This window comes from Acartia tonsa, chromosome 1 (assembly GCF_053477335.1).
Source record: "Acartia tonsa isolate MP-2025a chromosome 1, ASM5347733v1, whole genome shotgun sequence".
NCBI lineage: Eukaryota > Metazoa > Arthropoda > Copepoda > Calanoida > Acartiidae > Acartia > Acartia tonsa.
This window is the reverse complement of record NC_137260.1, coordinates 14,197,838-14,342,016: the sequence shown is the minus strand read 5'-3', so window position 1 is coordinate 14,342,016 and position 144,179 is coordinate 14,197,838. Positions and strand designations below refer to the sequence as shown.

At 31.6% G+C, this 144,179-nt stretch overlaps 3 protein-coding genes across 3 annotated transcripts in view; all 3 read left to right on the top strand.

Moving 5' to 3' along the window:
- Positions 1-41,116: 41,116 nt before the first annotated feature.
- LOC145326470 (adenylate cyclase type 2-like) lies at positions 41,117-95,093 on the top strand. The gene is made up of 51 exons (XM_080169834.1): positions 41,117-41,171; positions 41,562-41,608; positions 42,043-42,136; positions 44,795-44,858; positions 45,406-45,502; positions 46,222-46,309; positions 46,871-46,951; positions 47,098-47,151; positions 47,586-47,668; positions 49,159-49,270; positions 49,502-49,560; positions 50,342-50,411; positions 60,924-61,021; positions 61,579-61,681; positions 61,917-61,961; positions 62,249-62,322; positions 63,698-63,744; positions 64,610-64,707; positions 66,733-66,809; positions 67,212-67,266; positions 67,636-67,718; positions 68,010-68,081; positions 68,430-68,459; positions 68,745-68,845; positions 69,395-69,470; positions 69,853-69,898; positions 70,120-70,186; positions 71,507-71,564; positions 72,364-72,478; positions 73,267-73,322; positions 73,610-73,652; positions 74,004-74,120; positions 75,234-75,328; positions 75,895-75,988; positions 76,406-76,477; positions 77,373-77,498; positions 78,167-78,238; positions 79,293-79,379; positions 79,640-79,740; positions 80,343-80,409; positions 80,777-80,859; positions 81,460-81,509; positions 81,850-81,908; positions 82,237-82,290; positions 83,411-83,499; positions 84,039-84,182; positions 90,452-90,547; positions 91,031-91,114; positions 92,321-92,410; positions 94,178-94,258; positions 95,012-95,093. The coding sequence occupies exons 2-51, from the start codon at positions 41,562-41,564 to the stop codon at positions 95,091-95,093; spliced, it is 3,936 nt and encodes a 1,311-aa protein (XP_080025960.1). The 5' UTR covers positions 41,117-41,171.
- Positions 95,094-95,579: 486 nt separating this feature from the next.
- LOC145313417 (uncharacterized) lies at positions 95,580-99,447 on the top strand. Its single transcript, XM_080152811.1, has 8 exons — positions 95,580-95,659; positions 95,938-95,992; positions 96,120-96,150; positions 97,109-97,160; positions 97,468-97,559; positions 97,895-97,950; positions 98,772-98,829; positions 99,169-99,447. Exons 1-8 carry the CDS (start codon positions 95,653-95,655, stop codon positions 99,316-99,318), a joined length of 501 nt encoding a protein of 166 aa, XP_080008937.1. The 5' UTR covers positions 95,580-95,652; the 3' UTR covers positions 99,319-99,447.
- A 27,243-nt stretch (positions 99,448-126,690) lies between these two features.
- Positions 126,691-144,179, top strand: part of LOC145326461 (pseudouridylate synthase RPUSD2-like) — a 23,176-nt gene continuing 5,687 nt past the window's right edge. Inside the window, exons 1-15 of the mRNA XM_080169822.1 lie at positions 126,691-126,694; positions 127,088-127,174; positions 127,490-127,624; positions 130,054-130,226; positions 131,089-131,154; positions 131,625-131,712; positions 132,675-132,724; positions 133,235-133,306; positions 133,938-134,038; positions 134,815-134,902; positions 138,038-138,135; positions 138,407-138,475; positions 138,869-138,922; positions 139,398-139,468; positions 143,087-143,206. Of these exons, the coding sequence (XP_080025948.1) occupies positions 126,691-126,694; positions 127,088-127,174; positions 127,490-127,624; positions 130,054-130,226; positions 131,089-131,154; positions 131,625-131,712; positions 132,675-132,724; positions 133,235-133,306; positions 133,938-134,038; positions 134,815-134,902; positions 138,038-138,135; positions 138,407-138,475; positions 138,869-138,922; positions 139,398-139,468; positions 143,087-143,206 (1,276 nt within the window). The remainder of the gene's footprint in view (positions 126,695-127,087; positions 127,175-127,489; positions 127,625-130,053; positions 130,227-131,088; positions 131,155-131,624; positions 131,713-132,674; positions 132,725-133,234; positions 133,307-133,937; positions 134,039-134,814; positions 134,903-138,037; positions 138,136-138,406; positions 138,476-138,868; positions 138,923-139,397; positions 139,469-143,086; positions 143,207-144,179) is intronic.

The window sequence follows — 144,179 nt, the reverse complement described above, 5'->3', positions numbered from 1 at the left end:
TAATTTTTCTGAGGATTGATTTAATAATTCTTCAGTTTTCAAATACTTAATTTGTAAATTATTTTTTGATGTCTAAATTGCAATGGGCCCTAACCCAACCTAAACTGACCTGGAGAAACCAAAAAATGTAAAAATAAACCTCTATCCTTAATTTTAATTTATTTCAAAAATAAAGGGGGGGGCCGGGGGGGGGGGGGTTCTGTGCTTATTAAGGTACTTGGAGGGAAAACGCAAACAGACATCACTGATTATAAAGAAGCTACGCTATTTATAAAAAGGGATAAAGCACCAAACTATATCAAACCATGCAAAGTGGGTCAAACTAATTTGACGAAAAAGGATTTTAAAAATTCTTTATATGCTGAAGATAAAAATCTTCTTTTATGCTATCCGTCCATATCAATACTTTTTTAGAATTTATTGGCTGATGTGTGGAGATCTTATAACATCAAAATTATTAGGGTTGTCACAAAAACAAAACGATAAAAAGGAATATATATTTATAATGCAAAGTAGAACGATGTCTGTCTGTCTCTTTGTTTGTCTGTTTGTTTGTAGCAAAGGATCTCGCTAACCTCTGAACCGATCGGGTTCTCCTTTACAGGGTAGCTTCTCATAGGTCCCGGGAAGGTTTATAACTATTTTCTTGTGGGGTGGGATACCCCTAACCCCCCCCAAAAAAATCACCCCCGATAGAAATTTTTTTTTAAATTTTTCTTTTAAATCTAAAATACGAAAAATTGGTTTGATCAAACCTCTTAAGGGGCGAAGCCGCTAGTTTTCTTATAAAACAAGATATATTTCTGTACCTAAAGATTTTGCTAAACGATGAATCGATATGATTCTTCTTCTCTCCAATGTAGCTTCTCATAGGTCCTGGGGTGGTTTGCGACTATTTTTATTTATTAAGCGGTCTACTGACAGCAGATTATTGAAACGGGGATTTTTTTGTTTGTTTAATTTAACATTTGTTGTGAAAAAAGGGTCAGTTAAAAATCGTAATAGTTTTTGTTACAAAAAACTTTTATTAAAAAAAATTACAAATATTCATCACAATAATAACTCTTTCATGATAAAATTACAACATAATTTAAAAGCAATAAAAATTTGAGATTGCCCGCGAGAAAATACATTTTTGCCATGAAACCTTTTCAAACTTTTTTATTATATTATTATAATTCTTTTATAAAACGTATAAAATCAAAGTTTAAAAAGATAATGATGTCAAATTGTCTCACTCCCATTAAAAGCTAACAAATGCAATCATAATTATCTTACGGGATAAAATCATTGAAAAATCGAATTTTTTTTGCTGTCTGTTTTGCTATAACTAATGATTTTTTGGTTTATTGCTGCGCTACTTGCAAATGGACTAAATCCTTGTATTATTTTTTGTGCCATATCAAACAGCTTTTTGCAATAAATATCTAAAGAAGAGTGAATGTAATTTAGTGTAATATATGTATTTGTATGTCAATAAGAGAGGTTAGTTTAGAGTAGCAACACTCCTTATTTACCAATGGTCAAGGGATAGAGTCATGGGTTCATTGGTACCCTCCAAGGTTTTTTTGGGGAGAGGGCGGCTATACCCCCAATCCCCATGAAAAATCATCTGAAACTCCATAAAAAGTAACTTGGACGCCCTTCCAATGGTTACACAAAAAGAAGTATGGTTGTTCGTCTAAGTGTTTATCTCTTATAAAGGTAACATTGTATACGTCTTTGCAGGTTTACAGCTATTTTTAAAGACCCCAAATCAAGAAAAGTTTGTTTAATAATAATAACCTACATCTTTTATTTGTTATGCCCATGAGTTGACACTCTATCTTATCTCTATTATAAATTAAGGATGAAAGGAAAGGGGTGTCCGCAAAAGTAATTGTTTTCTAAATTTAAAAAATCCGCAGACCTGCTAATTGTTATTACAACAACAAATATAGAGATATGGAGAGAGGTACGATAACAAATTTATAAATACCCCCAGTAATGATAAACAAAATGACCCACTCTTCAGATAAAAATTATTGGTGGACATTTTGGTACATAACCTGCACTAAAAACCAAACATTAACTCGTCCAGTAATTTTAGAGAACCTTTACTCCAAACACACAAAATAGATTTTTCTTTATATTATAGGCTTTGCCTCTGGCCTTTAGGGGTTCTTAAAGGGGGACTCTTCCCTTTTTTTGTATTACTTTTAAGAATCTTTTTTTAAGGATTGATCTATATCTCAACTAGAGCAATAGGTATTTCTTGAAAGAAGTCCTTCTAATTGGTTCAGCGGTTAGCCAGATCCTAAGCTCAGATGGACAAACATACAGACGTTCCGACATCTTTACTTTGTATCCTGAATAAAGTGACAGGATATTTGTGGGGGTGTAATACCACCATTCTAAGAAAATTCGTCACTAAAAAAATACCCCCACCACATATATTTAAATACCTTATATTATTAAAACTGAAATTGAAAAGTTAAGAGGAGAGGTTGACTCAAAACCTCCCCCTCTCCCTCAATCAAGTGCTTATTAATGTATCTAGGGGCGTAGCCGCTGGTTATAGATATGTGAATAATCGATTTCGCAAATTTTTGTAGTCCACCATGTGTGTGTATGTGTTGCCAAAATGCAAGGAATTAGTAAGATTTGGATGGCAAGATACGATATTATCTTCTTTTATGTAGATATATGGAGTAACCTTCCCCCCATTTATATCTTTATACATTTGCTTTAAACTTTATATAAATATTATAAAGATACTAGTGGTTGCGTCCCAATTATCTTGAAGGTTGTGAGAAATAGCCTGAAACCGAAAAAAATATTTTGGCTTAATCATAAAATTAAAGATGTATTTTAACAATCAAATTCTTAGTTAAAACCATTTTGTTTATTGCATTTTTAAATCAATAAAGGTATGTTTTCAGTTTGTTTGTAGCGGCTTGGCTGAGTTTATATTTTAGACGCTATTGGCTGATATTTAAGACCCACACTCCGTGGGTAAAGTTACATATAGCTCACTCCACATCTAGTCTTTTACTCTAATTTTTAACCTGTTAAGTTAAATTGATTATTAATTACGTTAATTATCAAATTATTAATTTTTTTAATATTATGAATAAAGACAAGGTGTTACTTTTAAATAACAGGTAGCAAGTAAACAAAAATCACTCTGATAACTTAATAACAATTGGTAAAACAATGTAGCTCAACATTTCTAATAGTTTAAAAAGCTGATTGCAATATTGCACATATCCAAAGGTGCGTAGATAGATAGATAGATAGATTATTTACAATCACACTTTCTTCCAGTCACATTCACACATGTAAACACTTTATGCCAGATGCTTCAGAGTTATTTTAGAGTAATCAATCTAGAATAGTAAAGCTATTCCTCCGTTCGTTTAAGTGCCTGCAGATTAAGCAAACTAAAATATTCCTTATAGAAGAAAAATATGAAGCCTCAATATTACTCCAACTTTGATCTGAAATTAGATTTAGACATATTCACAAAAATATTCATAGAGTAGCTTCAGTACTAACTTACTAAGTGTTGTTTTTCTAGAGATCAAAAGGGGTAATACAATGGACGTTAATTTGATGTAGACAAAATTATCTCTTCTATAAATTTCAATAAGTGGTTGAAACGTTTCGACACTCAACTTAATAAATCAACAAATCAAAATTATAAAAAAGTTAAGCGAACAAATAAGAACACTTGATGAACTTTGGGGACTAATCATCCCAAAGTCTCCCGTTCTCCTGAGTTTTTTACAAAAGCTGTGAATGTGAAAAAAATATGTAGCTAATTATACACATGCCTTATATTAAAATAGGCAAAATTACAGCCACATAATGTCAAAAACACATATGATGTAAATTTGGTAGTAATAGAAATGACAGCACCACATATACAATAGAAAACTAGGACTACATACTTTATAGAGCAAACTTTAATTGTCAAAAAAAAACTTGCATGATAGTTCTAACAATCATTTGTCTGACATAACAGTCCTTGAACTTACACTTGGATCAGATTCATATGAAACCACTGCATGGAGAAAATAAAAGAACTTGCCAAAAATTTACATTCATTCAAAACAGTGATGAGAAATCTCTGAGTTGCATATATTTTCTGTGATCTAAATTGATAAGACAATGGCAGATAAATTGATGCACATCCCCATTGATTATACACAAACTTACCCCATCTGTAGATTGAAATTAGTGGTTTAAACGATTGAACACTCAACTTAAAGAATCAACCAACCATAATTCAATAAAGTCCCCAAAGTTGTTAAGCCAACGAATAAAAAAATTAGGATCTAATGCAGTTCACGGTAAAATATTGCTGGTAAGCAATATTTCCAAAAATCTATGAATTTTAAAGGCTGCTAGCTGCCAAATGGCTGAACGTACAGATCATACCCGCACACCATTTTAAGCGGCATAAGAAGGCCTACAAATAATTCTTAATAGTCAAGATCCAATTATGCACAGGGAAAGCTTCACTAAAGATAAAACGCGTAAAATAGGTCTTTTTCGCGCATTTCTCTGCACTGCGAGATAATTATGCATTATTGATTTATGGCTATTCCAGATTATTTGTAGGCCTTCTTATGCCGCTTAAAATAGTGTGCGGGCATGATCTGTACGTTCAGCCGTTTGGCGGCTAGCAGCTTTTAAAATTCATAGGTTTTTGGAAATATTGCTTACCAGCAATATTTTACCGTGAACTGCAGTAGATCCAAAAATTATACTATAAAAATTTTTGGGGACTACTGTTATAAAACAGCCCATTGTCCCCTGACTCCAAATTTTCAGCGATGTTTTATGTCTTTGAATTATTACGATTTAAAAAAAAGCATAATTAATTTGTTTATAGGTTTTTATAAAAAAATTTTTTTTAATAATTTATGCCAAAAAACAAATTAAATACATCATAATATGTTATACAATTATGATAAAATTATGTTGTATTTTAAAACTTTTCTATTCCTGTGCTATTTTTGCTGTCTTAATTTTATCTGTTTTGAATGCACACGAGGAACATTGAAGATTTCTCCACCCTTTAAAAAAGTCATACATCAATTTATTCCATAATAATTATAAAAGCCAAACTCCTAACTTTTAGGAGTTTGATCCCAATCATGCTTTATTATAGTATAAAACTAAAACAGTAATATTTTGCTTCAAAAATATACACTTACTTCTTAAAATTCTAAGATCATGGGAAAAAAAGTAGTGGGTTTCGTCGTCTTTTCAGTGTAGCTTTTGATATTTTAGGTTAGGTATAAGTTAATGATTGCCCTGCAGAGTAAGTAATTTGGACCCGCAGGTAAGGTTAGAGCCCCCCGCAGGGGCTAGAAATAGTAGAAAAGAAACTGTGAAAATACGACGAAACCAGCTACTTTGTTTTCTTTCCTTTATTCAAATTCTTCAAAATATATATTTCTTCTGCAAATAAATAATTATAAGATACAACAAAACCAAAGTTTAATATTAGATAGAAAATTTTGATATAAACTGCATAATAATGCAATTTTTGCCCAAATACGAATATTTCTAACTGTTTTATCTTTAATGTATTTATGTTCTCCGCTTGATACCAAAACTTCATTCCACCAGGATTTTCTCAAAAATCACCAATTAATTTGAAATAGCCAAATTGTTTTTCTTTACTTTTTTACAATTTTATTTATCATTATATCCATTGGATATTCAGTCCTCTATCCATCTTTAAATTTAAAATCAAATTTTCTCGGCTGCTATTTTAGATTGTTGAGTTTAAAACTAAAAATATCCTACTAACGGAACAAAATATATATATTCTTATGTATTTATGTCACATATATTCTCAAAAATGGTTGGACCGATTGTTCATTAATTTTAAGGGAAGGTTGGTCCAGAGAAGGTTTCAGGCTATTTGTCAGGGAGGTGCGACTACACACTCCCACCTTTGAGTAAATATGCTTCTCTAAATCTTTATATTAGATTATTATTTATAATTTTCTATGTTTGTGTTGAATTTAAGCTTTTTTCGCTACTCCTCCTCTAAGCAAATATCTTTAGGTTGGGAGAGCCTCTTCACTAGGTGAATTAATGTATTGTCTATTGTCTTATCCCTACGATCTCTGAATTTTACTTTCAAGCTTACAAACTTAAAGTATGAATGTTTAAGTTAGCTAGTGAAGTCTATAAGGGAAACATACACTTTAATGTAAGCTATGCTCTATGAATCAAAAGTGAATGTATAATATGTATATGATGAATATGATATAAAGTTTCTAGACGAATGGTTCCAGCTCAACAAATGATGTGGTTTTATAAACATTCATCACTACATCAATCAAAAACACCACCAGGGCAAAAATTAGATCGCTGTTTGGAAAAAAAAGTCAGTTAAAAAATGTTGAGCCCTATGGCTTTTCACATGTAATTATATTATTATAATTTCTAACAATACTAAGAATCTGATTAACTTCCACAGGATAAAAACTGGTTCTGATCCGTGCTGATAATACATGTATACTATTTTTTTTAATTATCAACGAAAAAGAATTTTAGAATTCATGTTATAATTCCTTTTGTTGTTAGGTCAACAAAAAATAGATTATCAATAAAGTAGCATACGATAAATATGTATTTCGTCACGGCTTGGAATCCACTATATTTGTGCTTTTATATACCCCCCCCCCCCCCTACCTTCATGAAAACCCTGTGCACACCACAGATTTGAAGTAAAGATCATTATTCCCTCCAAATTAGCATATGATGTGCGAAAAGGGAGGTACCATGGCTGGTTTGGGTGCCAAGATTAAAATAAGAAAGGAAGGGAGAGGTAACAATGAATGGGCTGGGTGCCAACATTATTATAACAAGGATGGCAACATCCTTAAATAGGGAAGCATTAAAATCATGGAATGGACAAACGAAAAAAGTGAGATACAGAGCGGATGTTCAAGAAAATTACATTTCCCCCATAGCGTTACGGACTGACTGTCTGACAAACGGACAGTCGAACAGACAAAATGAATTATAGATAAAATTGACAGAGGACTTAGTTGTGGTAAAATATATTGATATTTTTAAAAATATGGTTTATTAAATCGTTAAAAAACGTTGTAAGTTTTTTTTGGCTTTCTGTAGCATAAGATTTAAAAAACCAGTAAACCTATTGAGTATTTCTTTTTATGGAGGCTTCACTTATGTACTGAAATGGTTGTAGGCTATTATTCTACTGTCTCTAGTGGTCTTCTAATAGTAAGGTTCAAGCCGCCAGTATTCAAATGCGCCTAACAAAGCAGCAGTTTATAACTTGGATTTTTATCAAGTAATCCAAACTCTGACTTATTTATTATCTTTAAACTTGTGAGACTAATGTCTATAACTACAGTTTTAAGAATAATTTTTACATGCATGTTTACTATTTTAAAGGAGGTTGAAAATTGACCAAATTATGTGCATAGGAGGAAAAAGTATAAAGTAATTCAATTTATCTATATTTAATATAAATGCACGAAAAGAGGCTGTAATTAAATAACCATAAAACACGTTGCTAAAATGATGATCCTATTGTCTGGTTTTAAATATTCGGCATTTGTGAGTAGAAAAGAGCGGAATACATTACAACTATCGAAGGTGGTACAAAGAATCATTAGCTTTTTCTCTCGATATCTTAAGCTACAGACAACAAAACTTACTACTTCATATAGTTGACCAGTCTCTAGGGGAAGGTGAGAAAAGTGAGAAAACCACCCATGGATATTTACAGGGTTTATCTCGAAAGCACAAACAATGCTAACCACCATTTCTCGATATCTTAAGAACCTAAAACTTTATATTGTACTAACGTCTGCGCCCCTAGTCTCTAGGGGCTCTTTATTCCATGGGAGATGAAAATTGCCTAAAGCCATAACCAGACTTGTTTATCAAAATGAAATAGCCTACAACCCAGGACCCATAAGAAGCAACACTGTAAAGGAAAACCATATCAGTTCAGCGCTTAGAGATATCCTTCGCTACAGACAAAAAAAAGCTTACTACTTTATATAATTGACAAACATGTCTGTGCACCAGGTACCTTACTACAATAGAAGAAAGATAGATGGGGCGAATTTATCAAGAAATCACTCAGAGATATTGGGATAGTATAATGGCAAATAAATTATAGTTTTTCTAATATTTTTAATCTAAGAAAGTATGTTCGATCACAGATCTTTTTATAAAGCTTAGAAGCGGCCCCCGTAGATTATGAATACATTTGTTGTTGAGCGGTTTTTCTGAAAAGTTACAATTTTTGCCTATAAACTGTTTGGCGGCTGTAATTATTTAAAAACTTCGCGGCTGCGTCAGTTAATGTAGCTGTCGTAGAAAAGTTAATATTGTTAACATATGAATTAGAAAAATGGGTTGAATAATTTTTAATTAATCTTCCATTGTCCTATGTCTGTTTCTCTGAAATGACTAGATTATCTTATTTGAAAGAATGGTCATTACTTACATTGTCACCTTTTTATCCCCAGCTGGACAAAATAAATGGGGAGAAAAAAAGTAGGAGGATAGACTAGAAACAAGGATGAAAACATCCATAAGTATCAAAGGTTATTATTATATTAAAGTAACAGGATGTCTTTCTGACTGTACCGAAGTAACACACCGATGTGGTTTTCCTTTAAAATGTAGGTTCTCATAGGAAGGTTTATTACTATTCTTTGGGGGGAGGGGGGCCGGGGGGGCCGGGGGGGTACCAACACTTTCCAAAATAAATCGCCCTAGAAAAGAATGACCTCCTCTCCCAATTTTTTTATTTCTTTTTGTCAAAAATATTTAAAAAGGGGCGTATCCGCTAATAAATATGAAATTAAATGCCAAGCACTTAAGAGGAAAAATTAATAAAAGAATAGAAATTACCATTTCCCTAATGCCATTTATTACGAAGGACAGACATTAAGAAGTTTGAAGTAGCTTCGCTTATAAAAAGTTCTCATGTATAGGATAGAGTAATCGAATAATGTAGAAGGAAAAGGAATATAGATAAATAGAACAAAGAGAATTAAGACAATAGTTAGCGCAGAAATAATGGCTAACAATATATTTGGTGAATTTAGTTAGATTATTAAATTTTAAGCAAAAAAGAATAACAAAAATAAATGTTTATCTGGTAATGAAAATAATGTTGCAACGCCTGTAAAATTAAACTGTTACAGGAATTATATGACGATTATACAATATAACGGTAAGAGCCATTTATTACGACTGTATGGACCATATTTCTAACATAGCTTTGCTTTTAAAATCAAGCATAAGAGATGAATAGGACAAATTAATCCTGTAAAATCTATAAAGAGAGTGAGAAAGAGAAGAGAAAGGTTCTAAAAAGACAATTATAAAGCACCTTCGTTGTAGAAAAACAATTAAATCAAAAAAATGCAAAACAAATTATTATTGAAATTTTCAATGTTGCTCAACCAATCATTGATATGATTGAATAGCGTAGTAAATTCAAATTTCAGAGACATCAGAGTGTCAACTTGCGTTGGGTTTGGAGAAAATAGTTCTTACAAAATTACTAATTTTCCACCAGCTGATAGCTAAGTATTAATTCGAATTTTAAAAGACAAGAATTACAATAGGAGCTTGTACTGGAAGCTCTCTATAGTGCCTAACAAAAATGATGTCATACAATACAAATGTCCAATGATAGGCCAATTCACAGACTAAATTACCAATAGTAGGCCAGTATACATTTTAATTGACCAATGGTAGGCTAGTATGAAGTCATTTTGTATAGGCACTATAAAAAAAGCTTCCTTGTAATAGATTAACGCAAATAAATATGAAAGTTTGGGTTGGTGAAGTAAGCTAATTAATTTTCATTTGCAGTGCAGTCTTAATGAAAATATATTAGTAGTTTTAAAAAGATACCCTTAAAATTTGGGGAAACTAGGCCTTCAACAGAAAGGATGTTACAGATCTGTATGAATTTGTTACAGTTGGGGAACCTAACACAGACGATATTTGGTTTTTGACATTAATCGTAAATCAAATAATTTTTAATATGGTATTAGTTTCATTAAATTGTAACCATTTGAAAATAGTTTCAAAAGCAAAATTTGAACTTAAGCATCAAATATAGCATTAAAAATACTTAGACTATTAGACCTTTCATTAAACTAAAAAAAAACTTTTTACCAAATCTTTAAAAGCTCTACGAAATCAATTAATCCCTTTTAATGTCCCTAACTGACACAATGGGGAAAGTGATCTGTCATCTAAATGGTTTCAAATATGAGTGTCACACACACACACACTCACACATAAACATTAAACATACATACACCACACTCACATACATACACATTACACACACATAAATAAACACAGACACACACACATAAAGAGTTTTTCAAAAAATTCATTCAGTTCTCTTTTACTCAAATAAGCAAATGATTTTTAAATTTCTTATTTGTGTGTTAAAGCAAATAAAATTCTTTAAAAATTCACAACAAGTTTAACATTTAAATAATTGTACATAAAAGATGAAAGTAAACAATAAAAGTTAAACATTTGAAAAGATTAAAATATATAAAGTTTATTGTGGTTAAAGAATTTTAATATAACTTACTGTTTTTGAGAAACACCACAGAACCATAACTTTGGGTAAAAGGGAACGTACTGTCATATGCAAAGGAGGGGGAAACTGTTATGAGGGGTGTCATGTGACTAATGAGGTCAAATATTGACTAAACCTTTACATTATTTACATATATTTCTTAACACATATCATATACATTTGTAGAGTTCATATAAAATAATGATAATTTTCTTTTTGGAATAGCTAATTTTGTATATTTTAAAGTAGTTTTTTTTACATTGTATTATAGACAGCTTTCCTCTGAAATTTAAAAGTAAAATTGTAGGATTAAAACAGATTTGTAGCTATAAGGGACCAAATGCCCGCACGGGCTTATTTTTAAATCAAAGGAAAATTGTTTGTAATACGATGCCTTACATATTTTTTCATGTATAGCTGTGAACTGGTTCTGTCAAGTTCAGATGCAATAACCTCAGTAACTTTAGACAGCGACTGTACAGTTTACTCTAAACCTAAATAACGTCCTTCTGTCCGTTTGTATAAACTCATATATCTGAATATATGATTAGTGATGGCAAGGAGAAATACAATGTGACACATCTGGGCTTTATGTCCCTTATGAATGGTATCCAGTCAAAACTACAACAAAACTTAATTTTGTAGCATTTTGACACTTTTCATGCCTGATTAGTTTTTAGTGTTTTCAATTGCTTTGAAAATGAATTACGTTAATCTTCTTAAAAAAAAAAACTTTTTTAGAATTTCACATAAAATATCATCGCTGTTTAGTGGGGACATTTGATATCATGAAAATATAACAATACCTTTCTTCACACATTGTCATTTCAAGTTCTCATGCAAAACAGACAATAATTTTTTTTTTGATATTTTGAATAATACGCAGAAAAAATACTAGTAAACAAGAAACATTAGGCATAGTATTTACAACCTGTATGATTATTTCATCTAATTTTAAGCAACTAAAACATAACACTCTTTATTTTATCAAGAAAAAATGGTCGAAATTAGGTATTTCGTCAATAAATCACGAATTACGAGATAGAGCTATGTGATACTGATGTCCCATTAAAATTTTTATGCAATTTTTGGATCATGGAAAGAAAACAAAGTCATTCCTTAATTAGGACAGAAGTCACCTTCCTAGGAAGGACATAAGTAGCTTCCCTTATGTGAGAATTTGTTAGATGAAGGGCATAACTTGTCTCCCTTAACAAAGATTTTGCAAGATGAAGGACATAAGTAGCCTCCCTTCACCACACAAAACCTAGCTTTTTGGTCCTTCACATAGCAAAATCTTGCATAAAATAGTTTATCTGTCCTTCACATAGCAAATTCTTGCAAAACATAGCATTTATGTCCTTCACATAGCAAATTCTTGCAAAACATAGCAAATTCTTGCAAATCATAGCAAATTCTTGCAAAACAAAGCATTTATGTCCTTCACATAGCAAATTCTTGCAAAACATAGCAAATTCTTGCAAAACATAGCATTTATGTCCTTCACATAGCAAATTCTTGCAAAACATAGCAAATTCTTGCAAAACATAGCATTTATGTCCTTCACATAGCAAATTCTTGCAAAACATAGCAAATTCTTGCAAAACATAGCATTTATGTCCTTTACATAGCAAATTCTTGCAAAACATAGCAAATTCTTGCAAAACATGGCAAATTCTTGCAAAACATAGCATTTATGTCCTTCACATAGCAAATTCTTGCAAAATTAAGCAAATTCTTGCAAAACATAGCAAATTCTTGCAAAACATAGCATTTATGTCCTTCACATAGCAAAGTCTTGCAAAACATAGCAAATTCTTGGAAAACTTAGCATTTATGTCCTTAACATAGCATTTTGGTCCTTCACATAGCAAAATCTCACAAAACATAGGTTTTTCTGACCTTTTTCTACCAGGAGATCAGAACTAAATCAGAACACACATAATAAGAGTTTTACATAATTTAACTCTGCATAAATTATGATAATTCATTATTATTACCCCTCCCCCCCCCTATTTAAAATTTACCCCTGCATAAATTATGATAATTCTTTATTATTACCCCTCCCCCCCCCCTATTTAAAATTTACCCCTGCATAAATTATGATAATTTATGCTGAGTTAAATGTACTGTTTGAACCTCTATCTAACAGGATATGAGAACTGGGAGGTTGTGACACAAAAGAGGCCAGCTATGGTGCCATGTAGGAAAAGTGGCATAGCATTCTAGGACCTAAAAGGCGTCATAGCTGGCCCCTTTTCAGTCCATCATATGACATGGGAAGGAGGTTGAGGAGCATTTTATGCAGTCTAAATTCCCAAGAATGCAATGCCACTTTTCCTACATGGCACCACCTCCCATAAAATGCTCCTCAACCTCCTTCCCATGTCATATGATGGACTGGAAAGGGGCCAATTGAATAATTGTTAATCTGAATGTACTATGTAAACACTCTTGTTATGTGTGTTCTGATTAAGTTCTCATATCCTGTTAGATAGAAGTTCAAACAGTACATTTAACTCAGCATAAATTATCATAATTTATGCAGGGGTAAATTTTAAATAGGGGGGGGGTAATAATAAAGAATTATCATAATTTATGCAGGGGTAAATTTTAAATAGGGGGGGGGGGGAGGGGTAATAATAATGAATTATCATAATTTATGCAGAGTTAAATTATGTAAAACTCTTGTTATGTGTGTTCTGATTTAGTTCTGATCTCCTGGTAGAAAAAGGTCAGAAAAACCTATGTTTGTGAGATTTTGCTATGTGAAGGACCAAAATGCTATGTTAAGGACATAAATGCTAAGTTTTGCAAGAATTTGCTATGTTTTGCAAGAATTTGCTATGTGAAGGACATAAATGCTATGTTTTGCAAGAATTTGCTATGTTTTGCAAGAATTTGCTATGTGAAGGACATAAATGCTATGTTTTGCAAGAATTTGCTATGTTTTGCAAGAATTTGCTATGTTTTGCAAGAATTTGCTATGTTTTGCAAGAATTTGCTATGTGAAGGACATAAATGCTATGTTTTGCAAGAATTTGCTATGTCTTGCAAGAATTTGCTATGTTTTGCAAGAATTTGCTATGTGAAGGACATAAATGCTATGTTTTGCAAGAATTTGCTATGTGAAGGACATAAATGCTATGTTTTGCAAGAATTTGCTATGTTTTGCAAGAATTTGCTATGTGAAGGACATAAATGCTATGTTTTGCAAGAATTTGCTATGTGAAGGACATAAATGCTATGTTTTGTGAGGTTTTGCTATGTGAAGGACAGAAAAGCTAAGTTTTGCAACTTGAAGGACATAAGCAGCCTTCCTAATGTAAGAATTTGTCAGACAAAGGACATAAGTCACCTCCCTTAAGTTAGATTTTGTTAGATGAAGGACATAAGTAGCCTTCCTTAGACCAATTTTCAGTGACTTCTGTCCTAATTAGGAATGACTTTGTTTTCTTTCCATGATCCCAATTTTTGTATGATTGTTTTTTAACTAATCAACAAAAAAGAGATTAAGCCATTTTCTGACTGATGTTAGAAAACATGTTTAAATCCAAAAGTGTTATTCTTTAGCTGTATTGTAGGAATACTTCTGTGATATAAATGTATCTTTGTATTTATCACTGTATATCTGCATCTAAGTATCTTGTCTAGGATTGTCAATTCAATTGTATCTTGAGAACATTTTCTTTTTTGAAAGTTTTCATGACATAAATACTATTTTGATGAACTTTTTTAGATATTATTTGGAGTTTCTTGTCACATGCTTTCGGCCTCTTGGGGCCAACAAATCTGGAATTAATTCTATAATTTTTCATTTAACTATCCATGGAAAACTGTGTATAAGTGTACAATTTCAGTGGATATATTATTTATTGGATCTTACACTCAGATTTTCATGTTCTCTAATAAGTGAAACACGCAGCGGGCTAAAATAATGATAACCCCTTACCCCCTCCTTTACTTAATTGCCTTCCCCTTCTACCGGATTAACGAACTGACCAATAAGCGAGTTTCATGTTAGCAACTTAAATTGAAGACAATTTTTCCCTTGTCCATAATATCCACTTTTATTCTGCATCCATCATAATTAATAATTAACATTGAAGGAATATTTAAATTAGGCCAAACATTATATCAAAATTACTAAGCATTAAATTTCTTAAATAATAATAATACTATTTTAATGAAGAAAATAGTATAATTATATACAATATAATTGTCAAAAGAAAGCAGATGTAAAAAATATCATTTTAATATCATAGTGTTCTTATAAGCCAACAAAAAACGCATTAAACTTGATCTGGTGATTTAAGCACTTTTGCAACAATTATTACATCAATATGTAATTAATTCGCCCTAGGCTTGTGAGGACAAAAATATGTAAAATAATCCCAGTACTCTCGATTAGACAAAAATAGACTAAAACAGTCCTAAGAGCAAAGTGAACCTTCCATAAAATGAAGAACTTAATTTGTTCAGAGGTTATCGATATCTTAACAGAAAATCATAGAAACCTTACTATAGTTATATATTTTTTTTGCAGAAATGTAAAAATTCTTGTTCTATAAATGAATACAAAACCAAAGGCATTTGATTGTTCTATTAAGACAGGAAAAATATTTGAAATATAAATAGCTAAAATAAAACAAAACAAAGATAAAAGAAATGTTTTAAAAGTTATTGAGTTTTAAAATAATCTTTTTTCAAATATATTTCGTAATATTATTTAGTTTAAAGGCCATAAACCTATAACAGTCAAATTATCGAGTTATTAGATTTGTTTTATAATTATTTTTGAGTTTGTATTTGGAGATTCTATTGTTTAAAATTTTTTTTTTTATAATAATAATTCTTGTAATTTTTTTTCGTAAAAATACTATTAAGATCTGTGAATGTGACTAATTGCTTCTAAATTATAATCTAACTAGTTCAAGTGTGACTATACACAGAATCATAATTATTTATGCTATTACAGACAACCAGCCAGTACTGTGCTCTGTTCTCTGTACCTAGTTGTGTAGCTACTCTATAACTATATAATTACTAGTTCTAGTGTGACTACACACAGAATCATAATTATTTATGCTATTACAGACAACCAGTCAGTACTGTGCTCTGTTCTCTGTACCTAGTTGTGTAGCTACTCTATAACTATATAATTACTAGTTCTAGTGTGACTACTCACAGAATCATAATTATTTATGCTATTACAGACAACCAGCCAGTACTGTGCTCTGTTCTCTGTACCTAGTTGTGTAGCTACTCTATAACTAGATATATTATTACTAGTTCAAGTGTGACTACTCACAGAATCATAATTATTTATGCTATTACAGACAACCAGCCAGTACTGTGCTCTGTTCTCTGTACCTAGTTGTGTAGCTACTCTATAACTATATTATTACTAGTTCAAGTGTGACTACACACAGAATCATAATTATTTATGCTATTACAGACAACCAGCCAGTACTGTGCTCTGTTCTCTGTACCTAGTTGTGTAGCTACTCTATAACTAGATATATTATTACTAGTTCTAGTGTGACTATACACAGAATCATAATTATTTATGCTATTACAGACAACCAGCCAGTACTGTGCTCTGTTCTCTGTACCTAGTTGTGTAGCTACTCTATAACTATATAATTACTAGTTCTAGTGTGACTACACACAGAATCATAATTATTTATGCTATTACAGACAACCAGCCAGTACTGTGCCCTGTTCTCTGTACCTAGTTGTGTAGCTACTCTATAACTAGAGATATTATTACTAGTTCTAGTGTGACTACACACAGAATCATAATTATTTATGCTATTACAGATAACCAGCCAGTACTGTGCTCTGTTCTCTGTACCTAGTTGTGTAGCTACTCTATAACTAGAGATATTATTACTAGTTCTAGTGTGACTACACACAGAATCATAATTATTTATGCTATTACAGACAACCAGCCAGTACTGTGCTCTGTTCTCTGTACCTAGTTGTGTAGCTACTCTATAACTAGGGATATTATTACTAGTTCTAGTGTGACTACTCACAGAATCATAATTATTTATGCTATTACAGACAACCAGCCAGTACTGTGCTCTGTTCTCTGTACCTAGTTGAGTAGCTACTCTATAACTAGAGATATTATTACTAGTTCTAGTGTGACTATACACAGAATCATAATTATTTATGCTATTACAGACAACCAGCCAGTACTGTGCTCTGTTCTCTGTACCTAGTTGTGTAGCTACTCTATAACTAGAGATATTATTACTAGTTCAAGTGTGACTACACACAGAATCATAATTATTTATGCTATTACAGACAACCAGTCAGTACTGGGCTCTGTTCTCTGTACCTAGTTGTGTAGCTACTCTATAACTAGAGATATTATTACTAGTTCTAGTGTGACTATACACAGAATCATAATTATTTATGCTATTACAGACAACCAGCCAGCACTGTGCTCTGTTCTCTGTACCTAGTTGTGTAGCTACTCTATGACTATATAATTACTAGTTCTAGTGTGACTACACACAGAATCATAATTATTTATGCTATTACAGACAACCAGCCAGTACTGTGCTCTGTTCTCTGTACCTAGTTGTGTAGCTACTCTATAACTATATAATTACTAGTTCTAGTGTGACTACTCACAGAATCATAATTATTTATGCTATTACAGACAACCAGCCAGTACTGTGCTCTGTTCTCTGTACCTAGTTGTGTAGCTACTCTATAACTATATAATTACTAGTTCTAGTGTGACTACACACAGAATCATAATTATTTATGCTATTACAGACAACCAGCCAGTACTGTGCTCTGTTCTTTGTACCTAGTTGTGTAGCTACTCTATGACTATATAATTACTAGTTCTAGTGTGACTACACACAGAATCATAATTATTTATGCTATTACAGACAACCAGCCAGTACTGTGCTCTGTTCTCTGTACCTAGTTGTGTAGCTACTCTATAACTATATAATTACTAGTTCTAGTGTGACTACTCACAGAATCATAATTATTTATGCTATTACAGACAACCAGCCAGTACTGTGCTCTGTTCTCTGTACCTAGTTGTGTAGCTACTCTATAACTATATAATTACTAGTTCTAGTGTGACTACACACAGAATCATAATTATTTATGCTATTACAGACAACCAGCCAGTACTGTGCTCTGTTCTCTGTACCTAGTTGTGTAGCTACTCTATAACTATATTATTACTAGTTCAAGTGTGACTACACACAGAATCATAATTATTTATGCTATTACAGACAACCAGCCAGTACTGTGCTCTGTTCTCTGTACCTAGTTGTGTAGCTACTCTATAACTAGATATATTATTACTAGTTCTAGTGTGACTACACACAGAATCATAATTATTTATGCTATTACAGACAACCAGCCAGTACTGTGCTCTGTTCTCTGTACCTAGTTGTGTAGCTACTCTATAACTAGATATATTATTACTAGTTCTAGTGTGACTACACACAGAATCATAATTATTTATGCTATTACAGACAACCAGCCAGTACTGTGCTCTGTTCTCTGTACCTAGTTGTGTAGCTACTCTATAACTAGAGATATTATTACTAGTTCTAGTGTGACTACACACAGAATCATAATTATTTATGCTATTACAGACAACCAGTCAGTACTGTGCTCTGTTCTCTGTACCTAGTTGTGTAGCTACTCTATAAATAGAGATATTATTACTAGTTTAAGTGTGACTACTCACAGAATCATAATTATTTATGCTATTACAGACAACCAGCCAGTACTGTGCTCTGTTCTCTGTACCTAGTTGTGTAGCTACTCTATAACTAGAGATATTATTACTAGTTTAAGTGTGACTACTCACAGAATCATAATTATTTAGCTATTACAGACAACCAGCCAGTACTGTGCTCTGTTCTCTGTACCTAGTTGTGTAGCTACTCTATAACTAGAGATATTATTACTAGTTCTAGTGTGACTACACACAGAATCATAATTATTTATGCTATTACAGACAACCAGTCAGTACTGTGCTCTGTTCTCTGTACCTAGTTGTGTAGCTACTCTATAACTAGATATATTATTACTAGTTCTAGTGTGACTACACACAGAATCATAATTATTTATGCTATTACAGACAACCAGCCAGTACTGTGCTCTGTTCTCTGTACCTAGTTGTGTAGCTACTCTATAAATAGAGATATTATTACTAGTTTAAGTGTGACTACTCACAGAATCATAATTATTTATGCTATTACAGACAACCAGCCAGTACTGTGCTCTGTTCTCTGTACCTAGTTGTGTAGCTACTCTATAACTATATAATTACTAGTTCTAGTGTGACTACACACAGAATCATAATTATTTATGCTATTACAGACAACCAGCCAGTACTGTGCTCTGTTCTCTGTACCTAGTTGTGTAGCTACTCTATAACTAGAGATATTATTACTAGTTCTAGTGTGACTATACACAGAATCATAATTATTTATGCTATTACAGACAACCAGCCAGTACTGTGCTCTGTTCTCTGTACCTAGTTGTGTAGCTACTCTATAACTAGAGATATTATTACTAGTTCTAGTGTGACTACACACAGAATCATAATTATTTATGCTATTACAGACAACCAGTCAGTACTGTGCTCTGTTCTCTGTACCTAGTTGTGTAGCTACTCTATAAATAGAGATATTATTACTAGTTCTAGTGTGACTACACACAGAATCATAATTATTTATGCTATTACAGACAACCAGTCAGTACTGGGCTCTGTTCTCTGTACCTAGTTGTGTAGCTACTCTATAACTAGATATATTATTACTAGTTCTAGTGTGACTACACACAGAATCATAATTATTTATGCTATTACAGACAACCAGCCAGTACTGTGCTCTGTTCTCTGTACCTAGTTGTGTAGCTACTCTATAACTAGAGATATTATTACTAGTTCAAGTGTGACTACTCACAGAATCATAATTATTTATGCTATTACAGACAACCAGCCAGTACTGTGCTCTGTTCTCTGTACCTAGTTGTGTAGCTACTCTATAACTATATAATTACTAGTTCTAGTGTGACTACACACAGAATCATAATTATTTATGCTATTACAGACAACCAGCCAGTACTGTGCTCTGTTCTCTGTACCTAGTTGTGTAGCTACTCTATAACTAGATATATTATTACTAGTTCTAGTGTGACTACACACAGAATCATAATCATTTATGCTATTACAGACAACCAGCCAGTACTGTGCTCTGTTCTCTGTACCTAGTTGTGTAGCTACTCTATAACTAGAGATATTATTACTAGTTCTAGTGTGACTACACACAGAATCATAATTATTTATGCTATTACAGACAACCAGTCAGTACTGTGCTCTGTTCTCTGTACCTAGTTGTGTAGCTACTCTATAAATAGAGATATTATTACTAGTTCTAGTGTGACTACACACAGAATCATAATTATTTATGCTATTACAGACAACCAGTCAGTACTGGGCTCTGTTCTCTGTACCTAGTTGTGTAGCTACTCTATAACTAGATATATTATTACTAGTTCTAGTGTGACTACACACAGAATCATAATTATTTATGCTATTACAGACAACCAGCCAGTACTGTGCTCTGTTCTCTGTACCTAGTTGTGTAGCTACTCTATAACTAGAGATATTATTACTAGTTCAAGTGTGACTACTCACAGAATCATAATTATTTATGCTATTACAGACAACCAGCCAGTACTGTGCTCTGTTCTCTGTACCTAGTTGTGTAGCTACTCTATAACTATATAATTACTAGTTCTAGTGTGACTACACACAGAATCATAATTATTTATGCTATTACAGACAACCAGCCAGTACTGTGCTCTGTTCTCTGTACCTAGTTGTGTAGCTACTCTATAACTAGAGATATTATTACTAGTTCTAGTGTGACTACACACAGAATCATAATTATTTATGCTATTACAGACAACCAGTCAGTACTGTGCTCTGTTCTCTGTACCTAGTTGTGTAGCTACTCTATAAATAGAGATATTATTACTAGTTCTAGTGTGACTACACACAGAATCATAATTATTTATGCTATTACAGACAACCAGTCAGTACTGGGCTCTGTTCTCTGTACCTAGTTGTGTAGCTACTCTATAACTAGATATATTATTACTAGTTCTAGTGTGACTACACACAGAATCATAATTATTTATGCTATTACAGACAACCAGCCAGTACTGTGCTCTGTTCTCTGTACCTAGTTGTGTAGCTACTCTATAACTATATAATTACTAGTTCTAGTGTGACTACACACAGAATCATAATTATTTATGCTATTACAGACAACCAGCCAGTACTGTGCTCTGTTCTCTGTACCTAGTTGTGTAGCTACTCTATAACTAGATATATTATTACTAGTTCTAGTGTGACTACACACAGAATCATAATCATTTATGCTATTACAGACAACCAGCCAGTACTGTGCTCTGTTCTCTGTACCTAGTTGTGTAGCTACTCTATAACTAGAGATATTATTACTAGTTCAAGTGTGACTACTCACAGAATCATAATTATTTATGCTATTACAGACAACCAGCCAGTACTGTGCTCTGTTCTCTGTACCTAGTTGTGTAGCTACTCTATAAATAGAGATATTATTACTAGTTTAAGTGTGACTACTCACAGAATCATAATTATTTATGCTATTACAGACAACCAGCCAGTACTGTGCTCTGTTCTCTGTACCTAGTTGTGTAGCTACTCTATAACTATATAATTACTAGTTCTAGTGTGACTACACACAGAATCATAATTATTTATGCTATTACAGACAACCAGCCAGTACTGTGCTCTGTTCTCTGTACCTAGTTGTGTAGCTACTCTATAACTAGATATATTATTACTAGTTCTAGTGTGACTACACACAGAATCATAATCATTTATGCTATTACAGACAACCAGCCAGTACTGTGCTCTGTTCTCTGTACCTAGTTGTGTAGCTACTCTATAACTAGAGATATTATTACTAGTTCAAGTGTGACTACTCACAGAATCATAATTATTTATGCTATTACAGACAACCAGCCAGTACTGTGCTCTGTTCTCTGTACCTAGTTGTGTAGCTACTCTATAACTATATAATTACTAGTTCTAGTGTGACTACACACAGAATCATAATTATTTATGCTATTACAGACAACCAGCCAGTACTGTGCTCTGTTGTCTGTACCTAGTTGTGTAGCTACTCTATAACTAGATATATTATTACTAGTTCTAGTGTGACTACACACAGAATCATAATTATTTATGCTATTACAGACAACCAGCCAGTACTGTGCTCTGTTCTCTGTACCTAGTTGTGTAGCTACTCTATAACTAGATATATTATTACTAGTTCTAGTGTGACTACACACAGAATCATAATTATTTATGCTATTACAGACAACCAGCCAGTACTGTGCCCTGTTCTCTGTACCTAGTTGTGTAGCTACTCTATAACTAGAGATATTATTACTAGTTGTAGTGTGACTACACACAGAATCATAATTATTTATGCTATTACAGACAAACAGTCAGTACTGTGCTCTGTTCTCTGTACCTAGTTGTGTAGCTACTCTATAAATAGAGATATTATTACTAGTTCTAGTGTGACTACACACAGAATCATAATTATTTATGCTATTACAGACAACCAGTCAGTACTGTGCTCTGTTCTCTGTACCTAGTTGTGTAGCTACTCTATAACTATATAATTACTAGTTCTAGTGTGACTACACACAGAATCATAATTATTTATGCTATTACAGACAACCAGCCAGTACTGTGCTCTGTTCTCTGTACCTAGTTGTGTAGCTACTCTATAACTATATAATTACTAGTTCTAGTGTGACTACACACAGAATCATAATCATTTATGCTATTACAGACAACCAGCCAGTACTGTGCTCTGTTCTCTGTACCTAGTTGTGTAGCTACTCTATAACTAGAGATATTATTACTAGTTCAAGTGTGACTACACACAGAATCATAATTATTTATGCTATTACAGACAACCAGTCAGTACTGTGCTCTGTTCTCTGTACCTAGTTGTGTAGCTACTCTATAAATAGAGATATTATTACTAGTTCTAGTGTGACTACAAATCATGACTACTCACAGACTAATTCGTACATATACTGTATTATGCAAATAGGGAGTCTTACCAAGTTCTAAATCTTGAATAATATGGGTCGCGCATAGGAATATTAGTAAATATACAGCTTTTTAAATAATCACTTGTAGAATTTGATAAGCATTATAAAACGTAAAAAAGCCCAGATTTTTATGTTCTCCTTTTTATATAATAAACAAACATATTTTGATATACGGATATTACAAGTCACCATGACAAGTTTGAAATCGATATGACAAGTTGCTAAAATTAACGACAAGAGCTATTCGTTACGGACGGACCAAAGAAGATAAAGTATAGAATAGAATCCAGGTAGAAGATTCTGCCTGGCTAGCCTGAAATAAAATTGGAACTTTTGAAAGCCCTAAATGGCTTCAAGGCTTGTAGTAAAATCACATGATTTCAGATATTATCGAGAAATGATATGAAAAATAAATGCCTTTTTTAATAGTATACTAAAAGCCATACAGCCAATCATCCAGCCATATTTGTCCTATTCACAATGGATTAAAACCTTATAGTATTAGCAAAACTTTAAACAAAAATTCATTTCAACATGAATTTAGTAAAAAAATGACTTTAAAAATATTTGGTTAAGAAATAATGATCACGGCATTTGTATTAGGGTTGCGCATGAATTTGTTTACAAAAAATCCTTAGCAGCTGATTTTTAATTCTTTCAAGGTCTGAGAGTAAAAGATGTTTATATCCAATTATATATTTTTAAGTATTTTATTTTCAATTATTACTATAAATTATTTTATTAATTGTTGAGTTATACGCAAGTTACGTTTACATTTCGTAATCGAGTGATTGCGCAAGTTGCGTCATAAAGTACATTGACAGTGGTGAAATGTAAACAATATTAGATAAACATAAATTTAATTTCTATGCAGTTGAGACATAAAGTTAGAGGAAAAATCTAATACTTTTCGATATATTTTCATTAAAAAGATATTATTTCAGTTTTGTCCCAACTTGACATGTGTACCATTCAAGTTTCATATTATGTTTTTATTGCGCAAGCGCAACTTTTCTTCAATATTCCCTAAAATATTTGAGGTTTTCATTTCTATTCCTCCTTATTCTATGGGACGGACCCTAAGAATAGAAAATTTTCACTTTTAAAAAGGGGGAAAAGCATGTGTTATTTAGTAGGTGTCTACTTTTCCCCTTCTTTTTCCCTTTCTTGCATTCTATGTAATGAAACTTGTAACACTGGAAATGAGAATGGAAAATATTAAGGGACAAAATGAAAGCACCAATTTACTTAATTTGATAGTTGTTGTAAGTAGTGCAACAATTGTGATTACTTGTCTATTAAAATCAGGGAGAGAGGGGATATTGGACTGTAAAGTATACTTTTATAAACATGGTTTTTAAATCGTTAACTAAAAAATTTTGCGTACTTTTTTCAATCTTGATTTGTAACCAGTGTCCGAGCTTTTTGACCAATTATTCTAACCTATACAGAGGTAATTTTTGCTTATTACAATTGGGGATTCGCATCAATTTGTTGGCTTTTGTCTTATCCATTATGATTATAATTTCTAGTTACAAAGACTCTTGTGTGAAAGAAAGCGGTTTCACCCCTAGTATATAGGTGCTCTGAATACTATGGGGGTAGAGGATCAGTAAAATAGCCAAAACCATCGAAAGACTTAACATGTAAATGAAATAGCTCTAAAACATCCCAGGACCTATGTGATGCTTCTCTTTAAAGATTGAATTGAAATGATAAATTAGTTTAGTGGTTTGGAATATAGTAAAAAATTAAAAACTCTGTATGATTGGATAATTTACATGTGATCTTTTTTATCTTAAAAAAGCTAGTTTGCTTAAAAATCATAACTACTATTAGAAATAATAATCTATGTTGACACTATAAACATAATCTTTAGTTTGTCTTTCTACTTATCCACATATCAACTAATTAATCAATGATTAATTTGGACACTTGCATTATGTTTCAGATTTTCTGTCTTTACTGTCCTTAGTTATGCTACTTTATAGGACAAACGTTGCAATCTTAATATTCTTTATAGTGACATTTTTTTCTGTTTGGTCATTTCGAAATGTTCCCTTTAAATTGCCTTACACAGCTGTGAACTCCCTCCCCCCCTTACCCCTCCAATACTTGGAAAAAAAATTATATAAAGTAAACATAAAACGTAAAAAGGAAGAGCAAGAGCTCAACCTGTAGTTTTTGGGAATACACCAATATGTTCAAATGTGAAATAAGCTTTACATTCATACTAAGTTACAAACAAAGTGAGAGAAACAAAGATTTATAGAATACCCTTTAAAGGTGGAAACATATACATATATAGTAAGAAATATGATTAAATTAATTAACTTAACAATTTGTAATGCAAATCTATATAAATTGGATATAACTATTTATTAGTTCTTCAAGATAAAAATACCCTTTTATTGACGTCACACAATATATATTTGCATTTTCTATTTACTATGTCTTCTAAGAGAAATTATGTAAAAGGAAGATGTTTTGTAATACTAACTTGATGTTATGTCCATGAAGATCTCATTAATGGCCACATTAGTGCTGTGAACTTAACAAAAAGAAGTCAAACTATGTACATACATCATATTAAATAAAAAGGTAAATGTGTTAGGTTAGTATCATAATATTTAAATTTAGTTATGCTTAAGGTTTTCCGTATCTTGCTTACCACTGGGCCAAAGGAGTTCATTTTAGGTCCCAGGGTAGTTTTAGGCTACTTCATTTCTTGCAGTTGCCTATAAAAAGAGAGAGAGAGAGAATGTGAAAAAGAATGAGAAAGAATTAGAGAGAAAAATAGAAAATAGAGGGAAAGGAAAGAGAAAAAGAGGGGGGAGGGGAGATAAATATATAAATGGGATTAATGCCATTAATTAAGCTTACATCAAAATAAAACAAGATAATACCAAATCTATTATCCTAGCCACTGTGGGCTACAATTGAATCAAGACAAAAGTAAGTGCCGAGCCCTGGGACCTATGTAGGGTGAAAATAGACATAAATCCTTGATGATTCCAGGTGGAGACAAAATATTTCAGCGGGGTCTTTTGTTTTTTTTTCAATTTTAAGTTCTGAAAAAAATTTTTAAAAAATATGAAAATCTTTAATAAAAAACAAACAAAAAATAATTTTTAATATTTTTTTTTATTTAAAGATACAAACAACTTACATAAATACTATAAGCTTTAAAAAAATCACAATTTTCAAATTTAGACTTTCAATATAAAGATTTGTAGAAAAAACCTAACAACAAATTCTAACTTATTTCTGATCAACATAGCAATAAAACGTCTTTTGCATAATCTTTATCATCAAAAATAAATAGCACTTACTAAAGACTTTTTTTTATTTAAACTTATACTTTTCACATTAATTAACTTTAAAGATTGATTTTTTTTCAAAGAAAGGTTGCGTGATTTTTTATTCATAATTAATTGCCTAATTTTGAGATTCAGATAAAAAACCTTACTGCTTTATATCATGGGATACTCTACTAGCAGCGGCTACGCCTCTAGAGGCCTATAGGGGCCTTTGGGTTGGGGGGGAAGACGAACCCTCCTTACAATTACAATTTTTTTTTAATGAAAAAGTTTAAAACATTTATTTTGGAGAGTTAATTCTCTTGGGATAGTGATGGTACCCTTCCCCAAAATAGTAATAAACCTTACCAGGACATATAAGAAGCTACCATGTAAAGGAGAACCATATTGGTTCAGTGGTTAGTGAGATCCCTTGGTGCACAAAGACTCACATAGAACCTGTTACTTTATTATAAAGATACATATATACACAGAAACTCTACAATCAGAGTATGTCTGTTTGTTCATCCGTCTATATTTATTTGTTACTAGCGGCTACGCCCCTAGAGGCCTTTAGGGGCACTTAAGAGGGGAGGAAGGGGTTGAATTCAACAACTATATTTTTATTTTAGGCTTAAAAAGAAAATTTTTTTTTTGTGTGTTGTGGTCCTTTTTAAAGGGGCGATTTCTCTTCTCTTTCTCAAAAAAAGTTATAAACCTTCCAAGGACCAATGAGAAGCTACATAGTAAAGTAAAAAAAGAACCATATCAGTTCTTAAGCATCAGAAAGATGGACAAACAGACATCAATCTATTTTGTATCATAAATAGTGCTTTAAGGCAGGGACAGAAATATCATCTGGAAAAGAAAATTTTTCCTATCGTTTAAAAGTTATATCCCTGTATAAAAAAATAGGATGTCCTTGTGTTTTTTTCTGTGAGTGCCTAAAGTTCTTGCTAATCGCTGGACCAATTTGGTTCCTCTTTATTGACCTATCTTTTAGACTGATAATAGGATCAACATATTAAGGAGTAGTTTAGTGTCTATTAAACCTTATATAAAAGTAACAGTTTCTGTGTCTGTCTGTTTGTGTGTGTGTGTGTGTTTGTATGTGTGTGTGTGTGTGTGTGTGTGAGGGTGTCTGTCGGTACCGAAGATTCTTTGTAACCGCTTAACTGATATAGTTCTTCTTGGTTCATGGTCCTGAGAATTTTTTAGTTTAGAAAAAAATGAGTTCCTACCCAACTTTTAAAAAAAAACTTTTTCTTTTACATACTATAACTGAAAGTAGGGGAGGGGTCAACTTCCCCCCACTTATCAAGGGCCCCTAGATGCCTCTATGGGCAAAACCGCTAGTGATAAAATAATTTGTATCTTGAATTATGATTAAATTATTCTTTTTCCATTTAATAAAATATAATTGTAATTATCAACCTCAAAGAATATCCAGAATTAGTTAATTGGATTTAACAAGGGAAAAAGACAACATCCATAATTAGTGAAGCTCTCGAGTTTAAAAGAATACAAATAAAGAAAATAGCAAATGTAACATACAGATACAAAAATATATTAATCAGAGCGAGATGGGACAATGGGCTGTTTATTAGACTAGTCCCCATAGTTTAATATAGCAATTTGTTATTCGTTGGCTTAACTACTTAGGGGACCTGTTGCGATTTTTGTTTGGTTGGATTAATAAATTAAGTGCCCAACGTTTCAACCATTAACTGAAACATACAGAAGGGTTATCCATGTATCATATTTGGGAATGTAAATCAATTTAGCGGTCATTGTCTTATCCCTTTAGATCCCTGAATAGTAATTAACAATGATCAATGGTTCTTTTTTTTCTATGTAGCTTCTCATTGATTCTTGGAAGGTTTATAACTTTTTTTGGGAGGGTACCTCCACCATCCTAGGAGAAATCACCCCCTAAAAAAGGACCCCATTTCACACACAAAAAACAACTTTTTCTTTTTAAGTCTAAAATAAAAATCTAGTTGTAGAATTCAACCACTTCTTCCCCTCTCAAGTGCCCCTAAAGGCCTCTAGGGGCGTAGCCGCTAGTAACAAATAAATATAGACGGATGAACAAACAGACATACTCTGGTTGTAGAGTTTCTGTGTATATATGTATCTTTATAATAAAGTAACAGGTTCTATGTGAGTCTTTGTGCACCAAGGGATCTCACTAACCACTGAACCAATATGGTTCTCCTTTACATGGTAGCTTCTTATATGTCCTGGTAAGGTTTATTACTATTTTGGGGAAGGGTACCATCACTATCCCAAGAGAATTAACTCTCCAAAATAAATGTTTTAAACTTTTTCATTAAAAAAAACTGTAATTGTAAGGGGGGTTCGTCTTCCCCCCCCCCAACCTAAGGGCCCCTATATGCCTCTAGAGGCTTAGCCGCTGCTAGTAGAGTATCCCATGATATAAAGCAGTAAGGTTTTTTATCTGAATCTCAAAATTAGGCAATTAATTATGAATAAAAAAATCACGCAACCTTTCTTTTAAAAAAAATCAATCTTTAAAGTTAATTAATGTGAAAAGTATAAGTTTTAATGAAAAAAAGTCTTTAGTAAGTGCTATTTATTTTTGATAATAAAGATTTTGCAAAAGACGTTTTATTGCTATGTTGATCAGAAATATGTTAGAATTTGTTGTTAGGTTTTTTCTACAAATCTTTATATTGAAAGTCTAAATTTGAAAATTGTGATTTTTTTAAAGCTTATAGTATTTATATAAGTTGTTTGTATCTTTAAATAAAAAAAAATATTAAAAATTATTTTTTGTTTGTTTTTTATTAAAGATTTTCATATTTTTAAAATTTTTTTTTCAGAACTTAAAATTGAAAAAAAACCAAAAGACCCCGCTGAAATATTTTGTCTCCACCTGGAATCATCAAGGATTTATGTCTATTTTCACCCTACATAGGTCCCAGGGCTCGGCACTTACTTTTGTCTTGATTCAATTCTAGCCCACAGTGAGCAGATCTAAATATAGAGAAGCTGATTAGCTTTAGGAACATGGACATATTTCATAGTATAAATTATCAAAAGTATGTATTATAAAAATTTTGATTTGCCTCAAATTTCCTAGTCAAGCACAGAACAGAGGGCGCCACATTTGAAATGAATTGTAAATAAGAAAAGGAGTAGTTTTTTAGGATAGGTTATATCATCCATAAAATTGTTTTTAAAAAAGGTGGTTATTGAGTTATTTGAAATCATTTGCAAATTGCTTATCCCAGTCTTGATTTTGCTTAGCTCAAGGTTTAAGGTAAAGTTTAGGGTGAAGATATACCAAGTAAATATGAATAGTTTTTATTCTAGTTAAAGCTAAACCTTCTCCATAATATTGATAGGGGGTAGAATTAGATATAATAGGTAGATGTAAATAGTTTTTTTTATTTTAAAGCTAAACCTCCTCTGTAATATTGGTAGGGTGTAGAAACCGTTCCGTTGTAAGCCTTTAGACTCATATCGAGTCGATTGACTGAGAAGAGAATCAAGGTTCAGACACCAGCCTGGCGACTTAACAGGCGTCGACCAATCTTGACACTAGGCAAGTGAAGCCTATGTCACCAGGGCAAAGACAGGCAAGTCGAAACAGCGTTGATGGGAACCTGTTAGGTAGATATGAATAGTTTTATTTTAAAGCTAAACCTTCTCTATAATATTGGTAGGGTGTAGATATACTAGGTGGATATAAATAGTTTTATTTTAAAGCTGAACCTTCTTTATAATATTGATAGGGTGTAGATATACTAGGTGGATATAAATAGTTTTTATTTTAAAGCTAAACCTTCTTTAAAATATTGATAGGGTGTAGATATACTAGGTGGATATGAATAGTTTTTGTTAAGGAAGACTTGAGTCTATTTTAAACTTGCCAAGAATGTGTGTGTGTATATTTTTGCAAAACTGCTAAAATATTCAAGAATAGCTTGAGATTAAGTCCTATAGCATCAATTTTTCATTTTAAGGATTAGGTAGATTACAAAGATGACAACATTCATAAAAAGTGTAGCTAAACAAATTCAATAATAGGATCAATAAAAATTAACAAATTTAGATTAAGAGCGCTTTTATTATTGAAGAAATGCATCATTTAGAAAATAGTGCATAATTGTTTGTTGTAGATCTTTGGTTTAAACTATTTTGGATGAACACTTTGTTTGTGTGCCTTTTCTATATATATTCTCTGTTAGAAGATTTCCACAGATACTTTTTAACTTTAGTATAACTTTACATCATATAACACAGTTCAAGCTTAGATATACTGATATACCTAATTAAGAAACAGTTCTAGGAATCATCTTTTGATTGCAAGCTTCCCCCTCATATTCAATCTCTTACCTTTTCTATCTTTCTTTATTATTCTTTATCCATTTTTTTATTTTTGTTAGTCTAAACATTTATTCTCTAATTTATTTATATTTCAAATTATTATTTTCATATTGCTTGTCTTTCAAGTGTATTTTTAGAATATAAAGAACACTAATAATTCTAAATATTTCTCATCTTGGTACTGCTTTATACTCTTTTTTTCTTTTTTTAATCGCTTAGTATCAGAGCTACTCTGTAATTTACTTCATATATCCGTCCGTCTGTATTTGTAACAATTCATCTTAACACTGACCCTCTAGCTTTTTTTTAGTAAATTGTTTTATTTCTATGTAATTTTGTTGGCTTCTATGCAAAATAAAATACTTTTAAAACTTGTTTGAAGATTTTCCTGACGGAGCTGGCCAGAATAACGATATACACCCCTTTTACCCCCCTCTCCTTATACTGGATGCACGAACTGACCAATAAATGAGATCCATATTAGCAAACCAAATTGACGACAAAATTTCCCCTTATCCTCGTATATCTTACTTTGTCTGCTTGTCGCCGTCGGTTTTTATCCTCACTTCACTGCATAGGTACCTTGCCCTCCTTGTATTCTGACAGAAAGATGTCGGACCAATCAACACAAAGTTTCCAATTGAGATCTTAAATTTATTTATCAATCCCAGGGAAAGTATCAAGTTCTATATCAAAAATTTTAGAGCATAAAATATATTTTTAAAGATTTTTTTTCAATTTCTAGATGTTATTTTCGGAATTGTACACGAAAACAAATTAAAAAATTATAGATTGAATTTTATCCAGCTGTCTATAAAACAATTTAAGAAATATATAATAATATTTTTTTAAAGTTAACTCAATGAAGATTAAAGATAAAGTCTTCAAAGTTTTTAAACAACCAAATATGAGGAATTTATTTTCAATTTATATATAACTAGCATTTTAACTTAGTCAAAAAATATCCAGCGATTAGCAGATACAGACAGACATTCTTTTACTTTATAAAAAGATTGTTTTCTAATATACTTATTTCCATCCGTGCACACCACACACGTATTTGATCAAAAGGTTAATAGTTGAAGTTAGGCACCCCAGGATGGTTATTAGGAAGGGGCTAGGGGGGTTAGGCACCCCCCGGAGGGTTGTGGGAAGGGGTAAGGGGACAAGGCAGTAAATCATATGAGAGAAATAGTTTAAATTGTAACAAGAGACATAAATTAGAGTTTCTATGTCCTATTATTATTAAAATAAAATAGATATTTAATCTACTTAATTTGTTATTTGCAGTTGTGGAGTATAGGCGCACTAGCGGCTGAAATCCTAGCATCTAGAGCTCTGTATTAGAAGAAGTAAGGAAAGTAGAAAAATAGCCTAAAACCATTCAGGGACCTAAAAGAAGCTTCCATACAATGGAGAACTCAATCGTTTCGGTACGAGCATAACAACATACAAACCAGACCGTATTTCTAATAGGATATCTTCGCCGATAAAATCTGTTTTCAATTAGTCTATGGGTCGAAGATATGTCTAATGTTAAAATGAAATGAGAGAGAAATAGTTTTAGTTTGAATAAGGTCAGTGCCAGATTTTACTAAACTTCTTGATTAAAGCAAGATTATATTGTCAAAATAAATATGCGATAGATAGATAATTAAATAGATTGATAGATAGATAATTATATATTGATGCTACCGTATATCTCTCAAATAACCTTTGATAGGCAGATAAAAAAAACCTTTAATAAAGCCATATTGCAATTCCAAAATATAAATGATAGTTTGTAAATAGATTGATATATAGTTAGATAGTCAGATATATGGTCTATATTGATTTTAATTCTACATTCAAAAACCTTTGATAATTAGAAAAAAAACTTTTTAAATAAAGCCAGATTGTAATGTCAAAATATGAGCACAGAAAAAAGTCTGTTCTTTCAGTAAAGCTTATTATGTCAAACTATGGACATCCCCTACAGCCTCTAGGGGTAGGGGTAGGATAACTTACTTTATACTTATTATATGTTTGTTGGATGTTTTAAAATGAAAGTAATATTTTTAATAAAATGGTAGAGTAGGTCTGTAGGCATTATATATATAGCTTAAAACTTCCCCTGAACTTTACCAAACTTAAAAAAAACTATGGACCATTTGATTTTAAAGTTTACGAGATCTTAATGAACACAAACTTACGAACATCAGCAACTCTAAGGAACAAAACAAACTATGAAAATAGTCTTTACCTGGTACAAAATGGTTAATATTTCTTTTGTAAAATATAAAAGTTTAAACTGAAATTTAAATAAAAATAAATGTTTTAAAAACATAAATTTAGTCAAAAGACCACATTAAGTTGTACAGCATTGACATTTCAAATCAATAAACTATAGGGTATTAAAAAACATTAAAACTTTTAGGGGGGGGGGGGGGTAAATTATAGGCTCCCTCAAAGTGGGGGTAAATTTGTTGTGTAGGGGGTGAAAATTTTTTTTTTTTAATTTTATTTTGGTGATATGGCAGGTACCCTCAAATTCGTTTGAGGGGGGTAAACAACGCTTTACATTGATCCAATCAGCGAATAATATAATCCTGTGTAGTCATAAATCACTACTTTATTATTATATAAAAGATTCGGTGGCTGGAAAGTTTAGAAATAAACCATAAAGTGAAGAAAGGTTTTGTATTGTTGGTTTTTATGTAATACAACAAAAATATCAAATATCTAAAGTTGCTTGAATAAAATATTCTATTTTTGGTAATCTTTGATAATCTTCAATCTTAACTATTTGTCTCAAAAATTGTTTGTTAGACTTTTAACTTCATGATGAATTGCGTAAACACTCTCTGAGGGAAGATTTGATATCATTGTCTGACCTATTATGTGAAAAGAACGGATATAAACTAATTTTAAACAGACTTGCCAATTCTTTCAAATTATAGAAGTAATACATAGGTATACTTTTCATAATTTTTGTGAACATATTGGTTTGGTATGAGAACAAGGATATAAAAGTTCAAAGTTGGTAATTCTTAATTTCAATTCATCTTCATTGTTTACAGCAAGATTTGTAGTATACAATACATATATGAATTGTAAGCTTTCTAAGATTTTGTTATTAGTACTAAACAGTTTCTTATACATGATCTCTCAACAGGTCTTTCTACTGATAAATTGTCTGTGGTGTAAAATTTTTCAAAGTTTTGTTGAGTTTCTGCCGAAAAAGTCAGCCCTTTTTTTTATAAGAAGACCAATTCAAAGCCGATTCTGTCGTTTGCAGTCTTTCCATTATTAGCTAATACCAACATTTTGGCCGGAAACAAAGTCTAACTAGGAATAAAATATGCTGTTATTTAGTCGCACCAATTATTTGATAAATGAATGGCCTGATGAAAATGTCGACTTGACTTTTAGTGATTTCTAAAGTCATCAAATACAGCATATCAACAGTAATAATTCTTAGGGGAAGGCCACATATCGTATTGTTATCACAAATTCTTTAGAATTATAGTACTCTAGAATATTTCGGTGGTCTAAAACTCAGCGGGTTGCAATACCTTTATCATCTTAAAGGGACTGTTGATTTTAAATATTATGTATAATGGTATGACATCAAGAAAATCATCAAAAAGACGTTTACGTGAGTAATCAAAACCATAAAAAATCATTTTAATCAAATCTTATTCGGGAGTTTTTATATTTTTATCAAATCTCATAAACCTTTTCATTCTTTATTTTTTAAAATCATTGTTTTAGTTGATGGTAATACATTATAATTATATTGAAGCAGTCCCTTAGTCATATGGATATTATAATTAAAATATCTAGAATTTATCCTTAATAAACTAATATACACCACTCTATCTATCTCAGTCAATCTCAGTAGGATACCTGGATATCTTTCTATCTATCAAAACTATCTATTTGAATCTTATCTAAACGCTGCCATCCGCAGACTTTTTTAGTAAGCCGCAATTATAGGCTACAGCCATCTGCAATAGATATATGGTAATAGTCACAATAAAAACGGCTGCAAGTAAGTTAAATGGCTATGTATATAAAATTACTCCAATAATTTTTTCTAGATTCAATATCATAAAAATTCAATTTTAGAAACTTTTAACTATAGCCGTTCTGTCATTAAAATTTGCGGCTCCTCAGCCCTGCTCTGATCAGTGATCCTTGTTGGATATCTTATTTCTAGTTCTACTCTTGTCATTCAAACTAATCATGTCTTAATTCCTTACAATAGAGGTAAACTAAAGTTTTTGTTATACTCTTGTGTGTCTAATCTTAACTTAATTCATGACAATAGAGTTGAACTAGAGTTGTTGTAAAACTATTTTGTTCTAACTAATCCTATCTTAATTCCTGACAATAGAGTTGCACTAGAGTTCTTGTTATACTCTTGCCATTCTAACTAATCTTATCTTAATTCATGCCAATAGAGTTGAACTAGAGTTTTTGTAAAACTCTTTTGTTCTAACTTACCCTATCTTAATTCCTGACAATAGAGTTGTACTAGAGTTCTTGTTATACTCTTGTCATTCTAACTAATCATGTCTTCATTCCTGACAAAAGAGTTACACTAGAGTTAATTTTACACTCTTGACATTCAAACTAATCATGTCTTAATTGCTGACAATAGAGTTGCACTAGAGTTTTTTGTTCTACTCTTGTTATTTTTTCTTTAAAATATAGATTAGTATGACATTTGTTTGAATCAAAAGATATAAAAAATATGGTCTTAGGGTATTATCATAGGCTAGTTTCTCATACATGGCTCTATTAAAAACAAAAAAAAATCCTGTGCTTACTCTGAATCTTCTAATTTGAAATGCCTAGACATAAATAATAGATTTACCACCGGTAGTGATTGGTATTTCATTAACAGGATATTTAATTCAGGGACACAGTATAGGGGTTAAAAGATATATATCTAATATACACTTAATTTTCCTTATAACTTTCTTGTTTGCTAATGTATTTTCCTATCGAAAAAATTATAACACTAAACCATTCTTTTTTCCATCAAAAAGTTGAAATTAAGGGTGCTTTCACACCAACTACTCAGCGAGCACAGCATCCCCCCCAACCCAACTCCAAATTTTTAATTGAAAATAAAAAAAAGGGGGTAGTTTAATGTCTTATATTCGATTACCAAGTAAAAACTTTAAATAACAAGGATGACAACATCCATAAAAGCGAAGCACTGAAACGGTAGGACAAACGGACATTAACACTTGTATAGTATCTGAACTGAAAAATCGGAACATAAATGTATAAATGTCGAATCAAAATTGTAGGTAAATTTGTTGAAAAACTGCTTGAAAACAGGATAATGTTTATAGACATACTTACATTTTTGGACTTGATTATAGAGTTGCTTCGCTTATAATATTGTTCTTTGTTGTCCCAGGAATCAATATACCAAAAATCAGATCAAACGGATAATTAAAACACTTGAAAATTTGTTGTTAAAAAAGTAGAAAAATCAACATGTTTAAAATGGACGTACGGACATTCTGGTAATGATTATAGAGTTGCTACGCTTTCTAAATCGTACCCAACTACTACAGGAATCATCATGCAAAGTTTGAAATCGATAGGAAAATTATAACATGCCTAAATTAACGAATAAAAGCTATCTATCTCGGACGGACGGACGGACGGACGTACGGACGGACGGACGGACGGACGGACCAACCCTAATTATAGAAAAGCTTCGCTTTTAAAAAGTCTAAGTTGTCTTATCAAGCGCAAATTAATTTCGTATTCCATTCCTAATCCCAGCCAAAAAGAATGTCGTCTTTGTGAGTGTACACTTGAGAGCATGCTATATGGTCAAGACACAAGTTATAACTACATTACAAATACTCACCATCCCTGTGATTAAAACACAGCATTTGTTTCAACATTTAAATAAAATCTCAGATATTAGATTTCAATTAATCAGGGAAAGAACAATGATATTTAGATTAAACTACACTCCTGTGATCCCTCATATTTTTACAAGGCTAAAAATGTCGTATTAGTAGTTAAGGAAAATATATATACTTATTATTCATTGTCCTATCCCTTAATTCCTGCAATTAAAAGTGTTACAAAAAATAATAGAACAGTAAAAGGTTTCGTGAATTTTATTTTGAAATTCTTTTTTCAGTATGGCTTTGGAAACGATTAATATCCGCTTTATTAAAACTGGTTGTCAGTCATACTGAAAAATCATTTATAGCATCGAATTACAGACAATTCTAACGAATATTAAAATAAAATACATACCATTTTTGGCCTCTCTGGGATCACAAAACTCCAACACTTAAAAACTATTTTTAAAACTTCATTAATGAAGAAATTAAAATTGATTTTTGTAGTTAGTAATAAAGACAATACGAGTGCATGTGAAATTTGATAGCAGAAAATTTTAAACATTTTTATAAACTTCAAAAATTTATTAATGAATGAAAATGCAGTAATTAATATAAAAATATTACAATAGTTATTTTTCTTATCGTATTATAGACAGCCTTTGGTTTTGAAGCCATACTGGAAATATATTCGTATGTGATTTTTGTTATTGAGATCTATAGAACAAGCTTTTGTTATATAATTTTTTAATTTTTAATAAAATTATCATCAATTTAAAAGAAAAACTGTCAAACACTTTTTCCTACTATCATTTTGATTGTTTATTTTGCTTAGAATAGAATAGTCAATTTAAAACAAATCATAAGTACTTTTCTTTTTAAAAGCGAAGCTTTTCTATAATTAGGGTCGGTCCGTACATAGACGTCCAAGAGGGGGGGGGTATTGGGGCGATTACCCCCCCCCCCCTAACGATTTTGGGGGTACCGTAGGCACCCCCAAAATTATTTTCATTTTACCCCCCCCATTTAAAATTTACCCCTACCCTGGGGGTGCCGTAGGCACCCCCAACCATTTAGGAGGGGGTATTTACCCCCCCCAAACAATTTTGGGGGGGTAAATACCCCCCCCAAAATAAAAAATCTCTAATAAAAAAAAATTTTGCGCGCTTCGCGCGCATTTTTAATACTATATATTTAATAAAATTTAAATTACCCCCCCCCCCAAAGATTTTACCCCTGGGGTAAATTTTGGGGGGGGTAAACTAAATTTACCCCTGCCAACAGATTTCAGGGGGGGTAATTACCCCCCCCCCCCCCAAGCAAATTTGACCCCCGGGGTAAAAATTTTGGGGGGTAAAAAAAATTTGCGGCGCGCTTCGCGCGCCATTTTACCCCCCCCAAAATAAAAACCTTGGACGCCCCTGGCGTCCGTACGTCCGTCCGAGATAGATAGCTTTTATTAGTTAATTTTGGCATGTTAGAATTGTCCTATCGATTTCAAACTTTGCATGGTGATTCCTGTAGTAGTAAGGTACGATTTAGAAAGTGTAGGAACTCTATAATCATTACCAGAATGTCCGTACGTCCATTGAAACATGTTGATTTTTCTACTTTTTTAACAACAAAATTTCATGTGATCTAATTATCTGTTTGATCTGATTTTTGGTATATTGATTTCCGGGACAACAAAGAACAATATTTAAGCGAAGCAACTCTATAATTAAGTCCTAAAAATGTAAGTATGTCATTGTCCATAAAAATTATCCTGTATCAAGCAGTTTTGCAAAAAATTTACTTACACTTTTGCTTCGACTCTTATACTTTTATATTCTGATTATTCAGTTCAGACACTATACAAGTGTTAATGTCCGTTTGTCCTACCGTTTCAGTGCTTCGCTTTTATGGATGTTGTCATCCTTGTTCCTATTATATCAAGTTGTAAGCTTTTTTGCGTGTAGCGAGTTTGCATATATTTTTAAAAACTTGAAATGAAAATGTGAGGGAATAAACTTTACTCCCTTCACACCTCAAGGGCCATTAGAGGCTTCTAGCAGCGTAACAGCTAGTAGTATGTATGTATAATGGATGTATAATATACATGGATATTATGGGAGGGGAAAAGGTATTGTCTAGTTAGCTTGCTAACAAAGTGGTCGTTTATTAGTCAGTTCAGTCACCCATTAGGAGAGGATATGATTGGATAAAGGGTGCAATCCTCATTGTAGCCCGACTCAATAAATCACTTGACCACTGATCATCTGATATTCAAATTATTAAATCCGTAAGTTCAATCATAGTTGTATTTGTGCTGTGCTACTTGGATGTTGTCATCCTTGTATCATGATTGCTTTGGTGAATTGATTTATTATTACTTGAATCTTACACCCGATTATCATGTACTCTAATAAAATGAAACTCGTAGCTAGCTAAGATAACGACCCCCCCCCTCCCATCCACCACTTTTCCCAATCCCCTCCCCTCCTACTGTATGAACAAACTGACCGATAAATGACAGGGGAAATAGCAACCTACATTAACGACAATTTTTCCGCTGTCATAATATCCACGTATATTTTGAACCATTAAAGTAACGAAGAATTAATTTATTATTACAAAATCTTTGAATTTTTCTATATTAAATTATTCTATGAATTATAGAGATACGAAACTGTCCTTGCCTTTCCTTCATCATAATATTATTATAGATAATTAACATGTGAAAAACAAACATTTCAAATAAATTAGATATAGGCTATTATACAAAATAATTTTTTTAAATCCACATAATTATTTGGAAAAATCTACCAACAAAATTTGCAAAATCTTCCTATTTTTTATGAAAGTTTTTAATCCTATAGAATATAGATTATAATTATACAAGGATGACAATATCATAAAAGTGAAGCTCAAGAAACCAGAAAGTCAAAAATGTGATCTTTACAAATCCATTAGTGAACAAAAATACTATGTTCGTTTGGTGTAAAATTGCATGAATAAAGATTGTTCCTATCTTAAAGTTAAAATTACATTTATTCTCGTGTCTAATCATTATAGGAATAACAAGTTAAAATTAATGAAGAAGGATAATTGTACCCTTCTAATATGCAAGTTGATTTTTTGCAAACCCAAATTGACGACTAGAGTTTTTTTCAATATTAAGTACATTTTCTAAATGTAGAAAAGCTTTGCATATAATAATATTTTTTATAAGTAGACAAGTAAACTGTAAAGTGAACTCATCTTTATCTTTCATTATACAGTGCAGCACTTGTGTGGACTTTTGTGTACTTGGTTAGCAATTTTATCATTAAGAGCGCAGCTACCTTATATATAGGTATCGGTATGTATGTACGTTACTACTCAGAGTCAGTTAATAATTTACCTGTTTAAAAAGCTTACTATGTAATTATATGTTGCTTTATATTTGTTTGATATAATTGTCCCAGTTTTTTTTTTTTTGCTGAAGAAAGCCTTTAAATTATTTTAGTTATTTGGCTTATACTTTCCTTCTTATTTAATCTTTTTATCTTTTTAAATAAGCTCATATACTGTTTGAAAGCAAGAAGATAAGACTCTATATTTTTACGTTAATTAAAAGAATAAATATTATATTGATACAATTATTTTATTCTTATTTGATTACAGCTAAAAAGAGTAAAAATTCTTTTGTATAGATGAAAGGGTAGATTGACCCCACAAGCACAAACTAGTCAACACAAATACTTCACTGCCTTTAGAATTAAAAAAACTATTTCTGCAGTTTAATAAATATTGTGAGATTAAAAACAAGTTAAAATTATTTAAGTGATATCATTTATATATTTTATTTCCATAGCTTGTGATCATTTGTTTAAATATCATTAAACTATTTGTTTAGGAATTAGTAAGTCTTATTAACATATTAACTTTTCTACATTTAAGGTGCGTTTATCTCTCCATACTTCAGTTTATCTGTCTGTAACGTATAGGTCCTAAATATTTATTTTCAAATATTAACAGAACTTCTACTCTAGATAGATTTGTTTTATGTTCGTTTGTTTTACTGTCTGATTTGTTGATTCTAGTTTTTGAGAATGTTGTCATCCTTGTTTAAAATGACAGTATAAACAAACCAAATTTGCTGCGCTAGTTTCTAATTGGTGTCGGGGTTTTAAATCAGCCTTACCAATGGATGTAGAGTATTCGTGGATATTATGACAGGGGAAAAATTGTCGTCAATTTAGGTTGCCCACATGAACATTATTTATTGATCAAGTCTTTCATCCAGTAGAAGGGGAGGGGATGGGGTAAAGATGGAGGATAGGGGGGGAGGCCGAGGGGGTTATATTAGGGAGCTACAAGTTACATTTCATTAAGGTACATGATAATCTAGTGTAAGATTCAGTCTGGTTGCTCTGTTTTATTGACAAGAATAATAAAATCAGGATTATATCATAGGCAGTTGCATTAATCTTTCTATAGTTTATATTCTTGAATTACAAAATATTGTCTTAATATATCTTTTGTAACTTCCTTTTAATTCAATAATGTAATGAGTATGAGTTAGAAAAAGTTACTTAATAATAGTGTTTTTTTTAGTTTAATCCATTCAAGTATTCTTCAAGTGTTTTAGTCGATATATTATTTCTTTGATATTGCACCAGATTTTCTTATTCTCTGATAAAGTAATGATCGCAGCTGGCTATAATAATCTCCCATTCACCTACTTCACCCAATCCTCTCCCCTAATATTTGAGGAACTAGCTAACCAATTAATAAGGTTGTTATAAGCAAGCTAAATTGACAAAAAATATATTCCTGCCATCGCTTTCCAGAAAATAATGAAATTATAAATCAGAACTTTAAAATAAAATTATTTCAAGGGTAATATATTGTCAAAACATGTCTTTTATAACGGTATACTTACCTCTAAGACTGGACTGAAGAGATACTTCGCCTTTTCTGCCTAATTTTTCAAGGGATCATCATTTAAAAAAAAAAAAAACTAGAACATAACAATATCTTGTCAAAACTTGGTGTCAAAAGAATAAAAATAATCAAATTAAAAAATGGATCTTCGGCCGGAAGTTCTTATTATAATTATAGAGTTTCTATGCTTACTTTAGCCACTGGAATATTCACAGCAAATTTCATGAAAGTCTTTGAGATCTAGCAACCAATTAAATCATCTATTGTAAAAACTATGAAAAGGCAAAAAAAACTTAACCTAAGGAAATAGAGTTTTTACTTGTTGAAACATAAATTCTTTTACAGATGGAGGGAGCGGAATTGATAGCAAGAAATTCAATTTACAATTTCAGGTAAATATTAATTTTCTTTTATTTGATGAATATTAAGTCTGATTGTTGCTGAATTTTGCTGTGGTTTATGGTGGCTTATGAATCCACGGTGTTTGTCACAGCTGCACACTTAAGGTTTGTTTAAGATGCTTGAATAAGTACACAGCGGCTATAGCTGTTAAAAAAGTCGCTTAGCTAAGGGTGGTTCAGTGTAAGGGTGGCTATGGCTTTGGCTGATTATGGCTTGTGGTGCCCGTTTGAGAGTGACTTAAACTTGTGAGGATTAGGGTTGCTACTTTAAAATTACTGTGGCTTAGCTTGACACTTGGCAATTTTGATTTTGTCATTAAGGGTTATTGGGTGGTTTGAATCTAGGTGTCAGATTGAAGCTAAGGCTACTGCCATGTCTGCCAAACAATGCTTTTATCTTCAATGTGTATTCTATTTCATTTTAGTCAACGGAATTCAACAATATCAGCACGACAACTGTTTTTACATCGAAGAAGACTTCACTGTGATGAGAGAACCTGGGCTCATAAATATTTACAGGAGAGTGGATTTGCCATTAAGATAAATTCGTTGGATGAGAACTGGTTCTGGCCCATACTAAAAAATAATGTATCTTATTTGTGTTTGCTCCAAGGTGCAAAACTATTATCAATCTTATATCAGATACGTACATGATATTTAAGTATGACTCAGGACCAGTTTTAATCCAGCAGACATTAGGGTACGATGAGGGTACGTAACATGTTCCTAGTTAGGTCTTGCATTTTTTAACATATTGATCATCTTGAAACTTGTAAATATATTTAACATTGCTTCATCTTTAATACAAAGTAGAATGATGTCTGTCCGTCTTTCCCAAAGGATCTTGGTAACCACTGAACCGATCAGATTCTACTCTTCGGGGAATATACCTACTGGTCCTGTGGTGGTTTTAGGCTATTTTCGTAAGGGGTATTAAACCCCAAGCCCCCCCCCCAAAAAAAAATCTCCCTCATTAAAAAAAAAATCTGATTGAAATTAGTGGTTGCAGTACCTAATAATTTATTTTTATTAATTACCTCTTGGGGCACAGTCCCTAGAGGCTAGGGGCGAAGCAAAACTACTCTGTAACCATAAGGTCCATTTAAGGAAAATTCTTTTAATATAATATAAAAACCACATTCGATCAGAGTTCTTATTAGGAGTAGTTTTTGTTTTTATCTCAACATTAAATGTGAAGTGCAGCTACTCAATAAATTATTCATGAAGAGCAATATGTCTGGGCGTTCTCATCTTAGAAATATTTTTTTCAACTTTAAAAATTTTAATACCCCCCACCCCCCGACAGAACAACTATTTTAGGTTAGGTTAGGTTTTAGGCTAGGGAGCCGAGCGCTGCGGCTAGACAGGCAAGAGGGCCTTGCGCTGCGGCTAGGCAGGCAAGGGGGCCGAGCGCTGCGGCCAGAGTTCATAGTTCTGTCGATTTATATGTCTTTACTAAATCTTTTCCATTTAAAACTTTTATTTAATTGTTGGATATCAAGATAATTTTAAGAATACTTTAAGATATTTTAATGATATCATAAATTGATAAACAAATTGTAGAACTAAATATATTTAAACTTTTTAAAGGCGAAGCTTTTCTATAATTAGGTAGGTCCGTACGTCTGTAAGTAACGGATAGTTTTTTTCGTTAACTTAGGCATGTTAGAATTGTCCTATCGGTTTGAAACTTTGCATGATAATTTCTGTAGTAGTTAGGTACGATTTAGAAAGCGTAGCAACTCTATAATCGTTACCAGAATGTCCGTTCGTCCATTTTAAACAAGTTGCTTTTTAACTTTTTTAACAACAGTTTTTTATGTGATATAATTATCCGATTGATCTGATTTTTGAAGTTCTGATTCCTATTACAATAATGTACAATATTATAAGCGAAGCATCTATATAATCAAGTCCTAAAAATGTCAGTATGTCCTTAAACAGTATTTTGTATTCAAGAAGTTTTGCAACAAATTTACGTATAATTTTGTCAAAACTTGTATATATTCATATTTTGTATGTTCGGTTTTGACACTCTATAAGAGGTATTGTTCGTCTGTCATACCGTTTCAGAGCTTCGCTTTTATGGGTGTTGCCATTCTTGTTTTCCCTTGAAATAACTTGCATTCCTACTTAAGTAACCACGAAACCTCTCAAATTAGATTTATACTTAAACTATAATAAATTAATAAAATTGCACATTTCATGCGTATAATACAAAACTTAAATACCTACATTTTTTTCTGGAAAAAAGCTTAGTTTTATGATATGATGAAGAAAGAATTAATAATTTACAACCATATAATCCTGAGAAGATAAGCAAGTTTTAATCATTTTAATTTAGTCTTTACATAGTGCTACATTTTTACAGATGTGACTTTTTTTACAATAAAAGATTCAAACATTAATTATTACACAGGCTATGTTTTTTATTTAAAATTTACTTATTCTATAAAATGCTGCTTGTTAAAGTAAATAATAATTCAACAATTTTTACGGGTTATTTTAAAATGAAATTATTTTTTTTTTTTGGGGGGGGGTTAATTTTTCTGAGAGCTTATTCTCTAAAATATGTAGTAATAAACCTATGCGAGGCTACTTTTAATGGAGAACCATATCGGTTCGGCGGTTAGCAAGTTCCTTCGGTACACACACAAACAGACATAGATCAGGATACTTTTATTTATAGAAACTAAGTTAATAGTTTTTTTGTGCTATATTTTGTTTATTTATGGCTTTCCTCTATTTTTTCCTCAACTGATTTTCTTTCATGTTCCTTTCGTAGATTTTTTACTTTTACACTTTTACAAACAATTATTAGCAACCTAATCTTTACATATATATTTAATAATCAGGATTTTTTTAGAATATTGTTTTATATTTGCAAGTAAATATTTCTAATGAATCTTCTTATAGTTTTTTCTTATTAAAACTAAAGAGGAGGATCGACTTGACACCCTCCCCCCCATCCCCCCCAAGCTTGAAGTGCCTAAATGCTTTAGAATTTAATATTTACCTGTTTATATTGTGCTAATTACAGAATATTTTTTTTAAAAATAAATGATTGATGTCAGCATCTAAAATCTAAATAAAAAAAAATCCTGCAAGATGAGTTTGCTAGGGTTTGAAGACGATTACGTTGACTTAATACCTGACTATGGACTGTCCACTCTACAGAGCCAGTTCAGAACTAAGAGACTGGGAGAACAGTACAATAAATATGAACAAAGAATTCTTGTCAGTAAGTTTTAAATTAATTTTTTTGGTGGTTTAATTTAATGAAATTAATGCAAAAGCACAAAAAACCTCCCATGGGCCAGGGCTTTTGTTGAGATTCAGCTTTTGAAGCTTTTTTGTAATGAATGATTGAATGATTGTATTGATGGAAAAGTATCATGCAAGCAAAAAAAATATATTTTATTATTATCATTGTATTCAATGGCGTGCTACAGGTGTATTTAGTCAATGATATAAATGGATTAGCCAATGGACGATAAGTTCATGTACATCCCCAATGATGATACACAAATTGATGAACCAAAATATCAAAATTAAAAAAAAGATCACAAAGTTGTTAAGCCAACGAATAAGAAAACAATACTATAAAATTTAGGGACCAGTGTAACAAACAGTCCAATGTCCTCTTCATTCCTGTTATTTAGATCTTAACATTTGGGATGTATCTACCCCTCTTCTGCACGCTTCTAGTTGTAGTATTTTGTTGTACGTTTTTTTTCTATTTTAGATTTAATTATAACTTTTTAGAATCAAAGCTTTTCACTTTCTAGACAATTACACGGTGTACCTGTACCTACAACTGGCTCTGTCCGCTACAATCTTCATATTCAACCTAGAGGAATGTAAAGTTGATAAAACTATGTGTGGGTAGGTTTTCTTTTTTTTAATATGACAAAGGGAATAGGTAATAAGAACATAAATTGATTGCCAGCCAGGTTGAATTAATGGGCGCACATATCCCTATGTTTATAAAGAATGTCTATCTGAAAAGTCAACATAATAAGATTTTTCTTTGAATAATATAAGATATAAGATGCTTCACTAAAAAATACTGTGTTTTATTGAACTATGGTTTAATTTAACAAATAGGTGTCAAAAATAAAAAAAGATCAACATTTTTATGGAGTAACGAACCTTCTGGTAATGCTTAAAGAGCTGCTACGCTTTCTAAATTGTACTATCACCGTTACAGAAATTGTCATGCAAAATTTGAAATTCACAGAAATCTAAAAAAAAATAATACTGACATATAATTAACCTTCCTGGGCGTTTTCCTCTTTGGAAATTTTTTTTCAATTTTGAAAATTTGAGTACTCCCCCCCCCCCCCCCCCCCCGACAACGAACAACTATATTAGTTTAGGTTAGGTTAGGTTATAGGCTAGGGAGCCGAGCGCTGCGGCTAGGCAGGCAAGGGGGCCGAGCGCTGCGGCTAGGCAGGCTAGGGGGCCGAGCGCTGCGGCTAGGCAGGCTAGGGAGCCGAGCGCTGCGGCCAGAGTTGTTCATTGTTGGGGGGGGGGGGGGGGGTTACTCAAATTTTCAAAACTGAAAAAAAAATTCTAAGAGGATAATACCCCTTCCTGTTTAGAAATGATCCAGTGGTAGTAAGTGAGATGATTGGCCATATTATAATATTTATGGTGTCACTAGGGATACTTTGTTTCAATATTGCTCAGGTATAGTTCAATAGAGTGGCTATGTTATAATATTTATAGTATCACTATGAATACTTTGTTTCAATATTGCTCAGGTATAGTTCAATAGAGTTACTATATTATAATATTCATGGTGTCACTAGGGATACTTTGTTTCAATATTGCTCAGGTATAGTTCAATAGAGTGACTATATTATAATATTTATGGTGTCACTAGGGATACTTTGTTTCAATATTGCTCAGGTATAGTTCAATAGAGTGGCCATATTATAATATTTATGGTGTCACTAGGGATACTTTGCTTCAATATTACTCAGGTGTAGTTTAATAGAGTGGCCATATTTTAATATTTATGGTGTCACTAGAAATATTTCATTATTGCTCAGGTATAGTTAAATTCTAGGATAATTTGTCAATATATTTAACTAGAGTTTACGGCCCTAACGACCTCCATGAACACTTGAGGAAAGTGAGGGATTGACCCCCCCCGGCCCCCCCCCCCCTCCTTTTCATTTTGATTTGAAAACTTTTTCCTTTTATTTTTCTTTTAGTTTCATATAAACTTTTCATTGTAATTTTCAGGAAAAAATCCGTCAAAGAAATCACTACAGAATGAAGAAAAATGAAGAGTTAGATGCAAAAACTCCTAGCTACATGTACCAGGTATTTCTTTTATAAATTAGATAATTTAAATTAAATGAAACAATATATACTCCTTGCCATTCTAATACAGGATTGCTGATTTTATTAATTCTTAATTTGAAGATAACAAGGTCCTTAGATTTTTTATTTTTATTGTTTTATGGTAGACTGTTCCATGGTTGCCTTACTTTCTGGCTGGAGTTTCTGCTTCAATCATATTGGTAATCAAACATAATTTTGTGTTTTATTGAATAGGGTTGCAACTTTATAATATTTTGTTTTGCCCATTTGTAAGCTAACATTTTTTGGTGCTGTCCCCTTATTTCTAATAATACTAAATATAAGAATGGAACTGTTTTTCCTATGCCTAACCCCAGTGAGTACTTTACCTGCGGTGTCCTAACCCTGCTGTCCTACACAGTAATCAAAATATAAACTAACATAACCCAACCTAAAGCAAAATAACAAACATATGAAAAACCACAACAATTTTTGTTTTAATATACAACAAAACAACCTTCTTTACCTTTTATGATTTTTGATTAACTATGTCTATACCTTTGCTTATATTGTAAGCAAAAATCCTAGTAGTAGTTAGTTTTGTTATCCCTGAGGGACCGAATGCCTTAATGATAATATCCCAATTTTTTTTTAGATTTCAGATGCTATAAGCCTAATAGTTCTAACAAACCAAGATATTGCAAGATACAAAGAAGGAACTGGAGCCAATACAACCAGGTTAAAATCTTCATTAAAATGATAAGAATGCAGGGGGCTATAGCACTTACACATCCAGCAAATTTACAGTTGATGTATTTTTGGCAAAATGTTTTCTTCCTTTTTCTCATGCCATAAATACATCTGACACTGGCATTTACACATCCATACTTTTTCAATTATATGTCATAAATACATCCAACACTGGCAAATACACATCTAGATTAATTTATATGAATATTTGTTTACAATTAATTAAATTTTTTACAGTATGTATAGGTTTTGTACTTTTTACCCTATTTTAGTTACTCTCCCCCTATTTACTTCCCTTTTTCTCAAGATGCTCCCAACAAAACATCATCGATACATTTGCGCATGTGGTCAAATTATTGCTATAGAATATACTAGCGGATTCGACACTCTAGCATCATAGGGGCTTCATCCCAAGACACGTATGAAAGTCCAATCCCCTCCCCTTATTGTTGTTTTGTGTGTCATTATCAGCGTAGTATATAAAACAATGTCATCGTTTTTACTTTAAGCGAAAAAGTGGGGATTTTTTTTAATCTTGGGGGGTTGCGGTGTCCCTACTAAAAAAGTGTTTAACTACACAGTAAATATATGCTCGCTACTTAACAACTATATAATGATATAATAATATCATAATATTTCTTTTTAAAAACGGATATTCCAAATTATAGAGTAGCTTCGCTACTAAAAAAGTGTTTAACGAAACAGTACATATATGCTCGCTACTTTACAACTATATAATAATATCATAATATTGTATTATGTATATAGTATTTATGACAAATAATTAAAAAAAAGTATGGATGTGTAAATGCCAGTGTCAGATGTATTTTTGACATACGTTTGAAAATGTTGGATGTATTTTTGCCAGTGTAGGATGTATTTATGGCATGAGAATCGATTTTACTGTCATTTATACAGTAAAAATTCAGTTTGTCATAAACACATCCATTGTACTGGCATAAACACATCCACTGTAAATTTGCTGGATGTGTAAATGGCAGTCCCCCGAATGCAGTGTTAACACACAGAATATAGCACCTTCGCAGTCTACTGTCTCTCTTAACACTTACTCCACACTATACATTACATGCACAAATGAAAAAGGTTTAACTAAAACAATTTTATGAACTTGACATGTTTTTGCTAAACTTTAAATTTACTAAATATGCCATCGGAATTTTATATTATTACCATACTTTTACAAAAATTCAGATATATTAATATGGACAGTAAATAATCTCTTCCTCAATAACATATACATACATGTGGCCAGCATTTAGTAACTAATGTAGAAATAGAAAGAGGTTGGATATTTTGTAAATTAATTACATTCCTTCTCTTCTGCAATTTTTTATAGTTTAAACCCGTATATGTTTGTTATGAAGCTTTTTATGAAATTGGTAATTTGACGTAATTTTTTTAAGGGCTTCGTTGTTATTACTGTTATGCTCATGGACGTGACCATTCTTGTTTTTTAGAAGTTACCTGACTGACCTGATGTATGAGAACTATGAAGAAATGTATTCCTCTGCCAATTTTACAACAACTAAACGGCCGCTAATAGCACTGCAAATTCAAGTGGCACACAGAGTAATATTTTATATGTCGTCTTTGTTTGAATAGATTCTAAAATAAGAATGATACAAAATAAAATTTTTGTGTTTTTATGGTTTGGTAATTTTATATTTAGTGACTGATTATAGTTAGTAAAATCCATCAAACATTCAATACTCTGATTGAACACACATACTTTTAATTTGCATGGTATTTTTTAGTTGGCTGATTAGATTGTAGTCATTAATTAATACAATTCTATTGCAGGTTCCAGTTTTGTCTCTGTATAACATCATTTTTGTATACTTCTACTTTCCTATAACAAGGTACTTTTTTTACAAGGCTATTCTATTACTACAAAAGTCTGCCCGTCATTTTTAAACGCTCTTTGTGTTATGTGATAAGAATAAATTTTTTCTAGGCAAAGCTTACTCATAAGAAATTTAATTTTGCTGCTAATTTAATATATGGATGAATTGAATCGAAAAAAATTGCCTAAAATGTGTTATAATTGGTGCAAACAAGTAGGACTAATGCTTACGGACACAACATGAAAAAAAACTTAGAGTTTAAAACTAAACACATAGTGGTTTTGAATTTCTTAGTCCAATAAAGTGATATTTTATCTAAACTTGTACTTTACATTAAACGCGATTTTAAAGTCAAAGGTACATAAATTATAAATGTTATTTTGCAAACTTCTTGTTTTTGTGCATATCCGTATACTAAAGTAACAGGATGTTTGTCTGTTTGTTTGTCTGTGTGTCTGTGTGTACCGAATGATCTCGCTTAAAAAAAACATTTAAAGTGCCACTAGAGGCCTCTAGGGGCGTAGCCGCTAGTATTTAGCATATAAGATCAAAACATAAATATAATATCTCTAAAATCAAATGATATATATCCTTTTTCTTGAAATGATTAAAAAACGGTATTAATAAATAAAGAGTAAACTAGAAATGGTTTAACAAAATTTTAGTTTTTTTTGCACAAACTATATTTAACACATTCCTAAAGGTTCTTGATTTTTTATTATTTTGTTACTTTTATATTTTCTTTATCATAGTTATGCTTTTTCTGAATGAATTTTTAATCATATACTTTTTAAAGAAAAGGAATTGCTTTGGCGGCTGGGTGCTTCCTGAGTACAGTAACTATCATCATTTCAGTCGTCTGTCATGTAAGTAAAAACTACTTTTAATCAAGATTTTGAATTTACAAAAATACAATTATTTTAATTGTGAGTAGGTGGATTATTAGGAAAAGGCTTTATAGTTTCATACATGCTATCTAGATTTTCGACAATAAAGTATTCTTCATTGTTAAATTAAAAGTTTTTATGGGTATACTCCTTTTCACGACATCCCTCCATATGGAGCGATGATTTTCTATAGCTCCTTCAAGGAGCTATAGCATAGCCTCTCATCATATGGAGCGATGTGAAAGCCCCTTTTAAGGAGCGTTCATATCGCCCCTTATGATAAGAGGCTATGCTATAGCTCCTTCATGGCCTCTTAATAGCTCCTTTAAAGGGGCGTTCATATCGCCTCTTATGATAAGAGGCTATGCTATAGCCCCATGATGGCTCCTTTATAGCCTCTACATCGCCCCTCCGTAGTCCCTTACCTTAATTTATATAACAACCCACTTGATGGCCCCTACATCGCTCCTCCATCGCCCCTTCTCCAAATTTATATTACATTGTACTTTGATGGCCCCTACATCGCTCCTACATCGCCCCTTCATCGCTCCTACATCGCTCCTACATTGCTCCTTCTCCAAATTTATATTAAATTGTACTGTGATGGCCCCTACATCGCTCCTACATCGCTCCTTCATCGCTCCTACATCGCCCCTTCATCGCTCCTTCTCCAAATTTATATTACATTGTACTTTGATGGCCCCTACATCGCCCCTCCATCGCTCCTTCATCGCTCCTTCTCCAAATTTATATTACATTGTACTTTGATGGCCCCTACATCGCTCCTACATCGCTCCTTCATCGCTCCTACTTCGCCCCTTCATCGCTCCTTCTCCAAATTTATATTACATTGTACTTTGATGGCCCCTACATCGCCCCTCCATCGCTCCTACATCGCCCCTCCATTGCTCCTACATCGCTCCTTCTCCAAATTTATATTAAATTGTACTGTGATGGCCCCTACATCGCTCCTACATTGCTCCTTCATCGCTCCTACATCGCCCCTTCATCGCTCCTTCTCCAAATTTATATTACATTGCAACTTGATGGCCCCTACATCTCTGCTACATCGCTCCTTCATCACTCCTACATCGCCCCTTCATCGCTCCTTCTCCAAATTTATATTAAATTGTACTGTGATGGCCCCTACATCGCTGCTACATCGCTCCTTCATCGCTCCTACATCGCCCCTTCATCGCTCCTTCTCCAAATTTATATTACATTGCAACTTGATGGCCCCTACATCGCTCCTACATCGCTCCTCGATCGCTCCTTCATCGCTCCTACATCGCCCCTTCATCGCTCCTTCTCCAAATTTATATTACATTGCAACTTGATGGCCCCTACATCGCTCCTCCATCGCCCCTTAATAGCCCCTTACCTTAATTTATATAACAAAGCTCCTATATGGCCTCTCTATCGCCCCTTAATAGCCACTTAATTTAATTATATAACATTGCCCCTACATAGCCTCTCCATCGCCCCTTAATAGCCCCTTACCTAAATTTATATAACAAAGCTCCTATATAGCCTCTCCATCGCCCCTTAATAGCCCCTTACCTTAATTTATATAACATAGCCCCTATATAGCCTCTCAATCGCCCCTAATAGCCTCTTACCTTAATTTATATAACATAGCCCCTATATAGCCTCTCCATCACCCCTTAATAGCCCCTTACCCTAATCTATATAACATAGCCCCTACAAAGCCTCTCCATCGCCCCTTAATAGCCCCTTACCTTAATCTATATAACAAAGCTCCTACATAGCCTCTCCATCGCCCCATAATAGCCTCTTACCTTAATTATGTAACATAGCCCCTACATAGCCTCTCCATCGCCCCTTAATATCCCCTTACCTTAATTATATAACATAGCTCTTACATAGCCTCCCCATCGCCCCTTAATAGCCCCTTACCCGAATTTATATAACATAGCCCCTAAATAGCCTCTCCATCGCCCCTTAATAGCCCCTTACCTTAATTTATATAAAATAGCCCCTACATAGCCTCTCCATCGCCCCTTAATAGTCCTTTACCTTAATTTATATAAAATAGCCCCTATATAGCCTCTCCATCGCCCCTTAATAGCTCCTTACCTTAATTTATATAACATAGCCTCTCCATCGCCCCTTAATAGCCCTCCATCGCCACTTAAAAGCCCCTTACCTTAATTTATATAACATAGCCTCTACATAGCCTCTCCATCGCCCCTTAATAGCCCCTTATATCCTCCTTCAAAACAGTTATACACCTTCGCAGGATCTATTGGAAGCTACCCTATAAAGGAGAACCATATCGGTTCTGCAGTTAGCGATCTTCTTTGATACATACAGACAATGATCCTGTTACTTTTTATAAGGATTAAAAATAAAATGGCCTAAAGCCATCTCATTACCCATAGGAAGCTTCACTGTAAAGGAGAACCATGTCGGTTTAGTGGTTAGCAAGGTACAGACAGACATACATACAGACAAAGATCCTGTTACTTTATTATAAGGATTAAAATAAAATAGTTATTAACCTCCCCAGGACCTATGAGAAGCTACCCTATTAAGGAGAACGATCTCAGGACCTATAGGAATCTTCACTGTAAAGGAGAACCATATTGGTTCAGCGGTTAGCAAGATCCTTCGGTACAGACAGACATTCATACATACAGACAAAGATTCTGTTAATTTATTTTAAGAAATACAGATAAAATTGTTATAAACCTTTCCAGGCCTAAAACCATCTCAGGACCTAATTTCTGCCGTTGACAACTCGAGTTAAGTTACTATATTATTTTTACAATGTTTAACTTATCTGTTATTATTGGCTGACGAAAAGTTTGGGCAAAAAAAAAGATATATTCTTCAATGAAATATCTCTCCAGTATAATTTTGGCAAGTGCTAATTTATTAAGAATAAAGTTTGCCACAAATTTACCAAAAAATCTCATTGTCATTTCGCCAGGGAGGATTGGGATACTTCCCAAAGTGTTATAAGTTGGCTTATCCAAGAGTGCTGTCTAGTCTCCAAAGTTTTATAATACCGTTTTCTTATTCGTTAGATTAACAACCTTGGGGACTTTTTATTGTTTTGTGATTGTTTAGTTCATTAAGTTGAGTGTCTAAATGTTTCAACCACTAATTCTAAACTAAAGAAGGGGTAATTTTGTGAATCATCAATGGGAATAATTAATATATAAACATACATATATATACAGTGTTTTTTTTATGAGAACATTTTTGAAAGCAATTTTACCCTACTTATAGTTATCAGAATTTAATGATTAATGGCTTATTCTCTTCGTTTTTTATAACCATTAACAGAAAAGCAAAAAAATATTTCAGTTTTTATTTAAAAAGTACAGTAAATTTAAAATTTCAAAACATGGGTGTCAACATCTAAAATAGTTATTTCTCGCATCGTATTATAAACAGCTTTCCGCGGATATAGAAAGTACAATTATGAGATTAAAACTAGTTTTTTTAGCCCCGAGGTGCCGAAGGCACCGGCTAAAAAAACTGGGTTTAATCTTATGATTGTACATATCTATATTCGTAGAAAGCTGGATATAATACGATGCTAGACATAGTTTTTTCGTATGGATGAGAACCGGTTCCTATCCACCGGATTCAAATGAATACGAGAAATGGTTTTAGGGCATTTTTCTTATGCTCAAATCTTCTACCCTTTCCAAGAATGGAGGGAGTACATTGGGGGGCCAGTATTCCCTTCCTGGTTGAGATATGGCCTTCAAATTTCAAAATGTTCTAGTACATGTCACAAATAGTATCTATATAAACTTTTAGCTCTATATCTCAACTTTAAAGCGTTTTGCAGCCATTCTTGCAAAGGTAGATTATAAGAAAAATGCACTAAAACCATTTTTAGATGTTGACACCTAAGTTTTAATTTTTTTAATTTACTGTACTTTTTGAATAAAAACTGAAATATTTTTTGCTTTTCTATTAAAGGTTATAAAAAAAGAAGAGAATAAGCCATTAATCATTAAATTCTGATAACTATAAGTAAGGTAAAATTGCTTTCAAAAAAGTTCTCATAAAAAAACACACTGTATATATGTATATATATCATTTTATCGACAATCGTCTTATCCCTGTAGATCTCTGATTATCAGAGCATTTTTGAAATATTTGCTGCTTATTTTTTGGCTGCCTTTGGCAAAATAATTTTTTTTCATAAAAAATGTATACAAAATTATCGTATTAATTTGGTAAATATATCATTGCACTTGAATTATTTTTAAGTCACTAACGGCTAATCCCATAGATGACCCTAGGAGTACTTTAATGAATAGATGTGGTGGAGAGGGGGGGGAGGGGGAAGGTTAAGAATTTAAGGGAAGTGATACCTTCCGGGGGCTGAAAGTGTTGGTCCCCTCCCCAAAATGAAAACTTTTCCTGCGAGTAAAATAAGCTTCAATGTAAAGGAGAAGCATATCGGTTCAGTTGATACTGATAAACATCCTGTTACTTTAATGTAAATATTAGTTTAAGGATAGTCTGTATAATCTCAGGGAGAAAGGAAACATTAGGCAATTTTTACAATAGTCTCCAAAGTTTTATAATGAAGTTTTCTTATTCGTTGGCTCAAAACTTTGGGGACTTTTGTCATATTTTGGTTGTAGTGTTGCAATTTTGTGTATCGTTATTAGGGATGGATAAAAATTTATCGGCCATTGTCTTATTCCTTTAGATCCTTGGTATAATCAACTGAATAACAGTTCCAACAACAAAAATTAAGATATTGCTTCGCTTTTTATGGACAAATATTTATTTTATTTTATTAGGGATGGATAAAAATTTATCGGCCATTGTCTTATTCCTTTAGATCCTTGGTATAATCAACTGAATAACAGTTCCAACAACAAAAATTAAGATATTGCTTCGCTTTTTATGGACAAATATCCTGTTATTTATTAAAAGGAAAAAAAATAAACTATCTTAAAATCATCTCAGGACTCAGCGGTTAGCAAGATCCTACGGTATAGACAGACAGACATACATCATATCGGTTTAGCAGCAAACGAGATCCTTTGCTACAGACAAAAAAAAACTTTGTATATTGACTAGCGGCTACGCCCCCAGCATCTATTGGCTCTGTATTCAAAGGGGAATGAATAAAAGCCTAAAACCTTACCAGGACTTAAAATAGAATAGCCTAAAACCATCCCTCGACTTAAAATAAAATAGCCTAAAGCCATTACAAGACAAATATTAAGCTTACCTGAAATAGAAAGCCCAATCTGTTTAGTAGTTATTGAGATCTTAAGTTTCAGAACAGACAGCCTTACTAACGTGGACAAACGCAGGATATTTCGGACAAATGTCGGAGTGGACATTATATAAGTAAAACGCAGAAGTGTCTATAATATCTTAAAAATTAGGTTTCAACAACATTTGTTTAGTTATTTCTAACAGGTTAGGTTAGGTTAAGATATAAATATACAAATAAGCCCCCTGCAGGGGTTAGGCATATAAAAAAAAACATATTTGACAGTTGTAAACAATGTGAGAAAAAAATATGTTTTAGTTTAATGAAATGTTCTATCTGTTTCAAACCTTTGCCTTTCGATAGAACTTACCTACTTTGGAAAACTGTCAGACTGATTTTAAAATTTCAGTCTGTGAGAAAAGATATTCAAGATTTTTTTGTTTTTGTTTTGAAAGATTTTTATCTTATAAATAAAATAAAAGACACTCCTGCGTTTTACATAAGCAATGTCCACTCCGACGATTGTCCCATTCCTAGGTTTGTCCACTCCAACGTTTGTTTATGTTTTACTACTTCATATAATAGGATAATATGTATTCTTCTTTTATATTTCTCTTTTCTTATTCACTTGCAGCTGCGCTCTTTTTAATGTAAGGAGGCAGAAAAATAGCCTAAACCAATTAGGGGCTTAAATCTGAAAATGAAAAAGCAAAAAACCATCCCATGACCTATGTGAAGCTTCCCTTAAATGGAGAATTTAGTCAGTTTATGAAATTTTTAAGCTTCAGACCAAAAAAAATACTTTTTTTGTTAAAAGAGAAACTTTTCTACAATTAGGGTTAGTCCTTTCGTCATTGCTCTTCTCATTAAGTTAAGCATGTGGTTTTCTCTGCTATTGTTAAAGATAGACTGTTGAGATTTTTAGTGAATATTCCCATGACATATGTATATCCAGTCTATAAATTATTTTGTCTGTCTCTCAATTATGCTTCAAAAGACTTAGGTTTCGTGATAATCTTTGAGTAATAGCATATTCTCTTAAAGTCTGCTCTATAACTTACTTTGTCTGTTTGTCCATTATATGATCCTTATTCAATATTCTATCTAACTAAAAAATTTCATTCTCTTAGTTTATTTTTTTTTCTTTATTTCATTATGTTATTATATTATTTATATTTATTCTATTAATTCATTATATTTTCATTATAATTTTCCTTTTTAAATGCGAAACTTTTCTATAGTAAGGATTGGTTTGTCCGTACGTCCAAACGTTTAGACGACATTTTCTTTAATTTAGACATGTTATAAATATCCTATCGATTTCAAACTTTGCAGAATGATTTCTATAACAGTTGGGTACAATACTATATTCATTACTAGAAAGTATGTACGTCCATTTTTTTGTATAATATCATTGTCCCATTCATCTGGGTTTTGGAGTAATGTTTCTTAGGACAACAAGGTTTAGTATTATAATCAAATACTAAAAATAAAATTATGCCCTTTTACTATATTCTATACTAGCAGATTCGCCCCTAGCCTCTAGGGGCTTTGCCCCAAGAGGTGATAAAAATTTTTTTTGGCGAAATTCGTAATAGGACCAAGAAAATCTTCAGCAAAATAAAAAAATGGGGGGGGATTTTTTTGTTTTTTGGGGGGTTGGGGGTATCCCACCCCCCAAGAAAATAGCCTAAAACCACCACAGGACCAGTAGGTATATTCCCTGAATAGTAGAATATAATCGGTTCAGTGGTTACCGAGATCTTAAGGGACTGACAGACGGACAGACAGACGGACAGACAGACAGACGGATGGACAGACATCATTCTACTTTGTATTATAGATTTACGCTAATTTTAATAAAATTTATGTTTGACCTCCTGATTTTAGAGCTTTGCTTTTGTGAATGTTGTTATCCTTGTTATCTTGCTTTTTTTTCCTTTTTCATAACCTATTATATAAAGTAGTAATCTTTTTTTGTCTGTAGAAAAGCTAACCGCTGAACCTATATGGTTCTCCTTTACAGTGAAGCTTCTTTTAAGTTCATAGAGGGTTTATAATTATTTCGAGGGAGGGTATCTCCACCCTCCCAGAAAATTCACCCCAAGAAAAATATTACCCAATCCCCTCAAAAAATCTTTTTAACTTTTTAAAAGCAAAGCTTTTCTATATTAAGGATCAGTCCGTACGTCCGTAACGGTTAGCTATTTTCGTTAATTTAGGCATGTGATTCCTGTAGTAGAAAGGTACGATTTAGAAAGTCTATAATCATTATCAGAATATCCGTACGTCCATTTTAAGCATACTAATTATTAACTTACAACAAATTTTTATGTATCAAAATTATCCGATTAATCTGATTTCTGAGATACTGATTCCTAGGACAACAAAATAGAATGTTATAAGCGAATCATATCTATAATCAAGTCCAAAAAATGTGAGTACGTCCTTAAGCATTTTCCTGCATGTAAGCAATTTCTCAATAAATTTACTTACAATTTTGTTTCGAATTTTAAATTTATGTTCTGATTATTCAGTTCTGACACTCTACATTATTAATGTTCATTAAACTTTTTTCTACCGTTTCAGAGCTTTGCTTTTATAAATGTTGTCATCCTTGTCATCCTTTTAAAACTTAAATTTAAAACTGTAGAGGGTCACATTCCTTCCTTACCTTAATGCCCTACCTTCTATAATGAAGGGGCAATACAATTACAGAGGCTGTACAGGAGCCATAAAGGGCCTATGTTATATAAATTAAGGTAAGGGGCGATGAAGAGGCTATGAAGGGGCTATGTTATATAAATTAAGGTAAGAGGCTATTAAGGGGCGATGGAGAGGCTATGTAGGGGCTATGTTATATAAATTAGGGTAAGGGGCTATTTAGGGGCGATGGAAAGGCTATGTTATATATATTAAGGTAAGGATTATATAAATTAAGGTAAGAGGCTATTAAGGGGCGATGGAGAGGCTATGTAGGGGCTATGTTATATAAATTAGGGTAAGGGGCTATTTAGGGGCGATGGAAAGGCTATGTTATATATATTAAGGTAAGGATTATATAAATTAAGGTAAGAGGCTATTAAGGGGCGATGGAGAGGCTATGTAGGGGCTATGTTATATAAATTAAGGTAAGGGGCTATTAAGGGGCGATGGAGAGGCTATGTAGGGCTATGTTATATAAATTAAGGTAAGGGGCTATTAAGGGGCGATGGAGAGGCTATGTAGAGGCTATGTTATACAAATTAAGGTAAGGGGCTATTAAGGGGCGATGGAGATGCTTTGTAGGGGCTATGTTATATAAATTAAGGTAAGGAGCTATTAAGGGGCGATGGAGAGGCTATGTAGGGGCTATGTTATATAAATTAAGGTAAGGGGCTATTAGGGGCGATGGAGAGGCTATGTAGGGGCTTTGTTATATAAATTAAGGTAAGGGGCTATTAAGGGGCGATGGAGAGGCTATGTAGGGGCTATGTTATATAAATTAAGGTAAGGAGCTATTAAGGGGCGATGGAGAGGCTATGTAGGGGCTTTTTTTATATAAATTAAGGTAAGGGGCTATTAAGGGGCGATGGGGCGATGGAGGAGCGATGGAGGAGAGATGTAGGGGCCATCAAGTTGCAATGTAATATAAATTTGGAGAAGGAGCGATGAAGGGGCGATGTAGGGGCGATGTAGGAGCGATGAAGGAGCAATGTAGGAGCGATGTAGGGGCCATCACAGTACAATTTAATATAAATTTGGAGAAAGAGCGATGAAGGAGCGATGAAGGAGCAATGGAGGGGCGATGTAGGAGCGATGGAGGGGCGATGTAGGGGCCATCAAAGTACAATTTAATATAAATTTGGAGAAGGAGTGATGAAGGGGCGATGTAGGAGCGATGAAGGAGCGATGTAGCAGCGATGTAGGGGCCATCAAGTTGCAATGTAATATAAATTTGGAGAAGGAGCGATGAAGGGGCGATGGAGGAGCGATGTAGGAGCGATGTATGAGCGATGTAGGGGCCATCAAGTTGCAATGTAATATAAATTTGGAGAAGGAGCGATGAAGGAGCGATGTAGCAGCGATGTAGGGGCCATCAAGTTGCAATGTAATATAAATTTGTAGAAGGAGCGATGAAGGGGCGATGTAGGAGCGATGTAGGGGCGATGTAGGAGCGATGTAGGGGCCATCACAGTACAATTTAATATAAATTTGGAGAAGGAGCGATGAAGGAGCGATGTAGGAGCGATGAAGGAGCGATGTAGGAGCGATGTAGGGGCCATCAAAGTACAATGTAATATAAATTTGAAGAAGGAGCGATGAAGGGGCGATGTAGGAGCGATGGAGGGGCGATGTAGGAGCGATGGAGGGGCGATGTAGGGGCCATCAAAGTACAATGTAATATAAATTTGAAGAAGGAGCGATGAAGGGGCGATGTAGGAGCGATGGAGGGGCGATGTAGGGGCCATCAAAGTACAATGTAATATAAATTTGGAGAAGGAGCGATGGAGGAGCGATGAAGGGGCGATGTAGGAGCAATGTAGGAGCGATGTAGGGGCCATCAAGGGACTAAGATATATATAATAGTGAAGGGGCCATAAAGAGGCGATATTTAATTAAATAGCCCCTTGGGATAAGAGGACATATCATCTCCTCTTTAGAAGGGGCGATAAAGGAGCGATAAAGGATCATTTAATCGCCTTTTAGGGCAAGGGGCTATTAAATCGCTCCTTTCAAGGAGTCATAACATCGCCTCTTGTTATATGGGGCTATTAAATCGCCCCTTTCAAGGAGCCATTACATCGCCCCATGTCATAAGAGGCGATCAATTAAAATCATCGCTCCATATGGAGGGATGTCGTGAAAAGGAGTATACCCGTTTTTATTCATTATTATGTAATAGTTATTTCTCGTATCGTATTATAAACGGCTTTCCGCGGATATAGAATGTACAATTATAAGATTAAAACTAGTTTTTTTAGCCCCAAGGTGCCGGAGGCACCGGCTAAAAAAACTGGTTTTAATCTTATGATTGTACATTTCTATATTCGTAGAAAGCCGTTTATAATACGATGCTAGACATAGTTTTTTCGTATGGATGAGAACCGGTTCCTATCCACCGGATTCGAATAAATACGAGAAAATCTATTAATCTAATGCTGTTCTACTAGCTGTCCCCTTCAAAGTGACTTAGTCATGTAAGACCAGGTTATATTAATTACAAGTTGGCAGGGTTAGGACCCCTGCAGGAAAAATCATGTCCTACTTTTTTTTATGATTCTACTTAGAAAGTTGCCTTGGATTCAACTGGAAATACAGAAGAATTTGACACAAAACAATTGTTCGCGGATATGATCTACCACATAGCTCTAAACTTCATCGGATGGTAAATGTTATTTATTGCATTGTATTATAGACGGCTTTCCGCTGATATCAAAATGAAAAATTACAAGATTAAAACAATTTTTGTTAGCCCCAAAGGATGAGAGTCTCAGACTAACAAAATTAGTATCAATTTATTTTGATATTTATGGAAAATTGTCTGTAATACATTGCTATACATGATTTTTTAGTATGTCTGAGGACCGGATCTAATAGCTAAATCAAGATTTATGTATACTATATTAAGAGTTTGTGTTGGTATGACAGTCAATAGAATTGATATTTCTAACTTCTTATAGATGCATTTTTATTTGGGCTAGTTACCTGACATTTATGTCAACATTATGATCAACACAAAGAAATAAAGAAGAAATAGTACTAGCTTGTTTATGAATTATTTAGCTACTCATGCCAATCTATCAATCAACTCATATATGCATAGTGGTACAATTAATACCTCGTTTTATTTTGAATATTTGTCATAATGTCGTCTTCATATATATAATATAATAAACAGGTTTTTTCTATCATAATAATATCTAATTAGGCTTTTATTTTCAGGTACTCCAGATATGTAGGAGAAATAAACAATAGACGAGGATTTCTTGATAAAAGAGATTGTATTGAAAGCACTTTCAAACTTAAACACGAGAAAGACAAGGAGGTGAGATACCCCAGTCCAAATATTGTGTTGATATTTTATTGGCAAATATTGAATATTTCTCCGTGGGAAAAGTAATGAATAATTTTTATCAGCCTATATTAAAGATAACAAGCTTATTTTTTGGTGAAGATTTCTCCAACCAATGATGAATTGTAAAATAAATTTGTTTCTCCATAACGCTATAAATGTGGTTTGATTTCTATGGGAAATTATTAATTCTTTGCTTTTATTCCAGGCAAAGTTGATAAACAGTATCATTCCAGCTTTCATTTCTTCAGAAGTAAGCTTCAGTTCATTGACATTTTTAAGACAATTAAAATTTTATAAAGAGATAAGATGTTAGTCTTCTTTAAATGAAATATAGCGGTTAAATATAAATTTTGTAGTTATTGCTAAGTATAGGTTAGGATGACAATAGAGTGGTTGCAGCTGAGGGTGGCTCAATTGAATTTGGTGGCTGCTGAGCCCTGATTATGATGCATTCAAACCAATCTGTAAAGTCTTCTGACAGATTTATATTTTCTCTTATAATGAATTACAAATGTAATTAATTATATAATATTGTAGTTGAAGAATGACCTTAGAAACTACCTGAAGAATTTGTATTCTAATGATGACAGAAACCAACTGCCATCCTTCCAGTAAGGTTTTAGTAGATTTGGGAGAAAATTTAATATTGAAATTGGATGTTTATTTGATGTATAATATAATGGGTGATTATTAAGTAATTACTGTAAGTTCTACTTAACTTAAAGACTGAATCTTACAGTTTTTAGACTGGAAAGCGGTTTTAATCTTACCAAAAAATATTGCACATTGTTTCATTAGTTGCTCTAAAACTTTTTAAAAATCTTGATTGGGTTGTAGAAATAATCAGTGTCTAAACATTCCATCAACAATTCTAATCTATATATTGAGTAATTTTCTCGATTAAAATAGTGGGTGTACAATTTACATCAATATTTAGTCCATGTATTTTCCCTTAAGAACCCTAAAAGTTCATTGGAAAAAGAATACATACATCATTAAAAAAGAAACTGTTTGAGTTAACAAGAATTTTTGATAATATAAAATTATGTTATGAAGTTTTCTTTAAGAAAAGCTTTTATACATTTTGAGTGATTCGGTCTGTGACTGATCTAATCTAGAAAGCAGGCTTGGATAATGTACCAATAATAATGTAGCTATAATAAAAAAAATTTAGAAAGCGTAGAAACTCTTTTTCAAACTAAAAAAATCCTAAAAATGTAATTTTTTACACCAATTCTTAATTTATTTAACTTTACTTTTACTTTTTATTTAATTTTTGATATGGTCATTTCTAGGCAACTAGGCAAAATATAAGTACTACTGTAAAGAGTATCCTTGATTTTAAGCAATTTTACAACCGATTAATTAACATCGAACTATTGACTATTTTGTCTCTGCTTTTTTATTCTTACTGAAAAAAATAATTGTCCTTAAATTGATTAGATACGTCCCGGATATATTATCTACACCTGAATTACAATATTTTCAATAATGAAACTGTTGAAGTGTTTGGTAGAACGTAATCATGAAATTCAAGGCTTCTAAAAAGTTTCCTTTGATAATTGGGTACCTTAATGGAATTTATGCACTTTTAAATAATCCTTGAATTATAAGGTTCTGTTTGATGGTTAAGATCTTATTAACTCCAAAACGTTTTAATTAACCTTCTAAGGTATGCTTAAACATTTTAAAGAATTGATCATATGAAAAAGTTCATATATAATTATTAAAATACAATTAATACATTTGAAAATATCTATTTAAGTCCTTAACATTTATTAATGCAAGACAAATCAAGAGTTAATTATAGATTCTTTCTGTATAGATTTTTATGTATAAATCCCCAACTGCTGTGCTGACAACATTTGGTACCGAAATATATGAAAAATTGTGATGTAAATATACTTGTATGGGTTCTGTGTTTTAAGAATATTTAATGATTGAGATCATTCTTAGGTTTTTTTTATTTTAATATAATTTTGTTAGGATGCGTGATTTCAAGAGGTTTGAGGATGTCAGTATTCTTTATGCAGGTTAAATTATTAAAAGTGAAGCTAGATCTCTCCTATCTTCTGGATAAACTAAAAGGATATCTGTCTTTCTGTGTGTATCAAAGGATCTCGCTAACCGCTTAACCAATGGTTCTCATATGCTGTGGGAAGGTTTATAACTATTTTGGGGAAGGGTACCACCACCCTTCCAAGAGAAATTGCCAATAAAAAAAATGACCTCATCCAAATTTACTACAATTGAAAGTTGGGGGGGGGGAGGGGGGGGGGGCAACTTACACACTCCCTCAGGCTCAAGGGCGTAGTTGCTAGTATTATATCAAGTAGTAAGACATTTTTGTCTATAGCTTACGTTTTCGATTACTACTGATTTGATTAAATTCTTCATTTAAAAGGGAAACTTCACATTGTCCCCTAAATGGTTTTGTGCTATTTTATATTCCCAGTATTGTTTTAGAAAATTTTCTTTTGATATTTTAAATTTGACACCTTTTTACGGGCTTTTATATATCTTTACTGTATTTTGATTTTCTTACCTTCTATTTATGATATCTGGAACTAATTCCCTTGAAAACTATACCAGCTTGAAACCATATCAACTTGTTCACTATAGACATTTAAATATTTATATTTTGAGATATTGTAAACTTTACTTCCCTGAGAACTAGCTTACAACCATTAGAACTAGTATAGTCTAGACATTATATATTTATATTTTCAGATTTTGTAAACTTTACTCCCCTGACAACTAGCTTAGAACCATATCAACTTGTCTAGTCTAGACATTTAATATTTGTATTTTTAGATATTGTAACTTTACCCCCCTGACAACTAGCTTGGACCCAAATCATCTTTGTCTTGTCTAGAAATTCATTATTTATATTTTTAGATATTGTAAACTTTACCCCCCTGACAACTAGCTTGGAACCATACCAACTTGTCCAAACTCTGAATGATCTATTTGGAAAATTTGACGATGCAGCAGAGGTAAGTTATAATACAATTAGCGGCTACACCACTTCAGGCCTCTAGGGGCCCTCGAGTCTGGGGGGAAATTGACCCCTACCACTTTCATTTGTAGTTTTAAAAATAAAAAGGTTTTTTAAATACTTGGGGTTAGGAGATTTTTTTGGGAGGGTGTTGGGACCCTCCCCCAAAATAGTTGTAAACCTTTCCAAGACCTATGAATAGCTAACCTGTAAAAGAAATGCATATCAGTTCAATGGTTAGCGAGATCCTTCGGTACACACACACAGACAGACAGATATCCTTTTACTTTATTATAAGGACTAGCGGCTACGCCCCTAGAGGCCTCTAGGGGCACTTGAGGAGGAGAGAGTCGAATTTAGTAATTCAATTTCTTATTTTAGATTTTAAAAGAAAAAGTAAAAAAAATTTACGTTTGATGTTTGTTTTTCGTTGAACTCTCTTTCTAAAATTGAGAAATTTTAAAAAAATTTAATTTCTCTAGGGAGGGTGGTGGTACCCTCCCCTAAAATAGTTATAAACCTTCCAGGGACATATGAGAATCTACCCTGTTAAGGAGAACCCGATCGGTTCAGTGGTTAGCGAGATCCTTCGCTACAAACAAACAAACAGACAGACAGAAAAACAAACAAACAAACAAACAGACAGACATCGTTCTACTTTGTATTATAGATTAAAGTTTCACCATATCCCAAAAAGGACACATAACCTCAAAGTACACCTCAGCCCCATGTTTAATTTTGGAAAAAATATTGTGTGAGATTTGTTATGCTTCTTTTAATGCATCCTTAATCTATAAGATCATTTAAGCATTCTTGGTAAAATAAAAAGCTATATCTGAGATGGGTTCTTAAAAGATAATGCCACGTTTTTTTAACATTTTTCACGCTATGAATAACAAGCGCGGCATTCGCGAAATCTAAACAGAGTATACAACTATTTATTTAATTATTTGGCTTTTGTTGGTACAACCTTTATAAAAGAAAAACAAATTATCTTAAATCTATTTTTGCTGCATATTAATTAATATATCTTTTCAGAAGTTTATTAGACATTATACAAATGGCTAAAATAATAATTTTAAAATTTTGAATTCTTAAGTTGTATACTCTGTTTAGATTTCGAGAATGCCGCGCTTGTTATTCATAGCGTAAAAAATGTTGAAAAAACGTGGCATTATCTTTTAAGAACCCATCTCTGTTTTTTCTTTTTCTTCAGAATCAACATAAAAGACTTGATTTAAAAGATTTATTAATAATTATACTTGTTTTAGAATTGAGCAGGTTTAGCTAGTTCGGGAAATGAAAAAAAATAAGCTATTGCTAACCAAATCTGGATTTATTTGAATATTACCTTAAATCGTCATTTCAAACCCTAACCACACCCCCTCTTTTTTGATAATAAGTTTGTATTAGTAAATGCCTCGTCCCATTAACAGGCGTAACTTTTTTCCTCGCACAGTGAGGACTACCATAACGGAGAGTCAAAGGGTTGTTTGTCAGTTGAGTGTTACTTTATCGAATACCATGAGTGTCTCAACCCTCCTTTCCACCTAACCTCCCAAAAAAAACAAAATTTGTTTGTGGTTCACTAACTTAGGAAGAATTCTGCTGATAGTTTTCTTTTCAGCATTTTTAAGAAATATATAACACCTACTTTTATAACTTGTAAATTTATATTTCTTAACTTCTCATCTGATTTAAATTTTTCAAGTGAGGCTCTTTTGTGAGGCTACAATATAAAATATGTTAAAGTATAAAAATATTAAACAGGACATATATAAAGTTTCCCTGAAAATATAATAAATCACAGTGACTTATTTTTAATCTATTTATCTGGGAGAGTGGACATTTGGCATCAAATTATTCTAAATTATTATATTCTGGTACCCAAAGTTATATTAACCAATAGTTTAATCAACAGAGGTTCATCAATTTATCATTCGTTGTCTTATCCCTCAAAATCCCTTATTCCTCAGTTATATCTTGCAGATTTTTTTTATTAATTAGTTCCTATTTGTTGCAGACTTGCAAGTGTATGAGAATAAAAATCCTGGGAGATTGTTACTACAGCATTTCTGGGGCACCTGAGAAAGATGTCAGGTTGTCCTTTGTTTTGAGAAGTGATTCTACTCGATATCTCATCTTGTATGTCCGTCCGTCCGTCAATCAGTAACGTTAAAAGAAACCTAATTCCTAAGCACATCCAATTTATGATTTACTTGGTGTGTTATTCTATCGTCATGCTCTGAAAAAAGGGAAATTCTTTGGGGTAAGGGTATTTAATTTGAATTAAGATTAAGTATGCCAATTTGTAAGAAAAATACGTTTTCTGTAATAGTTGTAAATCATTGGGGTTCTTGAATACAGTAATTTTTTTTTAATAATTCAAACAAAATGAATATGAATTATGAAGTTGTGTTTATCAAAAAAACCCGGCAATAACACTAATTAATTTAAAACGTTGCTTATGTTGCATAATCTCATTCTTCTTGTTTAATTAAGGCATGCTAACCACTCTGTAGAGCTTGGTCTTGAAATGATTCAGCTTATCAAAGAGGTAGGTATAGATTATATTCAAGAATTTCGCATATATTCTATGGATAAAAATCACACAACCTTTCGCATTGTAAACGACAAAAAAAGTGTAAAACTTTCCATGTACCTACAAAAACATCATAAAAGTATATTAATGTAATATAATATTTACTAGTGGCTGCGCCCCTAGCAACTAAATCTCTGTATTCAAAGTCAAAAAAACATCCCGGGAATATTGGGTTCAGTAGTAGAAACTTAAGTTTCTCACAGAAAATCCTTACTCCTCAAAAACAAAATTCACTTGAAGCTGCTCTTAACAAATAATGTATATCTTATATCTTCTATATCTTATAAAGTAAGTTGAATAAAATGAAATACTTGTTTTATTCAGGTGAGAAGAGAGCATAATGTAAATGTGAATATGAGAATAGGAGTTCACTCTGGGTATATACTATCTGGTCTCATTGGTTTGAGGTAATCTTTTTAAGTATTGCTGAAATGCCAGAAATAGCAGTCATCAAATTCTACATAATTTAAAAAGCATTTTACAATTTTAGGCCTATCTCTAACGGAGAGGCCTAATCGTTCATTTAGACTTAAAAATTGCCCTATCAATTTCAAACTTTGCATGATAATTCTTGAAACAGTTAGATTTTTTATCAGATTTAGAATTTATATTGTGTTGCTTTAACATTAAAAATGCAGTCACTCTCTTTATCAATGTTCGTATGTTTTTAGTGATATTGATGTGATCTTGTTTTTTAGAAAATGGCAGTATGATATATGGTCCGAGGATGTAACTATTGCCAACCACATGGAGTCTACTGGAGAACCAGGGTAACGTAGATATTTTTCCGGTATAGCTTTAAAACCGATTAACATCAGCCGGATTAGAATCGGTTGTTAGCAATACTGAACAAATGTATCATATCAATGGCAATTTTCTACAAGTTATAAAATAAAACCAGTTTTGTTAGCCCAGCCCTTCGGGGCTGATATCTAAAACGATGGTCTCCAAAAATTTTGTTTGGCTAACTTTTTGTCTGTCATGTTTCCACATTGTAACAGGTTCAACTTCAATTTTTCAAACATTTTATTTTTATATTTAGTTAAAGTGATCGTGAACATAAATCTTTTAAATCTCCATCCGTGAAGACAAGTCTTTTAATCTAATTTTCACTTCAGAGCTGTTCATATTACAGAAGCAACCAAAAGGAAAACAAGTTTATCTCTAATTCAAGAATATAAAATCAAATTAATTGGATATTAAGATTTTTATAAAAGCTTTAGTATAATAAAAAAAATACCAAAAGAGTAGGTATTAAGAAATCTTTGAAAATAAAGTTGTAATTTTTTGTGTAAATATGGAATCATTAAAGTAAGTTAACCTTACCATTTAAAAAAAATAAAATTTGGGAATTAACTTTTGGATGAAAAATAAGTTTATTAAAAAGTTTTTTTTATTGACAAAATTTATCTGTATACATTTGCGGATATCAGTTTGCTTGGTGATGAGTATGAGTGTATTCCTGTAACTCGTCCATTAAATGATGATATTATCAAAGAAAGTGGCCAAAAAACATACCTCATCAAACCAAACAGTAAGTTTTCTTTTCATAGAAACGAAAATGTTGCTGGAAACGATTATAGCAAAAATAAGAAATTTAGGGCTGCTAGCTGCCAAACGACTAACATACATGTAATGCCACACATCTATATAAGAAGGCCTGCAAATAATCTTTTAGAGCTAAAATTCTAGAATGAATATAGAGCGCCTAGCAAAAGAAAACACTCTTTTTCGTGCATTCAGGTGTTCTGCGAGATAAATATTCATAATTGTGTATCAGCTATTTAAGAATATATTGTGTGCTTTCGTTTGCCGGTTGCTGATAATGCTAACAAAATATGTACGTTCAGCCGTTATACCGTTAATAGCATTGCTAGAGTTCTTATCTATTTTGGAAATTATAGACTCCAGGAAAATTTTACCATGTACTGCAAAAGCTTCTTTTCTTTAATATAATTAGTGCTTATTTTCAAAGATTCGAAGTTGTAAGACTTATTATTTTTTTGTTTTAAAATGCAAGATCTTGAAGATTATGAGATAATAAACACTAGAACTTGAAATGTACTAACTATTTTTCTTTTAGAAAGCAGTCACTTTGGAAGTATAAGCGAAGAAGATTATGACTTGAAATCAATGCAGGATAAGTCTCCTATTGACAGGAAAGATATATGTCTAGACATTTGAAACCAAAATCGTGCAAAAAAAACTGATTAATATCCGCTGAATTAGAATCTGTTCTATACTGAAAAATCATGCATAAAACCGTATTACAGACGATTTCAAAATTTGAGATGGGTGTTTTAACTTGCCTAAAACAAGATGTTAGCATTCCAAAAATGCATTTTTTCCCTCCTAAAGATTTAACAGAATCTGGTAAATCCTGTATTTTCAAAATAATACTTAGTTCAATATCCTTTTTTGGGATTTTATTGAATTTCATTTTTTATCTCAGAAAGAAGGAATTTGAAACACAAGAAAAAACATGTAAAAAGTATCTACGAAAATTTAATTACAATATTTTTTTAAAAGCATATATTTTAGTGATTATGATTCAATTCACTCTGGACAAACAACAAGAGAAATTAAGGTAAATTATAGAGAAGCATTGACTGAAATTTGGTTATTTTTCATCATTTTATAGCGTGGTTACTTTTTGATAAGGGTATGTCAGTATGGTCGTCTGTACGTCCGTCACACGTATTTTCAATGATATCTTTACCAACAATGTATAAAACAATTTTCTTTTGACTGTTTTTTGCTTCGCTTTATGGTTTTATTCATATCCTTGTTTTATAAAAAATGTTTCAGTGTGACAGAGAAAGTTTTGATAAGAGGAATAACCTGAAATCCAAAAGACGTGTTAGCATAGCCCCAAGTAAGTAAAAACAAAGCCACTGTATTACTAGACTGAATATAATAACTCATACGTCAATATCTGCAAGGACATCCAAAGGGGGGGGGGGGGAAGGAAAGGGTTGTTTACCCTCCCCCCCTCGCCACAACCTACAAATTTTTTAATCACAATAGATCCCCCCTCTCTAGCCCTTGAAAAACTCTCATTTTACCCAACCTCCCCTCCTGAAAAAAGCTTGGGCGTCCTCATTTTACCCAACCTTCCCTCCTGAAAAAAGCTTGGGCGTCCTTGAATACATGTCAGAACTGACGACATTCTGCCTAAATGCAATTTTAAAGCTTTTTAAGTTATGGTTATTTCTGACATATTACCGTCTTAGTTATATCCGAATAATATTTTAACTACATTATATTAATGTTTACAACTATTTAATTGTTTGAAATGGGTATATTTGATTGTTGGTGGATTTATAAAAAAAAATGTTTTAACAAAAGTATCACTTTCAATGAAAGAAGCTATGTGAAAAATGTCAATTTCTTTTATTTATACAATGCCTGTTTAAAATCAAAGTTATTTTTTACAATTATTGCCTAAATGACTTATATTCATATTATTTGTTTAACAATAATTCTGGTCTAATATTTCCTTTAATGACACTTTAATGTTCTTTTCTTGCAAATCTTACAATAGAATTTTTTCGATCTTTAAAAGGCAAGTAGAAGATAATCAATCGCCAATCAAATGCTCTCCTAAAGTCAAGCTGTATTAAATGAGCAACTTCCTAGGCAACAAAAAGAATAAAAACTCAGAAATTTAGCGAATAGCCAATAATCGTTAGAATTAAAGTTTCCCACATTTTCCATCTGTAGAATTGTGCAATATAATTCAAGGAATAAAGTTGAGTAGATTAATTTTATCGTCACTGCCCTCTCCCTTCCTGAAAAAAATTGAAAAATAAGACAAATCTAAGAAAATTGATTATCGAACCATTTATGTAAAGAAAAAATTGAAGAAACCTTATGTTTCTATTATCAATTGCCTTTATCAACAGGCATTGATATACTCAGCAAGTATGATTACGGTAAATAGAAGGGAAGCTTTTGACAAATGTAGACAAGTAAAGGCCTCTGTTTCCTTTTTAATCTATGTTAAAATCAGCTGGAGCTTGTTATATTTTAGAGCAAGATACTTCGGTACAGACAGATAAACAGATACACAGAGATCCTTTTACTTTATGAATCAAAGACATACTGACACGAACTTCTTGTAGATTAAGTTAACAGTTAGTTAGCTTCGAACCAAAGCAAACATACAAGTGGTCTAATCCGCTTATTTAATTAGGTGCTACCATGAATGATGGCTCTTCTAACAGACGTCAATCTCTTTTCAGAAATAGAAGGTAGGTTTTAATACTGTAAAAGGACACTATTTTTGTTACCAAACTTGAATATGTTAAGATATCGGTAATGAATTTGTCATTTACAACTTTGTGTCAATTTAAAACCATTATATCAAAAATTATAAAAAAAATACCATTGTCGAAGTGTTATCAAGAATTCGTTGAATTATTTACATTTTTAGTGTCGACAAAAGTGACTATGGCTGAAGTTGTATTGACTTGACGTCATTCTATTGACATTAAGAGTATATGTTAATATGATAACAGCAAAAAATAGGTTTTGATCTATTTTTTACTATAAAACCCTTTTAATTAGAAAATTTGCATAAATATAATATAAAATGGAGTGTTCCTATCTAAAAAAAATCCGCTTAACGATTGTAACCATTTATAAAACTAGATCAAACTAATAAAAATAAGCTATACTAGTACCCATTTTAACTAGTTAATTCTTTTCAAATTAGACAAAATAAAGAAATTTGAAGAATAATATTAATGTTTTTAAAAACTTGGCATTTTTTAAGTGCAAGTTACAATTTCTTATGCTAAATTTATTCTCATATTAAAAAAATTCAACAAAATTTGTTTTTTAAACCATTACTTGCCTGGTTCAATAACTCATTTTTTTATAAATAAATTTGCATTGCAAATTTGTTATAAATTTTGTATCTGTACCTTATACAATATACATAACTAAAATATACCTAGGGGAGAGGAGTTTAAATTATACAAGCTGTACACTTATAAATTGTTAAAACTTTCATCTCAACTCTATTAATTAACTCTGTGTGCTTTTCAGATCAGCTTCTATTTCATCCCGGTCCGGGTCTGTTTGGTCTGAGGAACATGAAAGAAAGAAAAGGAAGAGTATTCTTATGGATTCTACTATCAGAAGTTTTCATAATATCATGCAGGTACATACATATTTAGATGATGAAAAGTTACTTTAGATCCTTTGAAGGATAGGAAGCTGAATCAAAGTTAATTATTCAATTTTTTATTCAAATTCAAATTCAAATATTCATTGGGACAAAACAACATATACATTTAATATTCAACATTCATAAATGGTAATTACATTGCATTAAATAAACTATTTTATAAACAATAATTACTATAGGTTTAACACAATAAAATACAAGTATCCAAGGACTGAAAAACGCCTGAGGGCGGTGTTGACAGCCTTTATACTTACTTTAAATAATTTTATGATGCCAACGAAGTCATACCAGAAAAAATGTCTATGCGTTAGGAAAATTCTACCTAATACAATGTAAATATGTAGGCTTATATCTGAGTAGGGTCAATTATAACTTTATCTTAATTAGATAATTTCATATTTTAAGTTAATACTCTTAGTCATTAAATTTTGGTACTTTCAGACAAAGTACCTTGTTGAACACTGAACCATCCCCTTATTTTTAGAATAATTTTAAAATACAGATAAGGGGTTGTATTTCGATGGTTATATTACTTTAAGTTAGGCAAGGTTAGATTATATTGGGTTCTGCGTAGCCCCGCAATGTTACGATACCTCAAACATTGGCCCCATGCATAGGCTAGACATAGGGAAAAAATTTGCCCTCCTTCTTTATTTTGAATTTAAATTAAAAAATAACGGGGAGAAGATATCAAAGCTCTATAGGTAATTTTTGTGAAAGCACCAATTTTTAATTGATTTATGAAAAGTATTTAATTTTAGGGTATAGAGAAGTTTATGGACGATGAAATAGAAGAACTGCCAATCAAAGTTTCAGAGTAAGAATAAATTGTTCTAATAAAATATACGAGAGACCACGCCCCTAAAGTCCTTGTAGTAATTATTACCGACGCATGGTACTAAAACAAAAATAAAAATGTTTCCAGAAATTCCTATAAATTATGCTAGCTATGTTTATGTTAATTGACTATTTTTCTTTTAAACTTTACATTTACCAAAAATATTTTTTTAAATTGTTTTTCATGAAACTGTTTTTTTACAGATAGCTGCGCTTTTTATAAACACCATTGCCCTTGTTTAGCTAAATTTAATCATACTTTTTCAGTCGTTGGAATCTAACGTCAATGTGGAAAAATAAGGGATCAAAGGTGAGCTTATTTTCATATGTATATCCCTATCTAAATAATAAACTGTTTTCTTTAAAAAGTATTTTGCAATAAAAGCGAAGCACTGAAACGGTAGGACGAACGGACATTAACACTTGTATTGTGTCAGAACTGAGTAATCATAATATAAATAATACCCTGGAAAGGGAACAATACAGTTAAATTGACAAAAAATACTTCTTTCTAGCTACCAAAAGCAAAATTACACTTATGGGAATGTTGAAGAAAATATTTAACTTTAGGGGGTGTTAAAAGTCGTTCGGATGTGTCAAATTTTTCGCATGCGCTTTGCGCAGCGACCCTAGAAAAACCCTGTGCATGCTACTGTTTCAGACTCAGGAAGCAGACAAGGACGAGGATGAAGACAGGTGGAAGAGACGAGTATCTAAAGATATTAACCCAATCCTGCTCATTTTCAACAAACATGACTGGAATCTTCAATATTTAAAGGTTCGCACATTGCATCAATTACATACTTGCTTCATAAAGTGCATAGTATTTTTGCGTTTTGAGGGGGGGGGGGGTTGAATGGGTTAGTGTTTTAGCACTTAAATTAACCAAGGACATAAAGGGGCAGTTCTTTTTATGAAAATAAATTTAAGTCACCCCCTCTCCTCCCAATAACCCCCAATTTTAGGGATTCTTTTGCCATTTTAACCCCCTCCCACCTTATTGAGTTTTTTACCTCCCTCAAAATAAAAAGCTTGACTGTCCTTGAACTAAATTACAACAAAATAAAAAACCAGGGAGTGTGAGGACATTGTCTATTTATTTAGATATTCATCCATTGGCTTACAAACTTTGGAGGTCCAGGAACAAATCTACAGAACAATAGTCTTATACTTAAATATTTAGCAAGATCACTTGTTTAAACACTACATTCTTGCAAGCTCTGTCATTCTCAATTGTATGAAACCGATTCTTAAATTTTTAGGAGCAAGATCATCTGTTTAAACACTACATTCTTACCAGCTATGTTAATCTTATTTGTGTTAGTCTGATTCTTTAATATTTACGAGCAAGATCATCTAGTCATTCTTATTTGTATTAGTCTGATTCTTAAATATTTAAGAGCAAGATCATCTGTTTAAACATTACATTCTTGCCAGCTATGTTATACTTATTTGTATGAGTCTGATTCTTAAATATTTAGGAGCAAGATCATCTGTTTTAACACTACATTCTTGCCAGCTATGTTATTCTTATTTGTATGAGTCTGATTCTTAAATATTTAGGATCAAGATCATCTGTTTCAACACTACAGTCTTGCCAGCTATGTTATTTTTATTTGTATGGGTCTGATTCTTTAATATTTAGGAGCAAGATCATCTGTTTAAACATTACATTCTTGCCAGCTATGTTATACTTATTTGTATGAGTCTGATTCTTAAATATTTAGGAGCAAGATCATCTGTTTTAACACTACATTCTTGCCAGCTATGTTATTCTTATTTGTATGAGTCTGATTCTTAAATATTTAGGATCAAGATCATCTGTTTCAACACTACAGTCTTGCCAGCTATGTTATCCTTATTTGTATGGGTCTGATTCTTAAATATTTAGGAGCAAGATCATCTATTTAAACACTACATTCTTGCCAGCTATGTTATTCTTATTTGTATGAGTCTGATTCTTCTCCTCACCTCTTTTAATACAAGGTATGTGTTTACTAGTGACTGTGCCTCTAGCATTCATGGCCTCTGTAGAAAAAAGCCTAAAATCATACAAATTTTATTTTTATTAGATTTTAGCAACAAAAAACTTAGTACTTTGAATAATGGACTAACTTTTACTTGAGATAAATGTATATGTTGATCCAAGGAATTATTGGGAATAGTCCCATCGTAACAACGCCCCTTAAGGGGCAATTCGTCGTATTTTAAAAATGCTTTTGATAGGTTATTTTAGGTTAGGTTAGGTTATACTGGGTTAGGTGATTACCCCACAGGGTAAGGCAATTGGCCCCGCAGGGTTAGAGCCCCCCGCAGGGGCTAAAAATAGGATAAAAGCTACTGTGAAAAAAACACAGAAACGCCCCTTAGGAAGCGCTGCCACGAAAGGGACTACACCCGGATTTAATTGTCGGTTTGACTTAATCAAAGTGATCAACTATAACAACATTATTCGATTCCATAAGATATATGTTTAAAATCAATGCAAATTATGGGGAAAGGATGTTATTCTTAATTTCATATATTTATTTAATGTTATTTCTAATTCTAAGGCCTCATGTGACCCTTTGGATTTTGTATACCATATCATATGTGTTTCTATCCTTCCTCCTTCCTGCCACCTGGATTTCTTATATTTGGGACCAGGTTACAATTTAAAATATTTATTTTATATTCTTGATTTTAAGAAAAACTGAAAAAAAATATTTAATTATTAAATATTAACGATCTAATAAATCTGGGGGTTGTGAAAACCACCACCCCCCTCCTTATACCTCTACTCATATTATAAAGGTCTAAAAATGTCAGGTTTTTTCATAAAGATATTCCGAATATAACACAACCAAAGTCATTATCTAGCTTCAATAAACTTTTTATTTGGCAACCAATATGTTATTCTTAACAGTTGGGCCCCAATTCGAACCAGGGTGAGTGGACTATTATAGCTAGAGGAGGGCTCCTGTTTGATAAATCTTTTCTGACCTTTCAACGAACCCCCACCCCCTGGTCGTTAACAGTTAAGGTCCTTTTTACTAAAAACTTGATCTAATTCTTTGTATTCAGATTATTGATCCTGAGTTTGACTTGGACAGAATTGTACAGCCAGAAAATAAAATCATTAATTTCTTTTATCAGGTTCAAAACTTTTTTTAATTTTTAGCTCTATGAGGTTTTATTTGATTAAAATTATCTTAATTCAAGCTAAAGTTTCATATGTTTTAAGCAAAGAAAAAAACAACTCTGAACCCCACTGAACTCTGAACCATATTAAAACGTTTTGTTACACACTCAATAGGAGCAAAATTTATATTTCATTATGTCATTTCTAAACTTGGACTTTAAGTCATAACTGAATTTTTTTATGTTTTTAACTATATTTTCCAGTGTTTTCAACACTCTTTAAAAATATTTAAATATTAATCCCCCGTGTTCTTTTTTGGTTCACAAGGATTAAATCATTTAAATCTATTAACACAAAAAAATTTAGAATTGCGAATCTACATAAAATTCGTTTTTTGGTACTTTCTTTTTCTTGGCGCAACATCTAACTAACACACACACAATTTTTTTAAAAATCATTAATTTTTGTACCTAACAAAAGTTTTAGTACCAAATCTACTCTATGAGTGTTTTTGTCTGTCCCTTATCTCTTAACTTCAGTTTTAACTTCCAATCCGTTTAGCCACTTCCCTTTTATTTTCCTTGCAGCACTACTTCAACATATGAACATTTAAATAATAACAAAAAAATGTGAACTTAAACCGTTTTATCTTTTCCCTAGTGTGTTCTGCTACAGCTAACCCCAGCGGGGGTCTCTATATTGCGGTATACCTAATATAACCTAACCTAACATGACCGAGAAAGCAAAGAAGCCAAAAACCACCTACACACCGTATTTTCAATTTATTTGAAAAACAAGGGTTTCGGGGGTTTCTGTGCACTTTGAGGGAAAGCACCCATATTTCTTAAAAAAACTTTTTTTTTATTGAATTTTATCGTACTTGCTTTACATGGAATATTTTTTGTTAAGGCTAGTGGAAAATTGAACACAAAATCTCTGTACAGAAACTTGATATTTCTAATTCTTTCTCTTCTCATCATTCTGAGCACAATTTTTGATGTTCTAATTACACCCTGCAGAGAGGACAATCCTAGGGTAAGTAGAATAATTTGTTTTATACAGAAGCTACGCTACATTAAGTTTTTTTCGTCACTTTCAAATTGAGTTACAACATGCTTATTTTTTTACCATCGGTGTTCGTTTAATGAATACATCACGAGGTTTCTCTGTAGAATAAGTTGTTTATAAAGTATCTACGCTATATCTTGTGTTTTTCGGTCAAGCACCATTCCACTTTTTTTACCAAAGGAATTAAATTTACTGAATGGTTCATAAGGTGTTCTCTATTATATAAAGTTGACTGATTATTGACAGATATATAAAATTGATTGTGTCAGTCAGTCCGTGTTAGAATTGTCCTTTCAATCTTAAACTGAATCATGTATAAAATTATAAACTGTATAATCATTACTAGTCCGTATATCCAATTTAAACTTATGTTTTTTGGCTTCTTAAAACACAATATTTTAAGCCATGTAATGTCTTACTCATACGATTTTTAGAACCCGGTCCATTTAGTATTATGTTTCAAAAAAATATATCTAGAATCAAGACTAAACATATAAGTATGTCGATAGAACAGAAACTTTGGAATAGATTTTTACAGATTTTTTGTTCTAAATGTTGAAATGTTCACTATTCTGACTTTCTGATTTGTTAAGCTTCGCTTTCTTTGATATTGTCATATCCATGTTTACTTTTAGAATTACACTTACAGAACAGCATTATCAATAATGACAATCTTTGTCTTCTTGAGAATCAACAATATTCTAAAGGTGATAACTTATATCCTTTAATAAAAGCAATAGAATGTTTGTCTGTGTGTGTGTAGCCTAAGATATAGCCAGCCACTGAACCTATATAGTTCTCCTTTACAGTAAATCTATTTATAGGTACAGGTAGAGTTTATAACTATTTTGAGGGATGGTGCCAAGAGAAATCGCCCCTAGAAACAAATACTCCCTATTATTTTTTATTTTTCTGTTTAAAATTAAAACTAGAGTGCCTGCCCCTTTTTTCCGTGTTCACATCACTTGCCCCAAAATCTCTTTTCTCTTTCCCTGTCATCTGAAGAGATCCAGGGAGATATTTCTAGTAATTAATTACAGAATGGTTATGTCAGTCTGTAATACTGGTAATCTTATTTTCAAATGATTGCTTTTTTTCTTGGAACTTTTTTCTTAGTTTATGGTTTTCTAGATTTAATCAACAATCACTTTACAATTTCCACCATATTTCCGGGATTATTCTGGTTTTCATGGCCTTTCTTCAAAAACTCTCAAATTGAATTAATTGCCCATTGTCCCCTCCCTTACTCCCTGATAATTAGGGGCGGTCCGTCCATAAGTCCGTCCGTCCGAGAAAGATAGCTTTTTTCGTTATTTCAGGCATGTTAGAATTGTCCTATCGATTTCGAAATTTCCATGGAGATTCCTGTAGTAGTTAGGTACGACTTAGTAAGCGTAGCAACTCTATAATCATTACAAGGCATGTTGATTTTTCTACTTTTTTAACAACAAATTTTTATGTGATCTAATTATCCAATTGATCTGATTTTTGGTATATTGATTCCTTTGACAACAAAGTACAATATTTTAAGCGAAGCAACTCTATAATCAAGTCTATAAAAAAAATGTAAGTATGTCCATAAACAATCTCCTGTATCAAGCTTTTTTCAACAAATTTACTTACAATTTTGCTTTAACTCTTATACATTCATATTCAGATTATTCAGTTCTAACACTATATAAGTATTAATGTCCGTTTGTCATACCGTTTCAGTGCTTCGCTTTTATGGATGTTGTCATCCTTGTTAAATAAATTTTGTAGACCCTTGTTGCTATGGTGTGTATACTGTGTTACCTGCTAATTATATCTGGTACACTTGGAGACAAACATATCAAAGACTTCTTTGCGGTGAGATATACATTTACAAGCCTAAAAAAAACAGGTATGGTAAGGTATTAGACAATGGTTGATAAATTGATATACATTCCATTTCCTGTGGATATTAAAATATTTGGTTTATACACTGCACTGCTAGTTTGGAACAAACCAATCAAACTTCATAAGTACCCAAAGTTTTTGAGCCAAACAGAGCATATTGAATAAAACCTAGGATACTTGACTAGTGTTATTCAAAGCTTTTTAAAATTCTATAGAAAAATCTAATGTAGATGGAAACCTTTGGATTTGACCATTGGTTTGACACGGCTGGTCAGTGGTCTCATTTTCTCTACATATTCCTGGTCGCCTTTGGTCTTAGTCTCAGTGACAGGTACACCTTTTTCATTTTTATTATGTCATGAATATTTTTTGAGAACCGATTGAAAATGTGTTGTCTGGTTTTGGCCTGAAAGTGATATTAGTCTTCACATGTTTGACTAAATCCCTTAACAGTCAGGCCCCCTTCAGGACATTTTATTTTTAAACATTCAAGATAAGCTTTAAATTTTCTAAATCAAAAATTGCGCTCATATGAGTCATTCAAAGTTTGCTAGAGACAGGATCATACCTGAAACCCAAAATCGACTTGAATATACTCATTTGAAATGCTCAGATATTTTATTATTTTAACCCTCTAAATTCTATGAAGTCAAAATATTATCCTGCTATGACTGAAAAATCCAAGGTCGCCCACCCCCCAACCCTATTCCGTTAAGTGTTGTGGGAATTAACCAAATCCCAAGTGTAATATTAGTCTTTTGAAAAAAATCACTTTCTACGCAAATAAATAAGCTTGGAAGTCTTAAGTTTGCATCATGTTAAAATAAGATATTTAAATATGGTGTATTGTTTTACTTTTAACATTGTTTTCCAACAGCCTTTTAAAATCTCTGTTGATAACACTTATTACTTGTTAACATTTTATTATTAAAGGCAAAAAGAGTATATCCACAGACTAGACTACCTATGGAAAAGACAACTCAAGAAAGACCAAGAGGAGGTATAGCAATCAAGGTTTTGAACAAGGATGATAACATTCATAAACGTGGAAGCGAAATATCAAAAAGAAATTGTATAAATCACAGAATTGCTTGAATACAGGATCATTAGTAGTTTCATTTAGGGTTTGGAATAATAAAGTAACAGGATATCTGCCTGTCTCTTTGTATCGTAGGATCCCCCCAGACATCCCCTTTATTTTTTTTTGTTTTTGCGAAGAAATATTTGTTTACCTTATGTGACCCTATGTGGGGCAACCTCAACCTGAGACTGGAAATTGCCATACAAAAATACGACTTTTTAGAGACTTTTATTGGAGCAAAATTATATTCATATCTTATCTGGTATATATAACCGTTTATTTCTAGGCTCGACAGATCAAGACTGTAAACAAAATCCTGCTTCAAAATATTCTTCCTAATCATGTAGCCAATGTCTACACCCAAGAGGGGTAAGAATTATAATGTTTTTTTTATAGAGCAGGTACTTTTTGAAATTTAAAGTTCTTATAAAATTGGTATAAACAGAGATTGAATCACACAAAAAAATTATAGGATTTGTTTATTTATTTGTCATATAAATGGAAAAAAGTTTCAACTAACTTCGACAAAAAATATTTTCTAACAGTATTTTTTCAAACTTGCAAAAAGGTTTTCTTTTAAGGAGATCTTAATTCTACAACTGCTAAAGCCTGATTTTCTATTGATACAAATACATAAACATCTATACCTTTATACTAGTATTATAATAAGGTTTAACTAGCAGCAAAGCCCCCCCAAAACTTCTAGGGGCACTTGAGGATGGGGAATACCAAAACCCATTTTTTTTATTTAATTTTTTTGGGGGAGGGGGCAATTTGTTCTATGGCCATTTCTCTTTGGAGGGTGGTGGTACTCTTCCGTTAAAAACCTTCCATGGACCTATTAGAAGCTACCCTGTTAAGAAGAACTCAATCGGTTCAGCGGTTATTGAGATGCTTCAGTGCATACAAACAGATAGACAAATAGATATCCTGTTACTTTATTATAAGGATAATTATTTGTATGTATAGAGAAAGAGAAGAAGGAAGAATGTATTCAGAATCACATGAGAGTGTGGCAGGAATATTTACTTTACATTTATTTCACCAGATTTTCATGTACTCTAATAAAGTGAAACTTGTAGCGGGCTAAAATAACAACTCACCCCCCCCCCCCTTTACCCCATCCTCTTTTACTGGATGGAAGAACTTACCCATAAATGACAAAGGAAATAGCAACCTAAATTGTTGACAAGTTTTCCCCTGTCATAATATCCACATATATTTTACATCCACTTTGCTATATGATTTGAGATTCCCCCTATGATTTTACAATATATTTTGCCTCAACTGTTTGTAACAGCCATCTAGAAAAAGAATATTTTTTGTTAAAAGACGTAATGTAAAGGTATAATTTGTCAGTGATGTTTGCAAGTATTCCTGATTTCATCAATTTCTTTACTGAAGAAGAAATTCAAGAGGTATGCCTGTATTTTGAAAGTTGATTGTACACGAGTAATTTTTTATGTCTGCGTATCTTTGCGTGTCACTTTGTAGTAAAGAATCTTGATAACCGTCGGACCGATATGGTTTTCCTTTACAGTGAAGCTTCTTATAAGTCAAGTGAATGAATTTAACTATCCCTTGATTCAGAAATCGCCCATGGACAAAACTAACACTATTTTCTAACTTTAAATTGGAGTTCGACTCCCTCTTGAATCAAGAGCCCCTACGCTATACTAGTTGTAAACATTTTATTAATATTCAAAAAAAGCTTATGTATAATATTATTTCCCTTTAATTATTTAGGAAGGTGGAAAGCCGTTGAAGGTTTTAAATGAGATAATCAGCAACTTTGATAAGGTGAGCACCACAGCGACAGGGATTTGGCATCTGGAGACAAATCTTTTGGCTCCAACTTTCCAGCTAAAAGAAAATAGTTCCCGATAAAAGATATATCATTATTCATTTTCAATTAATTGAACATAAATCAAGGATCAAGCTATTGGTTTGTTCTTCCCGAACAGAAGCTTTAAAGTTAAAAGCTTTATGTTGAATTAGGGTTGGTTTAGCCTATTCTTGAGAAACGTAACTAGACTAGGGGTGAAGCTACAAGAATAAAACAATGCGTAATTGGGTAATAAATGAGAAAGCCACGCGGTCTTTATCAAACTTAGTATTTTGTCTTTTGGTACAAACACAGGCGGACAAAACAATGTATAGACTATTTACGCCCAGGTTTTTGAAATCATCCCTGTATTTTTCATCTGTCTATCGTAAATACCACCAGAGAAAATCACGTTTTACCCACAGCGTTACGGACTTACTGACAGACAGACAGGCAAAATGAATTATGGGATTAATTAAGGCGCATACTTTAGTTTTGCAGAATAATTATCCTAAACTTTGATGTAAATTCATGAATATTTGATAAAACCTTTAAATTTCAATCCGTTTTGCATATTATAGTTAAATTTATTCATTATTCAAGCTTTATTATGGCTTGTGTTACAAAATTGTATCAAATTTGCATTAAAGGGGTTTTTAATCGAAAAGAGATTATCTGCTAAATAGTCAATATGCTTGATCGATCTGATTTTGAAAAGAAATTAAACTTACATTAGAAGGAAATTAAGGAAAACGTATTGCCTATTCTATATATCTTTAATACTAGGATTTTAGCATTTATGCAAGTGAAGCTTGAAATGTCAATTTGTTGATTAAAAATCAGTTAGTTTTGCTTCAATCATTTTTTGTAAGGAAATAATAACAAACCAGGAATATTCCAGACGCAAATGAATTGGACAAATTATTTCAGGATTTTTGATGGGTTTTAATAAAAATTGCGCTTAGTTATACCTCATTTAAACAAGGTTATCTAGAAAGATTAGATGGAAACATCTAAATTATAGAAAAGGCTCGCTTTTTAACAAGGATGACAACATCTTTGAAGGAAAAGCCTTGATCATATAATATATTATAGTTGTTGTTTGAGCCATCCTTCAATCGCATTGAGAAGATAAAAATTATCGGTTCTACTTTGATGGTTGCATGTGGACTACAATCAAATAGGTAATCTTTTTAAATGTCATTTTTGACTGATTAACGCTGCATACAAAAGGTTTCTATCTATAGCAAATTTAACTTTTTCAACAATATGTGATTTCCACGCACGACTAACTTTTTCTTTTCGACTATATGAGAAAAAACGTAAATTTCTTTGCTTCGTTTAAAGATTTGATACTTATATTTTAAATAATGATTGTAAAAATCACATTCACCGTCCGTCTGTTCATCGACCTGTAATACATCAAGGAATTCCAAGATTAACCGATTAACATCCACTGGATTAGAACAAGTTCTATGCATGCTGAAAAATGATGTATTGTATCGTAATACAGACAATCTCTACGAATGGTAAAATAAAGATAATTATATAAATACCAGTTTCGTTAGCCCGGGCCCCTCAGGGCCAACAAAACGGAATTGATAATATTTAATTTCATTATCCACTGAAAGCTGTCTTCAATACAAAAATACATTTAATTAGGTTTCCTGTAAAAAATAATCATATGGATTGTGGTTGTAAACCTTCGATCTTCCTTTTTAAGGAGAGAGTCCCTTGGATATGTGTCCCAATCGCCAGGGAAGAATGCTTTGACCTTGGTAAAGTATGCAGCAGAAACTATGAAAGCTCTGGACAGAACAGATCTTAGCAAATTTAGGATGACCAAAAAGCCAGATTTTAAATTAAGGTAAAATTCTTCAAATAGTAATACTTTTGTCTATCTTAGTACTAACTATAAGTATATTTTCTTAGGAAAAGTTGTTGTAGGTACTTTGAATTATGATTAAACCTTATTATCTATTTATCTATCTGTCTATTCAGGCATATGCTGGGTAGAAATTTAATAAAAAATAATATGAAGGTGTTAATTACCATTAAAATATTGATATTTAGGGACGTGTGAAATTGACTGGAAATTTTAATATTTTGGGCGAATAAAAATATTAAAAAATCAGGTCAGGATTTTATTGCCCTAGACATCCCCTTTTTTTAATTTCTAACCCTTTATTACTAATCTCCAAACTTCTCATGAACTTTATGATTTTACAAGTTTATTTAAAATAATTAAATGCTAATCAGAGCAATAAAAATCCGAGTATCTATTTACCATTTAAAAACACCAAATATCTCCAAGATATATATTATTCAAGTTTTATACAAGTTTGGGTATCATTATAATTATTCAAATTTGGGTACTTTATTTCTTAATATCTGCGGAAAACTGTCTGTAATAAAATGCAATATATATGAAAATCATATCATCGCGATTGGGTACCACTATAATTATATAAGATGGGTACCATTATGATAATTTAAATTTGAATACTATATTTCTTAATATCCGCGGAAAACTGTCTGTAATAAAATGCAATATTAGAATATTACATAAAAGTGAAACTCCATCCCCCCTTTTAGCACACTATTAGTTTTTAACATCTAGGCATATCTTAATATAATTCTATTTAGTTTTAATTTAACCTTTTTCCTGTTATAATTTTTTTGTTTCAAATTTAAAATCCACGGAAAAATATCTTTAATATGATGCAATAAATAACTAGTTAATTAAAGTCAACGAAACCGCTAGTAATTATCTAAATTACTATCTATTTAAATATCCGCGGAAAACTGTCTGTAATACATAGGGAGGGAGGAGAAATTGAGCTGTTAATTACATTAGTATCCAAAGTTACTTCCATAATATGAAAGGATGACAACATCCATAAAAGCGAAATGGTAGTACAATCAAACATTAACATAAATGTATATGTATAAACAAAAAGTATTACATAGTTGCTACTCTTTCTAAATCTAAATAATACTAGCATGCATGAATTAATGGAGCACAGACGGACAAATTATAGAAAAGCTTCGTTTAAACAGTATATAGCCCCTCCCCCCTTCCCCTGATGTATGATATATAATGTCTACCTATGAGAACTTTTAAAAAGCGAAGTTTTTCTATAATTAGAGTCGGTCCGTCCGTACCTCCGTCCGTCACAAACAGATAGCTTTTTTAGTTAATTTAGGCATGTTAGAATTGTCCTATCGATTTCAAACTTCAATTCTTTGGCCAACAAAGTATAATGTTTCAAGCAAAGCAACTCTATAATCAACTTCTAAAAATGTAAGTATGTCCAAAACATTATCCTGTATCAAGCAGTTTTTCAACAAATTTACACTTTTGCTTCAACTTGTATATTGTGATTATTCAGTTCTGACACTATACAAGTGTTAATGTTCGTTTGTCCTACAGTTTCAGTGCTTCGCTTTTATGGATGTTGTCGTCCTTGTTATTAAAGTATTAGTATTGGGTTATTTATGGCCCTCCCTCAAAACTTTTATTAATAAATGGAATAATGAATAACCCCCCCCCCCCTAATCCTATAACTCTTCTATGTATGTACGTGCTCAATTTTTAACCTCATTTCCTGTACTTCGGTTAAAATGTTTTTTTGGGAGGGTGGGGGGGGGGGGGGGCGGATGATGTGAATCATCATTGGGCCGGTATATGTAGTTCTAGAAAGTTAATTTTGATTATTTAATTTAATTTTTTAAACATAGCTACTCTTTAACTACTCACGGACATTCTGGTAATGATTATAGAGTTGCTAAGCTCAGTGAATATAAAGTCAGACAAACAAATGTAGAGTAACAGCGCATTTAATATTAAAAATCATGTTGAACAAATTTTAGTATAAATCTAACCAAAAAATAATAATATACGGTAAATTCGTGAGAATTTCAATTCAACCTTAAATCGTAACCCCCCCTCTCCCATCTAATCCATCGGCATCCTTTTTCTGTATCATTTCATATCTTAAACATTCTTTCTCAGAGAAATTTTGAGTTTCTTGTCTTTAAAAGCGAGGCTTTTCTATAATAAGAGTCGGTCCGAAAAATCAGATCATCGGTTAATTAGATCACAGAAAAATGTAACTAAAAATTCAAAATTCCATATTTATTAAATTTTTTCATTATAAGTTTTTTTTTGCTGTAGCTTAAATAATATGATGAATGATATGTTATTTTTTTCTAAAATTAATTCCACTTACATACTACTATACTTCTTATTATAAATTTCTATATCTTACTTTTTCCCGGTTTTTTTTTGGGGGGGGGGGGTGGGTGAGGTAGGTTTATATCAACAAGGATGACAATATCCGTTAAAGCGAAACATTAACATAAATGTATAAGTATAATCAAATTATAAGTAAGTATTGCTATGCTTTCTAATTCTATAAATTCTATACAATACTAACATATTTATGATGGACAGACTGACGTCTATAACCAACACAAATTATAGAAAAGCTTCGTTTATTAAAGAGGGGAGGGGAACTTATTTATTATTTCCTAATTTCCATATGTCTAGTGTTGTTATTCTGGGGGGGGGGGGGGGTTCATATATCGGTCAACCTTTCTCAAATAGGGGAAGGGGGGAGTATATTGTCAAAGCTAAAGCCATATAGAATTTCATATCGGTCAACCCTTCTTAAATAGGGGAGGGGGGGAGTATATTGTCCAAGCTAAAGCCATATAGAATTTCCATCGTATTACAGACAGTAATTTTTCAAGTCTCCTTACCCAGTGGCCCCGTCCCCCCTTTTTTAGACTCCTAGACTTATGTGATTAATCAACTTTGGAACTGAGAGGAATGTTTTATCTGAAAAAAAATATTTTTTTCTTTCAAAAATATCAGGCAGCTTTGTTGATATGAGTTTCAGCATAACAGACACCTAGAAAAATTAAATTTTGTCTTAATAATGATTACTTCCATCCTACACTAATCACTACATTAGGATAATAGCCATTTACATTCAGATAGATGATACATTTTGTGTTTACAATGATAACTTTTTAGAGTGAAAAGGGATATTTCTAAAAAACATAACTTTAAATATGATACAATCCCTGTAAAAATATAATAGGACGTGTGTCTGTCTGTTTATCGGTATTTACATCCCCAATCATGATACACAAAATTACCCCTTCTGTAGATTACAATTGGTAGCACAAAAGTCCTCAAGGTTGTTAAGCAAACAAATAGGAAAACATTATTTTAAGACTTTGGGAACTAGTTTAATAATAAATAGATAAAACTATTGGTAAAATAGTGACTAGGGGCGAGTTAACTAATACTCTTTTACTAATTCATATGTGTAGCACAGGAAAGGGAGTGGTTAGATTCATAGATAGAGGGTACAATGAGCTGTTTATTACTCTATCCCCTAAAGTTTTATAATAACGTTTTCTTAATCATTGGCCTTAGAACCTTGGGGACATTAGTGAATTTTGAATGGTTGGTTTATAAAGTTGTGTGTCCAAACGTTTCAAGCACTAATTGTGTTCTACAGAAAGGGTAATTTTGTGTGTCATCATTGAGGGTGTACATAAATTTATCGCCCATTGTCTTATCCCTTTAGATACCTGAATTAGTTTTCAGTTAAAGTAAAGGAAATAATAAAATCAAAGTGGTCAGTAAATCGGGGAGGGGGGGTGGAGTTGTATAAAGTGGGCGGAGAACAGCTATAGCAATTTAGACATGAAGCAATTTTTTTCTTTATTTTGTATCCTAACCATGGGTCCTAAAGGATCACACAATGGTTAAAAAAATGATGAACACTCTCCAATCAAGATAAACAAAATTAACCTTCATCAATTAAAAAAAAAATAAAAGAACGTGATTTAAAGCACTGGGTACTGTTATAATTTACAGTCCAATGTCCCCTTCCTCCCTGATTTCTCTCTATCCTACAAGGTAAATACATGGTCCGATATGGATAACCTTTAATTACTATCATGTACTTGGTGACCATTCCCTTCCACATTTCATTTACATTTTTACGTGCATATTATGGCAGGAGGAAAATAGTAGTTAATTTAGGTTGCTTTAATGGACATCATTGACATCGTTTACCTAGTAGAAGGGGATTGGACAGGTTAAAGGGGCTAGATAGGGGCATCGTTATATTAGACAGCTACAAGTTTCACTTCATTAGAGTACAGGATAATCTTGCGTAAGATCTAAGTAATAATAAATCCAATTAGTATAAACTACAAATTTCTTAAAATTGAAAAAACAGCATGTCTTGAATCAATTTGCTATTGTGTCTTTTTGCGAATATAAAACAGCAAGTGAACGTGATTATATACAGAGGTGAATGCACACTCATTTATACTATAACATTTCAAATCAAGTCTAAAATCAAAGAACCCCAACACTAATAAAATAGGCGAAAACCAGTGTTATTATTTTATAAAGGCAGAACTCAATCAGTCTAATGGGTACTCAGAGATTTAGCTTTATAAAGACCCTAAAAATGACTAAACTAAAATTCATAAAATATTTTAATATGTATGGATGTTGTTGTCAGTAATATGTTAATATGTATGGACTCAATTGTATATAAACTTCGCTTCGCTTTTATGGATGTTGTAATTCTTGTTTTAAAACTTTTATTCAAGAGATAAGACAATGCACTATAAATTGATGTATTAATAATTATCGCATCGTATTAAAGATTTCTTTGATAAGACAATGGAAGATAAGTTGATGTATATACCCAATGATCTATTATTACATACATCTAACAGTGAGAGTTTTAGATTAAACAAGGATGACAACATCCATAAAAGCGAAGCTCTGAAACGGTAGGACAAACGGACATTAACACTTGTATAATGTCAGAACTGAATAATCAGAATGCGAATGTATAAGAGTCAAAGCAAAATTGTAAGTAAATTTGTTGAAAAACTGCTTGATACAGGATAATGTTTATGGACATACTTACATTTTTAGGACTTGATTATAGGGTTGCTTCGCTTATAGAATTCTACTTTGTTGTCCCAGGAATCAGTTTACCAAAAATCAGACCAATCGGATAATTAGGTCACATACAAATTTGTTGTTAAAAATGTAAAAAAAATCAACATGTTTAAAATGGACGTACGGACATTCTGGTAATGATTTTAGAGTTGCTACGCTTTCTAACTAGTACCTAACTATTACAGGAATCACCATGCAAAATTTGAAATCGATAGGACAATTCTAACATGCCTTAATTAACGAAAAAAGCTATTTAAAAAAGTAAAGAAATCAATATGTTAAAATTGGACGTACGGACATTTTGGTAATGATTATAGAGTTGCTACGCTTTCTAAATCTTACCTAACTACTAAAGGAATCACCATGCAAAATTTGAAATCGATAGGACAATTCTAACATGTCTAAATTAACGAAAAAAGCTATCCGTTACGGACGGACGGACGGACGGACGTACGGACGTACGGACGTACGGACGGACGGACCGACCCTAATTATAGAAAAGCTTCGCTTTTAAAAAGGTAAAAATGATAAAAGTAATTCAACTATGTATTGGCATGTATTGATGTTCAGATTTCGTGATTATTATTCAAAATATTTATTAATTTGGTGTTTTACCTAGAGGTCATAAAAAATCTGTGAGGTTGTAAAATTTCCCCCTTCCCCCCCGTAACGAAAACTGGCCAACCCAAGAAATTCATAAATTTGTTTATTATTTTATTGCCTTTACTGACCACAAAAATGAATATTTTTATTCCAATATTAATATTGAAAATATAAACCCTTCCTCTCTGAACAAAATTATAAATTTAGGTGTTAATTAATACTTCCTTTGTGAACGAAAAATTTAATATTTAAACCCATTAAATATATTGATATTTGAGTCCAAATATGGACTGACCACAAAATTTTTCAATTTTTTAAAATCTAATGCTTCCTAGCCTATGCCTGTGTCTATTTATCAAAAGTTGGTAGATGTGAGCAGGTATAGTTGGAGCCATGAAACCTTATTTTTATTTACCTATCTGTCGATTATGTTTTCTGGAAATGATGTTTTTGAAGGTCCTAAATAATAATGGGGGTAGGCGCAATGAAACCTTATTATTTATAAATTTATCTGTCTATTTCTCTAGAGTTGGTATATGTGAAGGTCCTGTTATAGCAGGCGTAGTTGGAGCGATGAAACCGCTGTATGATATCTGGGGTGACACTGTAAATGTAGCATCAAGGTAACTTAGTGTTTTTCCCGCAAGGTGCCGTGTTAAGCACCGACCCCTCCCCCTTTTATTTTAAAAGATATCATTAAAATAAAGGGAAGGATTAGACATAGCTTTTTTTAATTACTACTCTATATTTGGTACTGGGTAACCCCGCGGGGGTAGGGCCCTAGTAAGAGCCAGGCAAGGGAAAATAAAAACACCACTCTTTCCCTTTATTTCAATTTATTTTGAAAATAAGGTTCTATATAGGGAATCAGTAGTCGACAGGTACTTTTGGGAAAGCACCGTAACTAATTCCAATTCAATAACTAGTTAAGTGATTAATTTCTCCTTTTTAGGGAAGTTTTACATAGATCCTGTTATTTTATGTCCATTCCTTACTTTCCCTTTAAATACAGAGCTATTAGATGTCAGAGGCGTAGGTTCTGTTCTGAATTTATTTCTCTTATGGATTTTGTCATCCTTGTTTCAAACCATTAAATACGCATTAAGAATGGATTATACTGGAGAGAGGGGGAAAATCCATCTTCCTGAGAAAACAGCTTTAGCTCTCAAAGATCTAAACGTTGATCTTAGGTAAATACTATTTACATATTTTAAACCTGTCAAAAATAAATGAACACAAGCAATTATACATAATATTATTATCTAAAATTATCTATTTGAAAATGTAATGCTAAATGTTGGTCATAATGTCATAGTAAATATCAGTCAATTTACACTTTTCTTATTTTGGGAGCTACTCTTTAATATACTTCGTCAGTCCATCCGTCTAACACACTGTCCTTAAAGCAATAGGGGAAATGTGATTAGATTTAGACAATTGAAACACGGTATTCCCTAAAGAGACGCGCAACCAAGCCAAACAAAAGCATTCTTTTGTTTATACTCAGCCCAGCGCCATGTTTGGTTATGAAAATTCATGTATTGTCAATTGATATGTGTGTTAGCTGTGCTTAGATTCCCTCTTATGCTTCGCGGCTTGATGAGTACCCATCCAAGGTGAGCTTAAGTTTTGCGGCGAATGAATATGTGTTTTTTAAATGATTTTTTTTATATATAAGTTAAAGTCATATTTTTGTTTCTTAATTTTCATTTAAAAAAACAATTTAAATTGAATTATTTATACATACGATTATGTTTATGTATATTTTTGATGATTTTATCTGAAAATTATTAATTTCTATTATGTTTTGTTGCAAAAAAGCATTAATTTTATATCACTTCTTTGTGTAATTTTATGAAAATCACCAAACCTCGCGCTTAGCTGTTTTCAAAAATTTAAAGCTTTTTGAAAACTTATTTTATATTAATATGATATCAATATTTTGTATTAATTCAATTGTTATTTTTTTTAGAGTAACAGTTTCATGGTATTTCAATAAATACAATTAGTAACCTCTCTGTTTGTTCTCTGGGGAAGTTGAGGATGATTGGTCTGTTCAACCTTAAGATCTTGAAGACGGCAATGTCTAGCCGCCTTCCGCGACAGAAATGTTTGTTGAAGATTTAATTACAGCTGAATTACAGCTAACATGTTTGATGAAGATTCTATGTACCAATGAGCATTCATTTTATATTTTACTTGGTCCGTCAGACTGTCGCCATGCTTATCCTATTGTTTCCGTGATTTGTATAAATTGTCGCTTATTCTCTTTCTATTCTAACAATTGAACATCTGCTTAATAACTCACTTATTCCATTTGTCCATCAATGATTTTTTAAATTATTTACAGATTATGGATGTTGTCATCCTTGTTTTAATTTTAGTTTTTTATTTAGTTGTCGTGGAACTATAGATGTGAAGGGGAAAGGAAAGATGGTCACCTATTGGGTCAATCTAAATGACAAAATGGAAGTTAACATCCAAAGGTAATTAACATAGACTCAAAGTATATTTTCTTTTAAAATCAAGAAAAAATCGGTTAGTTAAATTACCTTTAATGTTTAATTGATTACATTGACTTAAACTATTCATTCTTATAATGGATTTATTATTAATTGGTTGTTACATCAGATTAGCATGAACTTTAAATAAAGTAAAACTCGTAACTGGCTAAAATAACGATACCCCCAATCCATCCCCTTTACACCACCTTTCCCTCCTACTGGATGAATGAACTGAGCAATAAATGATGTCCATGTTAGCAACCTAAATTGACGACAATTTTTCGCCTGTTATGACATCCACGTATATTTACGTCCATTTTCTTACCTACTACTAAAATATTTGTACATTATAAAGGTCGTCTTTGTGAACAGAATTCTAAAAATCTGATAACAATCTTATTATCAAAAGTATAGATTCTAATTCTTTTTAAAATATAAAAAGTTACATAAGATACCTTTATATGACTTAAAAATTTAATTATACTTTTATGGGAGGCATTAATAGAGTCATCTTTTTAAATTATTTGTGTACATCAGTATTGCATACCAAATTCAGTATGAAAAATACATTTCTAACCTTTGTTTTAAGATTATTATATATTAATGTATAAATTTCAATCCGATTTATTATATTTCAAGCTAATCAAAGTAATAAAAAGCTCTTTAGATTTTCGTAAAATAGAAATACATTATATAGCAAACAAGATCGGAATGTTCATTGAATAGAAATGTTGATATCTGATCAAATAAAAAGTAATTTGAACAGAAAATAAAAAAAAATGTACCTATAGATTATTATATCTACAAAAGATAATACAATTGTTATGTTGTTGATTTTAGGGTCTGTTTAACATCCGCCAAATAGCCTTCAATTTGCCTTTGACCAATGTAAAGCTTTTTATTATAGTGAAATGATTGGATCAGCCGTTTGAGGGATATTTATAAACACACATACATAAATTAAAAAAAACACTATAGTGGTTATTTAGTATTATCAAGTGCCTAAAGCTAAGCATTATAGAACAAATTATAAATGAGATAATTCTATTGCTAACCCCATAAATAGAAGCCATTGAAACAATATTGAAAAAAAAATGAAACTTTTCCAAATCCTTCTTTTGTGACGTGCACTTGGGCTGACGTTCAAACGTTAAATCCTTGTTTACATAGAACCAGTTATATATTAACAGCCAGAGAAATTTATTTAATTGTACCCAAGCAATGGGGTGCCGTATGCAGGTGTAAATCTAAAATTTTGACGGCCTGCCTTTCCCTTTTCTACCCCCCAATAGTTTCACACCCCCTTGGGCACGCAACTGTACCCAAGGATCTTGAGAAATGGGACAGTAGACAATGAAATAGTTTAACCTCCAATTAAGATACATTTCACCTCTTAGAAGTAGATAAAATTATTGGCGGAAAAGTTGGCTCACTTTTCATTACCCAATTTAAATTTAATATTATATCCCTACGTTTTGGGCTTATTAATGGCAGACCGAGTTTATATAAATATAAAATCCAGGCAAAAGCATGTTTTGCATCAGTTTTATAGAAATAAGCCATATTACTATCAAATTTAAACTTATCATATCTATTTTTTTTAAATAGCAAATCATTTACATAATGAAATTTTGTTGTGATCAATTATATACATTGTTACTATAATACTTTGACTTGGTTCAAGTGACTTCAGCAAAGATTCGAACCTATTACCCCTCAGAATAAAGGCTCTAAAAATTTTATTTTCAGTGCCATACCTGAGGAGTCCTTAGAAGAACAAACAGATTCTGAAGAAATACCTCATCACCAGGATAATCACCAAGAAGAAAGGTTAGATTTTAATAATTCAAAGGTGTTTTTAAGGGTTTTACATAAAACTTTGCAAACTGAAGTTTAGTTATTCTTATAGGGTATTCATTTGAATGTCAAAGTAAAGAAATATTATTTAGCAAAATCTAAAAGTGTTATCTACTTTATGGCTTTTAAACTGAACTATTACATTTGTCTTTTTTAAATAATAAAATTACAAAACCTATGATTATCATTTTGAAGGAGAAAGTAAGCTTTACAATTTTCTTTAAAGTTTTAAATTTAAACAAGAAAAATTATCATATTTTTATTCCGATAAATGTCAAATAATATTTCATTAATTTTGACCAAGGTTGATGACATAAATTTCTAATAATTAACGTCATGAATTACTTGTAGGATTCTTAGGGAAAATACTATTAATTAACTTTATTGAAAGTTTCCAGAAGAATAATGGTGAACCCCCCAGAACGTTAGGGGACATTGGGCTGTAAATTATACTTGTTCCCAAAGTATTACATTACAAACTGTTGGTTATTTAATAAAAATATTGATTGGTTTGTTGAAACCAGCATTATGCAAATTTTTCATTCAGTATTTTTCATCTGCAAAAGGGATAATTTTGTTTGTCATTATTGAGGATGTACAATAGTCTATTGTCTTAACAATTAGCATCCCTTTTTTATTGTAAAATTTACAGTTAATGGCGGGTTTGTTAACAAGGGGTTTATCTCAGCCTCCTTTACTAGGAAATTGACAACCTAAATTTTTTAGTGATAATGAAAGCCTAGAAAAGATGGAAAGAATCCAAAGTGGTGATTCAGATTCCAGAAACCAGGGAATTAATTCACACTAGTTTTCTTTTAACTCATTCATATATTAGCTTTTTAAGAACTATAATACAAAGTATTATCATATAGTATTATATTTTATGTTAGTATTGCTATTTTTCTGATTCCACATTTGAATACAGAGCCACTTAATTCTAGCAACCAAGCTGCTAGTATAACGATTACATCTAAAAGTATTTAGATACGAACACAGTAATAGTGTCTGACTGATTATGACGTAACAAAAAAAATTAGCCAATGAGAGGCCACTATAAATTTTACCATTGGTCAATAACGGCCTCTCATTGGCTAATTTTTTTGTTACGTCATAATCAGTCAGACACTATTACTGTGTTCTTTAGATACTAATAATACTAAAGTAATTGCAGAGTGGTTTGTAAATTGAGAGATTTTATAGATTAACAAACAAAAATAGAATAGGTTCAGATGTGGATAAACATATTTTAAAAGAGATTTTTTTAATTTATAGATATTTAAATACTAAAAGACAAAACTAGTATATTAATGTAGAAGAATGAAGAGTCACAAGACCAAATTGAACATTCACTGAACTACATCCATCATATGGAAGGTTAACCATTAAATTAGTCTATTTTTAAATGGGTTAAAATAAAAAGGAATCTCTAACAAAGTCACGAAACCTATAAATTTTTTTTCCCTGTACAAAATGTTTATGTTCTGTAATGAAGTGAATCTAGCAGCTGGCTAAAATAATGATAACCCCATCGAATCCCTTTACAATATCCCCTACCCTCTTCCTAGACAAACGTACTGACCAATAAATGATATCCATGTTAGCAACAACGACAATTTCCCCCACGTATTTTCTACAAACATTTTTTTATACAGGAACACACAAGGGCGCAACTGGAATTCTTAAGCACAACAGATTTACTAGAAAAAGGTATATAAAAACAATAAAAAAACAATTTTACAGCGTTTTTTTGCCATAAAAAGGAAAAGCAATGAATCTTAGAAATTATACCCATAGCAATAATCCAAAAGTCTTATCATATTGTTTATACTTTTAGAAGCAGTGAAGTGTCTACAGAAAATCTAAAGGAAGGGTTATTTCAAATTTACTTGTTTAGAATAGATTTTAAGTTTATGTAAAATGTCTTTCTTCCTAAAAAAATAGACCCATCTAAAGCCTAACCCATTCTGTTGAGCCGTTTAAGATATCTAAGAGGAAAGAAAGAAAGACCTTTTCCATTTTGCTACTTTGTCTAAAAATAATTGTAAAAATATTCTTTATTTTAACAATGAAAGAAAAAAAACTACAATTTTATTTTATCAATTGGGCCTACGATTCAAGAATAAGGTATAACCAATCAATTCTACTAAGAAAAAAACACCAAAACAGCTGAAATCACAAAATCAATTATTGCTGCCTACGATGCAGTCTTTTAGACTGTCAACTTGAACTTTCCTCAAAATAATATCATAACTCCATTCTTAAATTCAAATCTTAACAAGGATGACAACATCCATAAAAGCGAAGCTCTGAAACGATATCACAGAAGAACATTAACTTTTGTTGAGTGTCAGAACTGAATATACAAAATATGAAAATATAAGGTTTGACAAAATTATACGTAAATTTGTTGCAAAACTTCTTCAAAATTCTGTTTAAAGCCATATTGACATTTTTTATGCTCCACTCATAATATTGTACCTTATTGTAATAGGAATCAGTAATCCAAAAATCAGATCAATCAGATGATTTTATCACATAAAAAATCAACATGTCCAAAATGGACGTACGGACATTCTGGTAACAATTATAGAGTTGCTGTGCTTTCTTAATCGTGGCTAATTACTACAGGAACCATCATGCAAAGTTTGAAATCGATAGGACAATTCTAACATGCCTAAATTAACAAAAAAAAGCTATCCGTTACGGACGGACTGACCGACCCTAATTATAAAAAAGCTATAGTTCAAGGATGGTCAACTTACTAATTAAGAGCTTGTGTCAATTATTATATAATTTGATATTAAAATGAAATAAATTGGACAGAATTCGCATGGAGTTAGATGGGAGGAGGAGACAGAAACAGTTGAAATTACAGGTTAATAAGAATCCTGGTTCTTATATAAAAGTAACAGGATGTCTGACAGTGTTTACTCAAGAATCTTGCTAAACGCTAGACCGATATGGTTCTCCTTTACAGTGAAGCTTCTCATAGATCTAGATTTTTATAATTATCTTCCGGGAGGATTCCGACAATCTCCTCAAAGAGATACTCCACAATTTTGAGATAAGTTTAGTAAAGGTCCAGGGAAGGCATTAATCTATTGGTTGGAGCTATTTTCCAAAGTAACATACTCCGCCCCCCACCCCCCTCCAAAAATTATTACTTAACATATTCTGTTCAGAAAACGGAGATTCGTCAGAAGCAGAAACCTTGGATACAGCCACTCAAGAAAATAATGTGCAAGACGCTCACAAATTGCAAATCATAGCTCAGGTTAAACTTAATTATATATCATTTTCTCTTATTCAATAGCTTAAAAAATTTTGGCTCTTGTATTGGTTGGTTGGTTCGTAACAAGTAATGCTCAAATTTTTCAACTAATAATTATTTAAGGGTTGATTTTGTTTATCATCATTGGAGATGTTTATCAATTACAGTCGCATGTTTTATCTCTTAAGATTTCTGAAAAAAATATAACACAGCATAATCTTTAATTTAATTTGCTTATAGCAGAACTTTTTTTGGAGGCTTCCATAAGCAGAATTTTGCATATAATATTGAGTAAAAAATTACAATTAAACTTTTCCTGATATATTAATATTTATTAGGTGAATATGTCAGAAGATACAGAACCTGAAGAATTTACAGCAGAAGAACTTGCCAGGTTAGTTTAGATAATAGATGAGCTGAGTAAATGCGATTTTCTCGGCTTCTATTTAAGATAGATTGCGAAGCAGCTTATATTGCATAATAAAAAATGATTTCATACAATACAAATTATCAATGAGAGGACAATATATATAGCATTGACCAAAGTTAATTGTAAACTAACTGGCCATTCATTGTATTGTTTGGCGTTATTTTTTTATTAGGCACTATTCTAAATTGCTTACTATAATGTAAAGATAACTTTCAAAAGAATATCTATTATACAACTTATTTTGTCTGTCGGTCCATAGGTAATGCAACAAATGAAAGACATATAAATATTTTCATGAAGGTTTCGTGATTTTATATCATTTTATCTTATTCTTAACTTTATCATTATTACTAAACATATTTTTTCTAAAGTTTAGTTTGCAACTACCCAGGGATCTAAAGGGATAAGACAATGGCCGATAAATTCATGTTCATTCCCAAAATTATCAAATCAAAATTACCCCTTCTGTAGATTAATATTAGTGGTTTGAACACTCAAATTAATAAACCAACCAATCAAAATTTAGTAAAAGTGTCCAAAGTTGTATAGCCAACTAATAAGAAAACGTTGTTTAAAAACTTTGAGACTAGTGTTATAAGCAGCCAATTGTCCTCTCTATCTCTCTCTCTCTCTCTCTCTCTCTCTCTCTCTCTCTCTCTCTCTCTCTCTCTCTCTCTCTCTCTCTCTCTCTCTCTCTTTCTCTCTCTCTCTGGCAACTACCACTACCTACTTACTGTGAATTTAAGGACTATCCTTTTCTTTTTGTTAAATCTTTTTTCTTTCAGGTTGGAAAGTAAAAAAGATTCTGGCTATGGGAGCCAAGGAATTCTGAAAGTTAACAAGGTAAGTGCTTATGCGCTAAGGACGATGTGACATACTTGGCGAAGCTCTAAAAAAACAGAATAAATCGAACTTTTATGGATGTATCTCATTCTTAAAATTTTTCTGAACAATTAGAAAAAGAATAAAGGTATGATCCAGACAAATACCTGGCCTAAGTGGTGCATGGAGACCCTTTTCGTCTGCTGGCAAATTTAATTCTGTTCTTTTTTAGGGACTTGGTAGTGTATATATTTCCGACTCTATTAGCTGATTTTAAAGACACAATACAAAATCGGGAAAGGGTCACCGCCCAAACGCATATCCTATTACTTTCATAAAAGTATTATTTTTTGTGTTTAGACTACAAAAACACTGGAAAACGGAGACAGTGAACTTATAAAACAGAACAGATCAGTTCCAGAGAAGCTGAACTCAAGACAAGATATTCTCAAACATTATGACAGCTACCAAGATTTTAATATTGACAATTACGAGCATGAAAAATTGTAGGCTTTTAAATTGTTTATTCGTTTTTTTTCTGTTTCATATAAGTATGTGAAAAAGGCTAAATGAATTGTTTGTAAATAGATATTACTTAATTTAAATTTTTATGATTTAAGAATATATTTAATTTAAAAATTTGTCATTTTTTATTAAATGTTATGTTAACAAGGACAATTATGTTCATAAGTAGCGCAGCTACAACAAAAGCAAATAGTAGTTTTAATGAATGTATAGAAAAGAAAACTATATTAAGATAATGTATAGAAACTGCTTAAAACGTTTGAGTCTAGACTGCGTAAATATTCTAGACTTGAGACTAGAGCGATAGAGCGAAAGAGTTGAGGAAGGACGTAATTACATACTAAAATAAAAGAGTAGCTGTGCTACAAATAAAAAAGCTTTGGTTTCTAGGTCAGTCACATCTTACTCATAAAATTAAGGCAAATTGCAAGGACAGAGGAGAAAATTTTCTCTTTCAGATGATTCTAAAAATTGTGAGATTGTAAGATTTGCTGTGAATCTTAAGTAAATTCCCTTATTCTAATAGTGAACCACTATTAACTATTAAAAAAATACTAGTGTTTAGGAGGGGAGGTGGTGAATGCAAGTCGACCTATGCCCATTTTCAAATTTAATTTAAGAAATAGTAAAAACTTATGGGCTGGGCTGGGGGTACATTTTCTGTGGGCGATTTATCGTTGGAAGTTGTGGTACCCAGCCCAAAATACCGAGATCCTACGGAACAGACAGAAACACATACAGGCAGACATCTTGTTACTTTTATATGATGATAAGTCTTTAATTTTTATTGCAGATTCTCCTGTTTATATTATGTTAGCTTTCTTACATGTGGATGTTAACATTCTCATTTTTGTCTTATAAAATCAAAATTTATTGGAGAGGATTATGGGTGGTGTACTTATATTTTTATGGATGTTGCCTCATGCTGTATAAAATGCTTGTGGCCGCTTGACTTAATTTACAGGTTATCCGAGAACTCATCTCTGAGCGGTGTACTTTTAAAACAGGAGAATTTTTTCTACCTTTCCATTTAGCGAAGTTTTTTATCTTTAGGTTAAGTCCCTGTATTTTTTGGTTAACATGGTGTTTAATTTAAGCCTGATAAATTGTAGTATAGATATATTTTTTTCTGAAAAATTCAGTGTATATGTGGTAAATTTTTTTTAAAAGCAACTCTTTAGCCTAAACATTTGTTTTTGCCTTTTACAAGTTTTCACATGAAATTAAGGGCTTTATATATATATTGTTAATTGGATTTTTGAAAATGTAATTTCTTAAACTATTGCTTGCTTTTCTATAAGTTTAAGATATCTTTAACTGCTACAATGAATATTAAGTACAATTAGAAACATAAATTTAAACTTGCTATTTTTGTATGTACACCGTATATCTCTCTTCTCCTTTGCTAAAGCACGCACAGAAATATTCCCACAAAACAACTTAAAAATAACCTTCTGCTACAAGAGAAACTAAGAATAATATTATGATTTTAACTTAATTACTATACTATACATGTTTGTTTTCACCAAGGCTCAAAACCAGTGTTTTCATCCATAAGTTAATTAAAGTCATAAAGTAAAAATATAGCCTAATATAGAATTGAATTTCTTTATATTCATTGACTGAACACCAACATACTTTAAAATACAGCATTTATACATAATTAATAAGTCATAAAATTAAATTCAAATACATTACAAATCTAGAATTTATTAATTTAAATATCGTATACAATGAAATATTTGTCGATGTGATTGTGTGTGTGTGTTGCTTCAGATCTATAAAACAGCTGGAGTAATAATTTATCCTGTACTATAACAATATTTAATTGTAGAGAAGTTAGCTTTTAACCAGCTTATATATTATTTTGTAGAACTGAATTATGTCCCATTTTATCCATATAAACTGCAATGATTTTATAAATACTAAAATATCCCCGTATATCTTGTCCCAAGCTATATTATGTCCCACTTTATCCATATAAACTGTAATAATTTTATATATACTAAAATATCCCCATACATCTTGTCCCAAGCTTAATTATGTCCCATTTTATCCATATAAACTGTAATAATATTATATATACTTAAATATCCACATATATCTTGTCCCAAGCTTAATTATGTCCCATTTTATCCATATAAACTGTAATAATATTATACATACTAAAATATCCACATACATCTTGTCCCAAGCTTAATTATGTCCCATTTTATCCATATAAACTGTAATAATATTATACATACTAAAATATCCACATACATCTTGTCCCAAGCTTAATTATGTCCCATTTTATCCATATAAACTGTAATAATATTATACATACTAAAATATCCCCATAAATCTAGTCCCAAATTGGATATTGTCCCATTTTATCCATATTAACTGTAATGATTTTATATATACTAAAATATCTCCATATATCTTGTACCAAGCTATATTATGTCCCATTTTATCCATATAAACTGTAATGATTTTATATATATATACAATAATATCCCCATATATCTTGTCCCAAGCTATATTATGTACTATTTTATCCATATAAACTGTAATAATATTATACATACTATAATATCCCCATATATCTTGTCCTAAGCTGAATTATGCCCCATTTTATCCACATAAACTGTAATAATTTTATATATATACAATAATATTCCCATATATCTTGTCCCAAGCTATATTATGTCCTATTTTATCCATATAAACTGTAATAATATTATACATACTATAATATCCCCATATATCTTGTCCTAAGCTTAATTATGTCCCATTTTATCCACATAAACTGTAATAATATTATATATGTATATACAATAATATTCCCATATATCTTTTCCCTAGACAAAATATGTCCCATTTTATCCATATAAACTGCAATGATTTTATATATACTAAAATATCCCCATATATCTTGACCCAAGCTATATTATGTCCCATTTTATCCATATTAACTGTAATAATTTTATATATATACAATAATATTCTCATATATCTTGTCCCTAGCTAAGATATGTCCCATTTTATCCATATAAACAGTAATAATTTTATATATACTAAAATATCCCCATATATCTTGTCCTAAGCTTAATTATGTCCCATTTTATCCATATAAACTATAATGATTTTATATATACTAAAATATCCCCATATATCTTGTCCCAAGCTTAATTATGTCCCATTTTCGTATTCATATTAACTGTAATAATTTTATATATACTAAAATATCCCCATATTTCTTGTCCCAAGCTGAATTATGTCCCATTTTATCCATATTAACTGAAATAATATCATATGATATATACCTAAATATATTATGTTTTAAGTTGGGTAGTGTCCCATTTTATCCTACTTGACTGTAATAATTTTACACATACTAAAATGCAAATCTGAACTTCAAAGATGAAATTTTTTTATGTGAATTTTTATGACATTTCTTCTATTTTATAATTTTTAGGAGAGTACTACAAGTTTTGAGTAATAAGGGTATTTTAATTCTTTTTCCAGAAGGGCTTCGAAACCAATTAATATCCGCTGGCATAGAGCCGGTTTTTAGCCACACTGAAAAAATGTGTATAGCATTGTATTGCAGACAATTTTCCACTAACTAATAACTTAATAACTAAAAAAATCATAAAGTGCATACCAGTTTTGTTAGGTTTTTAGGTTAGGTTTTAATCTTATGATTTTGATTTTAATATCTCCCAAAGCTGTCTATAATACGATGTGATAAATAACAATATTTATTTATTTTTAACGATATCTCCTTTTTTCTTCTTTGGCCACACTTTTACTTTTATTGAGGGGGAAAGGGCAATTTCTTGGGGGAGGATAATGTCCCTAGTCACTTGCAGAAGAATTATAATAAAACAAGGAGACCAAGCTTTTTATATTAAAGGGGGTAAAATGAGAGATTTCAAAGGTTTGAGGGGGGTAATCTAATGTATTTTTTTAAAATTTTGAGTGGGTAGTATGAGGGGTGTTTTAGAGTTTGAGGGGGGTAAACACCCATTTACCCACACCCTAAGACGTCTCTATGCCCCCATTACATCACTATTTATATCAATCGCCACCATACAGAAAAGTTTTCCAAAAAAAAACATTTGTTTTTAATGATTTTAAAAGTTATTATTATTATTTGATTCTTTATTTGTCTTTATCATTTACTTACAAAGATTACATTAAAAGTATAACAATATTAATTTAAAACTCATTTAAAATATTCAAGTTGGGTAAAAATTGTTTATGTACACATATATAAAAGAATAGCATTTCAAAATTACATTGGTTAAATAAAAAAGATTTTTACAATCTGTGACATTCCCTTCATTCAGTCATATTTTAATTCCTCAGATTATAATGGATCACATTTAAGGTGTGATTGGCAGACTGAATAAAGAAAGGAGGGGCAGGGACAGTTTTATTAAGAGCAGAATGCTCTAAAACTGTTAAGTACAAGGGTCGCCAGAGGATGAATTAAGGATAATTTTCGACTGGTCCCTTACCTTATTATTGCCCCTATAACTCAAGTCACAGATCCTGGGCAGGGACAGTTTTATTAAGAGCAGAATGCTCTAACATTGTTAGGTACAAGGGTCGCCAGAGGATAATTTTCGACTGGTCCCTTACCTTGTTATTGCCCCTATAACTCAAGTCACAGATCCTGTGGTATTCCCCTAGCCCAGTCATCAATAAAGCCTCCAAAAAAAAATAGTGTATCACATATAAGATGTGTTTAGCAGACTGAATTAAGATGAGAGGGGCAGGGACAGGTATTCTGATAATAGACAGCTCTGACCCTGTTAGGTTTAAGAGTCGCCAGAGGATCATTATCGACTGGTCCCTTACCTAGGTATTTACCCTGTATAGCATACTTGAGCTGACTAACCGACAGTAATATCAAATAATAATTATTGACGCCACCCGTTTGCTTACGTCAAAATTTTTAAGGGAATTATAAATTTGTTTTTATTTAGAAAATTTTAGGGGAATTATATATATGTATGCAATATGTCACATTAGATGTAAAAATTTACATTTACAGGTAAAGGGTAGTTTTTGAAGGACGTCCAAGCTGTTGATTGCAAGTAAAGGGTTAAAAATCATAAAAGAAGGGTAATATGACTTTTGTATGATGTAAAGAACCCCCTTACAATTTTGTGGATGGCGAGGGGGGGGATTTATAAAATTGATTATGATTATAAAATTTTGGTTGGGTAACACCACCCCCCATTGGGATATCCTTGCATCCCCCAATAGCAAATCTAAGTAAGTGAATCTCCCCCCCCCCCCCCCCTCTGTTTAAGCCTTTATGTAGAATATTGAAATGTTAATTAATTCTAATAAATATTCATAAAGGGCATATGTGTGAAATGAATAAGCAGATACTAATGTGCATATCTACTTTAAAGATGAATGTATGTTTGTCAATCCTATAATATAAAGTACTAAGCTTTTTTTGTTTGTAGCGAAGGATTTTGCTCACCACTGAACCGATATGGTACTCCTTTAGAGGGGAGCTTCTTATAGGTCCTGAGATGGTTTCAGGCTATTCTAATTTTATAAATAAGCCTAGGTATGGTTTTAAGCTATTTTTCTGCCCTTCCATATCCCTTCGAATTTAGAGCCCCTAGATGCTAGGGGCGCAGACGCTAGTTTTATATAAACCATCCAAGCTTTTAATAACCAAGAAAAATTTCTTTTAAGATAAAAATTCAGTTTAGAAAATAACATAATTTGAAGAAAATAAAATCAATATTTAATTCACTTTAATATTTGTTGATAAAATGAAAGAAAGTGTTTATTTTGAAATCTGAATATATATATCTTTTACAGTGACGCTTCTTATAGGTCCGGGGAAGATTTATAAATATAAAGAGGAGGGTTCCTCCAGCCTCCCAAGATAAATCCCCCCTGGAAAAATATACATCCTCACCCAAAACTTTCTTTTACTTTAAAAAATAGAGTTGATAGTGAAGGGTAAACTTACACCTTCCCTCAAATGCCCCAAGTTAAAAGTATGTAGATAGATAGATAGAGGTTATGTAAATATCTATGAATGTATAAATGTCATTCACTTTTAGATGAAAGCCAGGGATACAGGGATTGTACAATGGATAAATATTTTTCCTCTAAATTTTTCAGTGTGTATTTCTTTCTTAATGCCTTGTAAGACCAGGGGGATTAAAGGTGTGTAGAATCATTTAATTCATCGTGTATTAGCTTTAACAAAAATAAACATCTTATCCCTTGTATCCCTGAGTATACCATATACACACCTTGTATTAGCTTTAACAAATATAAAGAAAGAGAGAAAGAGAAAGAAAGTATTAGCTTTAACAAATATAAACATCTTATCCCTTGTATCCCTGAGTATACCATATACACACCTTGTATTAGCTTTAACAAATATAAACATCTTATCCCTTGTATCCCTGAGTATACCATATACACACCTTGTATTAGCTTTAACAAATATAAACATATTATCCCTTGTATCCCTGAGTATACCATATACACACCTTGTATTAGCTTTAACAAATATAAAGAAAGAGAGAAAGAGAAAGAAAGAGAAAATTGGATAGAATTGGAAAGAATTGGAAAGAGAGAAAGACATTTTTGGTGTTTATACAAAAAGAAAGATTCAAATTTTATGAAAATCATGTAAATTTTGTTATACATGCTTAATAATAAATAGGATAAGGCATAGAAATAACCATAAGTTAATTAAATACAATAAAACTTGATGATATGATATCTCAATATTACTATCTAGTCAGGTTATTCTAAATTTGCCTGAGTAAATAAGCAAAAAATCTCACATTTTTCATAAAAAAAGGATGAATCGTGTAATAGAGAAGCCTATTAGATAATTTAGACTTTGTTAGTTGTAACAGTCAGACATACAGACATGCACAAGGAATAGAGTTGTTGTGCCAACAATAAAACTACAAACTTTTATTTGGCTAGTTATATATATTTTGTAACGTATGCACACCCCGACCCCCCACTGTTTGCGCCTAGCAGGAATATATTAACATTGAAACCAAATTTTACAAATATTCAATTAGTTTGAAGCTTCACTTCGTTTTGGGTAGCTATTGCTAGCCATAGCAAGCCACAAATTTGGAAAAATACATTTTTACTTTTTTCGTGATTTTAGTGATGAAATTTAAATGGCTTATCCTGTTCAATTATGCGGATATCAAACTAAAATACTGTTATCATATCAACATGACACTATAATATCATTGTTAGAATAGATGATGTTTGTTCATTAGTGGTATTCTATTATATAAAGTACTAGCGGCTTCGCCCCTAGCCTCTAGGTGATGAACTGGATTTGATCAGTTAAAAAAATGTTTGTTCATTAATGGTATCCTTAAATATAAAGTATTAAGGTTTTTGTCTAAAGCTTAAGTTCTCAACTATCACTGAACCGTTTGAGTTCTCTATTAAAGTTTTCTATTTGTTCTTTAGGTAAGCTTTAAATATGCCTGTGATGCTTTTATGCTATTTTATTTACAGATTTTAGTCTTGGGGCGGTTTTAAGCTATTATTCTGGCCACTCTCCGCTCCGTCAAATACAGATCTCCAAGATGATATGGGCGTAGCCGCTAGTATCTTAATATTGTATCATTTGTAAGCAAAGACTTCTTATAATAGCATTTTGATAATATGTAATAAATGACAGCCTTTTTGGAATAATCGACATAATCCATTAAATTTTTTTGTGGACAAAATACTTTAGGTTCCCTGTAATTCTTTTAGGTTGACCTACACCGCTCTCATTGGCCATTGAATTGTCTAAATTTAAAACCTGCTCTAAATTAATCGACAAATGAATGACATGTATATTGAATAAACAAATTCAGATTTATTAAAATTTAATTTAAATGGTAAAAATTTTATTTATTACTTTGACTTTAAATAAAAAAATAAATAAAATATATCTCTTGAAATTTTCTCTTTTTCCGTTAAAGAAAATCATAGTTTTTTCAAATTGTCAACTGAATATAATATGATTGACAGATGCTTATATGGTGGTAGAATAGTGATTGTCTGTCACAAAACAACGCTCAAAGTATATTCAATATTTGACCATTAAAAGCTAAAGATAAATAAAAAAATCCATTGAAAGTGTGATCTTTTACCAAAGTTTATTATACCATTTTCGTATTTGTTGACTTTGGGGACTTTAGTAAATTTTGATTGGTTAGTTAAAAGAGTTGAGTGTTCCAAAGGTTCAACCATTAAACTTAATCTACAGAAGGAATAATTTTGTGTTTGTATTTGTAGGTCTGTAAAGGTGTAAAGCGGAAATGTTTTGGAAGTAGTAAACCAAGTAATTATTAATTTATATTAGATGTTAGTGGATTAAATAATGCAACAAAAAACACATTGCGAAAAAGCATTTCACCCATATAATTTTTAAAAAAATTCTTTTGTTCCTTTGTATGTTTAATGAATGTTGTCATTCTTGTTGCCTTTTGTATAGTTATTTTAAAACGCTATTATCCAGTGATTTTAATTAAATTTGTTATGAATAACACACAATGCCATCGAAGGTGATTTGACTTTTGTGTCAGAACCTGAATTGTGACATAGTGCATTTCATTACCCTAGGTTAGGTAACTTAATTTCACTTTTCAATAAAATCTAAAATGCAGCGGTTTTTGCAGGAGGTACCATTTTCTGTGAAAAGAAGGTGTATCAACTTTTTCACTTTTTATTTAAGATAGCTAGCCGGTTCTTTTAGTAAGTAGGAGATGTAAAATTTTTCATAGAATTCAGATATGCAATCGTTTTTTTGTAGACCTCTTATTTTTTAAGTAATTTAAGTTTTTTTTTTAAAATTAAGTCGATTTTAAGGTACTAAAACGCAACAAAAAAAGGGAAAAAAATGGCCATTATGAACAAAAATAGTAAGATCTTTAATTTGAAACCTTACTTTTTGAATTTTGTCAGGTAATTATTGAAAAAATTGATTTTTTTAAACCCACGAGAATAAAAACTTTGAACTTAATTTTATCATTTCACAGGTAAAAAAAATATGGGTTCATATATACCTTTAGAATCAGAAGAATATTACGAATCCATTGTAAGCAAAATTGAAAAAAAGTAAAAAAATACAAAATGAAAAAATGGCCTATTGTATTTTGTTGTACAGGCAACACTTTCGTCATCCCCTAGTTACCCCCTCTTTACCCCCTTCCCATTTCTATTCTCAATTCAAAAAATAAGGTGGTTGCCTGTATAATATAATATAATATTTTCATACTAGCCTACAGCTCACGTTGTTCGCTGGTCTGTAATGCTCTTGAGAATATTAAATATCCGTACTGGAAAGGTAGAAGGCTAATGCAATTATTAATATATGACGAAGCGGCCCTAAGCCGCCTTAGGGTCCGAGTTATTAGGAAAAATTATTATATTATAAATTATAGAGTAGCTTCTCTACTAAAAAATATTTTAGCAGAAAATCTTACTTGAACTTGTCACAGTAAAAGTGTCTGACTATGACGTCAGAAAAAATTAACAACTAACCAATGAGAGGCCGCTATATATTTTACCATTGTGAATACTGGCTTCTCATTGGTTAATTGTTATTTTTTTCTGACGTCATAGTCAGACACTTTTACTGTGGCCGAACTTTGTATGTCTGTCTGGTACAAAATCAGAATTATGATTTACTTAAAATTAAAAATGAAAAGCAAATTTGTCTGTGAGGATTTCGCTGACTAAAAAGCATCATATATATTTAATTAACTTTGTCAGTCAGTCCGTCCATTATGCTAAAGTTTTAGTAATTAGATTTTATGATATTTTATGTTTTAAGTTTACTGTATATATTTCTATTGACATCTAATGTTTTAACCATATTGTCCGTCTATTTTATTAGATTTTTATGAACTTCACAAAGTTTATGGATGTTATCATATGTTTCTTGGTACTCTAATTGAAATGTCTGTCTGTCTGTCTGAAAGAAACCGTAAAGAAGTAAACGTGAATTTCTCTTTAGTTATAAAAGATCAATGGCTGGAATTAAAAACATCCCCATACTGATGAACTTACTTTGTCCGTCCGTCTGTTGGAATGCTTTGATATGCATCTACTATCAAAGATATTATATAAATTCTATTGTAAAGATTTCCATGTTTATTAGCTTTACTAAGGACTTATAAATGATGTCATCCTTGTTTAGCTTTAAAATTTCTAAGAAATTCTATATGTTCTATAATTAATATCTTATCAAGAGTAAGGGCACATCAAGGGTAAACCTTGGTGGGTTAGGGCCCCATGCAGGAGTTAGGCTTATGCAAAAAAAAACTATCCCTTCTAATTTACAATTTATTTCTAAAATATGGAAGTGTATTTTCAATGCTCGATATGCACTCGATATGGGAAAGCACCCTAATCCTCACTTTGGCTGACCTTGCTTTTTTATTAAATATAATATTTTTTACGCAAAGCCCCTCTTTAATTAGAAATGTCCGTCTGAGGGTAAAACATAATTCTCCATCTGCTATTAAAGATAGACGGTTTTAATTTTTGAGAATATACCCTATACCTTTAAGCATCCAATATGTGATTTACTTATTCCGTCAGCCTGTCGAAAATACCCTGCAAGGCATTTAATTTAAAATGTAAAAATTTTATTTATCAAATTCAAAATTAGATAGACGATCACGACTGATTTTTTCTATAGAAGATTTTCCTGATAGATGAATATCTACTCTCTACCTTATTTAGTCGGTTAGTCTGTAACCCTCCAGATGACATCAATTTCTGTAGGGAAATGTGCCTTTTCTTCTATTGAAAATAGAAGTCTAGCCTATAGTCCTTAAAATAAAGTAAAAGGATCTCGGTGTGTGTGTGTGTCTGTCTGTACTAAAAGATCTCTATAAACGCAGAATCGATATGGTTCTCCTTTACAAATAAGCATCCATTATATAATTTACCTGGTCTGTCAGTCTATCGGTAATGCTCTGATTGTCATTTGATTGATAGAAAGTTGAATTTTTCCCTTGTAAAATTTTACAGAGTATTGAGCATCTACTCTGCATCTCAATTGGCCCGTCAGTCTGTCTGCAAAAATATGTTTTTCCACTTTTTTTATGAAGGTTAAGATCTCAATAACTACTGAAGCAATTGGGTTCTCTATTTTAGGTAAGCTTTAAATAGGTCCCATGATGGTATTAGGCTATTTCATTTTCAGATGGTTTTGAGCTATTTTTTCTAGCCTGTTTCTGCCCCTTTTAATTGAGAGCCCCTGGATGCTAGGTACACATCCGCTAGTTTAAAATATTCTTATGCATTTAAAATAGAAAGAGATAAATATATTAACTTACACATAAAGATTACTTCAAGTTCAACTACTTACGTTAGAATTTCTGTCCGGCTGATTTTAGTTATTTATTTTATAATAAAAGCCTTTGATACGTATGAACGTATTAACAATCTGCCTTAGCGTTTTCTTGTTTTTAAAAAAAAACCTCTCTCTAACTTGCGTTTTCTTCCATTTTCTTTCGATTTCTTAATTTAATCTCCAAATACGTATTTATAATAAAGCCATTTTCATTCTTACAAAAATGCAATTTAAATTACGGAATTTATTTTCCAATATATATTTTTTATAACCGTCAGGAAAGGGTTAAAATGTTTTTAATTTTTGTTTCAAAATTTGGACACATTAGGGAGGGGCGCTAGAATCAACTCATTTTAAAACTAAGTTTTCTTAAATTTACTATATTATGAATTTAAATTTTCTTTTTTAAGAATAGTAATAAAATACTTCAATATTATGTAAATAGCAAGATAAAATAAAAAAAATTAATTTATTCTTAATAAAGTAAAATATTGGGTTTTATTGTTCTGGGCAATGAGAGTTTATTATGGATTATTGGAGCACTATGAGTTTTGAACATTTATTCCTTGGAAAACTTGAGCTCGTTTATAGACATTTATTTCCTATATAGATCTGACATGGATCTTGAAGCAATAAAGCAGGCCCTTTTGTAAATGTTAAAAATTGGAAAAATCTATTAAATAAAAGTAATTGCAAATATACTTAGTAAATAATTCCTTTTATTGTAGTTTATAAACTATATTGTAAACTTTTTATTTCAATTTTGCTTAGAATGGATTTGTAATATTTTTCTCATTCTAACAGTATATATAATGCCTATTTCTTATGCCTTGGTAATGATAAAATTTAGTTCAAAGTTTTTATTCTCGTGGGTTTAAAAAAATCGTTTTTTTTCAATAATTACTTGACAGAATTGAAAAAGTAAGGTGTCAAATTAAAGATCTTACTATTTTTGTTCATAATGGCCATTTTCTTTCTTTTTTTTGTTGCATTTTAGTACCTTAAAATCGACTTAATTTTTTTTTTAAAACTTAAATTACTTAAAAAATAAGAGGTCTACAAAAAAAACGATTGCATATCTGAATTCTATGAAAAATTTTACATCTACTACTTACTAAAAGAACCGGCTAGCTATCTTAAATAAAAAGTGAAAAAGTTGATACACCTTCTTTTAGAGGAAAATTAAACAGTTTTTAGTTAATTTCTACTTCTATTTTCAACTGAAGAAAAAATCCTTTTGTGTATATACAGAATCATTGTTGTTACCTAATTTTATCAAAAAAAAAATTTAAAAACTAACCCATAAAAGCCGATTTTTCATTTTGTTCAATATGGGTAAAATAAAAATATTACCACTTCCAAAGGGTTAAAATCAAAATTTCAAAGCTTTAAAATGTTGTTCATCGAAAACAAATAGCAGTTTATAAGGACTTTTTGCATCCATCTTCTCATTTAACAGGAAAAAAAACAAAAATAGAATCTATTTTTTCAGTGTTGACATAAAAAAAGCATTTGATGAAAAATATAAATAATTATTTTTTTAAAAGTGCAAAAAAGTAATACAGACTATTCAACTTTACCTCTGACATTTAATTAGATGTAAAAAAAATCTATTTATTATAGCAGACAATTATGATAATTTGTTTACAAAATTTTCACCAAAGCATTACTGATAAACCAAGGACTTATTAGATAACATACTAAATGCTCCTTTGTAAAAAGATTCTATGTATTCTGTATTCTATAAATGTATTCTATAAGATAATCATGTTTTCAAATGGACATTTCAAATTATAGAGTAGCTTTTAAAAAGTAGAATCTATTTAATCTTTAAAGAATTAAAGTAAAGAATAAAAAAGTTTTTGAATTTTATCTTGACATATATATGACTAGCATGGCAGTATATAATTAGAAATGTAGATTGTTTTATAAATAATTCTTGTTTATACTCTCGAACTTGAAAAGTGTCGCTTAATTTAAACTATGTTATTCAAAAGTTGGATTCGGTAGAAAATGTGATGGAAGGTTTTATTCTACTAACCTTTCACTAACTGCTTTTACCTGGTCCCGGAATGATTTTAGGAATTTCCCCATCCCTTTGAATTAAAAGCATTAAAAGCTTCTAGATGCTAGTGGCGCATCCCCTAGTTTTACATAATATGATTAAAAACAATGTTTTTCTGTCCGACTTAATCCCAAATAAACATAATTTAGAAATAGTCACGATTTTAATAATGGATGTAGAATATACATGGATATTATGACAGGGGGAAATTATCGTCAATTAAGCTTGCTAAAATGAAACCCATGTATTGGTCAGTTTGTTCATCCAGAAAGAGAGGAGGATATAAATGTGGTAGAGGGGGAAATGTTAATATAGCCTTATTAGAGAACATGAAAATCCAAATAATAATATATCCATTATTAGTAGTGAAGCTACTCTATAATTCCAATGTCCGTTTATCTTTTTTATATTTTTTAAAACTGGTTTACTTTAGCAATGTATATAGAATACATGTATATATTAACAAGGGAAAATTTGTCGCCAATTTAGCTAGCTAATATGTACCTCGTTTATTATAGTTTGTTCATCCAGGGGGTGGATTGGGGTATTATAACTTTAGCTGGCTGTGAGAATTACTTTATTAGAGTACACGAAAATCTGGTGCAACATCCAAGTACTGGTAATATTTCTATAGCATTCAGCAAATCTGCACATGGTAGAGAAAGGTACGAATCTTAGCCTAAACAAATTTCATAACTAAAGACAAAATAAAGACCTACTGCTGCTATGTCAGATGAGCGGTATTTATAGTAAAAGTAGGGGAATTGCCTTCTCTCAAGAACAAGTGCAACCCATAAACATGATCATTTTGGAAAAAGGGTATTTTACAATATAGTCTGCAATATTTTTGATCATAAGTGTGCAGAAGGTGTTGTATACAACCCCATGAAACAACATTTTATGAAGAACTGCATTTCCCTTTTATCACCCTTGAATAGAGAGAGAAAGAGACAGAGAAAAAAAGAGAGAGAGAGGAAGCATAAGAGAGCGTGAGTTTATTTTTACCTATAAAATAGACATTAAACATTCAATCTTGTCATTCTAATATACATACAGAACTAAGGTTTTTTGTCTGTATCCAAAATTGTCGGAAATCGCTGGTCCAACTTGGTTTCACTTTTATTTTGGTGTGGTTTTAGACTATTTTCAAGATCATTATCGCCCTAAAGTCAAAGGGTAGAACAACTCATTGATCTAAAGGGATAAGACAAAGGCCAATAAATTGATGTACATCCCCAATATTGAAACACAAAACTACCTTCTTTGGAGCTTAAGATAAGTGGTTGAAACGTTTGAACAGTCAACTTAATAAACTAACCAATTTAAAAAGTCCTCAAAGTTGTTAAACCAACGAATAAGAAACATGATTGTAAAAATTTAAGGACTATTGTAATAAACATTGGTATCTCTCACTCTGGGAATAGCTAGTCACTTGAAGCTACTCTTTTATTTAAAATGTCCGTTTGAAAACATGATTTTCTCATAGAATACAAATTTTTAAAGGAGCATTTAGTATGTTATCCAATAAGACCTTGGTTTATCAGTAATGCTTTGATGAGAATTTCCATAAGAAAATTTATTTTAATTTACTGCTATACTAAATTGACTTTTTTACATCTATTTCAATGTCAGAGGTAAAGACTGAATAGTCTGTATTACTTTTTAGCACTTTTAAAAAATATTATTATTTATAGTTTTTTATCAAATGCTTTTTTATGTCAACACTGAAAAAATAGATTCTATTTTTGGTTTTTTTCCCTGTTAAATGAGAAGATGGATGCAAAGAGTCCTTATAAACTGCTATTTATTTTCGATGAACAACATTCTAGAGCTATGAAATTTTGATTTTAACCCTTTGGAGATAGTAATATTTTTATTTTACCCATATTGAACAAAATGAAAAATCGGCTATTATGGGTTAGTTTTTAAAATTTTTTTTGTTGATAAGATTAAGTAATAACAATGATTCTGTATATACACAAAAGGATTTTTTCTTCATTTGAAAATAGAAGTAGAAATTAACTAAAAACTGTTTAATTTTCCTCTAAAATTTTCACATAAAATGGTACCTCCTGCAAAAACCGCTGCATTTTAGATTTTATTGAAAAGTGAAATGAAGTTACCTAACCTAGGGTAATGAAATGCACTATGTCCCAATTCAGGTTCTGACACAAAAGTCAAATCACCTTCAATGGCATTGTGAACAATTTATTACTATAAGTTTATAAATTATAATTCAACAAGGATGACAACAACCATAAAAGCGAAGCACTGAAACGGTAGGACAAACGGACATTAACACTTGTATAGTGTCAGAACTGAATAATCAGAATATAAATGTATATGAGTCTAAGCATATAAATTGTAAGTAAATTTGTTGAAAAATTACTTGATGCAGGATAATTTTAGAGACATACTTACATTTTTGAGACTTGATTATAGAGTTGCTTCGCTAATAATATTATAATGTGTTGTCCCAGGAATCAGTATACCAAAAATCAGAACAATCGGATAATAAGATTATATAAAAATTTGTTGTTAAAAGGGAAAAAATCAACATGTTTAAATTGGACATACGGACATTCTGGTAACGATTATAGAGTTGCTACGCTTTCTGGATTGTACCTAACTACTACAGGAATCACCATACAAAATTTGAAGTCGATAGGACAATTATAACATGCCTAAATTAACGAAAAAAGCTATCCGTTACGGACTCTACGGACGGACCGACCCTAATTATAGAAAAGCTTCGCTTTTAAAAATTGCTAGAAATATATAGAAATCTTCCCCGAAATAATCTATTTAGACGTTCAAAATTTTGTCTCTATAATTGTTATTTATTTAAACTATTATAATGTTAAAAGCATTTCGGTTTAGCAGTTATTGGGATTCTTCGCTACTCACATACAGGCATCCTAATACTTTTATGTATGGTATATGATTAAAAAAATCCTTTTTTGTCACAAAATAAGGCAAAACAAGTGTAAGAAGCCTTTAATGTTTATAAGTTAATGGAATATGGTCATAATACAATTCATTAGAGGACAATATACAACATTTGTTTCTATTGTATGTTACAATGGGGAACTTGAAAGGACTTTATCTTTTCATGTATGGTTTCGAAACCGATTAATATCCACTGGAGTGGGACCGGTTTTCAGTCACACTGCAAAATCTTTTATATCATCGTATTAAAGTCAGTTTTCCACGAATATTAAGATAAAATCATAAAAATTAATTACAGTAATCTTTTAATGTATTTTATTTGATGAATAAATAACTCGAAAATATATATAAAAAAGAGACGATTTTGTGTTTTAGTAGCAAAATAGGACAAGTAACTGATCTATAGTATAGATGTATATACAGATAACTACCTGCCCCATTTTTCCAAGGACCTTTTTCGACTGCTAGCAAATTGTTTTATGCTACTTGGCTGTGTTAATATCCCCGACACTATTGTTTGATTTTCAAAAATCCAATTGAGAGTCGGCACAAGATATTTGGAATGGGGACATACAGTTATTTATCCCCTTCCCCCTCTAGTGTTTTACTCTTATGGACAAATTAACTAAAAGTGGCTGAGGCTTCCGAATTACAAAAAAAGTCATTTTCCGATCTAGTTAACTGAAGTCCATTAGAATTTCCCGTTACAATAGATTGGCCCAGCAGCAACTTTATAAAACCCTAAATCTTCCCTTCTTTACATTCACAATTAATCCATCTTATCTCATACAAAAGGCGACACAAAATTCTCAAAATTATGTAAATAATTTAAGTAGAGAAGCTACTCTATGATTCCAGATGTCCATCTGTCACAAAAGTTTTGGGGAAAACATCTTATAATTTTCCATGTGTCTGAAAGTTGATTTTTTTCATGACTAATGTACATTTTCTTGAATTGTTACTGTGTAAGTCCTTAAAACTGCGGCAGAAGATGATCTATGGAAGAAATATTCTCGGCTGCTGTAAAAGATAGATTTCTGAAATGTTTTGTTAAAATTCCCATTAATGTGGAAATATTATATTAATTGATATACTTGGGAAAATTTGTCTTTAATTTAGCTTGCTAATATAGACCTCATTTATTGGTCAGTTCGTTGATTCAGTAGGAGGGGATGGGGTAAAAAGGGTAGATGGGATGTATAGTTATGTTAGTCAACTGCGATTATTATGAAAATATGGTGCAACATTCAAGTAAAATATGTAAATAATATATCAATTATTCTATTATTTTGTATGTACCTGGTAAAACTGAATTAGAAAAGCATATTAAAACAGAATTTTAAAATTCAACAATTTTACATTTGAACAAGTTGAATAAAAATTTGACAAAGAATCCTAAAACATGTAATATGTATTCATGTTCGTCTCTGTATCAAAATGTTCATTAATCTAATTGCCATGATCAAGCTTACTATTTTAAGTGTTTTTGCAAAATCATAGAAAATCGTTGCCATATAGCAAATTTGGTAATAATAAAGGTTTGGTTACCTAGCTTATAATACAGCCATATCAATTTTTGTCTACTTTTAATATTAACAGTATTATTTCAACAAGCAATAACCACTTCCTTAATTGCAATAAACTATGCCAATTGCAGTGATAATGCTATTTATTGTTTAGGACAATATTTCTAATTGATTATAAGAGATTTCCTTTAAAGACGGATAAACTGTCCGACCTTTAGTTTAGTAAAGAGTCGTATTTTTATATAAATCAACTTTTTTGGCTGTTTACTAGCCTAACCACCTAGGCTTACCCTCCGTGTTAGCTAATGTAAAACAGGAGGTTTAGAATCGCTTTTTGCAATTGTTTACAGTAAAATTAAAGTCTACTTGGACATAAACTTTACTGTGACATTAAGAATGTGGAACCCTCCCAAATGACATGAACATAAATAGAGGGATTTGCTTAGGGATTCCGGTCTCATTCATACAGGATCACTTTTTTCCTTTCATTGGATTTTGTCCTTCCATGATTGTGAGTGTGTATGGGCAGTATGGCCAACAAATAATGGTTAAAATATTTTTTTAAGCAACTATTTTCTATAGCTTTGGTCGGTCCGTCCGTCCATCCACCATCCATAACGGATAGCTCTTAGCAACTGTTTAAGGCATGTTGAAATCGAAGTATAGATTTCGATCTTTGCATGATTAATTTTGTAACATCACTAAGGTAAAATTTAGAAAAAGTGTTGTAATTCTGTAATCTTTATCATGTTACCGTATTTTTTTTTAATCTTTCATTTTTACATCAAGTTTTAAGTGATGTATTTTTTCTATAGTTTTTGTGAAGGCGATTCCTAAAAAAGACAAGACACAATGTAAAAATCATACACTTTGTCATGTAGTTTACATAAAAGAAAAGAAACCTTTCCTGGACATACTGTGTGTGTGTGTGTCTGTGTGTGAGGCAAGAGAGAATAATTATCCTCGTGGACCTTTATCTTTGTATCCTTACATACAGACCATTAGACATGTGGTAGAGTCTACATTTTACACAATCTATATTTGTTAGGCCTCCAATTTATTGTATATGCTAGCATAGCTATTTAATGTGCTAGTGGTCTAGCCCTAAGTCTAAGATGATTAACATTTTTATATTATCTGAAAAGCGTAATAAGTTTTCACTTTTTGAGTATTCGTTATAATTACAAGAGTCTAAAATAATTAAAAGAAATCATCAGTTCTTATAATAAAGTAATATGATCTGTGCATATCTGTGTTAACTGAAGTTTCTAGCTAACCACTGAACCTATATGGTTCTCCCTTACAGGGTTCTTCTCATAGGACCTTGGAAGATTTATAACTATTTTTGGGGAATGGCCCCTACAAAACCGACCCTCACAACAACAACAAAATTTCTTTCCTTTTTCTTTTCAAAATTGAAAATGGGGGTGGAGTGGGACTCTTCCCCCCCCCCCCCATTCAACCTCAAGTTGCCCCTAGAGGCCTCTAGGGGCATAACCGCTAGTTTATAATGATGAAAGTAATCTTTAGACAGCTGTGTTACTATTAACCAAGTTTGCCCCGACATCCTCTAATCATGTTCTTCATTTCCTAGACCTGGTTCTAGAGAAGCTTCGCTCATTAGAATAACAGTAATATCAAAGTTAAGGAGCGCAGCTACTATGAATCATTCCATACGAATATATCGTCAAATAATACCTATTATGTTAAAGTAGTAAGCTTTATTGTCTGTAGCGAAGGATCTCGCTAACCGCTCAACTAATATGGTTCTCCTTTACAGTGAAGCTTATTGTATATAGGTCAAAGAAAGGTTTTTAACTATTATACGGGAGGGTATCTCCACCCTCAAATTCAAAAAAATTCCCACCCCCCAATTTTTCTTTTACTATTTCTATTTAAAACTCAAATTGTAGAGGTTTGGGGATGTTATTCTTTTCCGCTCCCACCTCAGGTGCCCCTAGAGGCTTCTAGGGAGAGTTTCCGCTAATCTATAATACAAAGTAGAATGATGTCTGTCGGACAGTCTGTCTGTCTGTCCGTCCCTTAAGATATCGGTAACCACTGAACCGATCGGACTCTACTCTTCAGGGAATATACCTACTGGTCCTGTGGTGGTTTTAGGCTATTTTCTTTGGGGGTGGGACACCCCCAACCCCCCCAAAAATGAAAAAATCCCCCCTTAATTTTTCAAAATTATTTTAAATTTGTGGGGGCATCTCCAGAGGTAATTTTTTTCTTTAATTACCTCTTGGGGCAAAGCCCCTAGAGGCTAGGGGCGAAGCCGCTAGTATTTAATAAAGTAGTAAGGTTTTACTTTGAACGATTTCCCACAACAATGAACCGACAGAGTTTTCTCATTTAGGGAAGCTTTACATAGGTCCAGGGATGGTTTTCGGCTACTTTATTAATAAAATAAAGTTTTAGGCTATTTTCCAAGTATATAATATCTTATTTGTTTACTTCTTAAAAATTCAAATAACATGAATTCCAAAAGAAATATTAGTCTCCTAGTAGCAATAACACATTCAGTGATTTATTGACAATACATGCATCATATCATACAATCTCATTTGTGATGTTACACTATGAAAAAAGAAAGTCCTTGAAAACCACTTTCATCGGACGACCAAAAACTCCGTGATTTTGGTAAAGATACGTACACTACACACCCTCACTAAATGTAGTGCAAGTATAACCCCTGGGTAATCCTAACCCCTCCCAGCAGTCTCCACCCAACCCTTATGCTGCACATCTTGTAATATTCAGGGATTAAGGGACTGGACAATGGAAGATTGAATAAAATATTTAAAACATCCAACAATAAATCTATCTTTTGCAACATTACATTAATTGAGAAAAATATGGATGTAGATTAAAGTAAAAGAATAGAGGGCGCATGAACTATATGTAAATCGAACCACTGCACTGTACGAGACCCTTCCCCGATATTGTATTGAGCCTTTGAAATAGCTAACAGCGTCAGAAATATAAACTAAGCAGAGTCCGTGCAATAGAAGAGAAAGCGTTTTGCTATTAGACGGAAAGGGTTGAACCACTTGGGCCAGGTAGTTGTCACAATTATACATCATACGTTAATTGGATGTAGTTTAATATGTATGCTAATGTTCCTTTTTTTCCTGGTATAACTACATTGCTTTAATATCCTGGAGAATGGGATATGTAAGCGATAAAAAAATTATACTAATTATGTTACTTGTCAAATTCAAGCGTAGCTTTAAAAGTAAATTAGATTTAGATGGTAACAAAATAAAAGTCTCAGCTAATTTGAGAAAATTCCCAAAGTTTTGCTCTAATTTAAAATGTTATAATATTCTAAGACACTTTTTATTACAATTAGAGAAGGAATGTTATTAAAAGGAGTTGCAAACAATCATTTGCATAAGCAGATAAAGCTTCACAGACAAATCATTTCACTTTATTCATTACGTAAATGAACTTACAAGTTTATGAATATTTTTAATAAGAACTCACTAACAACGAAATCGATTAGGTTCTCGATTTCAGGGAAGATTAAAATGCATCCTTGCAAGTCTTAGCTATTTTCCCCCATACAATTTGTGATGCCACTTAAGGCTAGGGACGATAATGCAAACTTATTTCAAAACATTTTTTACTATAAACTTAGAGTTAAATATTAAAGAACTAAAATCAATTGTTTTTTTAAAGTGAGTTAAGACAAGGGGAAGCCTGAAAAATACAATACCTTTAATATTGATAATTGTTTTAAGTTTTATTTCAGATTGTATTATTATATCCCTCTATCCCTGCCAAATAATCACAAGAAATGGGCCGGGGAATTAAAGAGGAACGGGGATTGGGGGGAATCAAAAGAAATGTCCTGGGACAAATAGGAATAAAAGTTAGGTCTAAAGACGATCTTTTACAGCTATAACACTACACAAGACAAGGTGAAATAGGCAAATATACTGTGATTTCACAGTATCTTACAATTATAGGAACGCTCAAGCTAAAAATTGGACGGATTGTTCTAATATACGCGTCCGTAGCTGTCCGTCGTTTCTTTCATTACAGTTTCATGTCTCATTTCTGTTCTATATGCAGTTATACATACATGCTTCACATGCAGTGATACATATAATCTAATAAAGTGAACATTGTAGCTGGCTTACCCCCCATCCACTCCTTTTACCTTCTGTCCACTCCCATTCTACTAGATAAAATAACTGACCACTAAATGTTGTCCATGTTAGCAACCTTAATGGACGACAATTTTTACCCTGTCATAATATCCACGTATATTCTATATCCATTATACAAACATAAATTACACATTGATATATGGTCGTCCAAATACATAAAAATAGTTGGTTTATATGGCTTTCATAAGAGACTTTTTTATGAACATTTTTATATTTTTTCCTTGGAAAATATGCATTGACGTACAAAAGTCATAATAATTTAATTTACCACACCTTAGTATTTATTCAAAACTTAAATGGTTTTAACTTGAATTTTTATAATTTGCTAATAATTTTCTAGAAGTTTTATTTTAAATAAGTTGCTGCCTTTTTATTGTTACTGTTTGTGTCCATCAAATGCTAACAAAAGTCAAATTGTCTTTTTAATCAATGCATGGTCATAGAAAATGATACAGACATTTCTACAAATCAAAATATAATATTTATTTTTGGTTTTAGTTTTATTTTCTGAAATTGTAAACAATACATATTGTCTAAATAGTGATCACTTTTGTTTGGGCTCATTCACTATTCAGCTAAACTACATTTTCTAAGATCATGATTTATATCTAATTAAATCATTTTTATTAATCATCCTTTTATATAAGTAATAATATGTCTTAGTGTCTGTAGGAAAAATCTCACTAACCGCGGAACCGATATGGTTCTCCTTTACAGTGAACTTTAAAGGGGCTCAGGGAAGGTTTACAACTATTTTTGGTAGGGAGTACCTCCACCCTACCACAAAAACCTCAATAATTAGATATAATAGTTGGTCGTAAGGCAAGAGCTTCTAAATCGCTAACCCAAATACGTTTTGTTATTCAGGGAATCATTTTCAGATTTAAGGTCTTGTTAAGATGGGCGAAGAATAAAAAGTACTACATATAAAAATTATGTAAAACAAATATTTGAAATTTAGCATAAATTTGTAAAATAAGAACAAAAAACATGGTTCATTATCATACAAATTTGTATTTATTTTAGACATTTTTTCATATTTGTTTTCTGTTTTAGATACCAATATGCGTATATATATTTAAAGCACAGCTTTTCTATGTTTAAGTTGTGACAAAAGCTCTGCTTAGTAAATCCTGTAACAATGAGATATAATGTGGATAGCTGGCAACCCCTAAAATTATTTAGAATATATGTAAGTGATGTACTGAAATTTAGTTTCCGAAAGTGTACCTAGCTTCCGCGTCCTATCTCAATATTTGCTACTAGCTAAAAAAGCTTCAAACTTCCAAAAAGAAATAAAAATTTGAAAAATTTAAATTTTGAATGTATAAATCGTTTATACATTATATCGCTTTTCCTTTCCTTTTTACCGGAGTAGCTGAAAATAGCGTTTGCAATAATTGGGTTATCTGCTGTACAACTTTGGAAATTAGGAAAGAAATAGGCAATCCATTTTCAGCACATCATGTAAGTGTATTTGAGACATTTTTTACATTTATATACCAAAAAGCAGGGGCGTCCAAGCTTTTTCATTTGGGGGGGTAAAAATTTGAAAATAAAAATTTTAGGGGGGTGCCGTAGGGTGGGGTAATCTTTATATCATAGAATGAAGCTTTTTTATTTGTGGGGGTAAAATTTGAAAATCAAAAAATTTGGGTGTGCCGTAGGCACCCCCAAGTTCACTTGGGGGGGGGGGGATAATCATCCCTTTACCCCCCCCCCCTTGGACGTCTATGCCAAAAAGTCATAGAATTTTTGTTCAGCTGTAACCAACAACTTACTAAATTTCAAATAGACAAATTATTTGCCCCCAAAAATTGTTCTTGTTAGTCATACCTATTCCTAGATCAAATTTCACATTATAATATTCTGGTTCTTTGACATTCAAACCACTTACATCTTATAATTTGTTAAGATTTGTTTACATTAAAGTTTGTTTAGCTTCACTGTCTATGACTATCGTTATCCTTGTTGAGTAGGATGAAAATATATGAATCAAATTTGTATTTGGTAGAAAACATAAAATTTTAATTATAAAGGCAAAGCCAACAAAGTTATTGGAAACACAATATTTTACCTCAAATTATTCTAATTTATGAATTTATTTTGTTTTTGCAGATTTTTAGAAAGTCCCTTATTTACAGTAGAATGATTTTAAAAGAATCTTAATTTAACGGTAACAGAGATCTAATAGGACACAAACACAAACAACCAGCTACCTCAGTAGTTAAACAGAAATAAAACATTGTTTTAATATATTTTCATTTGTAAACGCAAAAAAAAAGTTAGATTTGCAATAGAAACTATTTTGTATATATGTAGTTCAACAATAAAATAAAGTAAGGTTAGTAGACATCTGTTTAATTTTCGTGCAGTTTTTTTTTGTGGCTCCAGGTTCAATATATCTTGGCGGCTGATGGGTTTGATAGAGCTGTTGTATTCAGCTGCGAATAAATTGGGCAGGACACTGCAGTTTACTGAAAAAAGGTCGGCTGCCCAGCCATGTATTAAAGACAAGTGTAAAAACAAAAAGGTATAATACAATAGTTTGGAGAAATGCATTGTAAAATGTATTGTTTTTTTCATGCAAGTGTAAAGTGATTAAAATCAAAGTGGATTGAGTTAATTTATCATTTTTCAAGTAGTAAAGCTACGTTATAACTCACAATTTCTGTCTGTCCGGCTGCAATTAAAGACAGACAGCTAAAATATACAGATTTCTCTAACCAACAAACACCTATTATAAAACTTATATTTGTCGTCTGTCTATCAAAGTTTGGCTGTTATTGATAAATTGTTATGTGATTCGGTTATTATAGATGTTAAAATCTTATTTATTTATATGCAGATAAAATGTTATATGATTAAAACTTTTTAAAAATTATAAAATGGAAGAACAAGCTTTACTAGATAGTTATCAATTTGGTGCTGAATCAAGAAGTTTGGGTCAATTTTCTCATCCATACGAACAGGTTGGTGTATTAATATTTGTTTATAAACAACAATTTCTAATAATGTCAAGAAGTAAGTTAAATACAGGTAAACCAAAAAAAAACAAGAATTACAATATCCATAAAAGTAAAGCTCTGAAACGGTAGGATAAACAAAACTGTAAGTAATTTTTAAAAAAACTGCTTAAACATTGTACCTTTTTGTAATGTAAATCAGTATTCAAAAATTCTGTTAAGTAGGATAATTTTATCACATAAAAAAATTTTTTGTCAAAAAAGGTTAAAAATCAACATGGACGTACGGACATTCTGGTAACGAATATAGAGTTACTACGACTACTAAATTGTACCTAAGTATTTTAGTAATCATCATGCAAAGTTTTTAATCGATAGGATAATTCTAACTTGTCTAAATTAACGAAAAGAGCTAACTGTTAATGACCGAAATGACGGACCGACCGACCGACCCTATTTATAGAAAAGCCTTGCCTTTTTAAAAAAATAATGATGAAGAATGAATAATTATACATGTGCTCTTCTTTTCTTGTATCAACTAGAATGATTTTGAAAGATGGTTATTGATGATATCTCACATCTAATTTAAGTTTAAAAGACAGAAACCCCAAAAATAGATAAACATTAGCAAGGGAAAACTAAAGGAAAGTGTTTACACGATAGAAATATGTTTAAATATGTATTAATGGAAAGAATAACACTAATGAAACTATGCAAGGAATTCGGAAGATAGATCTAGCACAAAATACGACGTAAGGTCTGTTAAAAGACCACTGGCTAACCGCGTAGTTATCAAAACTGGTAAAAAATTCTATGTTGACCTGTATTCGATTAAGCACTAGCAGATTTTGTCTAGCAACGGGCCCCAAGTTCATTATCTAGGTAGTGGGACAAAGTTACTCAAAAAACAGCCATGTAACGTCATAAAAATAAGGGATAATCCATCTCTTTTTTTTAGGTTTTTTTTCTCACTTCTTCTCACATCTCCCTTATTTCTATGACGTCACATGGCTGATTTTTTAGTCACTTTGTCCCACTACTTATACAGGCGTAGCTGTGCCGATTCTAATCCTGTGCGACTACAGGCTCTACAGCCAGCCGTTAGTACGTTCGTATATTAGACTTAATCTGGAATTTGAAAAATCTTGTAGTTACAATACATTGGGTGTGGGCTTAACTCAAATATCTTAATAATGTATGCAAAGTTTTGGGATATACACAAATTTGAATTATCTTATTTTATAATTTATTAATTGTCTATTTTAACCCATTTAACCTTTACAAAAAGCGTACTTGTCTGATTTTATTTGTCATTTTAATTGTTTTAGTTTGCAATTTTTCTCTTTCTTTTTTAATTAAGTTTTGAGTGCCTTTCGACATTGAATTTAAAAAATCCCCTCCTCATTGTATATAAGCAAAGTTTAGTAGTTAGTTATTTAATAAATATTTAACGATAATAAATATTATAAAAAGACTTGAATTTTTAGCATACTTTTTTTGGCTGCTAAATACAACACCCACAATTCACCTAAAGTGAAATTGACACAAAAATAGAATAATTGTCATGTTCAAAGATACAGGGTGTTTTTAAAATAAAAAAAAATCCCGGAAATTTCCCTCAAAGTACCTTGTCGAGCACATAACCCCCCCAGCTCTTCCTTTGTTTTGAAATAAACTCCAAATTACGTTTGTTTCTTTATTACTTTATAGGTCAGACTAGGTTATATAGTGTACTAATTAGCCCCGCAAGATTAGGTTCAAAATTAGGGTATATGCATATGAAAAACTACCCTCACCTTTAATTTTATTTCAATGATAAACTGGGGGGGGGGGGGGGGGAAGGGGGGTTAATGATAATGCACGATAGGAACTTTAATGAAAAGCATAAAAAAAACTTTGCAGTATAGTCTTTAAAAACAATAATTAACTTTTGTTGTCTGATAGAAAAGTTTTTCAGATGATTATGGAATAATCATTAAAGATAAGGTTTGATTTAGGTTTTTTATATTACATATAATTATTTAGGTATACCTGCTGCAAGGAGGTGGGATAGGTGTTCCGGGGATGCAGATAGCTCTATCAGCCTTACAAGCTCATAATCTCATACCAACATCCAACAGTTCGAATTTAGGCACAAGTAATTTAAGAACTAATTATTTTTTTAATCGAAATTTTCTATAATTGGGGTCGGTCTGTCCGTCCTTTTAGTGTGTCCTGTATTTAGACAATTTTCAACAAATGTATGTACAATTTTGTATAGACTTATACATGTTCTGCTTATTAAGTTCTGACACTCTACATGAGTTATTGTTCGTTGGACCTACCTTCTGATCTAAAAGTTTTGCTTTTATGGATGTTGTTATCCTTGTTTTTACTTTTTGTTTGTTCGTTACTCCAGGACGAGGATGACTTTGTTTTTTTATCTGAGCTTTTAAAGTAATCTAAAAAATAAATAGTTTTAAAATTGTTTAGTTTGTCTTCTATTTTAAAAATTTCAAAAAGAAAATTGCGCAAATAAAATGACTAAAAGAAGATTAAATAATATAAAGCTTTTCCGATAAGTACATACAATAAATTTTTTATTTTATTTTTGTTTGTAATTCATCTTATGATCTTAAATATCTTTTAATAACCCTGCACTCATAATTTTATTTATCTTATTACTTGTGTCTCATAAGATGTTATTCTACCAACAGCCTTACAGCATAGAGTGCCAACAACCCATCCAGAACAACTTACCACCCACCTACCAAACTATATCGATCTTCAGTCTCACTACCAGGGTATATTTACTTATTTACGATCTCAATACAGTAATTTTTTGCCTTAAACAGCTTGATTGTTAATTTTATGCATTTTAGAAATCATTTGAATAAGTTTGTATTATGTTTAGGCTTTTAAGATTTAAGATCCATAAAATAAAGGGAGGACGTATGAATGTACTTAATAGAAATACCAACTATAAATCTAGGATCCTAGAGGCTACCGGCAAAGAATGGCAGTTTTTCAAATAAATAGCAGTAAGGTTTTTGTATTTTTTGACAGATTGGAAACTCAATTCAGACTCTATAAGTAAATTTACATTGAAAATAAAACAGAAATCTTGGAGCAGCAAGCTCGACAACTGGCTGTGCCTTACCATTACCTAAACCAGCACCCCGCAGGGTTCACATTTGTACCTGGAACATTCTCAGCTGCGCAACTAGCATCTACACAACATCAAAACATTCCAGGTGTGTGATTAAACATTGTTAAAACATATTTTATTCATTAAAAAGTTATAAATTTTGTCTGCACGATTCACGAAGTAAAAGTGCTTTCCCTCAAAATGTCTATTCTTTGCCTAAGCCCTGCGGGGTGCATATACCTGCTATTTCATAACCCAAGTACCCGAAATAACCTAACCTAGTCCTAAAGTAGCAAACAAACTAACTAAAATATACCCCCACACTTTTATTTACCATTTTTTTACAAGTAAATGGTGGGTTTCAGTGCTCGACAAGGCACATTGAAGACAATTATCAAATAAATTTTCTCTATGTGTGTATCTCAAAGAGTCAGGTTTGGAGATTTTTGAGTAATTAAAAAGTGTCAAACTTGCAAGGTTCTTCTTTGTATGCTGTATTTTTGCATAAACACGTGCATTTATTGAAAAAAAATTATAAATTTGTTATTTGGGGCTAAAACATTCATGATATGTTTATGTCTTCAATCACACAGAATCTTGGACTTGAATTTAAAAAAAAAACATTTTAGTTTTGATAAAATTGGTTATTTTCAATAAAAAATTTCATTCAGTACTTTTTTATGGGTTATGAATATATTTTTTCTATGATTCTTAACATAAGGTAAAATTATATTTTACATAATCATATTTTGAATCTCGTACTTTTCGCGCTTTATTCAATTTTTCGCATTAGATATAAAGAAATATATTTAATCCGAAAACTATTCACAACTATAAAAGAGTTCTGCTTAGCACCTAAACCATTGATAAAACTCCAGAATGTTATTAAACAAAAAGATGCAGAAATAAATTCTGTCTCGATCTATGCCATAATCTCAATAAATTGTTTTTAAAACTTCATAGGCAATTAATTTCATGTACTAAATATGTAAGGATTATATGCTAGATTATCATCTAAACCCCGAACAAACATATTATGCAAATCTGAATTTTCAAAACAGCAGCTTTATTATTCATTTAGGATGATTTTACAATAAATATGAAATGTAGATGCCTCTTTTGGTTACAAAATTCCACTGTTATTTTTTGATTAATCAGTACCAATAAAGCACAAGATCTCAAAAACAGCATTTGGGGGTAATACTGGTGAACAAATATATTATGCAAATCCAAAACAAAGCAACAAAAAAAAGGTTTTTTGGCACTTTTCTCCTCTTTTAAAGATTGATTATGATAAAATAATATTTTGTTAAGGGATTTATGCATTAATTATTATGAAATATAGTATAAGGTAGAAATTAATGATTTTTCTAAATAAGAAATGATTGAAAAAAATAAATTCGATCCCTATCACTTTAGAGGACAGCTGCTGACCCCCAGTCTTATGGATGAACCTAAATACATGTTAAAGATAAAAATTACCCTGAAAATTATACAAAAATGTTTTTTTATGTGTTAAAAAAATTCATTTTTAAATCTTGATTTTGAGGATGATGACCTTTCAGATGCTCCTGTTGGTGGTGATGGTGAGCCAAATGTTATCTAAGTACATGCCCATTACAACAACTTGTCTACTAACCTATGGACCATTTATTGTAGTCATAGCAGCCTCCAATGGAGCCCAATATAACCATCTTCTAAAAACTACAGTATTCACCTTATGAATTGAAGTAAATAAAATTGCAATTCTTTTCTTTTTTAATAATGCTGGGCTGGAGGATGCTATAACTACAAAAATTGGATCATAGTTTAATATATAAGTTGTCATCATGGACATGCACTTTGATAACATTTGGCTCACCATCACCACCAATAGGGGCATCTTAAAGGTCATCATCCTCAAAATCAAGATTTTAAAATAGATTTTTCCAACACATAAAAAACATTTTTGTATAATTTTCAGGGTAATTTTTATCTTTAACATGTATTTAGGTTCATCCATAAGACTGGGGGTCAGCAGCTGTCCTCTAAAGTGATAGGGATCGAATTTATTTTTTTCGTACATTTATTATTTAGAAAAATCATTAATTTCTACCTTATACTGTATTTCATAATAATTAATGCATAAATCCCTTAACAAAATATTATTTTATCATAATCAATCTTTAAAAGAGGAGAGAAGTGCCAAAAAACCTTTTTTTTGTTGCTTTGTTTTGGATTTGCATAATATATTTGTTCACCAGTATTACCCCCAAATGCTGTTTTTAAGATCTTGTGCTTTATTGGTGCTGACTAATTAAAAAATAACAGCGGAATTTTGTAACCAAAAGAGGCATCTACATTTCATATTTATTGTAAAATCATCTTAAATGAATAATAAAGCTGCTATTTTGAAAATTCAGTATTGCATAATATGTTTGTTCGGGGTTTAATTTCCTATGGTTCAAATCTGGTTTAATCTTAAATCCTGTTATCTTAATACCCGCGGAAAATTGTCTATAAAACGGTGCGATAAATAACTACTCTAAATTTCAGGAGTAATAAAAGGCCAAGTCCAAAGTCCAGAGCCATATGTAACCTACAGTCCTAGTCAACCTGTGAGAGCCAGAAATGTAGCTCAATACCTGGATGGACATCAGCAGAGTTTATACACAAATATATTACCTCCACAGAGTATCTATGAAGTGCTGCATAGATCTAATTCAGAGGTGAGGTCTAATTATAAAAGAAAATTAAGGAATTTAAAAAAGTAGTATTTTCAAAGAAATGTGTTCAGATTAACCATTTTTCCATTGACCTATCCATAAATGCATAATCTACAAGGATGACAACATCCATAACAGCGAAGCTCTGAAACGTTAGGACAAACGGACATTAACATTTGTATAGTGTCAGAACTGAATAATCAGAATATAAATAAATAAGAGTCAAAGCAATATTGTGAGTAAATTTGTTAAAAAACCTCTTGATACAGGATAATGTTTACGGACATACTTACATTTTTAATACTTGATTATAGAGTTGTTTGCTTATAATGTTGTACTTTGTTGTCCCAGGAATCAATATATACCAAAAATCAGAACATCGGATAATTAGATCACTTAAAAATTTGTTGTTAAAAAAGTAAAAAATCAACATGTTTAAAATGGACGTACGGACATTCTGGTAATGATTATAGAGTTGTAAATCGTATCTAACTACCACAGAAATCACCATGCAAAGTTTAAAATCGATAGGACAATTCTAACATGCTTAAATTAACGAAAAAGCTATCTGTCTCGGACGGACGGACCGACCCTAATTATAGAAAAGCTTCGCTTTTAAAAATGACATGGCAAAGACAGGAGACAGGAACATTGATCGGCAACCTATTGGTTCTCCCAATATCATTAATCTACTATAGGCATAATTCTAAATATATTATTTCTTACTCAAGCATGATAAAAAAATCATTTAGTTGAAATTTTGAAAATTATAAATTGTATTTTTTTGAAGAAAAAAATAAGTAGATTAGATAAGCATGGTGACAGAAAGCAAATAATTGAACTATTTCAAATTCATTTTATTTAGAGTCCTACAGGAAGCTTGATAGGAAAGAGAAAACAAGAGTTTGATTTTACTGGAGACTTGAAAAAGGTACTTTTAGGTTTATTTGATAATTTTAATTTAATTCTTTAAAAGAGCTTCTTTGGAAAACTGATTCTTGCTTTTATTTCGAAAACTGTATCAACATGCAAAAGTTTTAATTGTATTAGTAAAACGTAAGACGGGTGGAAATCAGATAGCAACAAACAAAGGACATCCAATTGTGAAAAGGATAATATCACACCCTACCCTTTAAACTTAATTAAACAACAATCATCATAATTGATTTAATCCAAACGTTAACCCTTCATGTATGGGAAGGACTAAAATTAGACTGATATAATAATACGTTCTTTTATGTACTGGCTTCAAAACTGAGGAATATATGTTTATTAAAGTTGTTTTAAACTTGGTTGCTTCAAACTGCTAGTGTCCAAACTTTGTAATAACTACGGGGTAATTATTTTAATTACTATTGTGGATGTATTGTATATAGATTTATAATATAATATATATTTTAGGCAAAATGCGCGACAAGATTGTTAAAAGCCAAACGTCCTGGATTTACTGACGAGAGATTCAATGAGACTGAATATTATTTTGAAAAAGGTAGGAATTCATTCATAAAATCCATCAATGCTAAAAATACTATTAAAGTTGTATGTTTACTTTATGTACGTACTAGCTGCTGTGCTTCTAGCTAGAATCTACATGCTCCTTATTAAATGTTGAAACAAATAGCTTAAAACCATAAGGGCTTAAATAAAAAAAAACCTACAATCCTCAAATGTTAACCGACACTTGATGCTTTGATTCCCTATAAGATAGGGATAAACCACTAGTCTACAAATAAATACTAATAAGTTTTAATTTTACTTCAAAACTGATGTTTAATATGTAAGTGTCACGTTTAGGATTCAAGGGAATAAGGATGTTTAAAGAAAATAACTTATATCTTTTTAAAAATTAGTTTTAACTTTTAAAAAACTGTTAACAGCAAGAACAGGAGTTCTTCAAAATTAATTACCTAAAATGAGTTTACACCAAAAACAGCCTTTATCAAGAAAGGAAACCTACTTCAAACGTATATATGAATAGATTAATTCTTATATAAAAGAAAACTGTGTGTCTGCAGCGAAAACCAATATTGTTCTCATTTCAAATAAAGCTTCTTAAAGGTCCAGGGAAGGTTTATAGTTATTTTGTTGGAGGTTACCTCTACTCACCAATACAATTTTTGTTTACAAAAGATAAAGTGGAGTCGACCTTCCCCCCCACATCCCCCTTTGGTACCCCTCCAAAAAATAGTTAGAAAAACTTTCTAGGACCTATAAGAGGCTATCCCGTAAAGGAGAACCATATCGGTTCAGTGGTTAGCAAGATCCTTCGGCACACAATTAAAAACATTCACACAGATCCTGTTACTTCATTATAAGGATTTAAGATATATTCAAATAATATATTATTTTTGGTAGGTAAAAGATGATAAATTAATCTTCTTCTTAATTAATGGAGTACAAATCTCAGCTATATATAAAATTGTATGAAATTGAAATGTTTATTTTGTTAAGGACTCCGAAAGGTGTACCCATACTACTTCACGTTTACCACTTTTACAAAGGTAAACTTTATTTTTGCCAATCTATTGTATAATTTGTGTGTATGTTATTTAAAGTTAAATAAAACCATTTGCATCTACAAATTTTATTCTTACAATTTTATATCAAAATTATCATCATAAAGAAAAAAATCGTGCTATTTTAAAATAAACTATCAATCTTGACTGTATGAAAAATTTGTAGCGGGACAAAGTGTCTAAAAAATCAGCCATGTGACGTCATAAAGATGAGATGAGAGAAGAAGTGGGAAAAAACCTAAAAAAGAGAAGGATAATCCCTATATTTATAACGTTACATGGCTGAGTTTTGATACACTTTGCCCCGCTATAAAAATTTGGAGGAAAATAGGTTTTTATTCCTGCCTTTTTTTTTACAAAAAAGCTACATTTTTGAGAATGCACAGAATTTTAAAAAAATATTATTACCCACATGTACAGAACAAGCTCAACTTTTAGTGATTTGATTACTTGCCCTGGTCCTTTTCATTTTTTAATACACTTTTTTATGTTTAGGGAAGGTGGGTAGGTGAAACTATTCTTGATGTATTTACAAGAGAATTCAGAGCTCATCCAAGAGAACAATATGTAAGTCATTATTATCCTTGTGCGAGGTCATGGCGCATGGCCGACAAGAATTTTATTAAAAGTCTAATTTTAGTAGCTCAGCTATTCTATATCTCGAGGTTGATCGTTCAATATTACATTAAGATAATAATGTTGAATATATTTTAAAACTTATATTGCTTTAAATCTAATAATTTAGATAAATATGTATTTCAACATAAGTATACAAAAAATAATATTATTATACAAATTCACATAATTTTATGCATGATTTAATATTCCCATAACCTGCGTTGTTCGTTCCAAGAACTGTAAAGACCAATTTAGGACAAACATATTTAATAAATTTTATAAGGTTTCTGGCTACATCAAATTTTAAAGTGTGCAAAATGTAAAAAAAAGGTAAAAAACCAACATGTTTAAAATGGACGTACGGACATTATAGAGTTCCTACGCTTTCTAAATCTTATCTAACTACTAAAGGAATCACCATGCAAAGTTTTAAATCGATAGGACAATTCTAACATGCCTAAATTAACGAATAAAGCTATCCGTTACGGACGTACAGACGGACCGACATTAATTATAGAAAAGCTTCGCTTTTAAAAATAACAAAACAAATAATTCTATGCTTATAATATTTCTTTTTTAGGAAAGATGTATAAAAGCTGGAACGCTTACAGTAAACTACGAGAAAGTGGGCATTGACTACAAGCTTAAACATAATGATCTTCTAGCGAATATAGTACATAGGTATAGTAAAATATAGATAGAAATATATTTACTATAAGTTTAAATATTAGATAATGTTAAATATCAACAATATGGAAGCAAAGCAAATAAGACATAGGTACAAACGAACAATAACATTTTTGGAGGTAATAAAAGCTACTTATTAAGAGATATAAGTTTTCCGGAATTGTAATGTAGGGAGTAGATTTGAAATCTGCATCAAATTTTAAGGATTTTTTTTATAAAATTCGTTTTTTGTATAATTCTTTATCTAAAAGCGGAAATACAAATTAAGTTAATTAATTTTGGCATCTGTGATTGGTGGATTTAAAAAATCTGCGCTCTGATTGGATGGCGTACATCATTCAACCAATTAGAGCGCAGGTAGTTTAAAATCCACCTATCCTATTGGTCAAAATTAATTAACTTAAAATGTATTTTCGCTTTTAGATAAAGAATTTTACAAAAAACTAATTTTATAAAAAATCCTTAGAATTTGATGCAGATTTCAAATCTACTCCCTACATTAAAATTCCGGAAAACTTATATCTCTTACTACTTATAAAGATAAATAGTATAAAAACAAGACTGGATAACTATAAATATCAAATTTTGAAAATATATTTAGAACAAGTTTTAATTGACGTGTTTATATTCAAAGTTTTTGTACTTTTTTTATCTTATAATTTTATAAGGTTTTTAATCGATATGAAAAGGTTTATTCAAAGATTTAAAATAGACGAACATGAAAATGATTTGCTGTTAAAATTTGCTTTTAATTCTTTGTTAACTTTTAGACACGAAGTTGGAGTGAGTGGGGAGAGAATAGAGACAGTTCATATGGACAATGATATTGTTGTTGTTGATAAACCTGCTTCAATACCTGTAAGTTAATAGATAGATAGATGTTGTTGTGTTGACTATAGTGTTGGAGTGAGTGGGGAGAGAATAGAAATAGTTCATATGGACAATGATATTGTTGTTGTTCATAAACCTGCTTCAATACCTGTAAGTTAATAGATAGATAGGTGCTGTTGTGTTGACTATAGTGTTGGAGTGAGTGGGGAGAGAATAGAGATAGTTCATATGGACAATGATATTGTTGTTGTTCATAAACCTGCTTCTATACCTGTAAGTTAATAGATAGATAGATGTTGTTGTGTTGACTATAGTGTTGGAGTGAGTGGGGAGAGAATAGAGATAGTTCATATGGACAATTATATTGTTGTTGTTGATAAACCTGCTTCTATACCTGTAAGTTAATAGATAGATAGATAGATGTTGTTGTGTTGACTATAGTGTTGGAGTGAGTGGGGAGAGAATAGAGATAGTTCATATGGACAATGATATTGTTGTTGTTGATAAACCTGCTTCTATACCTGTAAGTTAATAGATAGATAGATGTTGTTGTGTTGACTATAGTGTTGGAGTGAGTGGGGAGAGAATAGAGATAGTTCATATGGACAATGATATTGTTGTTGTTCATAAACCTGCTTCAATACCTGTAAGTTAATAGATAGATAGGTGCTGTTGTGTTGACTATAGTGTTGGAGTGAGTGGGGAGAGAATAGAGATAGTTCATATGGACAATGATATTGTTGTTGTTCATAAACCTGCTTCAATACCTGTAAGTTAATAGATAGATAGATAGATGTTGTGTTGACTATAGTGTTGGAGTGAGGGGGGAGAGAATAGAGATAGTTCATATGGACAATGATATTGTTGTTGTTCATAAACCTGCTTCTATACCTGTAAGTTAATAGATAGATAGATAGATGTTGTGTTGACTATAGTGTTGGAGTGAGTGGGGAGAGAATAGAAATAGTTCATATGGACAATGATATTGTTGTTGTTGATAAACCTGCTTCTATACCTGTAAGTTAATAGATAGATAGATAGATGTTGTGTTGACTATAGTGTTGGAGTGAGTGGGGAGAGAATAGAAATAGTTCATATGGACAATGATATTGTTGTTGTTCATAAACCTGCTTCTATACCTGTAAGTTAATATATAGATAGATAGATGTTGTGTTGACTATAGTGTTGGAGTGAGGGGGGAGAGAATAGAGATAGTTCATATGGACAATGATATTGTTGTTGTTGATAAACCTGCTTCTATACCTGTAAGTTAATAGATAGATAGATAGATGTTGTTGTGTTGACTATAGTGTTGGAGTGAGTGGGGAGAGAATAGAGATAGTTCATATGGACAATGATATTGTTGTTGTTCATAAACCTGCTTCAATACCTGTAAGTTAATAGATAGATAGATAGATGTTGTGTTGACTATAGTGTTGGAGTGAGGGGGGAGAGAATAGAGATAGTTCATATGGACAATGATATTGTTGTTGTTCATAAACCTGCTTCTATACCTGTAAGTTAATAGATAGATAGATAGATGTTGTGTTGACTATAGTGTTGGAGTGAGTGGGGAGAGAATAGAAATAGTTCATATGGACAATGATATTGTTGTTGTTGATAAACCTGCTTCTATACCTGTAAGTTAATAGATAGATAGATAGATGTTGTGTTGACTATAGTGTTGGAGTGAGTGGGGAGAGAATAGAAATAGTTCATATGGACAATGATATTGTTGTTGTTCATAAACCTGCTTCTATACCTGTAAGTTAATATATAGATAGATAGATGTTGTGTTGACTATAGTGTTGGAGTGAGGGGGGAGAGAATAGAGATAGTTCATATGGACAATGATATTGTTGTTGTTGATAAACCTGCTTCTATACCTGTAAGTTAATAGATAGATAGATGTTGTTGTGTTGACTGTAGTGTTGGAGTGAGTGGGGAGAGAATAGAGATAGTTCATATGGACAATGATATTGTTGTTGTTGATAAACCTGCTTCAATACCTGTAAGTTAATAGATAGATAGGTGCTGTTGTGTTGACTATAGTGTTGGAGTGAGTGGGGAGAGAATAGAGATAGTTCATATGGACAATGATATTGTTGTTGTTCATAAACCTGCTTCTATACCTGTAAGTTAATATATAGATAGATAGATGTTGTTGTGTTGATTATGGTGTTGGAGTGAGGGGGGAGAGAATAGAGATAGTTCATATGGACAATGATATTGTTGTTGTTCATAAACCTGCTTCTATACCTGTAAGTTAATAGATAGATGTTGTGTTGACTATAGTGTTGGAGTGAGTGGGGAGAGAATAGAGATAGTTCATATGGACAATGATATTGTTGTTGTTCATAAACCTGCTTCTATACCTGTAAGTTAATATATAGATAGATAGATGTTGTTGTGTTGATTATGGTGTTGGAGTGAGTGGGGAGAAATTAAATTTACCTTTTTATATACTTTGTTCTCACTTCTCAAAACATCTACATCTAATGATTTCCAAATAATTCACTTCAAAATAATCATGTATAAGTAAGGTAGTAATAGTTTTTAAAAAGCAACCTTTTTTGCGTGAATAGATTAATAAAAGTTGAATTTAATTTTAAGAAACTCATCAGTTCTTTTTTTCTCAAAAACTCTTTGTAATTTACAAAAAGAAACTTTGTAAAAACAGAAAAAATATTACGTATGGTAACATATTGTACTTATATTTTATTTAAGAATGAAACAACGTCAAACTGCAGATTCACTGAATGTTATAATCTCTCATCAATGAGAAAAGGATATATTTAAGAGTTATAGGAATACCTGTTTGAAATCATTTGTTAGTAGAACATTCCTCGACTTGTTAAAAATCATATATTCTTTTAGATTTTCTGCCAGGGATCTAAAGGGATAAGACAATGACCGAGAAACCGATGTTCATCCGATAAATGTATGTAAAATAATGATAAACAAAAATATCCATTCTGTAGATTAAAATTAGTGAGGGAAACATTTGAACACTCAACTTAATGAACCAACCAATCAAAATGAAATGAATGTCCCCAAAGTTGTTAAACCAACGAAAAAGATAACGTTATTACAAAACTTTGTGGACAATATTATAAACAGACTAGTTAATTTGTTCTTACTCTATATTTTCTTATTGTTTAGGTTCACCCATGTGGAAGGTACCGTCATAACACAATGGTTTTCATCCTGGCCAAAGATTATTCATTAAAAAATCTTAGAACTATTCATAGATTAGATAGGTAAGTTTATTTATCATCATTTCTAACAATATTTTCATATTGGCCCAAAAATAATCAAATTTTAGCAAGAATTTTTTCTTTGTAGAATTTGATACAAAAACACACAGACATTGACAACCGAAAACAGTTATTTACCATCGTATTACAGACAGTTTCTCCGAATAGTAAAATAAAAAATCTAAAGATTAATTCCAGTTTTGTCTTATCCCTCTAACTGAAATAAACCTCAATTTTCCCGCAATTTAATATTTTATTTATTTTTACTTTTCAGACTGACATCTGGCTTACTAATGTTTGGTAGGAATCAAAATAAAGCCAGAGAAATTGAAATTCAAATGAGGTGAGCGTGGTCTACATTTTTTCTAACCTTGAAACATTTTTTGTGAAAATAGAAAGGTAAATAAAAAAAAGTTTTATATTTTGTGAATAAAGGATAAAACTTGAAGAGATATATTATAATTTTCAATAAATACATTACGAGTGACTTTGAAGCTTTTTATTTTCGTGGCGGGAAATATATTTTTGGAGGGTTTAAATGGAATAACCACCCCAAAAAAATTACTCCAGTGGTAAAATTTACATTCTTTGTGTGTGGAGTGAAAACCCGTATTTTTTGTGTAAAATTCAATAACCTTTACCCCCTCCCCCCGCCTCCATCAACCTTAGACGTCCTTGCAGAAATGCAAGAAACTTTATTGACTTATCTGATAAAAAAAACCTTTATTATTTTTAGAAATGGTCAAGTGTTCAAAGAATACGTTTGCAAAGTTCAGGGAGAATTTCCCAGGTAAAGATCAGTCATATTTGAGTAGATACTCTTCAAGTCTCTGCACTTTGTTAGTTTGTAAGTCGTAAGGTTTGATTGTTGGATTTAAAATAGCAATTTCCTACAGTTTTAATGTTACAGAAGTATGGCTTAGAAACCGATTAATTTCCGGTGGATTAGAACAGGTTCTTAGTCATACTGAAAAAACATGTATAGCATGGAATTGACAATTTTGCACGAATATTGAAATAAAAATCATAAAATTTATAACAGTTTTGTTAGCCTGGCCTTCGGCCCCTCGGGGCTAACAAAACTGCTTTTAATCCTATAATTTTTCATTTTAATATCCACAGAAAGATGTCTATAATATGATGCTAAAAAAAACTATTATCATCATTAGGGGATATACTTCTATTTTTCATGCTTTGTCTTATCCATTCAGATCCCAGAGTGTAATGCATTTCATATTCCCGAATTAATTTCTCAAATATTTTAGAGGCATAACAGTTTGCAGACAACGAATAAAAGTTTTGAGCTACAAAATTGGAGTCTGTATTGTAGCTTCAGGTATACTGAAAATTATTATTATGTAACATTATTATAGTAACCGGATGAGCGTCTGTCTTCCTACCCCCTCGCCCTACGCCCCCCCCCCCCCAAAAAAAAATAAAAATGGTTAAAAGGTTCCCACCACTAACTAAGATTGTTATTTCGCCTTTTTAGCGCATTGTATTGTTTTAGTAAACTATTTTATTTCCACCAAAAATTAGCATTTAATTTATGCATTCTAGACTTTATCAAAATGTTTGATAATATGTAAACAAAGTTTAAGCTTTTTACATTTCGGATCTAGTGCAGTTCACGGTGAAATGATCCTGGTAACGATTATCTCTGAAAATCTATGAACTTTAAAAGCTTGTAACGACCAAACAGTGGAGCGCATAGATTATGCCCGTTCAAAATTCTAACCGACAAAAGGAGTCTAACAAACGATCCGAATAGTCAATACTCACTAATTCACAGTTAAATTTATAGATTTTTGGAGATAATCGTTGTTAAGAACATTTTACCGTGAACTACACTAAATCCCAAATTTCTTAAAGGATTTATTTTACATACTTTCCTTACTTGCGTCCCGTCATATCCACTACCCCTTGTTTACAACCCAAAACCTATCTAAACTATTATAACTTTCCTTAATTAAAAAAAAAATCAAGTAATCTATCATCACCCCTGAATAATTCTTAATATCATTTTTTAATAATGGCAACTTCCCTTTCAATTGAAGTTGAACCTTTTACTTCCTTGAACTAAGACAGAGCTTCTCTGGTTTTTATTTTTACTTTTAGCTTTATCTTTACACAGTTAATAAAAAAAACTTGTAATATGTTTCTTCAAGATAAATCTTATAAATCTCGTGCTACGTATATACATTAATGTACTTGTTTATTTTGCATAACATACAAAGCAGTTTGTAATATATTTACAGAACAAAGAGACAAGAACAACAAATGATCAATAAACATTTTTATTATCTCAACATTTGTTGAAATTCTGTCTTTGGTTCCGTTGTATTGTAAATTATACTAGTACATTAAGTTTGATAAACTCTTACTCTCATTCGTTTGATAAAAAAAACTTTGGATACCAAACTACCAGTGTTCTAAGTATTTAGAAAATTGTATTAATATACAGAAGAGGTCATATTATTCTTCATGATTGGATGATTGACGATACATTAGTAAATGTATCGCCTTATCCCTTAAGATCCCTGAGTAGATTATTATCTTGGGACAATTTCCAATTAGCTACAAAAGGATTAAAGAAATAAATACTATCAGGGATAGTTATCATAGAAACAAAAATTCGTAAAAGCTTAGGATACAGAGATAGATCAATAGAATAAAAATAAATTTCCCCAAAAATACATTTTTAATTTAAAGAAAAGAAGTTTTTCTTTTGAAGAACGCTAAATTTTCTTATAAAATAATTCTTTTAAATTTTATTCATTGGTTTATATATTTTTCTTTGCCTACCTTTTGAAAGTTTTTATTTGCCATTGTATTAAAATCTTAAAGATACATTTATTTTACATTGTATTTGAAAGAAACTTCTCCTTATGGAATTGTACATATGAAAATAATTAATGAAATGCTTGAAATATTATATTTTCGTATAGATCAAATATATTATGAGCAATCAGTACATTACATGGGTATTTTTACAAAAATGTTAGATAATCTCTATAACAAATGCTTTTCAAAGAAATAGAAATATTCTATTTTATAAAGAAGTAAGGTTTTCATGTTTGTCCGTTAAGATCTCACTAATCACTTAACCGATAGAGTTTTTCATTTCAGGGAAGCTTCACCATAGTTGCGGGATGATTTTGGACTATTTTATTTTTTGAACTAATGTATAAGGCTAGTTTTATGCTATTTTATCGACACCTACAGTAATCAATATAGTATTTATTTTAAAGGCAATCAAAAAAAGGAAGGCCACAAACATGCATGAACAGACAGACCTAATTCAGATGATAAAATGCGCTTATGATACAATTTGCGCATTTGTGTGGACACCCAGAAGTTATCAATTGTACATCTGTCTAAGGAAGAAGAGATATAACCACTGTGCACACAGTAGCCAATATCAGGGATAAGACAATGGCCGAAAATTTATGTTCATCCCCAATGATTATACACATAATTACCCCTTCTGTAGATTACAACTAGTAGTTGAAACGGTTTGTTCACCCAACAAAATTACCCAATCAATCAAATTTTTTAAAGTCTCCAACGTTGTTAAGCCAATAAATAAAAAAACGGTATAATAAAACTTTGGGGACTAGTGTAATAAACAGTTTAATTTTCCCTCCCTCCCTGGCCCACAGTAGCCAATATACACAGCTAGGGATGAGCAACCGCAGTGTTATAGACTAAAGAGAATGAACAATGCACTGTTTATTACATTAGTCCCAAAAGTTTTATAATAACGTTTTCTATTCGTGGCTAAACAACTAAAGTGAATTTTGATTGGCTGATTCATTAAGTTGAGTGTTCAAATGTTTCAACCACTAATTGTAATCTACAGAAGAGGTTATCATGTGTATAATCATCGGGGATTAACATGAATTTTGCCGGCCGTTGTCTTATCCCTTTGGATCCCCGATTAAATCCATAATGAACCGCCAACCAAATGTGCAGCTATCTATCCCTTTCCCTAATCGTATCCTTTTCCTTAATCCAGAATAGTACATATTGTTATATTGTTTCCGATCATTTATATTGACTTTCTACATTATACTTTTATATAAACGTTTGTTTAGATCCATATACTTTATTATTCTTTCTCGTATTCATTCGAATCCGGTGGATAAAAACCGGTTCTCATCCATACGAAAAAACTATGTCTAGCATCGTATTATATCCAGCTTTCTACGAATATAAAAATGTACAATCATAAGATTAAAACCAGTTTTTTAGCCCGTGCCTATGGCATCTCGGGGCTAAAAAAACTGGTTTTAATTTTATAATTGTACATTTTATATCCGCGGAAAGCCGTTTATAATACGATGCGAGAAATAACTAGTATTGTATTCAAATTTTCTTGTTATATTTTATTTATAACAAATTTTTAAAAGTTTTGATTCCTAATACATAAGTTGGTATTTCTTTTTGTCTGAAGCTTAAGATTTCAATAACTGCTTTTAAAGGAAGCTTCTCATAGGTCCTAGGATGGTTTTAGGCTATCTTTTTTTTATTTTAGTCTTGGGCTGGTTCAAGGCTATTTTCTTACCCTTCTCAAAAATTTAAAAACAGAGCACCTAGATGCTAGGCATGCAGCCACTAGTAACTCCTATAAATTAAAAGGCCTGAAAAAGTGGACATTCAACTACTATAAGAAAATTAGTGTGTAAACTACAATTGGGGAAATCGTGGATGTGAAGAAGCTTATAGTGCCAATAAAAAAATTACTTCATACAATAAAAATGACCAATGATAGGCCAGTAGACATATTACCTTGGGTCAATTAAAATGTATACTGGCCTATCATTGGTCATTTGTATTGTACATCGTCAATTTTGTATAGGCACTATAAGCTGCATGCTTAAGATGATATTCAAGTACATTTTAGCAAAAAATAGGTGTAATAAGGACAAAACTAATTAGATTATTCTTCTAGATGGGAAAGACAGTGTAACTGAATTTGAGTTGTTGCATACAGACGGACAGACCAGCATAGTGCTAGCAAGACCAGCTACAACAAGGATGCATCAAATCAGAGTTCATCTTCAATATCTAGGTAACTCTTATAATAAAGTAACAGGATGTCTATTTTTCTGTCTGTCTGTACAGAAGGATCTCGCCAACCGCCGAACCGATGTGATTCTCCTTTACCGGGTAGCTTCTCAAAAATCCTGGGAAGGTTTTTTTGGGAGGGGGGGGGGTACCACCACCCTTCCAAGAGAAATCACAAAATACTTACCCAAACTAGCGGCTGAGAAAATATTTTGGTAAACAGCTGATTTTAATGTAAATAATAAAGAATAAAGCGTGTACTAAGGTTTATTAGTCCCTTGTAAAAATTACTATTGGCATTATATATAATTTTAATCTTAAGAGTTTTTGTCAACTATATGGCTTTTATAATAGTGGTCTTGGCTGACGAAAATTGGACATGCTTTGGAAATATTTTTTACAATATTTACGTTGACTATAAGACTTTGATAAAAGTGGGTATAGCTGACAGATTTTTCCCAGGGTCATTGTTATATCGTTGATTATTTAAGTATTTTCAAAATTGAGTAAAAGTAAGTTTAAAAGAAAGATTTTTTTATCTTATACTATATATAATAAATTTGCTTATTTAAAAATAAATTAGAAGCAGAAAGTCTGATAGTCATTTTTATATCTATAACTATTCTTGTATAAGAGAAATATATAAATAATTGTGTGACTGGTATTTGCATGGATAATTTAGTCCCAGCAAGACAATTAATACACATCATTAATTATAAACAATATTATCAACAGAAAAAGTGCTTAGTATTTTTAACGAAGCAGCTTATAGCTCCTAATAAAAAATGACGTAATACAATACAAATTATCAATGATAGGCCAGAATAAATTTTACCATTGGTCAATTACGATAATTTTTTTATCAAAATTTGTTTTCAGTATGAATATGAATACGATGATTTCCGTTGGATTGAATTAGTTTTGAGCAATCATGAGAAAAATAAAATTGCAAACAATGAAATAAAAGTCATAGGATT

What these genes read in the sequence shown, in the direction of transcription:
- LOC145326470 (XM_080169834.1), top strand. Translation starts at nt 41,562, where the DNA reads ATGGAGGGAGCGGAATTGATAGCAAGAAATTCAATTTACAATTTCAG. An exon ending in CAGCTTTCATTTCTTCAGAA is followed by an intron (nt 61,962 to 62,248) that starts GTAAGCTTCAGT and finishes ATAATATTGTAG; the next exon opens with TTGAAGAATGACCTTAGAAA. An exon ending in GCACCTGAGAAAGATGTCAG is followed by an intron (nt 66,810 to 67,211) that starts GTTGTCCTTTGT and finishes TGTTTAATTAAG; the next exon opens with GCATGCTAACCACTCTGTAG.
- LOC145313417 (XM_080152811.1), top strand. An exon ending in AACAGATTTACTAGAAAAAG is followed by an intron (nt 95,993 to 96,119) that starts GTATATAAAAAC and finishes TTATACTTTTAG; the next exon opens with AAGCAGTGAAGTGTCTACAG. An exon ending in GAATTCTGAAAGTTAACAAG is followed by an intron (nt 98,830 to 99,168) that starts GTAAGTGCTTAT and finishes TTTTGTGTTTAG; the next exon opens with ACTACAAAAACACTGGAAAA.